This window comes from Mytilus trossulus, chromosome 10 (assembly GCF_036588685.1).
Source record: "Mytilus trossulus isolate FHL-02 chromosome 10, PNRI_Mtr1.1.1.hap1, whole genome shotgun sequence".
NCBI classification, from domain to species: Eukaryota; Metazoa; Mollusca; class Bivalvia; order Mytilida; family Mytilidae; genus Mytilus; species Mytilus trossulus.
The window spans coordinates 22,639,216-22,783,394 of record NC_086382.1 but is presented as its reverse complement, the minus strand read 5'-3'; the positions used below and the strand labels follow the sequence as shown (position 1 = coordinate 22,783,394).

Here is a 144,179-nt window from a genome sequence, read left to right as displayed (position 1 = left end):
ATTTCACACATTTATGTATAAATTAGATGAGGAATATTTGCCCAATAATTATATGGTTCTATCTCTGATATGAATATACAATGGAACCTGCATACTAAATACTAGAATCTGTTTCACAAAAAAGTGACAACATAAATAGATTCCAAGCATTTAGAAACATGTTAAAATAAGACTTGCTGCTATGATTAACAATTTTAGTTGCAAGTTTTTTTGGATGTTATTCCATCCGGCCTGAAAAAAGAATAAGTATACCACCCTAAACTTTTAAGTTGGACATCAGAAACCCAAAATACACTCAAAATTGGAGGACCTGCCTGAATTTCGTTAGTCAGGAACTTCAACTTTCACAAACACTGAACAAAGATGGCTAGTTAGAGCATGTAGAGTGTGCAAATGGTGTATACATCAAAGAAGATGTACACATGTTTGTTGTGTTAATAAAATCAATCTACAATAATTTATTTGTATTCATTGAATTGTAAAAAATTAAATAACAGTTTAAAAAGATTTCTTAAACGTAGACAAAAATTTAGAAATTATCTCCCCTTGTCTTCTGCAATAATTATTTGTAGAGGAAATGCTTTAACAAAGATTCACATTTCCAAAACTGGTGAGTCCACAGATGCATCAAGATTGAAATATTTTGTATAAACTGAAGACAGTAGTTAAACACAAATATCATCATTTTATAGCAAAACTTTAAAAGTGATCTGAATCAAATGTCATTTCATTGCTCTGTTAGGAAATGGAGACTTCAATATTACATTATATTGCAATAATATAAATTATGAGTTTATATGAAAAGTCACATGGTTAAATCTCTAGAATCCTTGTCTCCTTACACTTGGAAAATATAGGATCAATTCAGTTTTCCATGATTTAACTGGTGATCAATATATTCATTGCAGCTAAATATATAAGTATTGTGACAATACATTGTATAAAGACAAGATAATCATTTATATAGCTGTTGAAAACCATGTCCAGTCAGGTCAAATCACTGAATTAATACATTAACAACATTTTCAATATTTACATAAAAAAGTTAGTTCAAAAACATTTTAATATTTCTAATTCAGGCCAAATCTTACATCTTTATCTATATCTAAAGGAATCCAACAAATGAATTCAGGATTCTAATTTTCTTTTCAGGTATTTTTGGAACAGGATCAATTGCCCTTTTCAACCCTTGATTTACAGTTGAAGTTTCAGCAACTCTTTTGGTGATCAACACTTTCTTCCCAGAAGTTTTATTCCCGTTTTGGACCTTTGGCACATTTTCTTTATTCTTGACATTCCCATTTTTGTCAGTTCCTGGTGTTTTATTCCCATTTTGGTTGTTTGGCAAATTTTCTTTGTTTAATATGACATTCCCATTATTATCATTTCCTGGTGTTTTATTCCCATTTTGGTTGTTAGGCAAATTTTCTTTGTTTTTATTATTCCCATTCTCGTTATTTTGGGATGTCCCAGCCTGATTATCAACTCCTATTGCAACAGAATTGCCATAATCCTCATCCCCGCCGTGAAAAGTTTTACAAATATCAATCCATTCTTCCAGAGATTCAACTGCCCTTTTCTGATCATCCTCGCTTATAGATCTGTAGCCCTCCATTAAATCCTCAATAGCAACACCTATCACTTTACCTCTATTGTTCTTGTAAAATTCTTCAAAGTCATCTCCCCAAAAACAGTCAAAATGGAACCATTGGGTCCAAGGCCAAGTATCATGAACTACACCAATTCTAAGGTCACCTGTGAAAAGAAAAAATTGTTATATCAACTAATGAAACTGAAAGTTATTTTAGTTTCGATTTATTCAGATTGGTCCACTTCATCTTTCAAGTGAAAGTATGAAAAAAGTATACATGTGAAACTGAGAATTTTTTCCATGTTTATACATGTAGATCAAAATTGGTAACACATTGTAATTGAAAAGTGGAGGTTTTCAAGAGCCTATGTCGCTCACCTGTATTTACTGATGCTTTGGAAATCATGTAAAATAAGTTAAAAATCAAAGTTATTACCGTAGATAACTAAGGTAAAGAAAAAACTGCAAAATTCATACTTGCCAACTGTCACTTTTTGCAGGTGATTTCCCCTATGGAGGCTCTCAAATTGAAATTTTGAAAGAGCAATTTTGTCCACAATTTTAAACAAAACAATTAATTAACAATGGCATTAGGCTTGTAATAGTATGAAGAAGCAACAAAAAAAAACATTAAAATGTATTTGAAGGCCCTTTTGAAGTTTTTTTTGGACTATGACAGCCACTTTGCACGCAAATCCACCATGGACATTTTGAAAAGTTGGCAGGTATGAAAATTTCAAAAAAATTACTAACTAAGGGGCAGCAACCACACAACACTTTGGATTCATCTGAAAATTTCAGGGCAGATAAATCTAAATTTGACAATTTTGGTCATGCCTATACTTATATGTAGATCTTACTTTGCCTAACATTATTGCTGTTTACAGTTTATTTCTATCTATAATAATATTCAAGATAACCAAAAACTGAAATTTTTCCATAAAATTACCAATTCAGAAGCAGCAACCCAACAATTGCTTGTTAAATTCGTCTTAAAATTTCAGGGCGGACAGATCTTTATAACCTAATGAACTATTTATCCCTTTGACAGATTTGCTCTAGTTTCAGTGATATTAGCCAAACACTGCATTTTATCCCTTAGTCCTGTGTTCTATTTTTAGCCATGTCTCTTAGAGATGTTCCGAAAAAGTCCTTGAAAAAATTACGTCCCTTTAACAAAAGTCCGGGAAAAGGTAACTTCCCTTGTATTTTAGCAGTAAGCTTCCGGGCACGTAAATATGAAAACATAGAAAAATGTTAAAATCTTTTTATTATATGCTTGAGATGGACTTAAAATGTTACAAACATTACCAATTTGATCAATATAAACGATGTCTGCAATCTGACGGCCTGGAAGCACGTTTTCCAGAGAAATCGTTGGGGAATCCAGGTAGGTCAATTTCGTTATTTATAGATAGCAGAAAAATGGCGTAGAGTAAGTTGCCTTTTTCTTTCTTAGTGTGGATAGAAAAAGTCATTTAAATCACTCGAAACAAGGCGAGACATGCACAGAAGTAATAGATATGCATTATAAATATAGAAAATTGAATATTTTAATAATTTTTTTTTTTTTATCATACATGTAAATGATGCATACCCAAGTGCCTGTGAATTTTAGGTGCATCGTGTTCTGCTTATTTAATTTTACCTGCATCATGTTCTGCTTATTTAATTTTATGTGCATCATGATTTTAAAATGCTTATTTAGCAAATAAAATTCAAACACTTGGCAGGGATCGTTAAAATACTTTTTTAAAAGCCTTAAACCATTCTCAGATCCGGACATCCTGGCATTTACATTTGTCAGAGGGTGATGCAATCTGGAATCCTCTAGATTTTTCATCTATTTGAATTTCTAATTCAAATATTTTATTGGACAAAGCACATATCCTTGTGTATTGTATTTTCGACCTACTAACATATTTTTCCGAAATTCCCTGTTATATGTTTGAACATAGACATACCTAATATTTTGAGAGTCGCTAGTATACTTGTGCATAAAATAATTGTATCGGAAATATATTTCGATCTTTAATTTATTTTTTCATTTGACTTCATTAGATCGATGGCACCTTTGTTGACAAAAACAAGCGTCTTGTGTTTTCGACCTATCTAGAAAAGGGTCAAAAGTCGGAAAACGACACGTCGTACATATCTGGAATTGGTTTTAAATTTGATACCAAAGTTTATATCAAAGTGTTAGAGGCGATCAAACTTATGACTTAAAGAATTAAATGGTTAAATATACAACTGTAAGATATAAAATATTATTTTGATGTCTTTTTTGGACAAGTTGTACACATTTCAGAATGAGGCACTTTGGAAGACTTGTATGGTCTTGTATACATTCATGTTTTTGTTAAATACTTAGGTTAATCCATTGTGAAGTGAGGTTGGCGAGTATTGTCTGTAATTTCCACTGACACTGTTTTTTCTGTAAATAAAATTTAACTGATATTTTATTTTTTCAGTAAAAAGCTGTAAGGAGCATGCGTATTTCCGTATTCAAATTAACTTTAAGTATTACAACTAACCACCTGACAGTTATGTGACTTAATGACCTTGAAGTTAACTTTGCATGCAAAAAGACCTCTGCCATAAGTTTAGAAAAATTCGTATATTTTAGACCGATTCTTTTGGAAGGTAAAACTAGTATAAATGAAAAGGGTACAAAAATGTGATATCAAATAAAAAAACGTAAATACTTAATATAATAACTTTATTTGAAAAATGTTCATCCCACGTGGTATCATTTGCTATTGTTACTTAGTATAGCAGCGGAATATGACGTCATGCGGGCATACGCAGCATACAGGAAGTGAAAGTAGAATTAGGTCGAAAACGTCAGACGGTTGAAAACACAATACGAGACGATATGATACAATGCGTATTCCAAGATACAAACACATTAAACATGACAATTTATGCAAATACAACATAAAAAACATTTCAGTACTAATTTAAAGGGGATTACTGATTATTTATATTGCCGATTATTTTTTAACCAGAGGTTATAGTATGTTAAAAATCAAAATGGAGATATTATATAGTGTCTTTAATATTATTAAAATATTAGAGTTTTAAAATTTCTTCCTTTAGCATTTCGTGAGAAACAGAGTGATTGGTTTGGCCAAAAAGGAGTTAACTGGCATGTTTCAGTGTGTATTTTTAAAGATGAAAATCAGAATTTAATGGTAATTTCCTTATTCAAAATGCATATAGTCAGTTGAACTTCATAGACCTCACCTATGTTTTATTTCATTTTTTTTTCCTTTGTGGTGTGATTGCCAATTATAGATAATTCTCCATCCAAGACCAATTGTTGTTAATGTAAGCAATTATAGGCTACTATAGCCTTTAACAGAGTCTTAGCCACCTCAGCAAAGTAAGCTGAAAAGGGTCCCAATAAGGCCAATGTAAAACAATTCAGGAGATAAACAAACTGTGTGTTTAACAAAAAAATCAAGATTATTGAAGGGGCCAATTTCAACAAAATTTTGAGAAACCTATGAAAACATGCATGTAATAAACTACCACATTTAAGGTTGATGACCCCAGTACCTATTAAAAATGGTCACCACCAATAACTATTGCTTAAATTTGTCAAAAATATCAGATAAATGATATATTAAAGCACCTTTGTTTGTCTCACACAAAATATGTATGTGTGTTGCCTAGTAAAATTTTAAAATATTGCTATAAACTGGCAGTTTTTATTCAATACTATCGGTGAAAGATGACAAGCTCTTAGGAGCCTCTTTATAGAATTATCTTTTTAGTAAAATATTTTTTTAGATTCCTTTTATTTTACTTGCAGCAAAGAACATATACACATACAATGGATGCAGTTAAACAAGATTGGGTTGCAGTAGCTTCCGTGTTAGAGCACACTTTAAGAACAATAAAAATTCAGCTTCCCAGAATCAACACAGTATACTTGAGAAGTGATAATGCAGGATGCTACCATTGTGGCAGTCTTTGGTTGGCTATACCTAAGATCACTGAAACAACTGGTACGAGAAATAATGTCATTTTGCACTTAAATTCAGATAGACAAACTCCACAACACTATAATCATCTACTTTAAAAAGCTGGGTTTTAAAGTATATAATTTACTTTAAAATCCCAGGGTATAAATACCATTTATAATTTCATTGGTAATCTATTATACACTATAAGAATAACCATTGTCTATCTGTGCATGTATGAGAACCTTGCAAGGTACACACATACAAAATAAAGTTAACCTATTACTAATATGCTGCCAGATCACTTTATCCATAAGTCTTGCTTTTTGGGACAGAAATCGCAGGTAACACAAATTATTATGTCACACAATGCATTGCCTATATTTTTAGTGATACAGTCAGTACATTGATATTTGAAAATATAAGCCAGTTGGATCAAAGGGAAATATACAAATTGCCAGAAATAACCATAATATATATATAGCTAGTTCATTGATGACTTTAAAAGTGTTATTTGTTTACATACAAGTGTCTCAAAATTTGAACTATCATCTACTGCATACTATACTATAAACACATAATATGGAGATATTTATGCTTTGAAAATTTGTGTGGAAGTTCTCTGTTATGTTGAAAGCTTGTCAACACACTTCAACTCTGGTGTCATTTTAAAAGTTGAATCAATGTACATGTATATTTTTATTTTTTTAGGCATAACAATTGCACGGTATGACTATAGTGAGCCACAAAATGGTAAATCATATTGTGACGCAAAGATTGCCCATATGAGAGGGAAAATCAGAAGATCAGCTGCATCTGGTAGTGATGTTTTAACTGCCTCAGATATGAAAATGGCCATTGACAAACATGGTGGAGTAACATCCTGCCAAGCAGCATATGTAGCTGTAGATCCTAATTCTCTCGTTAAGAAGATCACCTGTCCTATTAAGGCAATTACAAAGATTTCAAATGTCAGATTCAACAACGATGACACAATAACAGCCTGGAAGGCATTTGAAATTGGAAATGGGAAGAAGATTTCTATAAATAGTACTTTAAATGATGTAGAATTGAATGTTGATGTCCATGCAAACTTTACAATTCCTACACAACCTGATGGTATTATAAAAAAACCAACTATGCCAAAACAGACAGATTCAGAGTCATTTAACATCAGTTGTCCAGAAATTGGCTGTATACTGTATTTTGAATCGTACAGTGACATGAACAACCATTGTCTGCTAGGCAACCATGAACACCAAGATCATAAAGGAAGCACCTTTAATGATATTAAATTGAGATGGAAGGAGTCGTGCTTTAACCTAACTGAAGACACAATCAAATTCAGATGTGAGACTGGGTTAAAGCAAGGCGCCAATGAACAAATAATGGGATGGGCCTTAAAGAAGGAAAGAAAGGTTGTAAGATTTTCAGACAATGTAAAATCTTACTTGAGCAACATTTTTGAAGAAGGTGAAAGAAGTGGAATTAAAGCTAATCCTTTAACTGTTGTCAGGGACATGAGAGTGGCAAGGGATGAAAATGGAAACAAAAGGTTCACCCCTAAAGAATATTTAGAACTTGGACAGATTGCATCCTTTTTCTCCAAATTGGCTGTTATGCAGAGATGTAAAACACCAATTGCAGATATTGACCAAGATCTTGATGCTGTTATTCTTGCTTTAAACAAGGCTGATGCTGTTGAACAATTATTGTGAAAAACTTTTTTAATCATGTAGTTTAGGCCCCTAATTTGCTTGTGCCATATTTTTGCTGTTAATCACTTTTGGTTAGATAACATGCTATGATAAATCAAAGTTTAATGTTTTTTTTCTGAAATACTGATCCATGGAGCAAAAGGCAGATTTTACAATAAGAAGGAATTATTGTTTTTTTGTATCCATCAAAAAAGCAATTGCTGAAACTGTGAAACAGACTGTGTAATGGAGTAATGCATTATGTTATTGAATAAAATGTGTCTTTCTGAGTAAATAAAAATAAAAATTACTCTGTGTTTGTGTTTTTTGTTAGAATTAGAGGGTTTTCAATTTCAAAATATTGGACATGGAATAGACATCATGACCTACTTTACTGACATCCAGCTTATTTGGAGTGGAATTTTGAAGTATTATTTATAAGTTGAGCCTAATAACATGGACTTATATTTTAATAAAAAGTCTTCTTTTGTGTTTTAATCATAACTTTAAGGCAGATTTTTTTTGGTAAAGGCTAAAAAAGGTAATTTAATAATATTGTTGCTAACGTCACATCTTTTCCGTCCATTGTGGTATGTCACGATCGCAATTTTCTTGTTGGTTCTCAGACAGGCCATTGTAGTTATTTTTATCCCGGGTTTTATAAATAATTGAAAATAGCAATCATATTAAATTTGGATGACGTAAGGGGGTCAAAGGACTGGAGGAATCAATATCATTGGCTGTTTTATTTTTTGCGAACGTTACTGCTCGAGGTTTCCGTCCTAATCAGTGTCACGTGAGCAACATATATTTAGATCTGTAACTCTCCTGTATAGGAGTTACGATATCGCCCTTTGCAGAAATAGATTCGGAGTCAGTTCCTTCACATGATGGGGAAGCAAAGAAGGTCAGTTGTATGTAATATTGTTACAAGAGGACCTTAAATGTATTCCGTCCATCAAAAAGACGTTCGCAACAAAGCGTAATGTCATGATAGTAGATGTTGCTAATGTTACTATTACGAATTGGTTTCTTGTGTATTCATTTGATATAAAGTACACCTACAAATGACATTCTGTATATTTAGAAATTCTAAACCAGACTGTACAATTTTATTACTCCAGGCATATATTAAACATCACTGTGTGCATACATTTTAACTTTTAAAGATGTTGTTGCTCATGTGACATGTCCAAATGTCGCTAATGTTACTCATTTTTGTCTCTGTCACGTTAGCAACATGAAAGTAGGAGACAGAACACAATACTGTAAAATCTGCCAAAACTATTTACCTTCTTTTTTTATATTTAAAAAAACTCTAACCTAATTCACAGAAGAAATTCATGAATAAAAGACAAGCCAAATACAATGAATATGGGCACTCTGCCTTAAAAATAGTAACTTATTTATTTTAAAAAATACACCTGCTTTTAAGTAAAACAAGTCTATAATGAAACATTTTTTTTATCTACAATAGTGTATTTGTTTGATTTTCCATCCCACATCAAGTTTAAGTTTTTGGTCAAGGTGGTTTTTGATGAAGTTAGAGCAACATCAATTTGAAACTTAGTACACATCTTCCTCATGATGTGATTTTTGTGTCGCCTTCCTCTCAAGTACAGTTAATTAATGCTTGTGGTATACAATGCTTTTTTATACTTTCAACATAAATTATATTATGAACACTAGAACAGGCGAGACATTTCAGTGTGTCCACTCTTGTTCAGAATTCGTTTTTTTTTGGGGGGGGGGGGGGGGGGTGTATACATTTGATAAGTCTCGTATACATGCACAACATCTTCCTAATGGATGGACCAATATTGATAAAACTTGATATGATTGTAGTACACAACCTGAGGATGTTCATGAAGGAAAATATTTCCCGTCGAAATTATTTCAAGGGAGATAATTGAATTGACTTTGTTAACTATAGCAATAAATGGCAACAAGTCTTGTAAGCACACCTTCTTCTAAATGGATTAATCAATGTTGATGAATCTTTACACAGATGTTGGATACATCTTTAGACATGAGGAAGGAGGATATTTCTTATCAGATGTTTTTTTCAAGGGAGATAATTGAAATTATTAAGTTTAAATATCACAATATGTGGCATTAGGTCTTGTAAGCACAACTCCTCCTAAATGACTGTAGCAATATTAATGAAACTTTACACAGTTGAAGTTCATGACCATAGAATGTGCATAAAGGAAGATATTCGTGATCTGAAATATTTAAAGGGAGATAATTAACTTACTTGATATAGATGTAGTTACTTTATTTTGTTTCCATATACTTCCTTAAAATATGCAAGGGGAGATAACTCTAATCATTTTTTATTTTAACTGTACTTTCAGTTTAATATAGCAATATGTAAATGTATGTGTATTCCTTTTATTATTAATAGAAGTTACACATTCATCTGTGTCAAACCACAATCCAAATCCAAGTATAGTGTGTAATTTTTTCTTATTATCTGTGTTATTTAAAGCAAGTAAGTTTTAAATTTGAATTAAAAAACCTAAAATGTATGCCAATAGGCATATATCAAGTGACTAGAATAAAAAAAGCTGGTTTCAGGAAGGGAAAATGGTCGTCTTACTCACGATGTAAATTGCATTCTGTTTTAATAAAACAAAGGTAAATTATTAGGGTTAAATAAGCAGTATATAAATTGTGTTTATATATGTAACTAATCCAAATGAGTCGTACATAGGCCCTGTGTGGAAAATCTATTTGTAGTTATTTTATCACAAATAAATGTTTTGAAACTGGATGACTGCTATTATGTTTTACTTTTTAATTAAAATTCACAGTCATCAATACCTGTTTTGCTGAATATAAGGTGTTCCAAATAAAGGTTATATTGGAAATAATCTGCTGTGTGTTGTGTAGATATAACAGTAGAAACAAGGTTTCTCAAAGGTGACAGAAAAAAATACTTTTAGAATATATTGTTTGATGGCTGGGACAAACTCCCACAGACATATAAATCAACCATATAGGTACCGCTAGGTGACAAGGCATTAAATTTAACCATGTTGATCTATATTAACATAAGTCTGTACATCAAAAAGTTGGTAACTGTTATCTTCTTAGTTTTCCTCAACCAATTGTTATGAAACTTATACACATTGCTTTATAATATTACCATAAATCACAGATTATGTTTGACTTTTGGTTGTGCCAGCTTAATTGGTCATCAGTTATGCCAGTTTATAACGTTATATGGGGGGATTCTCCATTTATGTTCTTTTGTGTGCAGTCTTTTGTGTAAGGTCATGTTGGCAGAGGTGCAAAACAAGTTATAAGAAAGTCGTTAGATTGCAAATATCAAAAACCTGCACAAAATCAAGATATTTCTGCTGGAAGAGTGTCATATTAAAAAAACAAAATAATTTGACCTTTAAGTCAAAGGTGAAGGTGATATATAGCTGCAAGCCATGTTCACAAAAATAATTTATTATAACACACATGATATTGAGAATAGTTGAAAAGTTGTAAACAAATCTGTCAAAAAGGCTTTCAAAACTCTAAAAAGTAAAAAAAAAATGACCTTCAGGTTAAAGGTCAAGGTCATAATATTAAGAAAAGTAAGAACATTAGGGTCCTGATATTATGCAACCATGTATGCATTTATCTACCATAAATTGAAACAATTTTAGGGGAAAAAAACTGCTTTCAGTGTGATTTTTATGTTTTTTGGACATTTTTTATTTTAACCTTTGACCTTTGACCTTTTAAAATCCCCAAAAAAAATTAATGAAAAATTTCTGTGATAAGGTTGATTATTCGTGATATATAGGTGTTTCAGATGTACAGGTCTGGCTTTTTTTCAAATTTTAATCTAAAAAATGAAAAATTAAGGTATTGTTACCTTTTATCAAAATTCCTTTAAAGTGTTACCTCAAACGACCTAGTTATATATGATTATGTTTACACAAATCCAAATTTGATGTTCAAATTTAATTAAGGGAAGTATACCGTCTGTAAAAAAATATATATCTAATAATTGCATCTTCTGCAAGATTTATAATTCTTTTCTTTAAATTGGAGCATTTTCAGAAGAAATTTTGAGCAATTTGTTACTGTTGTTAGGCAAATATCAATAAGCGAATTCCCTAGCAACTGTTGCTTTCCAGCTTTTTTGTTTGATTTTTTTTTCTTTTTGGTTATCTAAGGAACATTCTCTGAAAAATTTATAAAATTCCCACTACCTTGGTATATCACCTTTTGTCTGGTTTTTACATGGACTGCTACTTAAATAACTATATTCAACTGGTAACAATATTTATCAATTAAATTAATTTGCAATAAGTCTATGGAAAATCTAGAGGATTCTTATCCGCATCACCTCTCAACATTGTTTACATAACAAAAATGCTAATCATTGATTGGTCAGTTACATGTTGTGATGTCACTGGAGATCTGAGAATTTATATCAATATAAACAGATATTATATAAACAAGAAGACAGTGACTCAGTCAGAAAAGGTTCTGCACATCAGTCTTTATTTTTCGTGCAACGATCATGAAAGAAATTATTTTACGGTCACCGTGAAATTATGTCTTATTTCACGTTTTTTTCCGTGCAAGCACCCCCCTTTTTTAACCACCCTCTGAGAACTGCAACCACGGGGGGGGGGGGGGGGGGGGGGGGGGGGGTCTCTTCCTATATAAAGGTATATACATATGTGCCGCTGGAATGGATCCTTTTTTTGATCCGTCAAATATATCAATGGGGTGCAATTTTACCGAGGAAATATATCAATAGGTAGTAATTGACCGATTGTGATATATCAATGGGTCATAAATATATGAATGGGTTATGATTTCGCTGTGAAATATATGTATAGATAGGGATTTCACAATTATTCAATATATGAATGGGGGGTGTTTTTTTTAAATCCCCCCCCCCCCCGTGACTGCAACAATCTTTCGAAGTTAGAAAGTACCTTCAGCTATTTTATCACAACCCAATAACCATTTACACTGCGATCTACTTGATCGGGCATACTCTATCTTCAACAAATGTGGTTTTCTATTTAAATGCATCATATGCATCTTCCAGAACCATAATGCAGCCATGGTGTCAAAATATTATCCGCAGCAGATGTGAAATAGATGGTTGGCGGGAAATATGGTTACCTCCCCTGAAAAAAAACACAAGTGAGTTCGAGTTCGAGTTAGAAATTAAGTCCAAGTAAATGTTTGAACAAGTTTGATTTAGTGTCTGATTTTTATCAATTTGGTACCAACAGACGCAGAATTGTCACAGGTTTAATTGTTTATTTGGTTCGAATTTTATTGTGGATAATTTTATTTTTTTCACAAGATAATTTAAAACACAAATATAATTTTCTGTTCCGAGAAATTTGCTATTATATATTCAATCAAATCTGAGACTACTTCGAAAATTTTAGTATGTGTTCACATCGCCGTGAGAGAAAACAAAAACACATGAAGACAAAACTATCACCAAGGAATTGTATATTTAAATTTAAATATACAATTCCTTGCTATCACCAAATAAAAAAAAATGCTTTAGACAATTTTTCGTCTTTTAATATTTTGGTGTTGGTAAAAATCCAACAATAAATGCATTCATTCCATCAGAGACATATGTCTCTGATTCCATTCTCAATTTTATTTAAAATATTTTTTTTAGAAAGTGTGTTTTTGTATGAAATATATAGCAAAAAAATGCAGGTGACGAATACTTTTGGCCAGGTATTACTTGATTTATTTCACTTGACTGGACGGGGTTTATAACCGGTTCGCTTATTTAAGACTGGTCCATCGATATACAAATAGCTCATCAATCGCCTTCGGGCACCGAGCCGACCGTGCAAGGGCTGTATAGCCAGTCAGGGTCATTAAACACTTCCATTTGTTGTACAGGTGTTGCGGGATAAACACATGAATGAAGAGTCCAGTATTCGTCCTATATCGATCATACACTCGGTTCATTTATATATACGTTTGGTGACACTGATAGTAATTAGAAATCAATTATAATTATAACGGTCAGTATTCTTATGAAACACATCTTCAAATAGACTGTCCTCATGCAGATTAAAACGTTAACTCCGCCCGATCAGTTGAAATAACATTGGCAATACCGACTGTACATGCAACAGTTCCTTGATCTATGGAGATCCGCACTCATCTAACATAAACTTCATGACAAAGGCCTACAGACAGATATATAATACTAGATTGCTCTAAGGCCTTGGAACCGGTCCCGCACAATGGACTGTTAGCCAAACTCGAAAGTTATGGTATTGATGGTCCAATACTAGATTGCATGGCTCAACATGTTTATGACAAAACGATCTATTATAAGAGTCTTCGATTGATATGAATTTTTATGTATGCTATCTACCAATGGACATATAAATCATGTGACTATACACAATATATATCTTCTACGCCTGATCCTTGTTTATATTGAAATCATAGGTACAGATACCACTAGCAGCACAATAAAAGCCTCATCAAATCAGTTTATTTTCATCACAAGATGTATATTTATGCTGCCATTTCTGGTCTATGTTTTTTGTCCGATCAAATTAGATACGCTCTTTTCAACTTTAGTGTATAGGTTGTTCTTATGCTGTACTGTTTTACCACCAAGGATAGCGGGGGGGGGGAGGGGGGGGGGGGGGTTTGTAACAGTAAACTAAGTTTTTTATGTCAATTTTTTTTTTATAGCCAACTATATGGGGTTTTGTCATTGTTTAATAACGTATGGTTACCTACAATTGCTTATATTCACATGTGAACATTAGTTGTCTCATTGCCAATCATACATCATCTCCTTAGGGTGCAATCAACAGGTTTTTTTTCTATGACGTCATATTTTGAGGGACCATTTATGATTGACCCTTAGTGGTGTTAATGTTAATAAAGATACTTGTATAAAACTAGATATCATAAGAATCAGAATTTTCTCTAGTTTAGAATGAAATAAAAATAAATTGTACTTTTAATAGTACTAAAAAGTTTTATCCAGAGAAAATGGGAAAACATTACCTAATCTATGCATAAAAACATGAAACCAGGCCATGTGCACACCCATGAAGACATGATACATGCACATTTTTCATAATCAAAACTGTATGAATTTCATAGGTTTTTACCTGGTCTTTCTAAAAATTCATGCTTCAGGATACGTTCGCCTGCTCCGAAAAGAGCTAGTCTAGAGTGGGTGCACTTTTCACTGCAAAAAAAAAAACCAGGATGTTTACAGTTTGTCTCCCCTCAAAACATGTGTATTTAATCTAATTTAAAAAAAAATATTTTAGTTTCAACCTGTTTTAATTGAAGCGAATTAACTTATTTTTACAATCAAATACAAAAACATGATACTTTTGTTCCATGTCTATTTTTAGTCGGGGAATTACCCCTAGTTTTTTGTATACGAAACTGTTTATAGCACCCTTATTTTTATATTTGTCCTTGATTGACTGCCATTTTTCACTACTTAGTTTGTTTTGTTCCAAGGGTATACATTTATATGTTTCATCTATTGTTCGCGATAGTGATTTTTTTATTTAAATAATGTCATATCACAATAATTACATTAGATGTATGTTTTATCATAATGCTTTATTCTGATTGGCTAACTGCACATCACGTGTTATTCCGAAAGCAATTGCATCACTCAATAAAACTTTTCATTCATAACAACACGTGGTCCCACAATAAAGTGCACAGATGGATTAAACAAAACAATTATAAGATTCGAGTTTTCATGAACATAGCTAAAAAATGTAATTATAAGTACTGAATTCTTTTTGTAACCTGATAGGGTTGTAAAAGCGTTTACCTTGCGCACATTTTAAGTATGAAGCGCTTCCGCGCTTCATGGAAAATGTACATCGGTCAAAGCGTTTACACCCCAATGAAGTTACAAAAAGAAGCATTTAATTCTTAAGTAACAAAAAAATTAAACGTCAAATACACCATGATATTTTTTTAATCAATCTTTTTAGTCGTTTATAACAACTGATAGTTTATAATTTTCACATGTACATAATTTGTTATACATTCGTATATACAGACGTTGTTGGTATATATCTTTATTCTCATAAACCAAAATCCATGGTACAGAGATATTATAAAAATTTATAATATAACATAAAGTCAGAATTAATACAAATGTATGATCTACAACTGGAAAAAATATTTCCAGCTTCATGTAATATAAAAAAAAACACATTATGCATGTATACAATATTATATCAAAAAATATATTTAACAATGTTTCCCCTAAGAGTCCAGCTGTTTATTAATCAGTTTGATAAATTTGCACAAATGATTCAACATACTGATGTTTCTAGTATTCATCAAATCATGAAATTTCAATATGTTTGGTCTATTTAGTTAATATGGTTTCAATTTTTTTTCTCTATCATGATTAAATTTCGAACAATTAAAAATATAGTGGAATTCATCCCCAATATCTCCTGAATTACAAAGTTTACAATTTCGATTTTCTCTAGGTATATTTTTCCACCTTCCAGTTTCAATAGGAAGTTTATGACTGAGTATCCTGAATCTACAAAAAGTAATAATATTTTTATCATCTAGTATCTTAAAATAGTTTTCTCTTTCAGCATTATCTTTGAATAGACGATAATTAATAGCTTTTGGCGATTCTAATAAGATAGAGTGCCAATTTTGTTTGAATTGGTCTACAACACAAACTTTAACCTTATGATATAACCATGTATTACTAACAACGTACTGTGCATTCCAAACATATGACAGTCCACAACTATCTAGAATAGATTTTATATTATTAAGCCATGGAATACTCCTCCCATACTTTTTATATGCATATTTATATAGAATAACAGGAAGTTTTTCTTGCTTTCCACAAATAAGTTTCGACCAGTAATTTAAAATCCGCAACTTGATATCAATTTCCAAAGGATATCTTCCCAGTTCTCCATAAATCATGAAATCTGGCGTTGACTTCTTTACATTTAACAAAATTTTACAGAATTTAAGGTGGACCCTTTCAATAACAGAAATGTTGCCGACTCCCCAAACTTCACTTCCATACAATAAAATAGGCTTAACGATTTTATCGAAAAGATCGAGTTGGCATTCTATAGATAAATTATGTTTTCGACCTTTGCGGATGACATCGTACATAGCGTGTTTGGCTTTTTCTGCTTGTGCCTTTTTTGCCTTAGAAAAAACTTCCTGTTCTAGAAAAAATAACACCAAGGTACGTAAACTCATTTACAATTTCTAAAACAGTATTATTATATTTAAATTCTATATTTGATAATGGTCTACCTTTTGAAAAAACTACAATTTTACTTTTATTTACATTAACCTTCAATTTCCAAAGTTCACAATAGTTATACAAAGAGTCAATAAAATTAACGGTACTAATTTTCTTGCACCAGATGCGCATTTCGACAATACATGTCTCTTCAGCGATGCTCGTGGCCAAAATATTTGAAATCCAAAGCTTATATAAAAGATGAAGAGCTATAATCCAAAAGGTCCAAAAAGTATAGCCAAATCCGTGAAAGAAATCAGAGCTTTGCACGAGGGAGATACATTCCTTAATTTATAATAATTTCTATCATTTTGTAACAACAAATTTTAATAACACAAAAAATCCGTATTTTCATGCCAGTACCGAAGTACTGGCTACTGGGCTGGTGATACCCTCGGGGACTAATAGTCCACCAGCAGAGGCATCGACCCAGTGGTAGTAAATAAAATTAACGGTACTAATTTTCTTGCACCAGATGCGCATTTCGACAATACATGTCTCTTCAGCGATGCTCGTGGCCAAAATATTTGAAATCCAAAGCTTATATAAAAGATGAAGAGCTATAATCCAAAAGGTCCAAAAAGTATAGCCAAATCCGTGAAAGAAATCAGAGCTTTGCACGAGGGAGATACATTCCTTAATTTATAATAATTTCTATCATTTTGTAACAACAAATTTTAATAACACAAAAAATCCGTATTTTCATGCCAGTACCGAAGTACTGGCTACTGGGCTGGTGATACCCTCGGGGACTAATAGTCCACCAGCAGAGGCATCGACCCAGTGGTAGTAAATAAAATTAACGGTACTAATTTTCTTGCACCAGATGCGCATTTCGACAATACATGTCTCTTCAGTGATGCTCGTGGCCAAAATATTTGAAATCCAAAGCTTATATAAAAGATGAAGAGCTATAATCCAAAAGGTCCAATAAGTATAGCCAAATCCGTGAAAGAAATCAGAGCTTTGCACGAGGGAGATACATTCCTTAATTTATAATAATTTCTATCATTTTGTAACAGCAAATTTTAATAACACAAAAAATCCGTATTTTCATGCCAGTACCGAAGTACTGGCTACTGGGCTGGTGATACCCTCGGGGACTAATAGTCCACCAGCAGAGGCATCGACCCAGTGGTAGTAAATAAAATTAACGGTACTAATTTTCTTGCACCAGATGCGCATTTCGACAATACATGTCTCTTCAGTGATGCTCGTGGCCAAAATATTTGAAATCCAAAGCTTATATAAAAGATGAAGAGCTATAATCCAAAAGGTCCAAAAAGTATAGCCAAATCCGTGAAAGAAATCAGAGCTTTGCACGAGGGAGATACATTCCTTAATTTATAATAATTTCTATCATTTTGTAACAGCAAACTTTAATAACACAAAAAATCCGTATTTTCATGCCAGTACCGAAGTACTGGCTACTGGGCTGGTGATACCCTCGGGGACTAATAGTCCACCAGCAGAGGCATCGACCCAGTGGTAGTAAATAAAATTAACGGTACTAATTTTCTTGCACCAGATGCGCATTTCGACAATACATGTCTCTTCAGTGATGCTCGTGGCCAAAATATTTGAAATCCAAAGCTTATATAAAAGAAGAAGAGCTATAATCCAAAAGGTCCAAAAAGTATAGCCAAATCCGTGAAAGAAATCAGAGCTTTGCACGAGGGAGATACATTCCTTAATTTATAATAATTTCTATCATTTTGTCTGCTTTTGTAAGTCATTTTTTGACTCTGCCAAAAGAGCTGTGTCATCTGCATACAGAATCAGAAACAATTTTAAATAGTAGTCTAGTTCAATTTCTATATCATCGGATACTGTTTTTAACCCTTCTACATCTTGTTCTTTTAAAAAATGTTCAAGATCATTAATATACAGAGAAAATAATAAAGGTGAGAGGCTTTCGCCTTGACGTACACCGACATTACACGGAAAATACTCTGAAAATACACTACCATCAAAAATTCTTGATTTAATGTTACTATACATATTTACAATGGTATCATACATTTTTCCACTGATAAAATTCTCCAAAAGTTTTTGCCATAAACCAGATCGCCAAACTGTGTCAAAGGCTTTTGCAAAGTCTATAAATGCACAAAAAAGTTTTTTCTTTCGCATCTTCAATAGTTCAAAAAGAATATGTAGGACAAAAATACTATCTATGGTTGAATAGCCTTTTCTAAATCCTGATTGATTTTCATTTAACAATAAGAAATTTTCCAAAAAAGTGGATAGTCTTGAATTCAAAACTGAAGTAAATATCTTTCCCATGCAGCTAAGAATTGTGAGAGGTCTATAATTTTCTGGTTTTTTTGTATCACCTTTATTTTTATAAAAAAAAAGGAATAATGTTACCAACTAACCATGCTTCTGGAATTTTACCAGAATCGAAAACAATATTAAAAAATTGAACATATATAGGCATAAAAATATGACATGTGCTTTTAATATATTCGTTAACAATTTTGTCATCTCCACACGCCTTTCCATTTTTTAAATCTTTAATACAATTAAATATTTCTTTTTCTGTTATGATACTATTAAGAGTTTCATTGAACTGGTTTGGTACTTGCGAAACAGGGATATCGTCCACTGAATCCGACGAATTCAAGTCTTTAAAGAAATCAAAGAGAACATCGATGGAAATATTTGGACTACGTTTTTCTCTTTTTTCATTCAAAATTTTCCAGAACTCCTTAGAGTTACTGTTTTTTTTTAAATTTTGCATCTTTTTTCTAAAATTCTTTCTATACTCTTGTATAGAACAATCCATCTGCTTTTTATACTTTCTCTCTGCATCTTTCATTTGAACATGATTATCTGATGTTTTGTTGTTTTTATATCGTCGTTTTGCAATTCGTGAGCACTTTCTTTGCTCCCAGCATTTTTTGTCAAACCATGGTTTGCTTTCCTTTGTGTTCTTTTTAACCTTCGTGTTATAAGTAATGGTACCAAGTACCAAGTACCTTTTCTGCTGATTCCAAAAGTATATCATTTATATGTTCGGACAATTTATTTACAGAATTTTGCGACATAACACTTGATTGCAAAAACATTAATTCATTTTCTAATCCTGTAATCTTATTTCCATCAATGTTCTCAATGAAACCTGTTTTTTTTTGCATTATCCCACTTTTTTAACTTTATATTTTCACTACCACTTGTTATAGCATTTTGCTCAATTTTAAATTTTAACAAAAGTGTCAATGGACAATGTACATCTGAGTAAAGAGACGAAAATGTATCTACATGCATATTTACAACATGGGTTAATAATTCAAATGAGCAAATAAAATAGTCAACAACACTAGAACTTCTACATGTAAATATTCCCTCTTTATCACCATTCACTCTACCATTCAAAATGAACAAATTGTTATTTTTACAAATATCAAGTAAAGCGTTTCCATAAGTGTGTTTCGATATATCTTTACTTTTTCTAATACTTAACATATTTAACTCTTGTAAAGCATTTGAGTAATCATAGCATAAATCTGAATCACTAACTATATCATGTTTGCTATTTACAATATTTGAAAAATCAATATCAGAAGCAGTTCTGCTATTAAAATCTCCGACAAGCATAATGTATTTATAGTTTACAGAAAGTTTCAACAACTCTTGCTCTAGTTCGTTTAATGAATCGGTTATTTTGTACAGCGAATTTTCAGGAGGGATGTACACGTTCCCAATCACCAAGTCTTCATCAGTCTGTAGGAAATTTGCCGATATCTTAGCCCATAGCACTAGGCTACTCTTAGTCTCAATGATATGAATATATTTAGACATTTCATTTTTATACCCAAAAGCTATGCCACCTGATATGGTGATTATCATATATATAAAATGTAATGCTAATTTGACACATTCATCAGCCAATTTGATTGATTGCATCACTCGCGTGAATTGCGAAAATATTACATAGGTCAGACCAGTAACACCTTTTGAATGATTTGTGTAAGGGTTTTCGTCCACACAAATAGAAATAACATCAACAAAACTTGGATAATTGCTAAAAAAAAAATTACAAGTATAAGTAAAAAACATTCTGTCATAAAACGCCATAACCCACGTTACAAATAATAAGGTGACTGGTCTCAGTCTTAGCAAGCCTGATTGAGAGACGAAAAAGATCTTTTGAGAAGGAAATCCTCCCAGTCTTTCATACACCAACACTTTTTCAAATATTAAATTGAATGAACCTGTTTTTCCTTGTATCGTTTTTATTTTCTTATTAACACCTAACCAAAATAAACATGCGTTCAGTAGAAACCGTATGAAAAGTAAGCTCGTGTAAAATATCAATTATTGAATAGGTTAAAATGTGGGATATTTTGAACTTTATATATATGAAAAAGGTTAATTTCAGCATTTTTATGTATTGTCATTGTGATTCGGTTCTTTTCAGGACTCGAGTTTAAAAGTCATATTTACTTGTTAATTAATGAAACAGAAACAACATAATTTGAATTATAGTTCAATAAAAAGATTTGGAACAATTGACATTGAGACAATTTTCAAGCGGAGACCAGAAGACGTGGATGTAAGCAATTGTAGACCACCACCTCACTTTTAACAATTATAAGCAAACTGCACTTCAATGTTGGTATGAAAATTTCCTACATGAACAAAAGAAAAACAATTAAAACGAATACCATGGGTTTGACTTTTGGTGAAACAAAAAACAAGAATCTTTATGATAGATACATTAGCAAAAAACGATGAACGCGAAATTAAATGCTCACGTTTAGCGATATCAATTTATGGTACAAACAATTAACCATAAGATAATAATACAAATACTGTTAGTTACATATATGCATGTCAATTTGACAAGTTCTATAACTGGTATTTGTCATTCATTTATTATGTATGTCCAACATGTTTGTTAAAATGCACGAGAAGGCACTGATCAATTGACGATATCTTTAGAAATGTGGATTAGGTGGATCTGGTGGTGGTGGTGGCTGTGGTGCAACTACTGCGATAACGGCATACACTATGTTATCTAAGTGTCGAAATAACACATCAGCCAATGATTCGTCCCCACCGGGACCTAGATCAACAAAAAAAACATATATTCAAACATATATTCAATGATAAAATCTAGAAAAGAACCCCAGACTGAATCAAGATGTTGACATTATACACAAGGAATGATAAAAATCCCAGACAAAAGTTATTGATTTTTTCATGTTTGTGTCTTTTTCTTTTTTTAATACAGCAATTTTTTATCAAACAATATCAGTACTAGTATTTTGTATCCAGTATCGAATTGAATAGTTCACCAGATCTATAACAAATCGACTCAGTGCTATTATTATGAGGAGCACTTCTACTAATATCATTTCTAAAATTGATAGCGCTTCCGTCGTAATCCAGATAAAGCTTACAAAATGAATACTTACCACTATGGTACCAAACATCTGAAACAAAATATTCAAATATATGGTTAATGTTTTCATTTCATTTTAACCACATTTAGTTTTATACTCTGCAAATTTTCGTTTCTTGCAATCAACATGTGCTACATTTATATCTGATTACATTTAAGGGGGATTACATGAATAGGGGAGATAATAGAGGATGAATTCCTTAAGTACATGTATGAAGTAAAATAACAAAGCTACCGAATTATTTGGAAAATTCAATGCAGAAAGTCTATTAGTAAATGGCAAAATTAAAAACTCAAACATATCTAGCAAATGAAAAACCACTGTCGTATTCCTGATTTGGTACAGGCATTTTTTTTTATTATTAAAATAATGGTTGATTAAACCTTATTTAATAGATAGCTCAATCTCTCACTTGTACGACAGTCGCAATGAATTCCATCAAGTTTACCAACACTCTGTGGATACGTAGGGGTCACTAGTTAATCGTGTAACGAGATTATCATAAACGAACGTTTCTTGCCAAGTTTTGCAAAAATAAAAATGTTCAATGGAATACAATAAAATTGACAGATGACGTCACCATCAAAAGCAGACGCGCTTTAATGAACAGCACCCAATGTGTAATCTATTCCCCTTGTATTGGTCCATAAATGTACACCAGTTAACGGTGTTAAACCAATCATAACGTCATATTTAACACGAGGTTAGATAAATAACACCAGCCCGAGTGTGTGTATATCTTTTGTAAGTCATGACACGTGAGTGAACAGCCAATAAAAACATGGAAACTTAATTATCGCAAAAGGAGACAAGATTGAATCCCTAAATTTGTATTGGACCAATTTTAAATGAATTCTTATAATATTATATAGATGTAGTATGCTTTACAATGGGAAAGTAATCACCAATAATTCAAATGCAGTTGATGTAAGCAATAAATGGCGACAAGACGGCATTCAACAATGACCAAACCCCGTATAGTCTGTTTTTGAAAGAAAAAAAAACATGGAAAATATGAAACTCAAACTGATGGATATGTTCGATTGGTGTTACAACAATCCTATCTTTTGTTCTTCGAAAACGAGCGACCTAATTAGACTTGTCGGTGGGTTTGTACTCAGTGTTGCGATTTGCAGTTTCTGCTTTTAAACTTGTTTATGTAAATAAGGAGATGAGGTATGTTTGCCAATAAGAAAACAATCCACCAAAGTTAAGAAAAAACTAAATGAAAGAAATTATGACAGCGTACGGCTGTAAACAATAAGAAAACCAATACCATGTATAACATACACCGATATGCAAAATATAAATTAGCTCAATTGAGAAAACTAACAGTCTTATCATCTACAACAAAATAGCTAACGAATCACGAATATGACAGATGAACCAACGACAACCACTAAACTTCAGAGTGTGCTAGCTTGGATTTGCAATACATTTGATTTTCTATTTTCTTTTCGTTTTTTTTTTGTTTGTTTTTGTTTTGATATAACTCTTTTGTTCTAATCGTCTTAAAATTCACTATTTGTATTTTATTGTTATATGTCATTTGTTATGTCTATGAGGTGAAATGTTAATAAACTGTACTGTGTTGTTTAATTCTGAGAAATTTGTCGATAAAATTGGTGATTTTTGTTATTATATTGTAAACTTACCAGGGTGTTTTTCTCCTGAAAAAAAAAGAATATAGGTTTTTGAGAGAAATCATACAAACAGAAATGTCAATTACCTTATTCAAGGCTACAAACATGCTTACGATCTTACATATGTATATGATTAATTCTCTTATGCAAAAGGTATCAGAGGGCATCTTTCCCCCGGGCTTTTCTATATGTCCAATCGCCATTGCAAAGATACGTACGCGGTATCAGTGGGATAAATAAAAACAGCTTCTCATATCAAAAGAAACATCTGCAATTGCACTTCCTCTTTTTTCAAATATTCAACACAAAAACTCCAGTTATTATACTTATAATGAATGCTCTAAACGCAAATGTTTTTGTCACTAAATAGTTTCTTTGGTTTCTTATTAAAAAGAAAGCATTCACATGTTTAATTGTTTCCATAATTCGAATTAAGGGTAAATCTTCAATTATCTAATGATGTTTAAAGCAACGGAACTCTACAAAAATAATTTTTGTTCATAAAAGGTCACGGGTAAAATATTTTTACGATGCAATTTGGAAGAGCATACTGAAATCATATTAGTATTTTGTTTTGTTTTTTGTCATTGATAATGTAATATAGTGTAATTGCCTTTGGAATGTTCAAAAGGATTTTCGACACAAGGAAAATATATAATTAGTATGGCGTTCATTATCACTGAACTAGTATATATTTGTTTAGGGGCCAGCTAAAGGACGCCTCCGGGTGCGGGAATTTCTCGCTACATTGAAGACCTGTTGGTGACTTTCTGCTGTTGTTTTTTTTATTTGGTCGGGTTGTTGTCTCTTTGACACATTCCCCATTTCCATTCTCAATTTTATCTTCTTGTTTTTAATTTGCCTTGGTTTTTTTGTATTTTTGTTCTTCTTTTTTGTAACCTTAGTTTGTTGGAATTAATGTTTTTGATTTATCCCTGAAAACATGCACAAATTTGATATCAGTATTGGTATTGGCAGATACATGAACTTGGTCACTGGTAGTTATGATTGTTTACATAGAAAAAAAGGAACTGGAAAGGTGAAATTCGCACCATACACAAGATCCATTCACAATTGAAAATTTCATCTTATAACATAGTTTCAATATATGTAACGTAAAAGATGGAGAGAAATTTGAAAGTAACACATTGCATTAACAAACATTTACGGGTTCGAAGAGTATACCATTAATTCGAAAAAAGTCTGTACTATCTAAACCATAAATCTTTTAGTTTTACTATTGATTTGAAAAATTAGTCCCTTTTACATGTAGATCTGATTTTGATAAGGATACCGTAAACCAATAGAAATAAGAACGCTCAGCATGTTTAATATTATGTTTAACTAGTACATAGCAGATAGATTCTCAATTGAAATCACCACCAATAACCAAATACATCATGAAGATACATAAATAATGAAAAAAAAACCACAAAATTAAAAACAATAAAAAAAAAAAAATCCAATTCCACCATGTCGACAAAGCCGCCCTATCATGTTTTTAAGGCATATTTTTATCATAGCTTGCTGGACGGGAGCGGGTCGGCCTCAAGCAAAGTTTGTCTTACAATATTAAGTTTTTTTCTATTGCCAGATAGGTGTCTTTAAAGATCAGATATTTTTTTACGTTTACTAATGAATTTGTATTGACTACGAATCTGTTCATATCAAACAGAAATAAAGATAAAAAATAAGATGTGATATGAATTGATCGTCATTGAGAAAACTCTCATCAAAGTCTCAATTTGTAAAAGCAAACCATCATAAAGGCAAATTATGGTCTTCAACACGGAGCCGTGGCTCACAACGAATAGCAAGCTATAAAAGCCAAACAATGACATGTGTTAAACTATTCAAATGGGAAATCAAACGATCTAACTGATATGAAAAACGAGAAACGAGAAATACATATGAACCACAGCAACAAATGACAACTAATGAACATAAGATACATATGCATACTTACTTTTCCTTTTTTCTGGCTGTGTTGCGTGTATCAAACACCGAGTAGCTGCAAATCCTACACCAATACCAACTGATAATTCAAGCACCTCTTTGATCATTCTGACTGTTATTTTTTAAAAGTAAAGAAGTAAATCTATACGAGATAAAAGTAAAATAGCTACGAGGAAAATTCAAAACGGGAATCCGTTGTCAAATGGCAAAATTAAAAGCGCCAACTCATCAAATGAATGGATAACAACTGTCATATTCATGACTTGGTACATATATTTTTTTTAATTTAGAAAATAGAGGGAAAACATGGTTTTATAATCCTGGTACCTTTGATAACTATTTATAGCTCTCACAATTGCATAAACTTGCATTATATTGACAACCATTTTTGAACAAACAAACATACGTTATAGGTATAGGTTTCAAAACTAGAGGAACATCACCCGTACGGAATTATAAGGTGTATTACACCTGGAAATAAGGCGTAAACCAAGCGTAAGTGCATGGTAGTTACGTGTCTAGATCCAAGCGTAAGGGAGCAGGAAACGTAAATTTGAAGTCCTTACGGGCGTAGAAAAAACAGCAAACCTGGCGTAAATTGAAATAAGCAAGGCGTAAGTTTTCTTACAGGCGTAAATTTTCTTACGGGCGTAAATAGAAATACCTGTAATGCTTTGTTTAAAGGATCATGGGAATTTGTTTTCAAAATTTGGCCCTTTGGTTTTAGTTTGCAAGAGTTGGACACATGACAGCTTCATATATATAGGGATAATTTGCGTGTTTTGTGCTTTTTGGAAGAATCTGAAATTGGAAAAATCTGAAATTGGAAGAATCTGAAATTGGAAGAATCTGAAATTGGAAGAATCTGAAATTGGAAATACTGAATCAAATAAATTAATAAAAATTGTGAAATAAAAGGAAAGTAGTAATACATGGTAAATGATAATAATGTGAGTATAACTAAGTTATTAAGTATTATGTTCTATCAGAATTTTTGAAATCCCAAAACCTTTATCCTTGGATAATAACATTAAAATCTTTTACTTTAAGTTAAATTGCAGTATTATCAATTATATTTTAGTTCAAAAGACATTAATTTTCAAAAACAGCTTAGTTTAAATGCTACTTTTATTTCAAGAAATAATAATTGTCATAATTCTACTTATTTGAGCCATTGTCTGCATAAACTGTATTTAATTCTATATTAACTTCTTCAATGGTTTCTATTTCAAGTTTTTTGTCAAACAATGAGAAATAAAAGCCACAGTACAGATGTTTGTTTCAAATAAACAAAAGTACACAGCTAGGTTAATACACTGAACTAAAATAAGTGTAGTATTATGTAAGGATATTACGCTTGGTTTATTTATTGACCAGGCGTACTCATTTGCATATTACGCCTATTTTTTTGTGAACCAGGCGTAGTCATTTAAATATTACGTCTTATTTTACGCCTGGTTTACGCCTTAGTTACGCCTATATTACGCCTAATTTACGCCTGGTTGACGCCTGGACATGCATTTTGTAAACGCTGCAATGCCGCCCGGATAAAGTATGATTTTTACGCCTGGTTTCCGTGTCATATAGGGGCGTCACAGTTCGTACAGGCAGTCATCATTGTGTTATAATCTTTATCACTATACATAATTTCTACGGCATAGGTCTACATGTTTGTGAACTTACCATTCAATAAGACAATGTGAAGTCCAGCTGTTTTATTGAAGTGAATGATACTATTAAACTGATCATATGAATGTGTGTATTAAACGTGATATTTATTTATAGATGATAAGATGTAAATATGTCAATATACTCTGTGATAAAATATTTATCTTGCAATTACGTCAAGTAGTTTAATTTGACAAGTTTCCACTGAACATCTTCGAAAAATTATTTGGCGTGGGTTTTTTTTGCAGTGTTGAAGACCCATTAATAGTTTTCGGCTGTATTTTTGCTCAGGTGAGGTTGACTCATTCCCATTCTCAATTTCATGGGTTAAATACAGAATTGAATATAACGTTACACCTTCTTAACAAGTGAATACATTTAGTTTGTTTTAAATATGTCATTTGTACATATTTTTTCTCTAGAAAATGTCTAAATCAAGTCAGAAATTTCAGCACTTATAAATATATATAAACAACGAAAAGTAGGCATCATATTTCTAATCACCTCACGAGCTGGTTGAACGTTATGGAATAACCGTTTCACAGATGATATCGGATATGTTTCTTACGTCGTAACAACAATCCACTTCACTTTTTGTGAGTTTGACCCACCGAATTAGACTATTTACCGGGTTTGTAATAACATAAGCAACACAAAGGGTGCCACATGTTGAGCAGGATCTGATTACCCTAACCGAGCACCTGAGATGGGGTTCGTGTTGGCTTAAGTTTTCTATGTTGTTTCCTATGTACTATTACTTTTCGTTTGTCTTTTTCATTTTTAGCCATGGCGTGGTCGATTTATGAGTTTGACTGTTCCTCTGGTATCTTCCGCTCCTCCTTTATTTCTGAAGCTACGACATTTTATGTGAATACGCTTCAACCGACAAGGGGGAGAACTCCTTCGCTATTTTGTAATAAGTGAAAAATATTGTTATATTACATTCTCAATTTTATAATAGATATGACTAGAGACTACAATGCTATTTGTGGTAAACATGTGGCGATAGTTTGTTTACACACAAACAAAAGGTGAATGGTTTTATAATTCATACTTTCAAAAAATGTTCTGTTTGGAAAACTATCCTTGCCTTAATTTTGTTACAGTTCCAAAACCTTAGTTAATATTTACACTAAAGGACTTTGTGAAATATTCTTATAAAGCACAAAGGTGTCAGTATTCACCTCATAAACTTACAAAACCTTTGAATAGACTTATTAAGAAGGGATATAATTACGATACTGTTGTCAAGTCATTAAAGATTGCATATTTTGGCGTTAATATTGAGTCACTGACAAGGTCTTTGCGTCGGAACTAAACACATTTATTCCAAAGACACGGGTTATGTTCATCTCATATATGTTATGATGGTATGATACTAAACCCCTAACGGGAAGGATTGTGCCTGATGTTCATATGATGAAATCATAATCTTTCAGTCAGTTTAATTGAAGTCTGGAGCTGGCATGTCAGTTAACTGTTAGTAGTCTGTTGTTATTTATGTATTATTGTCATTTTGTTTATTTTCTTTGGTTACATCTTCTGACATCAGACTCGGACTTCTCTTGAACTGACTTTTAATGTGCGTATTGTTATGCGTTTACTTTTCTACATTGGTTAGAGGTATAAGGGGATTGAGATCTCACAAACATGTTTAACCCCGCCGCATTTTTGCGCCTGTCCCAAGTCAGGAGCCTCTGGCCTTTGTTAGTCTTGTATTATTTTAATTTTAATTTCTTGTGTACAATTTGGAAATTAGTATGGCGTTCATTATCACTGAACTAGTATATATTTGTTTAGGGGCCAGCTGAAGGACGCCTCCGGGTGCGGGAATTTCTCGCTACATTGAAGACCTGTTGGTGACCTTCTGCTGTTGTTTTATTTTTGGTCGGGTTGTTGTCTCTTTGACACATTCCCCATTTCCATTCTCAATTTTATTTGTGACAAATGGTATTTCAATAACAAGCTCGAGTTGTCATGGACTTCCATGCCTATTCACATTATGAAAGCATTGCGTTGGGAGACAATTGATAACATTTCATTACTGCATAAGCAATTGTTAATCACGTCATTTATCCACTCGCATAACGTTGTCAACCTGTTCCTTTTTTATTTCAATCTTGAATTTCGTTTATTCTACCCATTTTGTTAAAATAAAGCAAATGAGTTTACAATGAAAAAAAAAAAAAAAAACAATACCAAGAAATAAATTGAAGATATTGTTACCATATTTTGTCGAAACATTATGTTTACTTTCAAAATCTTATTAATACATCGAAGTTCACGGAAGGTCGAACATTTTTGACACAATTCTTTATTATTATTTAAACGTTTTCTTAATGGACATATGCAATTGACAAAGAACATATGAAAATCGATTATCGATTCATCATTATCAAATCTAACAACAATATTTGTAAGTTGAATATCAAGATACAAATTTACCACAACCATATGTAAATAGATTATCAAGGTCAATTCTATCAGCAACATATGGATGTGAATTGTAAGGATGGAGTCTTCAAGAACATATGTATATAGATTATCAAGGTCAATTCTACCATCAAGAACATTCGCATGTCGAAAAAGACAAAAAATAAATTCACAAAGAACATATTACTGTTTATCTGGCACTTGCAATTATTTGACTATTGTACATGACATTATATAATCGTTTATGTTCATATAAGCCTGATGTTTTTGAAATATTATGTATATTAAGAGTAACGTACATCTCTGTATTTGATTTTATAAATAAAGGTTAAGTTTCAATTAAGATCAAATGCACACAGATGCTTGTATACTAAATTATTTAATATGTGCTATTGAAACGTCATGGATCTCTGACAACGTGGATACGCATTATTTGTGTGACTTCACTTTATATTTATGTTGGAGGCATACGCATTATCACTGATTAATAAGACTCTGAAAATTCTCATGGTTAGTTTATAAGTGTTTTTTTTATTGAAATTGATGAAATTGATTATTGAGACTATCCCCAAGTGACGTTAAAAAACGGAGATGATGAAGCTTTGAAATTGTACATACTTTCTGAAATTGATTTGACAGAAATATACTGATCGAATGCAAGTTATTGCAAAGGAAAAATTAAACCATATGACATGCGAACAACATGTGCTGCAGAAAATGAGGGACAAGTTTAAACTCCTTGGTCATCGACGTATGACTTGTATTTGTGTATTTCTCTGTCCTGAATATTCTTCCATTTATTGGTATTGAATTCCTGTCATGTGATGATGTTATTGCTTGTTATTTAATTTTATATCTAACATTGCAATAAAAAAATGAGGTTGGCTAGCCACAAAATCATGTTCAATTCACCATTTGTTTCTTAAATGTCCTGTCAGTAAAATGGCAATTGTTATCTTATAGTTTGTTTCTGTATGTTGCATTGTAGTTTGGTTTTTGATGCACTTAAGTGTTTCTGTTGTTTCGTTGTATTTTCCCGGATTATCTCTCATTTTTCCTCTTTATAGTTTGTTTTTACTTTTGAAAATATAATATACGATGGCCCCAATGAAGATAGTAATACATTTGCTTTCAAATATTTCCAGATCTTTGGTTAATTCTTCTGATAATATCTATCATGATTAATTATCATTGCTATGGACATAAAAATAAATTGTGACATGGATTGGCACTCATACCACACATTATTATATTTATACAAATAAACTAACTGTTTAATTACATTTCTCGTTTTGTATTTGGCAAATCCTTTTGACAATTTTAGTACCTAATCCGTTCCAAATTCGTATTTTATTTGTCCTTTTCAACTTGTTCTATTCAGCGTCACATAGTTTTTTGTAGACAAAAGATGAGTCTTTTGAACAAAAAAATAAATTGGTTTAATTAAAGACAAAACGTTAGTAGTGATGTCATATAGGTGTACGTAACAGAGAAAAAAAAACCTATGAAAAATTGTAAACGAAAGTATTGATATGTTTGAAAATATAGACATATTATGCAAATGTTCCGGACCATATGAGTATTTGGACCATACGCGTATGGTCATGGCCATATGCGTATACTAGTATGGTCCGACCATACGCGTATGGTCCGACCGTACGCGTAGGTCGGACCATATGAGTATTATACTCGTTTGGTAAATTAACGGTCCGAACCATATGAGTATTTGGGCCATATAGATATTTTTTCAAATATACAATAGAAATAATACAATAAAGTTTAACTTAAAAACAAATGTTTACAAAACTGTATTAATTTTACATTTCAAAAGCTACATGAACATTAAATATTGATGCTACAGTCAGTTGATCTTAGTTTTCATCGCTAATTGTATTCGTGTATGCTTTTGTAACTAAGAATGACATTTACACGGTACCATACATGTAGCTTTTCTGCGATTGCTTGTTTCGGCTGCGTGCAGTGATATCGACTCGGACAATTCCGATGTGTTTACGGTGGGTTTTTTAAAGAAACTCTAGATCTCCAATATCGTAAAATGAATATCAAAGGTCAAATTAAATAAAGACAGTAGCTATTTCATGGCTCTTAAGTGCTATTTCACCGGTCTTATAATTAAGATTAAAATAGAAGTATAGAAATACAGAATAGAAAAAAATAAAGAAACATACACTTTTAATATTTTACTTATCAAAAATGTCTTAAAAAATATCATGATCCTTGCCGGTGATGTCACCTACTTTAAACAATAAGATTCCCTTTACAATATGTTCATTTGATTTTGAAGTCTTCTTATAATTGTACTTACAAATAGTAAGTTATATTAACTGTGTGAAACTGTTTTTTTATTAATTTTTTTTTTAATATATAATAAAATGACATTTTAGTGACGTAACAACCAGAATGGTTACACCTATTGAAGAGTTAAAAAAGTATATATACGCGTTGATAACCCCGACCATACGCGTATGGTCCGACCATATGAGTATATACCCATATTATCATGACCATACGCGTATGGTCCAGATACTCATATGGTCCGGAACGCAAACAAATAATTAACGTGCAAATATACAATGATCTTAATTATTTTTCGTTCCTCTGTCATAAATAATCTTGCGTGAGTTTGTGCTGTATTTCTGTTACATATTGTTGTCATTTCATACATATTTTTTTTTAACATTGGTATAAAGTGGGAGGTTTGGCTACACATTAAACCAGGTTCAACCCACTGAATTGTCTATAGATGCTCTGTACAGAGTCAGGAGTATGGCAGTTGTTATCAAATAGTGCGGTTCTAATTTGAAGATTTTTTTTGTTGCTATTCAGTGCTCCTGTTCCTTTGTTATCCTCTTATAGTTGATACGTTCCCCTCATTTTCAGTTTGTAATCCGGGTTTAATTTTCTCTCAATCGGTTTATGACTTTCGAACATCGGTATACCACAGTTGCTTTAATGTTTCGTATATGACGATTTCTTGTATTCCAAAATTAATGATTTGAATTAGATTGAACAGATTAAGTCCTTTTACTGTTGTGCAGTAATTGTCATAATATATTCCTATACTTATAATTCTGACTACGAGCTGATCATTTGTTGTTGCAACCATCACACGAAAATAAATATGAGCGTAGATAAACATGAAATAAGTACATTCGGACCTCCTTACCGGAAAGAGCATACTACAACAATCCATAATTGAGTTTTATACTGAGATAAACCTATCAACCCTTACAAGAGAAAATCAAGACGAATGAGACATTTCGAATGAATTTTTAAGTAGTTCAATTTCAATATTGTTTGATAGTATACGTTATGTTTAGTCTCTTTTAAGTTTGATTTAATTACTATTTAATTTCAAAACTTATTTTAGAATTCATAAATTTTAGCTTTGGACATAAATTTTTAAAATCAAACATAAAATGAAAACTTGGAACTATTAATGTATTTCAACTTCGATCAACATTCCAAACAAATAATTCGCAAACTTTGTACTAACATTTACGTTTTGCATCGGCAATAATAGACAGAAGTTAAGGTTAGTTATTTGCATTCGAGTCCAATATCGATATCAGCCCTTGGAAATCCATTTCAGCCCCTGAAAATCCATATCGTGCTCCTGACATAACTTCCGGTAACGTGTCAAAAACTTCATCATTAATTCACTGTGATACTTATTTTTTTATTTTTTCTTCAAATGTTTATAATTTTTGTTAAAATTATTAAACATAATCTTGTATATATATGCTTTCTTTTTTCTCCAACTGGAAAATACGTGATAAACAGATTATATCATTTCATTTTCGACACTGTCCCGGGTATCAGCCTTGGATCCGTATCAGCCAGAGATGGAAATCAAGGGACGATACCCAGGCTAATATCGGCAATGCAATGTTGGAATCTTTAAGTACAAGAACCGTTATTAAGTATAAAGGAACCAAAACGTACAAACATATTTATATTATTACACATTTGAGATAAGTATATTAATATTTCAAATATTTTTTTTAAGCAAATTTGAAATGATGAGCAACACAAATCACAAATATTAATAAACAAAATGTTTAATATAGAATAATGACATTTTTGTTTTTGATTCTGACTACTAGTATCTTAGTTAACATATCAAGCGCGTTTTGTTGGGGTTTGTGTTGCTGAGTGTTTTTTATGTTGTGTTTTCTGATTTTTTAAAAATTGTTTTTTCCATTTTAACTCCCTTTCCAAATTTAATCTGTATCAATGTGAACTCTTCAACTTGATTGATTGATTGATTGTTGGTTGCTTAACGTCCGTTGGCAAATAATTCATGCATGTTCAGGACGAGAACAAGTTAACAATAAATACAATAGGTAGGTCATCTCATGATAGAGGCCATTTGGGATGATGGTCGAGGAAATTTAGACTGCCACTGGAACATGAGGGTATAATGGATAGGGACTGAAATTTTGCCTTGCAACAGGCCACCAACGGACCACTCAAAGAGTTATTGCAAGGGTTCTTGGTACATTCCGTACAGCCAAATGGACGCCCTACTTCGGCAAGTGTTTTACTGCCGGTCGGGAGACCAATTGCCCATATTTCGTTTCCCCAGTCACCCTTGGTGGCTTCAGCTTGATTTTATGCATTCTATACTCAATAGTATAATTATATTTTCCGTTGAACAAAAACCTCCCATAATTTGACGGCTACGGTTCGTTTTTGCAATTTTATAATTTATCCATTTAGCGACGATTAGTATTAATGCTTCTGAGACTTCTAATTGTATATTACAAATAAATAGATTGTTTTCATTATAAAACTGTAATTTTCAAAATCATAAAAACACAAATTACTTTTAGAAACCAATTATCATTATGAAATTAAATTTCCAATGTTCGATTCAAAACGATGATGAGTAAGAGACAATAATCTTGGTGCCTACAGGGAACGAGCTTTTTTTTTTGTTTTATCTATGGCGTTGTCTGTTTATTTCCAGCATATGAGTTTGAATATCATTTGGACAGTTGTCCATTCGTTTGATGTGTTTTGTCGTTTCATTTTTCTATTTGATTAAGAACTTTACGATGGAATTTTCCTCGGAGTTCAGTACTTTTGTGATTTTCTGGTAGTTTTTGACCCTCTTTTAGTTGCATTTTGTTTGTTTAGTCGTTGGATTACTGTCTAATTAACATATATCATAATCACTTACATCACTTAGTATATTATATATATGTATTTTTGAAGCTATCAGTACCGTGAAAAGAAAAATCCTTCAAATTTGATTTAATATATAAATCTATTTTTAACTGTAAGTATTGGTATATAAATGGGACGTAACATAGTATAATTGTTCATTCAGTTAGCACTGAAATTTGAAGTCAGATATATGATAATGTATAATTGAAATAAATCAAATTTAATGTATATCATAAAACAACGTAACTAAACAGCATACACTTCAACTTCAGCAAGATGAAATTCCACTGGTTTCTTATTTACACTCGTTAATTTTACTATTTTTCCTTCCGGTAATGTTTTACACTGTGTATCTATGACCTGTCCACTGAAGGCTGGACCATTGAACTCACCACATAGCTCCATGTGAGATGTTTCTAAGCTGTCGCCGACGTGGACAAGCATTTGTCTGAGTCGCTCACCTTAAACAAAGAATGTTAAATGTTACTTAATTGAAAATAAAAATGAACGTCTTCTGTTGCCTTACATCTCACATATAAAACATATACAGATAAGGTCTTAAAATGCAATTGATATCACAACAAAATACACTCCTGCTTGTCATTGGCAATTGTTTGGCATGTCTTTCATTCAATAAAACCTTGTTATCTTATTTTTTAATAGATTTAGATAAAAAAGTAAAATAACAAAAATATCGAATTCCGAGGAAAAACGTGTCCGTAGTCAACCCTCTAAATATCAATGTTTGTCAAAAATAGGCATCAACATTACAATATATTATCAATCTTTTTATTAATTCCTAAGAAGAACTATTTCACAAAAAAGTATATAAGTATATAAAGAATGTAGACGATTTAAATGTTTGTTCTGCAAATAAATCATATAAAGTGTAACATGGGTTAACAGTAACCCAAAAAGACATAAAACACAGCCAGGGATAGAAACAGGTCAACATACATTATTTTGCAATAACGAGATATTGATACCAGGTGCTCTCATTGACCTGATCAAAGCTTTTGTGTGAATGGATATATTAAAAGTAAAATCACAAAAATACTAAACTCCGAGGAAAATTCAAAATGGAGAAAGTTCCTGACCGGTTTTTTTTTACTGAGGACAGGCACATGAACATTTTGCAGGGTCATAATGAATGTAAATGCCTACAATAAGATCATACTTACAAGTAATCTTACATATAGGTTCTGAAAATTGAGTGGACCAGGATAAAAGGGTGACAAATTCAATTCAATGAGTTATTTTTTTATTATAGGTAGAAATTTGGCCTTTCCAAAAGCCAATTTAATGCAATTCAAAATTAAATGGTTATTTCTTCGACCATACGTTTTGTTATTTGATTTTGCAATGTGATTATGGACTTTCCGAATTGATTTTCCTCTGAGTTTAGTATTTTTGTGATTTTACTTTTTACTGTGTATTTACGTCCTAAATTCACAAACGAACATTCCTATTATGTCTGTTTGTTTTGTGTACGCATCGTTGTCAATATAATGGAATTTTATAAGACTGCTATACAAGTGAGAGGTTTCGCTAGCTATAAAACCAGGTTTAATTCACCATTTTTACATAGGAAATTACTTTACCAAGTCAGGAATATAGCTGTTGATATCAATTCGTTTGATGTGTTTCAGCTTTTGATTTTGCCATTTGCTCAGAGACTTTCCGTTTAGAATTTTCCTCGGAGATTGGTATTTTTGTTATTTTACTTTTTTCTATGTAGTCATGGATTTGAAAATTGATTTGGAGAAGTCCAAGTGACAATCTTCCGATGCCAAAGTCAACATTATAATAATAAAAGCCCTCGCTCTAGTTTTATTAGGATATTTTTCCATATCAATCTGTTAGATTTTGTTATAGGACGATGAATGTTTTGGTATGTTTGCTTTATACATGTATATTATGTAAAAATGGTCTATGTGACAATCTTAAAACTTTAAAACATTTAGTTGAAAATTGTTTCAATATCACTGCTGTTAGATTGCTGATGTTTCAGAATTTTGTTAGCTCAATATTGAGTGTTTTCTGTTCCTAAAGCTGTTTTTTTGTTATCTTCTTGATAATTAAAAATAATTCAAAATCGTAGTTTACAATACCCTCTGACAAGTAGTTGTACATTTTTTGTTTTTTGGTATTATTGTTCTTGCTAAAGAAAAATCATGAAACGAGCTTCAGACGCACATATTTTATGATTATTTTTAGTTGCAATGACTTTTTACTATTTACGATGACCGAGTGATCTAAGTTGTCAAACTAATGCTTCACTAGCCAGTGAATACTGAGGTTGTTAGTTCGAATCCCGCACAGGAATGTGCACTCGACTACAATCTTGATAGACTAGGATTGTCAGTTTTCCTATTGAAGATCGGTGTACTCCGGCTTTCTCAATCAATGAAAACTGACCGCTCCGAAGTAGCACCATAGTGTGGAAAGTGTTAAAGAATACAAATTAATCAATCAATCAATAATATTATCAAAACTCACACAACTGTCTTATGTCATAAACATTGTACTTACCAGATGCACCAATCCGATTTGTACTAACCACTTTAAATACCTTGTACACCTGGCCGAGATTGACCCACCAGAAAGGTTCGAGTTCGCCTAGTGTATGAAACATGTTTGTACGATGTTTAATTCCGTCAACCCCAGCTTTTGCATTGCATACGTATTCAGTTGAGCAATTATGGTAAGTGCTCTGCCCAGTTTCTTTGGATTGAGACACAAGAGATCCTTCAATACATATAATAACACTGCGTTTACAAATACAACCGAAAATCAATTGTTTGATTATATTTTGAAGAGGAGCTAAACTGTACGATTGACTATGTCGATTAACTAGTACTAAATTGGAACGTGTAAATGGAATTGCATAATTGATGTATAGATGGAATATCGATTGCACGTGATATCGAGGTATGTTCAACATATGTCGATCAATTTAAACGCTTTCCTTCTAACTAATAAAAAGACTTTGAAATGTTAAACCATGTGCATATATAATAGATAATGGATTTTCATTCGTGATCATAAACTGATGCATTGAATGTACAATAACACAGTAGTATAGTACTATTTGCCATTGACAATGCCTTGATGTTACTTTATTATTTTAGTTGTGTGCTGTTTACTTAAGTTTTGAAAACCATACAGTCCTCCGTTTATTTAAATAATTTACTCAGTATAAACTTTATTGTTAGAAAACTGTATATGGACAATTGATGTACAAGTTTGTTTCTTCACGCCACCTTTGCACGCAAAAGGCTGCACAAAAATGAGAGACATTTCCTTCATAATATTAAAAACTTATTTAATTCATAAATTATTTAGGGATAACACGATATGTTCCGAAAAAGTACGTAGTTCTTGCTCCTTTTTGCGAATATATTTAAATAGCGTTAATATGTTAATTTGGCTTTTTTTGGAGAAATCTCTTGGCATAATCATCAGATATAAACAATTTGTGATAAGCAGCTGTGTTTATCCTGAATTTGAACAGACACTTTTCAAAGCTTGATATATTGTACCTGTCTATTATTGAGGTCTTGATGTTGCCTTTTAGTTGTATTTTGGTTGCCGTTGGATAACTGTCTAATTAACATAATCTTACATCTCTTTTTATCTATACAAGAAGATGCCCGCGAAATCGCGGTATAACTGGGCAAGTGTTTAAACACAGAGTTTTAAATTTCGTCGACAGAGCACGCGAAAGCGTATAAGACACGGATAGATAACGCTCTTCAAATTTAGATGTTTATTCAAAAATTCGCGTTTTCTGTGGACAAAAGATTGTTCCAAGGACAAATTTAGAAAGTACAAAACACTACATTTGTAAGTCACCAACTTTGTATGGTTTCAGAGAGGTTGCGGCTCAATGAAATCGGTCTATTCCTTTAGTAGTATAGATGTATCTTTGAAGCTATCAGTATCGTGAAAGAAAACAACCGTTCAAATTTGATGTAATGAATAATTCTATTTGTAACTAGAAGCATTGGTGTTTAGATGGAACGTAACATAGAATAATTGTTCATACAGTTAGCACTGACATTTGAAGTCAATATCATGATAATGTATAATTGAAATACATTAAATGTAATGTTAATCATTAAACAACGTAACTAAACACCATACACTTCAACTTAGTAAGATGAAATTCCATTGGTTCGATATTTACACATACCTTTAACATTTTTTCAAAGGGTGTTGAAAGATTGAATAAGGTTAAACGACGTGTAAATAATTGTATTCATATATTGTATTCATATAACAATCATTATTTATTATGATATTATCAGGAAATAAAAACAGGCAACTGTAATTCAGTGGTTGCCGTTTGTTTATGTGTTACATATTTGTTTTTCGTTCATTTTTTTTACATAAATAAGGCCGTTGGTTTTCTCGTTTGAATTGTTTTACATTGTCTTATCGGGGCCTTTTATAGCTGACTATGCGGTATGGGCTTTGCTCATTGTTGAAGGCCGTACGGTTACCTTTAGTTGTAAATGTCTGTATTTTTTTGGTCTTTTGTGGATAGTTGTCTCGTTGGCAATAATACCACATCTTCTTTTTTATATTTACAAGTTTTTGAATGAAAAACTTTACCTTTCTTAGTTGTACAAATAATCAAATATTCATTTTATGTTGTTGATCTGTATATAGACCCACATTTTGTGTTTACTCAAAGCTCACCGTTTACAATTATGTGTTTTTATCTTTTATCTTGATACTAATTTTTAAATCATCATCGCTAATTGATATCTGTAATGACAATGTTGTAATTTGCAAGCGAAATATAATCTATTATTTATAACTTATGTCAGTTCACGTACTTTGTCGTTTGAATAAGGGATTGCAAGATTATCTGATATTATTATATCAGTACCATTTCCATGTCGGAGAAATTGTACAAGATTTAATGTTTGCACAGAAAGATAGCAAACATTAGCAAATGTATGCAGGTATTAATGCAATTACCAGTGTTAATTTCTCCCAGATGGAAAAGAAGGAGAAATTTACGTGATAATATCATATAAATAAATACTAAGTTATGAAAAAGTTAGAAAATACCTAATATCAATATTTAAGAAACATGGCGCTTGTGTTGCTGCTATTCACCTTAAAAGCCATTACGATGAACAATGAACTGGCGCGGTATCTAAACCTCTTAATGCCTTACCACAAATAAACAGAGATTTCCATATTCCTGTTTTGCGACACACAGCAAAAGGCTGTCCATATATATGCATTTTATTCGGACACTTATACATCATGCCGTGTCCCAAGTCTCTCGAAAGTCCAAATGGTTCATTCAGTTCAGCATTTGCAGCAAATGGTCTTCCGGTACAATCTAAGAATATATTACACTATTTTATAACGCAATGGTTCCCGCTTTATTTCACGTATTTCACTAAGGCTTAGATGTGAATTTTAATTTTAATTGAACAATCAATATCTTTTGTATTCATATCCTGATTTAAAACTATTTCTAAAAGGTGGTACCAAACACCTTGACCAAAATTTATTTGGCTCGTTTAATTTTAATAAAAGTTTAATAAAAGTTCACATTTGACAAAAAACTTGTACAACACACTTTATCGGGAAGTATCATAGCATTTCGACAAATACTAATTTTAACATGATTGAAACGTTAAGCTGATTTTTACAGAGTTACATGCATCTCTCCTATAGTCTTATGTAGAGTGAAGATTTCATTTTGTGTTCACACTTTACTTTTGCAACAGATCATAGCTTACACATTTCAATTTCTTATGCAGTATGTTGTACTATCATGACTCCTTTAACCAGTTAGTTTAGCATCTACTTTAAAACAATTTTTATGCGACTGTCATACAAGTCAGAGGTTAAGCTAGCTAACAATCCATCATTTTCTACATAATAAAATACCTGTAACAAGTCAGGAATATAACAGCTGTTATTCTATCGTTTTATATGTGTGAGCTAGTTTTGCCATTTGATAGGGACATTCCGTTTTGAATTTTTCTTGGAGTTCGGTATTTTTGTTATTTTACTTTTTCCTTATCATTGGTTATATAAGTTAATAATGTAACATTTCTTGCCAAACAAATAATATTTTGTCCCAAGCAAGACAATTTGTATGGTAACCATGTGATGCATGTCCATTATTTACTACTTACGTGTTATTTCACATGTCATTCCTTCTCCCTCTTAAACAGCAACTTGATGTCTGTCTATAATTTGCTACTTAAATACTATTACAAATGTAATTCTTTTCTCCTTCTACACCATATTTGTATGGTAACTACGTGATGGTATTAAACTACGTAATGTCTGTCAATTATAAGTTACTTACATGCAATTACACATTTCGTTCCTTCTTCCTCTAAAACACATTTGTATCCTTCTCCACATGTATGTCTAGCACATTTGCCAACCAGTTTCTGAAACATAATTCATTTAGAAATATTACAAAATGCAAAGACTACGAATAACAGTAGCCTTCTCAGAAAACGTTTTGAAAATGTAGAAATTAAACAGACAACTTTGGCAATTCCGTACCGACTAAAAATGTAGAGTTGCGGATTCACCCTAGGATTGCCGATTGAGTTTCTTCTTGATATACCTCAGATTAATTGACACCATTATTTTTTTTTAGCATACACGACAACATTTTCTCACAGGCACTTGTCTCAGAAAAAAAAATTCGTATATACCTTATTATATAATAAGGTATATAGGAATTTTTTTTCTGAGACATGTGCCTGTGCATTTTCTGTATGCTTATTAATTTAGAATACCGAATGGCAGTTGTTATCGAATGATTCGTTTCTATGTATGTTGGCGTTTGTTTTCGTAGCAGTTCTGTGTTTCTGTTGATCCGTTGTTTTTATCTTACAGTTGGTGTGTTTCCCTCGGTGTTTGGTTTCTCTTAATCGATTTCTGACTATTGAACATCTACGGTTGCTTTTATTTAGTATCTTAATCAACATCTACTTTTAGAATTGTTTGTTATTTTAGCGATATGTCATCGACATATAGCCACATCTTTTAAATTGCAGTGGACATTGTCCAAAAGCGTGTTCTCGCTTATATTTAATGTTTTTATTTGAGATATTTGAACGACTAGCTATTTTGCTTTCAAAGATGTTTTACTGCTTGAACTCATGTATAATTACTAACACATTATGTCAAATAATATAACAATTTAGTGTAATATGTATTTATTTTATACTGTGGCTTCATTATTATTCGTTGGATACCAATTTTCGTGAACCACGAAATTAAGTGTTCAAATAATTACAATTCATTCATAAGGTTATAATCAACACCACGAAATGAAATTTCCACGAAAGTTTTTCTAAATCCACGAAAATTGGTATCCACGAAAATAAATGAATCCACATATATATAAATATATGATATGGATTGATGGATAAGTTATAAAAATTAAATATAAGCTGTTTATGCATTTACCTTTGACCATGAAGATATGTTCGACGAAAAGCATCCATTTTCTTGTACAACTTCCACTTCCGAATTCATATTTCCATTTATATCGCACATTTTCCAGCTACGTCTGTAACTAACGCTAGAACAAGTCGAGGTTTTCATGCATTCTTTGAGACACGTAAGAAAACTAACTTTCAGTAATCTACGAAGTGCAGCGTGGCGATAACATTGTCCATAAATTATCTCTCCTGGGTTTGAGATTTGCGGATTTTGACATTTAATATCATCAAGGTCACAAACATTATCCAATGACCAAGAATATATTGACATCACATTTTTTAAAAGAAACAATAACGTCACTACCTTCATTTTTTGAGTATTTTTTTAAAAATCTTATCAGATAAAAACAACTATTTTTCTACAGTTTTTTTCATGAAGCATTGAAACACTTGAAATAAATAACTGGATTCTATCATGTCTATTGCGATACTTTTAAACTTAAATATTCAAAACAGTTGCTATCAACCCTAAAACAGAAAATCATGATGAAAGAGAAATGTCTGATGAAAATTAAATAATATATAAAGTTATATTTCAATATTGTTTAAATTTAGCTGCTGTCGGTTTTATCGATATCTCCTTTTGACATTGCATATAGATATCTGTCATTTTACGTGTTTTATATTTTAACTAATGTTTAAATATTCTGTTTAATCGAAATGAATCAATATAATTCTCATGATTCTGAGTGGGAAGGAATTGCTAAGTTGTTAATAGGAAAAAGTATCTATGAAATAAATAAATAAATAATACATACATGAAAGCTGTTTGCCGTACTAATTGGAAATGATATTTCATTTCCAACAAAAGTTACAGTCAAACTTTCGTAAAACACTATTTCAATAACAATATCGAATTATGATGAGCTAAATTTCAGCTTCCCCATTGTGAACTTTCCATTTCTATGTATCAACGGTCCAGCAGTGCTTGCATGTGGAGTGTATATATATACAGGCCGTGCAAGGCCGTAACTACTAATGGGGCAAGTGAGGCAATCGCCTCATTAAAATTTCGACACTGAATTTTTTTGTGTGTATTTGATAAGGAAATTAAATACGAAAATAGTCATTTGTTTTTTCTGTCTCAACCTTAATTTCATAAGTTGTCATCGTTTCTTTTAAATTATTCTTTCTGGATATAACCCAGCATCTCAACGGGTATTGTTTCTCGATTACATTAACCTAGTAACAGTAATCATCATGGATCTTTGGTTAAAATAGGCTCTTCCAGAAAAAGGAAAAGCGATACTGTAGTAGAGGAAGGAATAATTCTAGTACACTAACTGATGTTCTTTGTGATCACAACAAGGGTAAAGGGTTATTGAATACAACTTCATTGGAACTAATCCAAAAACTATAAATAGACTGACAAATCAAGTACTGGGTCACCGCACGGAAGCAGTCCTGTCTGGGTATTCATTCCCTTGTTTTCATCAACTAGATAAACAAAACATAAATAATATGAAGCCTGTATGGATTAGTTTTTATCAGTGTTTCTTTTACCTTCAAATTTGAAAGAACATCCCGTTATCCAGTTTGATATTATTGAGGGATGGTAGGAATTTTAAAACGAGATTTTGTGTTTTCTAATTCGGGACTACGGAATTTCGTGTCTTTAGGGATTTGGGGATCGGACCACCACCCCCTCATTTTTCGATTCTGGATCTAAAACATCTTACCACTGACTATTTCCAGAACTAATCTGAAATCACGGACTTACATGTAAACGGCGAAAACTCCAGTTTAATTCCCCAGTATCCATATCACACAAGTAAAGGAACTCTAGATAGAATCATATACTTATATCTTATCTCATTATATCCTTAGTTTGATCACTCTTGACTCCCGTCAATTCCTTTTACCTGGAAAATTTAACTACCTGACAGACCAATGCATAGATGAAATAATAGAAGCGTACAATCAGGATTTAACAGACATTGAAAACTGGCAGCAGGATATTTTAAGATGAAAAACAAAGTTCACAGATAAGAAATCTGTTCCCAATTCCCTTCAGCAAGCTCTAGTATACGCTCATGTTTACCCAAACGTGTTCTTGTGCTTTCATTAACTCTCCCAGTGACGAGCGTCTGCTGTGAACGTTCCTTTTTTTGCCCTGAGACGGATGAAAACTTGGGAAAGAGCATGCATGAGTGGCGAGAGACTGTGCAGACTTGCCATACTCCATTTTCATCGCGATAAGGATGTCAGCAAACAAAATATTCTGAAACGATTTGACGAAACCGGCCATAGAAAAATTGGCAAACTCCAATTTGAATAGCAATTTCTACTGAGTCGATGTGTGTTCTATGTTCTGGCGGCAGACTCAAGTTGATATTTGGATGTTTATCTGACATATAAAGAGGTAGAGCCTCTTCATTCGATAAGATAGGTACATCAAGTTTTTTTAAATAGCCCGCCAGATGCTAATTATAGTACATGAAAATACGTCACTTCATCTATTTTCATACCTTGAACAGTTATTCCTACAAAAACAAGACCAATACTATTGATTTTTGTAATATTGATTTTATTTTATCATTAGCATCCTTTATGAAAGGTACCAAAAAATACCGAAAAAATTCAAATGGTGTTTTTTTATCATTCTGAATATATGTATATCTGTATTTGTCATTGTCTAAAAGGTTTTATCGTCTATAAGATAAGATAAGATAATACATGTATATATTTTAACCGGAGAACATCTTACATTAGTTGGTCATAAATCAACCTGTGTTACTTACACATGTTATATTGCCTTTTCTGGCATTTTAACAAATCGGCCGTTCGTTGTGATACAGATGCAACAGATTCTTGATGTTTTACCTACAATCACCATTTGTAGTGTAATTGATTTGTTCTGTTGTGTTGTTTTCTTTTCTGATGACTTAGGTATCGGTGTAGGAACAGTGGTAAACATTTCAGTGCTAGTATCTACACAGTTTGTGAGTTGGCGACAAAAAATTGCTGTTGACTGCATTTGTTACATATAATACCATGTTCAAAAAAGATTTCGAAAAATTGTTTGTGTTGTTTTGAAACTTGTATACAATGTCTTTTTGTTTTTTTTAAGTTATGTGTATATTACACCCACAACATTTGGGCTTCATTGCTCACGGCCGCAATAGAATCAATTCTCGTGTTATTGGTTATGTAAAGGCATCTACATCAGTTTGACGGCAGTTGCTCTTTGAATATATGTAATAAATGTAAACACATGAATAGAAAGTAAGTCAAAAGTATGGAGAGTCATAGGAATGCACACTGTAAGCGATACATTATTTTTTTCTTTAAAATACATGAAAAATGATATATTAATAAGTTATATGGTCAAACTGAACAAGAATGACTCTATGAATTAAGCAAACATCCGAAAAAAATATGATAGAAACATTAAAATTTAATATAACAAAACAAAAAAAAATGCATTGTTTCTGAGTGCGATTCGAACCCTTTCATTGATTAATTGTTCTGTGCTCTACTGATTAAGCCACGACGACCCTTATCCATAACTTTCTTATTAAGGAGCTATATTTCTACATTTTTTTTCTTTAAAAAGTTGTTTTTTATTAATAAGGACACACCAAACCAATTGACAGAAATTGTAGTATGAATTACAACAGTCATAAAAACATAACTTTTTTTTGGTTTTAAATGTCCTTCTGGAGGGGAGAGCTTCCCTTTTTTCTCCATCTAAAAACACCCGAAATTCCGCATATTGGACTTTCATCCTTCTTTAGGGTTAAATTAATTATTGATCACACATGTATATATATAAATCGAGATATTGAAAAAAAAAGCATTTTTATTTTTTGTTTTTACAGTAAATTTTATTCTGTCGGCACTTTTTGAAATTGGCCCTTCTGTGAAAAAAATTCCCCACAAATTGGCCCTACCTCTTTAAAAAAAAGTTGTTAAACTCTCTGGAAATGCCCAGAATATAGGATTTTGCTCCATTTATCCCATACCCTGCCAACATTTTTCGCCTCGCTACTTTGGAAAACAATTCTGCGTCAGTAAAATAATATGCCTAGTTACGGCCTCGGGGTTGTATTTCCTATCATGACTTCCTAGATAGAGAGTTGATCCTCTAAACAAAGCTATTTAATGTCATCTATACGAACTGGTAACCTATTGTGGCAAACGTATTACATACCAGAAAGCACATCCTTATATTCACGGAGATTTTGTTTTCTGATACGGAAATTAAGATACGAGCCGGGTAAACTTTTCGACCTTTTAAAATCAAGATTTTTATAGAAAATCCACAGCCTTTAATACAAAGATTTTTGTTATAAAATTTGAAACATAAATTACTCACTTGATTTTCTATGACGTGCTAGTGTTTATTTTTTACAAAAAGTCCTAACCAACCTGTAAATTCCAAAACACCTCGTGCTGAGTCACTAAAGTCGAGCGCACCCTTAAAGGTGTACTTGATTTTGGCCATATTTATATTTGTCTTAACCAATAACTACATTTATAAACTTGTTTTAAGGAAATCAATGCTAGCACTGCATGCACTAATCCTATATCTAGCAGTCGTCAAATTGTCAAATATGAGATTACAAGGATAAAGGCTGTGGATTTTTTATAAAAAAATCTTGATTTATTTGCCACAAAGTCTTCTTTTTCTATTAAATGCAATGAAACAGTAAACAATAATGCTTTGCATCAAGTTTCCCCTTGGAATATGTACTAAATGGCCCATCTCTATTATTCATTATATCTGTAGTTTTGATACAATTGAAGTTTGAAAAGTTTGTACAAAAATGGCTACAGAAGGGTACATAAACCTTTATGGCGTCAATAACTGGGTGTGTACTGATTGCTATTTTAGTCTTAGATGCATGATTTTTCATGAGTCTTTTTGGCTTTAAACTAACCAACCGAAATGCTAATATTTTTTTGTAGGGATTTATCAATACCTTGTAACGTCTGTTCTGTGTTTTTTTGTTAGATTTTTTCTGCCTTCTATTGATCTGATGAGTTTAACTGATTTTTATAGTTCGTTCTCATGTTGAACTGTTACAACACCACTGTTAGGGGGAGGTTTTGGCACCAGCAAACCAGTTTAACCCCACTGAATTCTGTTTGTACTTGTCCAAAGTCAGGAGCCTGTAAAAAGGTCATTCATACAAATATAGTATATCTTTACTCAATAAACCCCAACTTTTAAGTTAAATACTCTACTCTTGCTGAAGTCTTTATCTACACTGTTAAACAAATGGTTGATCTTTAGGTTATTTTGAAAACGTCACAATGACACAATACTTCCTGTATAACTATCTAATGTAGTATGAATTAGAATATAAAAACTTGTTGTAATGGTTTATGTGTAATCCTCAAAGAAAGAAAACAATTGTAAGACAACGATACATTATACCATTGTATTTCAAATGAAACGTGAAAAAGACATAAAGCCTGCAACATGTACAATAAAACGATTTGATTTTTGAATAGTTACATAAACAATAGACATGCTCTAAGAGTAAAATATTTACGATACATTACTTTCCCAGATATTTAACAGTAAACGGTTTGCGCATTTCAATGCATATCTAAATTATTAACGCTTTACGGGAGGACAATGGTTAGAATTTTGGCACAACTTTTGGGAATTTTGGATCCTCAGCGCTCTTCAACTTTTTACTTGTTTGACTTTATAAATATTTTGATATGAGCGTCACTGATGAGTCTTATGTAGACGAAACGCGCGTCTGGCGTACTAAATTATAATCCTGGTTCCTTTGATAACTATTTACACCACTGGGTCGATGCCACTGCTGGTGGACGTTTCAGCCCCGAGGGTATCACCTGCCCAGTAGTCAACATTTCGGTGTTGACATGAATATCAATAATGCGGTAATTTTTATAAATTTCCTGTTTACAAAACTTTGAATTTTTCGAAAAACTAAGGATTTTCTTATCCCAGGCATAGATTACCTTAGTCGTATTTGGCACAACGTTTGGGAATTTAGGATCCTCAATGCTCTTCAACTTTGTAATGGTTTGGTTTTATAAATATTTTGATATGAGCGTCACTGACGAGTCTAATGTAGACGAAACGCGCGTCTGGCGTATTAAATTATAATCCTGGTCCCCTTGATAACTAAATTCAATCAGCCGCATTTTATATTGACAGTATATTATATTAATTTTCTCTAACTTAAAAGGTAGTTTAAATTCCATGTATTTCCTTATATATGATACACGTTTATATTTTACCACTGCCGTGGTACATGCGCTATGATATCTCTGTTTTACTATTATATTATTTTTTTGTGTATTTCCCGGTTCTGAGTGTTCTTTCGTTTATTTGTACTGTATTCCTGTCACAAAATATTGTCATTTTAACGGAGTGTTTGACACTACCATATAACTGGGAGGTTTGGCTAGCCATTAAACCAGGTTCAACCCACTATTTTTTCTTCTTCTAAAAATGTCCTTTACCAAGATAGGATTATGGCAGTTGTTATCAAATAGTCCATTTCTATGTATGTTGGCGTTTGTTTTTGTTACAGTTGAGTATTTCTGTTGTTCCGTTGTTCTCCTTTTATAGTTGAGGTGTTTCCCTAGTTTTTAGTTTGTAGCCCGGATTTGTTTTCTCTTAATCGATTCATAACTATTGAACTGCGGTATACTACGGTTGCCTTTATTTGTCCTACTCTCTGCCATTAGTATTTTCGCAAATATCTGTTGCCACCGCGACATGCAAAAAACGCCGGCGTCATTTGATAAAGCGCAGTAATGTTCAGATAAAAAGTATAAACGGCATATGTGATCATGGCGCAGGCGTTTTTTTTAAGTCTCGTTGGCAAAAGATATATTTCAAACATAACGTCTCACAGCCTCTGTAGATATCTGGTGTAATTAAATGAATTTATCGCTATTATCTGTATTGTTCCTTTGATTTTTTTGGGGGATAATTTTCATATCACTCGACTAGAGTGAGAATGAAAATTATCGCTAGTTTCTAATGTCATTAGCAACAGCGTATTAATCCAAATCCACGCGCTAAATTCTCGGTCAATCAGAAAATTTAGCCGGAACTATAAATTAAAATATTATTACGAATACGAATACTTTATTTCTCATAAAACTACAATTGCATAGTTATGGAGTACATACATAAATGTAACTATAGTACACAATGTTTACAAGCATGTGGTAACAATACAATGAAATTAACTTGGAGGACTGACTTTCACATTTATAACTTTGATAAATTTATATAGTTTTTTCTAATATTACAATATTACATGAATTAAACAGTTGATCAAATTCGTAGATATTAGGGTTTGACCAACAGTATGTAGGTAAAAAATATGATATTCAATTCATATATAATGGTACTCGTCACCAATGTCGTTTGAGTCACAGAGACGACAGATGATGTCTTCTCTCGGTAAACCCTGCCACCTTCCAGATTCAATCGGCAAGTGGTGACTACCACATTTATTTTTGCATAATGTATAAATGAATTTGTAAGGTAAAACTGAAAAATAATTCAAATTGAAAATTATTTTTAAAAATACGATAGCATAAAGTTGTAGGTGATTCTGCAACAAATGCAAAGCATTCTTGTTGGAACTGATCTTTGATCTTTGAGTTTTTGCTCAATACATTTTTGACACCCTTTTAGCAGCCACCTGTGCATTCCATCTATTGTACATATTGGATGACTGCTCTGAAATTTCAACAAAAAATATGATTTCTCGTATTAAAGACGTTTGAATATTTTACCGTAAATTTTATTAATTAATGTGTAGTTAATAAAAGAAATCAAATTATGTTCATAACAAATAAAAAATGTCCATTCCTACATAAATCTACTATAAATTATCGTCGCCGGGTCTATCTGCATGTGTATTTCTTCTTCATACATGTATATTTCTTCGTCTGCTATTAAAATACATCCCCAATGCTCAGTCATGGACACATCGGAATTATAGGACTCGGATTTCGACCTAGAGACAAAACATAGAAAACTTTGAATACCAGGAAAATTCTAGTACACGACAATTTCGAACATTTTCAGCTGACGTTCCTTATGTCAATTCCTGGACATTTAGTAGAATTCAAACTACTGAAACTGAAGAACAAGAAGACACAACACAAAATGTTAACCAAACATCCAATTTACCAATTTATATGACAGTGGTGAAAAATGCGCATTTATCATATAAAGGTTAAAACATGAAATTTACACTAGCTTATCCGAAAATTAATAGAATACATAACGTTGAAACCATGTTTTTGTAGATTGTGTTTCGATATACTGTGCCGGGTGCTACTTGTTATAACCCACAATCCACCAGCGATATGGGGGAGACTGTACAGCTTAATTCAGTATTGACGCAGTTTTTTCTTCGTATGTAATCTCTAGATTACCGTATTATTTGACCTTATGATACCAACCAAAGTATATAAGGACTTTGTTGAAATGATAGGATGTTACCTCTGAAATAAATATAACTTTTCAGTACCAGTATTTAATCATTAAACGTATATTCCTAATTGTATTTAATAAATCCTTCCAATCTTTTTAGACCTCCGTGCTCTACAATTTGCACTAGATTTGGCCTTATAACATCTTTTATTGAAGCTTCACTGATTAGTCTTTTGTAGACGTGCGTTTGGCGTACAGAATTAAAAGCATGTTATCTTTGTTGAATTTTCAATCGTACAATCAATAAAAAGACAATTGAAGTATGCTAAACTGTTTTTTAAAAGTAACTGACTGATTGAGTGTTGTTTGTTTATACGTCCAGTTGCAAATAGTTTAAGCATGTTCAGACCAGCACAAATAATAATGAATACAACAAGTAGGTCTTGTTAAAGGGGTCGTTCGGGATGAAAGTGCCACATGTCAAGCAGGATCTGCCTACCCTTCCGGAGTACTTGAGATCACACCCAGTTTTTGCTGGGGTTCGTGCTGCTCAGTCTTTAGTTCTCTATGTTGTGTTTTGTGTACTATTGTTTGTCTGTTTGTCTTTTTCTTTTTTAACCATGTCGTTGTCAGATTATTTTCGACTTATGAGTTTGATTGTCCCTCTGGTAACCTTCTCCTCTGTTTAAAGAAAAGTTGGATGGCCGGTAGGAAATTTGTTTGTAGATATTGAAAATGATGACTCTGTAGGTGTAGCATCAGGAGTACCTCAAGGAACGGTATTAGGACCGCTGCTGTTCCTATATCACATTAATGCCTTACCCGAAACAGTAATATTTCAAGTTAGATTATTCGCCGATGATTGCCTATATATAGGAAAGTCCAAACACAACAGGACCACTAACTACTACAAAACTACCTTGTATCGTTGGAAGAAGGGACCAAACAAACAGGGTATGAAAATTACTGCCAAAACTGACATGTTACGTAATTCAGCGTCAACAACAAACATGTCATCTCATTTATATGAATTGGACAATCACACTCTACGACAGGTATAACAAAATCTCTATCTCGGGGTAATTATCTCAGATGATCTGAAGAGGAGCCGGCCTACATCGCCAAAACCGTGAAGAAAGCCAACTCCACTCTAGGGGTAGGCTTCTTGCGACGAATGCCTCCGCCACAGTCCAAAGGATTGAACAGGAAACAGGCGTAGATATGACTTATTAGGTCACTTCTAGAATATGTGTCCATAGTCTGTGACCCTTACTCAGTAATCAAGGACATTAATGCACTTGAACGAGTTCAGAGACAAGCAGTGCGTTTTATCAGTGGGGATTATACAAGCAGAGAGGAAGGTAGTATAAGGAGACTTGTGAATGAACTAAAACTTCCAACACCGGACAACAGACGTCGTCACAGTAGACTCACTTTTCTCTACAAGGTGGCCGGGGAGTTGGAACTAGTTATACCACATGACTCAGTATTAGTCAAAGAGAGACCAAAACGACAAATGAAATCAAAACACCATTAATATATACGCTAAAAATGTAAATTAATGTATTACTTAACAACTTTGATAAATGCAAGATATTAAAATTCGTCAACTTGAGCATAATCAAAGTCTATTACCTGGCGTGCGTAAAGCAGAACAAACTCTATAAAATTGTCAATATGTCTAATTCATAATCATTGTTCATAATATTACATATTAATATTGTCATTGTTTTCAATACTTATTATGTTTGACCAACTATGTAATTGACATATTTGTTTTTTCTTAACCATTTATTGTTGATGATATTGATATATTTATAACAGTTACTGCACATTACATTGTTCGAAATATATAGATAAAGGAAGATGTGGTGTGAGTGCCAATGAGACAACTCTCCATCCAAATAACAATTTAAAAAGTAAACCATTATACTGTAGGTTAAAGTACGGCCTTCAACACGGAGCCTTGGTTCACACCGAACAACAAGCTATAAAGGACCCCAAAATTACTAGTATAAAACCATTCAAACGGGAAAACCAACGGTCTAATCTATATAAACAAAACGAGAAACGAGAAACACGTATATATTACATAAACAAACGACAACTACTGTACAGCAGATGCCTATTGATATTATATGCAGTATTGCGAGTTTAATTGCTGCATCATTACTATTTCTAAACCAATTGTATGGGCCATTGGCCAATTATTGTAATTGTGTTTGTGCCAATTAAATATTTGTATACTAGCCATTGAAACCAATGGGGTTATATATACAGTGAGTAAATCAAAAGCTTTAGAAACAAAAGAGTCCGTCTGCAAATCTTTCGGAGATAAAGTAGAAGATGCATGAAGTGCAGTTCCTTGTTTGTTGTCTCCTATATAAAAGCCTTTGGTAGAAGTTTGATATTTTAAAAGAAAATTATTAAAGATGATGATATCAAATCAGTACTATATTTATCTAAACCCATCCAAATAGTTTGGCTTATCTATTCGAGTGATATGAAAATTATCCCCCAAAAAAATCAAAGAAACTCGATCCCCATAGGCGGGTCCAAAGGGGGGTGGGCTTTTGGTGGGGAAAATTTGGTTGATTATATAGAGAATCACTGAAGCATGACTAGAGCGCCCCTCTTTTAGGTCCGTCAGAGCCCTTATGAAAAGTTCTGAATCCCCCTCTGCTCAGTCCTGCGTCACTATCGGTGGTCGCATTTCAAATCCCCCCCCCCCCCCCCAATGTAATCTACCGAATTAGATTTATAATAGCTGGAATTGACATGACTGAAAAGGTGTGAACTAAAACTGAGAACTTCGAAATCAGAATTGTTCATAACTTGATATAAATTTCAGGTAAACGGACAGAAAGTCACAGGACAAAAAGTTACAGGACTGAAACGGTCACCGAAATGTGATAGGACCAATTTAAAAGGCACAGGACAAAAAGTCTCAAATAATTTATTGACATTTGTTTGAATATATTGTTACAGGCGGGCGAGTATGGGTCGAGTGTACTTTTAATTCCGTATGATTGCTTATTGATAGTGTTCCGTTACTTTGTCTTGTTTTGAGTGTAGTTTGTTGACTCCAGCATAATCATATATAAATGAAGAATCCAGCGTAAAAGAGTGACTTTTATTCTTGTCCAGTAGGCATGTATATCTCAATAAGTAACGCATGCAAATATCAGCAATAACATAGTATAACCATAAATTGTAATAGTAAGATGCTGGCCTTCCCAGATATAACTTATAAATACAGATTTGCAAGACTTTATCCTATCAATACAATAATGAGAGAATGAAATATACGTATTTCATTAAACTACGATATAATAAAGTTGTCAACGTGGTGGGACATCGTATCTTTACATCTTTAATAATTTGTGTAATTTGCCAAAAACTGCTATGAGAAATTGTAAACATTGAACTGGTTCCTCATCATGTCTTAATATGAAGCCACTTCCTGTTGAAGACCTGCTTAAGCGGGAATATTTATAAAAGCGATATTTGGTTCCTAGACGTCCTTATGTGGGCTTTTAGTTAAATATTCCAAAAGATGTAAAAAGATAACCAAAGGCTTGAAATGCTATCGTATAGCTTAAGGTGAAATAGCTGTATATCGAAATGCATCCTGTACCTAAATAGCTTGCTTGACTTTAAGGGTTTGTTTGGTTTATTGTACTGCTCTGCTTGATAGCCAGATACGATATACCAAAGTGCTAGTGCGACGCCGTATTTATACTTGACGGTGAAATACATCCGCGACTCACAGAACTGAAAATCTACTATAACTTTGAAATACTACGGGAAACTCTGGCTCATGTCCCAAAATGTCGTTATAAATAAATAAAATCGCGAAAGTTTGCCTTTAATTCCAATAAATAAGTGACATAATAAATATAAACCTTAAAATTCCATACTCTTAGCCTTATCACCTACGTAACTATATGACGTCATTGAAATCACAAAATAGTTCCTTAACGGCGCTTCACAAAAACGTACTTAACGTAATTATTTCCTATTATTAAATATCCCACACCGTAAAAGGAAGGCCAGCAAGTAATTTAATCATATCTTAATAATACTTTTATGTATTATTATAACTTTATAAAGAAGTACCGTTACCCGGAAGTGACCATTCGTTGGAATGGCAACTTCCAATATACGTAAACAAGCACTCGCCACGATGGAATTTAAGGGAAAACTACCCAAAAGATGTGTCAAATAACACTGAGACTGAATGAATAGGTAAAGACAAACATGTTTTACAAACCCATTATCCCCTGAAAGTATGAATTTAATGTAGACCCGTGAAAATCGTGATCGAAGTGCCTGTTCACTGACAGTTGAATTTTACCGCTATGTCAACTTGATAAGTTGATAGACGTTATGTTAAATGTTATGTTATCTGATAAAATTGGTACTTAATATAAAAATATGCAATTTGATGTCCCCAAATTGAGTGTGCCAAAGTTGTCTTAGTGTATGAAAATCCTCTAAGACCGTTATTTTTCAGGTTTCAGATATTGATCCCAATAAAATTTAGAAATATAAAATGTGTTGTTCCTTTGAGATTATTATCAATGCCCATTTATAACACTTTCCCCACCCAATAAAAAAAAGAATTCTCCCGAATTCTCTTTTGTATTGTACACATGATAATATATATATATATGCAATGAACTAAAAGCATTAAAACACAAAAGAACAATAACAATAAAATTTGACAGTTCCAAGTCTCTATTGATCGGTTCTTCTTGGTGATGGTCGTTGTCATCTTAGATAGTAAAAAAAGTGTATACAGTTAATGCGATTTATCCTTCTTAACATCTTCTGACAATCTCAGAGGTACATTACATAATAATTTTACCAAGTCACTTGGTGGTTTTGATCGGGTTGCGGCTTCCAGCATATCTATTAATTCCAAAGCTTCAATTCCTTCCAGTTTACCAAGACAGACATATATCCTTCAACAAGTGGTAGTTGGCCAACCGAGCCTTTATAATCAAGTCTTCTCCAGGTTGATTAGGTAACGCAGTACCTGGCAAGGCAAGCATGGCATACTTGTCAAGTACGTCCCTCTCTTCCTTGACGGTGTCGACTCCATGCTCCCTTGCCAAGGTCATGGCAGCGAATCTCCATGCTGTCAGCTTCTGATCTGCTGTCAATTTCCTCCATTCCTTGGGCGGCCAGAACATTGGTGTGGGTTTACTCGACACCTGCATCCTTTCTCCGGCCCATTGTCTCCTCCCTGGTGGAAATAGGGGCATCCCTCCTGCCTTTAATAGCTTCATCGCCCTCTCTCTAAGTGATATATTGGTAGTTTCTTCTTCGTCAGTGTCAATATCAAACACTTCCTTATGGCTCACCATTATGATTCGTTTATCTGACCTCTCTGATGTTGCCTCCTCATCCTCCTCTTCCTCCTCGTCCTCGCTCAGCATTGGTAAATACCTATCTTTCTCTTCGTTGTCTAGCTTCTTAAGAGGGCTGTCTTGAATTGGTACTGGCTTGCTTGTTTTTTTTCTTTTCGGCTGTAGGTGGGACATCTGCAACTTTTTCTGATGGTTCCTGGGTTGTTGAGATGTTCTTAGCTGTTTCTGGTTGTTCCTTTTCTTCTAGGTTGTCTACTTCTCCAATAGAGTCCATGATCTCGTACTCTGGCTCTTCTCCAATATCAGATTTACTACTTTCTTCCCTGGTTGTTTCCTCTGCCTTCTTCCTGGACTTAGTTTCAAACGTCACCTTTCCCCTAAAGAGCTTCCTGACATGTCTCTCACCAATTCCCAACGCCTTGGTTACCTGATTCAAGGTGTGCTTTGACTCAGACAACTTAAGTTCTGTTCCAAAACTGTGTGGTGGCTCATGGTCTGTCTTTGCAATATCCATTCTCCTAACCAAATTGTCCTTTGCCCTGGAGTCCTCCATAACTCAATGTACCATTTCTACCTTGAACCATATTTCTGCTGACGACTCCTTCATTCTAAGAAAGCCTATGTTCCCCTTAGATGATAGGTCAATCCTGGCTACTGCTAGTTCAGGGAGGTCCACTAGAGGCCTGGATGGACTGTATTTCCGTTTCCGAGACCTGGTGGGCTGCTCACTGGTAACGGAATGACCCAGTGCTTTCTTCCATCCTTCTTCCCATGACTTCTTATGTTTATCTGATCCCTCCTTCTTGGTGGCTTCCACCCATCCCAACAGTGCTGCCCTGGTCCTGATGGCAATGGTGCTCGTCCATTCTGAGGGCTTTATAATTCTAATATAATCATCTGGCCGCTTGGCTTACCAAAATCCATTTGGCTCTGTAAAGAAATCACCCTCCAGGAAGTCTATGGTGAGATCATTGTGTTTTCTCTTACTGTGCTTGGTGAGCTCCGACATCCTGCCAAACGTCCTCTCACTATCTACACACCATGGACAAACAACTCTGCACACCGAATGCTCAGAGATGGTATGGCTCTTCAGGTCCTTTTTCTTTTCATAGGTTTCCGGGCATAACCAGCATTTTGTTGATACCACTGAACTCATTCTGAAATACAAGGAATACTGCCATTAATTCCCTGTATTGTTTATTCAATAAGTTAAAATCCTCCCCCGTCCCGTTCTATAAATGTGATCATGGAAGGCCAGCATCCGTAGGCAAGTAAACTCAAATCAAACCATACAAATAACACCAACGAAACAACTCCAAAAATATCTAAAACTGTTCATATCCCAAAATAAACTCGACTACTAGGCTCCTCCTTAGTCAGTCAGGATCCCTTTCCTATATCTCAATGATTTGACTAGTGGTTGGCCGGACCACCCCCAAATCGCTCTCCGACAGATCTGTCATAAAAATATATACTGCAGTATATCCAAAAATAAAAGTATGAACAGGTACAGAATGCTGAGGACCTTTAATATTCCTCCAACATTTAGCCAACTGGCTTATCCAATTGCTGGTCGTTATTTGCTTCCTCTAAATCCATCATTCTTCGAAATCTGCTTGCCCACGATGGTACATTCCTCCCTTAATACAGTGCTAAACGATCCACATGATATACAGTCGAAGGCTGCATCAAGCTTCTCTTTACTCGGTAAGTAACATTTTCTATTCTCTTGTCAATTATAAATGGTCCTTTCCATTTAAGTGTGAGTTTTGAGCATATTTCCTTTTTCATTATGGTAGCCTCCTATGTGTTTGTCTTATCGGATGTGCAGTTCCTGTATTTATCCTATGTTGTACTCTATTAGTCCTCCCTAAATCATCCGCTGATTTTGCAAAATCTGAGTATGCCTGAAGAAGTTCCTTCAGGTATTGCTTTTCTTTTTCCTGTAAATGTACATTACTTCTGTTAAATAAGTCCTCAATATGTGATGGTAGCTTGTCTGAACTGGTCCCTTCTGTTCCCATGTAATTGCATACTCCTACCGCTGGCATTTCGTAGTATGACTCACATACACCTATCTGTTCCTTAGCATGTACAGTAATTGGTTCTTCCCGAAAGTTAATTAATTGTACTCTAATGTCTTCCTGGTGTGGATCTAAAATTCTCCTAGTGATGTTATGTTCTGTTTCCTTTTTCTGAGTTTTATCAACGTATCCCAGTGGTCCTAAGTGTTCTGCATTTTTTTTATTATTACTGGAATGAGCATTTTAGATTTTCCCGGCAAAGTGACTGTCTCCTTTACAATGACTCTACATGTTGCATTTGCTTCTCCTCCTATCCAGCAACGTATATCTGTATCCTTTGTAGATAAAATCTGTCTCTTATAATCAATTTTGTCTATATGATCCAATAGAAAATCCTGCCCCAAGATCGCATCTTGTTTGATATCACAGACAAGAAATTCTGTGTTAAAATCTGCTGTCCCTAAAGTGAGTTTTTGTTTAAGTGTCCCGTATGAGCATAAAGGATTGCCATTTACATCAAAAAGTTATAAGTGCTTGGTTCTAGTATTGCGTTTTTCAGTACATCAGCTAACTGACAGTGTCTGTAAATTTTATAATTTAATATAGAGGTGGTTGATCCATTGTCTATTAATATTGTCAAAGGTAAGTTTTGTAGGTATCCTTTTGTATAAAATCCGTTATCCCAAATACCACATGTATTTCCCATTTGTCCTATCCTAATATTATGACTTAATTCCTGTGACCGTAAATTTCCCACTGGTTCCCGGTCTAACCAGCCAACGGGGTACTGAAGTTTCCCTGGTTGATACTTTGTGAGTTTCTGTTATCCTGGTCCTTGGAGCCTTGCTGTTTCCAGTATTGTCATGTCTTGCATTTTCCTGTTTGTATCGGAGATAAAATGGACAATATCTACATAAGTGACTTGTGCTTTCACAAATGAAGCATTTAGCTTGCCTGTTATTTGTATTTCCACATTGAGGCCTTCTGTTACTATTATTTTGCCAAGAGTTGCTATAATTCTGTTTTGTTCCTTCAAGCTGTGAAATCCTCCTTGTTAGTCCATTAATGCTATCGTGAAATTGGTTTTCCGAAGGTTCCTGTGAAAAATTAGATGCTTCTCCTAAATGTGTATCTGTTGTCATTCTGACACTGCCTTTCTTCTTTTCTGAGCCATCTCCTATTATAGCTTCATATCTTTCTATTACCTCTACAGCTCCTGCAACAGTTCTACATCCCTGGTTAGAGCATTGGTATTTTACTTCAGGTGTAACGCTTTTGTACAGCTGGTTAAGTGCCAATACTTCCTGAGCCCTTGCATCAAGATCAATATAAGCTCTCTGAGCCATCTGGCGCAGATCGTCCGCCAACGCCGCTATTGCTTCTCCTGGGTTCCTTTTTCTCATTTCAAGACGAGAAAGCCATCTGTTTTGTTGCCTTGTACTCCCAAATCGTAATCCTAATCTCTGAGTCAAAATACCGTAATCCCGTTTTTCCGTCTGTTCTAAACTAATGTAAAATGTCCTTGCTGGTCCCCTTAATGCTGCCGCTAGCGCTAATACTTTGTCTGCGTCCCGCCATCTCCCAAGTTCGGCACACACCTCAAAGTGTGAAATATATTCCTCCCAATCCTCTCCTCCAACATATGGTTCTGGTCTAATAGAGACTGTGTGTGGGTTGTTGTATCGGAATCCGTCAGTATTTATCCCCCTTTGTCCTCTTTGTCCAGACATGCCATATTCTCTATTTACGTCTCCCTCCCCATGTGCATATACATTTACTCTGTGTTCTTCTAAAGTTTCATTTGCGTCCGCAAATTCGGTATTTCTCTCATGCCTTTCTTCTTTTTCTCTCTCTTCCGATCTAAATCTGATTTCCAGATCAGGCGACTCGGCCATGTTGAGACTTAGACTGATTTTAACCTAAACATATATAACGTACAATAATTATTGTAATAATTTTATTTCAATTTCCACCACGTTAAGATCCATCTTTATCGTAGACGTTCACATATTATATTGGTATACTAGTAGATAGTTGAATTCAAAAATAAATGTGAGGTTCGCATCCTGGATGCCACTTTGGACTGTGACATCCCACTTCTGACACCAGTTTGTTACAGGCGGGCGAGTATGGGTCGAGTGTACTTTTAATTCCGTATGATTGCTTATTGATAGTGTTCCGTTACTTTGTCTTGTTTTGAGTGTAGTTTGTTGACTCCAGCATAATCATATATAAATGAAGAATCCAGCGTAAAAGAGTGACTTTTATTCTTGTCCAGTAGGCATGTATATCTCAATAAGTAACGCATGCAAATATCAGCAATAACATAGTATAACCATAAATTGTAATAGTAAGATGCTGGCCTTCCGAACCCCAGATATAACTTATAAATACAGATTTGCAAGACTTTATCCTATCAATACAATAATGAGAGAATGAAATATACGTATTTCATTAAACTACGATATAATAAAGTTGTCAACGTGGTGGGACATCGTATCTTTACATCTTTAATAATTTGTGTAATTTGCCAAAAACTGCTATGAGAAATTGTAAACATTGAACTGGTTCCTCATCATGTCTTAATATGAAGCCACTTCCTGTTGAAGACCTGCTTAAGCGGGAATATTTATAAAAGCGATATTTGGTTCCTAGACGTCCTTATGTGGGCTTTTAGTTAAATATTCCAAAAGATGTAAAAAGATAACCAAAGGCTTGAAATGCTATCGTATAGCTTAAGGTGAAATAGCTGTATATCGAAATGCATCCTGTACCTAAATAGCTTGCTTGACTTTAAGGGTTTGTTTGGTTTATTGTACTGCTCTGCTTGATAGCCAGATACGATATACCAAAGTGCTAGTGCGACGCCGTATTTATACTTGACGGTGAAATACATCCGCGACTCACAGAACTGAAAATCTACTATAACTTTGAAATACTACGGGAAACTCTGGCTCATGTCCCAAAATGTCGTTATAAATAAATAAAATCGCGAAAGTTTGCCTTTAATTCCAATAAATAAGTGACATAATAAATATAAACCTTAAAATTCCATACTCTTAGCCTTATCACCTACGTAACTATATGACGTCATTGAAATCACAAAATAGTTCCTTAACGGCGCTTCACAAAAACGTACTTAACGTAATTATTTCCTATTATTAAATATCCCACACCGTAAAAGGAAGGCCAGCAAGTAATTTAATCATATCTTAATAATACTTTTATGTATTATTATAACTTTATAAAGAAGTACCGTTACCCGGAAGTGACCATTCGTTGGAATGGCAACTTCCAATATACGTAAACAAGCACTCGCCACGATGGAATTTAAGGGAAAACTACCCAAAAGATGTGTCAAATAACACTGAGACTGAATGAATAGGTAAAGACAAACATGTTTTACAAACCCATTATCCCCTGAAAGTATGAATTTAATGTAGACCCGTGAAAATCGTGATCGAAGTGCCTGTTCACTGACAGTTGAATTTTACCGCTATGTCAACTTGATAAGTTGATAGACGTTATGTTAAATGTTATGTTATCTGATAAAATTGGTACTTAATATAAAAATATGCAATTTGATGTCCCCAAATTGAGTGTGCCAAAGTTGTCTTAGTGTATGAAAATCATCTAAGACCGTTATTTTTCAGGTTTCAGATATTGATCCCAATAAAATTTAGAAATATAAAATGTGTTGTTCCTTTGAGATTATTATCAATGCCCATTTATAACAATATTATGAGAGAAAGATCTTGAAATATTTTCTGTTTGTAGTAACTTGCTTTACTCAGAGAGTCCAACGTCACATATAATAATGATATTATGAACAAAGAGAGACGTGGGTGTGACAATTTTGTATTTCCCGCGCAAACCGGCTTATACCGGAATAATACAGATTTTCGGAACAGTTCTTGAGTCATCGATAGTCATTCATCTAGAAATTATGAAGCTGGAAGTCTGTGTTCTATGGAAACGTATTTAATTTTAATTTTATATCATCTTTAACAATGGCAGGATCCATGCTTTGTAGATTAAACAACATTAATGGTTTGGTATTGAACAGGTAAACACATTTGGTATTTGCTTTTTAATATTTGTGTAAAATCGACTCATTTGCATTTGACCGCTATGCCCCCTACACAAATGAGAGTCTGTAGCAGCTAAAAGAGATGACAAATACCATATATTATACTGCTGAAGAATTATAATGCTTATAATTTATGCACACGTTAATTGTTTTTCCATGCTTAAATCTGCACGTTCACTCCAGCTGATCAGTGGAGGTGTGTCTAAATATTTGAAGAAGACTGGTTGACACCAAAATGTGACCATGACAGTTAGCCGGTTAGCTTTATAAGGCTTTCACTGACTGGTAAAAAATATTCATCCTTCACATTGAATGTTTAATGTGTGTAAATCCAGACAACAATTTCCTGATTAAAACTTAAATTTCCATTTCTAACAAATGTCTATAAATTAACATATTTCTATTGTCAGTGTTGAAACCTGTCATGTCTGTCAAATACATTATTGTATGCACATAAATAAATGTATTTATTTGTATATAATTTAAAAATAAGTAACATTTTTATTTTTTTATATTTTTGAACTTATCAATGCTTATTTCATGTACATGTATTTAGTCCAGTCAATCTAGCACAAATTTGAGCCTAACCCGAATTTTTCAAATTATTTTTTCAAAATGGTCACAATGCTTCAAATTTGCAATTTCTTAAAATGAAAAATGCACAAAAAAATAAAACTACCCATAACAATTCGGTTTTGTACATTTCATGAGCAGAAGATAATACAATTTAGTCAAATACAAACTTATAACCCCGTCAAAGTATTATACCTTACATAAATTTCAAGAAAAACAACCCAAAACTGACCAAAAAAGACTCATTTTTTGCAAGAGTTATCTCCCCTTCCAATGTAAATTTCCATAGGAAAATAAAAATACTGATTTTGAGATTTCCTCAAGTTAGATTTTATGGGACTTTTTTCTGTGTATATAAAGGGCATAATGCTTTAGATTAGAACTAAAATATTTTCTGTTGCTATTAGTTTAAGGTTAAATCTTAGTTTGACTGGACTAATTTGGCTCTTGCACTAGTCATGCTAGTTATCACATTTATATGAAAGTGATTTAAATATAGGCAATATGAAACGTGTATAAACATTGCCAAGATTGATGTAACTTTTATTGTATAGGATAAATATGTGTCACTGCTCATAGGTTAAGGGTTGCTTTCCTCAGGAAAATAATACTAGGGTTTTGATTGAGTGGAGTGTCCGAACGTTATTGTACTTATTCTCCAAAGTGTTCTTCTCTTATAAATTCTTTAGTTTTTTTCGTGAAAATACAAAAGAAAAAGGGTGTACAAGTGTGATTAGTTCATCATCATATATATCATGTATATAATGTACATGATATAAGAAAAATGAAATAAAATTTGACTAAAAGCCAATATACACAGTGTTCCAGCTAGGCCGTTTTCAGAGGGCGCGGCGCCTGCCCTTTCTCAAGTGCCGCCCTGTGCCCTTTTTATAGTTTCCAGGGCGCCCTGCCTTTTTTGAAGATGGATTGTATATTAATTTGTTCGTATCGGGATTGTTTACCGTCCTATTTACATGTACATCATATTTACGTACTGTTTATAATCCTCCAAAGAAGGAGCACAGATAACTCAATCTGTTTTTTTCCTAGCATTGAGTAACCCATTTGCATATTTTGAAATATGTCTACATACTTCTTGCTTAAGAATATATATGTTTAGGTATTTTGAGTTATGGGAAAAGTTAAAGAGGGTCTTAGAAGCAGTGTTGGTAGGGTGCCTTGGTCATCTTTTTCTGTATTCTGTATTTTTTATACAATTTTTCACTGTTGCTATATATCCTAATATTGTGCATTTACTGAGTACAGCTGTTTTTGTGCTGTATTGCCATTAAGCACAGCAGGGGTAGCAAGGTGAAACTAGTAAAATGTGCCAGACCATAGAAACAGAATGAAACAGTTCACCTTTCTAAACATACTGCATATACAGCTCAACTGTGCCAATCAATCAATGATCTAAAAACTTGTGTGACAAGCTGACAAGTTTTCAGCCTAAAAAGAAGAAATATAGAGTTCTATATGGGCTAATGATGTTGTTCTTGTATAACCAGTGATTCAATGAATAAACACAATGTTTGATTAATATCTTTTATTAAAACATGCCCTTTTCATATTATCATATCACGCGTTAAATGCCCTTTTTTCAGGATTGACACCCTGCCCTTTTGAAATCCTAGCTGGAACACTGATACAAATGTATTAATAATAATATTGAAGCTGCAAACAACAAAATATGTACTAGAAATATAATAAAATAGATACTAATCAAGGCCAGTATAATCATGACGAGTATGCATGTTACAGAAGCATGACAATACAAACACTGAAATTGGCTGAAAAAAATGAAATCTAATGAAAACAAGACTGTTGGTTGCCTTATTTCCATTTAACCTGTCAACTGCAGACTGTTATTAGTGTTAAAAACATTTCAATTCCTGGAGAGGTTCGGTTCAGATCAGGTATACTCTGTTGTGTACAGTAATTTGTATCAATGAAACATTTCTCATTTGTTTAACTTTGGTATGTGCTGTAATATTGTATTTTTATTGACAGATTTTCCGCACCTACAGTTGCAGCCTTTTCAACCAGCCATAATGTATTTGGGAAATACAAGATTCCAAAAGAAAAGAGAGAACTTATCAATCATTCAAGAGTTAGAGGGATTGAAATATTAAGGAACCCAAAACTTAATAAGGTAGAGTTTAATGGAAACCTGATATTTCCTATTTTCCTTGCATGGCAGATGTACAATACACAGTCTTATTTCCCATCTTATGCAGCTTCTTCTTAGAAATGAAATTATCATAATACTGTGAATTCATAATTAATATAAATAATGTTTGTTGGATATGTACCAACATGACCAAGTTTTGTTGATTTTGTCATGGCGTACTGCCACTAGTGAACCTCAAATTTAGAATTTCAATGAATTAAATTTTTTTTAAGGCTTTGTATGCTGATATTGACAAAATCAGAAAATAAAACATCCAGAACAAATGCATTGTTTCCTCAATCCACGGAAATTTATAGCATTGCTGATAAATAAATTCACAGTAGCATTTTAGAAATAAATATTGAAAAGTTAGATAAGAGGATAACATGATTAAAGGGAGTTTCAAAAGTCAAATATTAATAACCTGACAAAATCATGGAAAAGAGTAACAGAAAACAGTCTAACACACAGACACACACTACATATAACTTGTCTAAGTAATAGAAAAAAAAAACACCAAAAAGGGGAGGTGATTTCTGGTACTTCATTAAACATGTCTTTTTCATTGTAATTTAATTCAGTCACAGGTACTTCTTGTACCATGTGTACACATACTTTTGATTTACATAAAGAATTAATATTAATAGACTTGTAGGATTTTACAAGTTTGCTTTATTTACTGGTATATGTAAACATGGTAAACAGATTTTTGGCTTACATGTAGTTAAGTCCCTTAGACATTCAGATTTATTTACTTAGTGGGACCACTTAGATTACTTGCTACATTTACATCTCTCCCAGCTTAAATAAATTGTCTCAATCATGTTAATCATTCTTTTCTAATCTGACACACGAAAGTCAGGTTATTTGAAAATTGTTGTGTAATAAACAATTGTACATGTAATTTGGTCCAAAGAAATTCTCTTAGAAGTGACGTTTCAATGAAAACTTATGGACATGTTTTTTTCCAAAAATATTACACTTTTAGTTCAGTTTTGAAATCAAAAGCACTGAATGTAAAATTGAGAATGGAAATGGGGAATGTGTCAAAGAGACAACAACCCAACCAAATAAAAAAATTAACAGCAGAAGTGTACATTTGTATCTTACAGGGTCATGCTTTTACGTTGAAAGAGAGGCAGTTAATGGGAATACATGGTTTACTCCCTGCTGCCGTGGTTACGCAAGATCAACAGATGAAAAGGGTGCTGAAAAATTTTGAAGAGAGACCCACAGATGTTGATAAGTACACCTATTTGATGTCACTGTCCGACAGAAACGAGAAATTGTTCTATAGATGTCTGACCCAATATACAGAGAAAATGATGCCAATTGTTTACACACCAACTGTCGGCAAAGCTTGTCAGCAGTATGGTGTATTATATAGGAAACCCAGGTTTGTTGATGACTTAAGTCAGTAAGATTTGATAGCTAGTACTGTGAATGATACATCAACCCAACATTTGGATTATAAAAAAGGAAAATAGAGGTTGACAATTGGCCAGTGTCCGAATGTAATCAAGTTTTATATAAATTGATAAGTTTCACGAGTGTCTCAATAATTTGTAAATGATCAAAATAAAATTGAGAATGGAAATGGTGAATATGTCGGAGACAACAACCTGACCAAAGAGCAGAAAACAGCCAAAGGCCAACAATGGGTCTTCAACGCAGCAAGAAAATCCAACACCCAGAGGTGTGCTTCAGCTGGCACATAAACAAAAATATGTATAACTTTTAGTTCAGTGATAATGGACGCCATACTAAACTCTAAAATATACAGATGAACTAAAATTGAAGAAGACTGCCAAAAATCTAGTTTATGCCGAAATTTCTTGATATGCTAAAACAATAAGATAATTTTACAGACATCTTTATATTTATGTACTGGTTCATAAAAATGATTACAGACTTTCCTGAAATATTGGACACTTTAAAGATCATATCTCAATCACCATGACCACAAAAACTTAAATAGAATTGAAACAGACATACAAATAAGACAACAAAAAGTAGTTCAGATTGCTCAAAAATATATACGTTATTGACCAAAAAATTCAAGAGGTTATGAAATAGTTTGCGGTTTAACTTCATGTATAATAATATATTTTAGGGGACTTTTCTTGTCTATACATGATGCTGGACATCTTTATGACATGATCTGTAACTGGCCAGAAGAGAACGTGGAGGTAATGTTATGTACATGATAAAACACAATTCACAAGTATGCAACTAATATTGAAAGTGAGAACTTTTCACGATTGTTACCTACCGAATAAGACTTGTTACTAGATTTGTACTAACAGGTGCCACATATGTAGCAGCATCTGCTAAATTACCCTTCCAGAACTCTTGAGATCACCTCTTGTTTTTATTGTGTTCATGTTTCTCAGTCTTTAGTTTTCTATGTTGTGTTGTATTTGGTGTACTTACATGACTTATAGATTATCTTTGGTTATCTCAAAGAGATTGATTTTCTCACTTGAGCTGGTCACGGAGAAAAGCAATCGAGTTGAGTTTACCTATGATGATGTTGTCAATTTCATTAGCATCGTCATGTGGCTTCTTAGTTTCTAGCAATAAATTTCTTTATCAAGCGAGTATCATGAAAATTATCACACAAAAAATTAAAGGAAAAATGCACAAAATAGCGATAATATTGTTTGTCTGTTGGTCTTTTCATTTTATAGCCATGGCCTCGTCAGTTAGATTTCAACTTTACTTATGAGTTGGAATGTCCCTTTGGTATCTTTTGCCCCTCTTTTGAAACATGCAAAGTGAAAAAAAATAATCTCCTTAGATGATATATTTTATAGGGAAATAAATAATAAACGACTTAGAGAGTAGAATTGTGTTGGTCTACTTTGCATATATATATATACATGCATATACAATTTGTACATTTACCTTCAGATTCTGGCTTTAAATTTTTTATCATGTATGACATATTCTTTCAGCATATAGCTTTACCTAAGGTAACAAACAAATTGAAGAGAAATGGGCATGCTTTTTGAACCATTAAACACATCAGATAAAATACAAAAGATTTCTGATTCATTAGTTCAAGTTTTATTTAGAAAATAGTGATCATTTTTGTATTGCATGATAGCAATGCTGTAGTCACACATAGGAATTACTTCTTTCAACATTGGCTTTTTCATCTTTCTACATTGTTTATAGACAACTACAGAATTCAACCCAACCTACACAAATTATTTTTCATGAATTTGCATACATTGCTTTTTTTAGCTTGGATCAGTGTGATTTTTGTGATTTCACATGCCAAAATAGGGATTTCATCATTTTAAACTGTTTTAGACTTGTTCCATTCTTCTTTGTATGGAGAATATAATTTATTAGGTAAATATACACTTATGACTTGTTGTATTATGACTTTAGGGACGACATCAAAAGATCAATGTAAGATAAATAACTTAATTCAAATAGTTTGGGGGTTGGGGGGTGAACTGCTGCAAGATTTGGTTATCCGACATTGATTTTTACATATATCCATATGGTTCAATCAGTTTTTCTCAAATTAAGTTGAGAAGGGGGTAGGGGGGGGTCAGTGAAAAAACTAAGTGAATTAAGTTTTTTAGCCTTCATTGAACTTTTGATGTCGTCCCTTATTTGTAGCCACCATTTGCAGTCACATTTGCATCTTGATTTGTGTAGGGTATTGATAGCACAACTTTGTTTTTTTAACTCTTTTTACAGGGGGTCGGTCACCTGCTTTCACCTAGATGCAACTTTATAAATGCACATTAATAGCCAAAGTTCATTATATTTGTGGGTTTCACCTTTGACCTTGAACTTTTTTCAATCTTTATTCAATAGTGAGAGTCTGAAGGAGTTTATTCTTACATTGTTTGGGAGACTTTAGAACAGCATCATGTTAAAACCATTTCTTGTTATTCTAAGGGTACTAATTACAATTACTTGAAGAAATTTTTCTTACATTTAATTATTCATATTGAGTACATGCTGGTATTTTCCATTGTAGGCTGTAGTTGCAACAGATGGAGAAAGGATTTTAGGTCTAGGAGATTTGGGAGCCTATGGAATGGGAATACCTGTAGGAAAACTAGCTCTGTACACAGCCTTAGGAGGTATCCCACCAGAACACACACTACCAGTCATGCTGGATGTAGGAACCAACAATAAGGTAGGATATTATGATTGTATTCTAAACCAACATGACAAAAATTTGACAAAGATATAATTTTAAAACAGACTGCATTATTTAAAAACTTCAATGTCCAATTCGTAAAATGTAAAAATGTCTGACCGTTAAAATGCCTTGAATAATTTAAAGTGGAAAACTAATTTTATATGCCTGTCTCAGTCGTATTTAAAAAATACATTTGTCAGGTTCTGAAAATATGAACTTTTATTTTTTGAACTGCAGTTTTCAATATTTTTATCTAATATTTTATTACTCATAATGATATTTAATATTTAAGTACTAATGGCTGTCAACACTCTGTGTTGTACAGTTTGACATGTTTGCTTAAATGAGTTTCATGTATTTATAGACATGGTTGGAATAGCAGTTATGAAACTGCCAGTTAAATATTTAGATTTTCAGTGTTATACATGTTATAAGAGATGACCTCTTGGGCTGTAGTTTTTCCAATGTAAGATTTTTTTGTGATTTTTTTCAGAAACTTCAAGAGGATCCCTTATATATAGGTAACAGAAATCCCAGAGTAACAGGAAAACAGTATGATGACTTTATTGATGAATTTATGCAAGCTCTCATTAAAAGGTAATTTAAACCAATAAAAATAAGAATCTTGACACATTTTTTAATTTTATCTTTTAATTTATTAGCTCATGGTAAGTGGCTCTCTTCAGTGATTTCGTTTCTGTCCCACAATAAAAACTGGTTGCTGTGAATTTTGAGGTCCATGGTTCTCTCCAGGAATTGCCTCTTTGTCCATAAATACACCTAATCTCTATTTATTCCATTCCGGATAAGTTCCAAAATTACACAACTTTTTCATCCAGTTGAAGTTATCTAGGACCCTGTTTGAATAATGCACCATACATGATACTTTTTCATGAGACCTGTTTAAAACTACCGTAAATACTTCAAACAAAATATTTTTTTACTTCAATTTTAATTTCGATAAAAGTGGATCATACTCTATCAAAGTTTTGTAATGGTCCCTTTCTCAAGTTTTTCCTCCCTCAGCTCACTACTGATGACCTTTAATTTCGGCGCATGACCCAAACAGGAAGTTGTGTAAATGACTGTTTTTCCCGGATTGTACTAAATAGCGATAAGGTGTATACAATTAACTGGATGTCATGATTTTATGAAGTCTGAGGTTTCCAATTTATACGTAGTTGTTTGCAACCTTCATTTAAGTTTTTTTAAAACTTGTTTTATGGTTAAAATTAAATTAAGCCTTTAGGCTTTTAACTATTTTCAAACATTGTAAATGTATAAATATTTGAATATGACATAAGTTAGTCTTTTTCTCTTTTCAGATATGGTATCGACACATTGATTCAGTTTGAGGATTTTGCCAACAACAATGCATTTAGATTTTTGGAGAAATATAGAGACACCTATTGTATGTTCAATGACGACATTCAAGGTAAGTCTGAAATTTTCTTATTGTAAATAGCCCGATTATAACCTTGGTGCCTTTTGTTTTTTCGTTTCCCTTTTATAGACCAACTATATAAGGGTACCGTCTGTTTGTCCATCTGTTTGAATGTTTATCTTAACGTTCAAAAGCAAGAAATATAACTTTTTCATGCATTTGCTAAGACAAAATTGTAATATTTGCTGATTTTTATGCATACTCTTCAATGATCAATGATCACATTAAAAAAATACGAAGTATATATGTAGGCCTTGAAAACTGATATTTTGAAAGCTGAGAGTTTGATAATATAAGAGTTTGCTAACAGTAATAAGTTTGATTTTTTGTCGAGCCTGCAACTTTTGTTGCAGAAAGCTCGACATAGGGATAGTGATCCGGCGGCGGCAGTGCTAGCTCACTTCTTAAAAGCTTTATATTTTAGAAGGTAGAAGACCTGGATGCTTCATACTTTGTATATAGATGCCTCATGTTACGAACTTTCTGTCAGTCACATGTCCAATGTCCTTGACCTCATTTTCATGGTTCAGTGACTACTTGAAAAAAAAGTTAAGATTTTTTGTAATGTTAAATTCTCTCTTATTATAAGTAATTGGATAACTATATTTGGTATGTGCTTACCTTGCAAGGTCCTCATGTCTGTCAGACAGTTTTCACTTGACCTCAACCTCATTTCATGGATCAGTGAACAAGGTTAAGTTTTCGTGGTCAAGTCCATATCTCAGATACTATAAGCAATAGGTCTAGTATAATGGTGTATGGAAGGACTGTAAGGTGTACATGTCCAACTGGCAGGTGTCATCTGACCTTGACCTCATTTTCATGGTTCAGTGGTTATAGTTAAGTTTTTGTGTTTTGGTCTGTTTTTCTTATACTATATGCAATAGGTCTACTATAATTGGTGTATGGAATGATTGTAAGGTGTACATGTCTAGCTGACAGGTGTCATTTGACCTTGACCTCATTTTTATGGTTCAGTGGTCAAAGTTAAGTTTTTTAGTTTTGGTCTATTTTTCTAATACTTTATGCATTAGGTCAACTATATTTTGTGTATGGACATATTTTATGATCTTTATGTCGGTTATGCTGGGTTTATTTGACTTTGGCCTCATTTTCACGGTCCATTGCTAAGTTTTAAGTGTTTGTGTGTTTTGGTCTGATTTTCTTTATTTACAAGTATAAGCAATAAGTCAACTATATTTGTTGTATTGAAGAATTGTTAGCTGTTCATGTCTGCCTGGCATGATTCATCTGACTTTGACCTCATTTTCATGGTTGATTGATCAATGTTTCCTTTTCTTGGTTAATGTTGAGTTTATGTGACAGTTGTAATAAAGCTTTATATTAAGGTCTATCAAGATAGTATCAAGGATTATTAAAGAAGGCGAGACATTTCAGTGTGTGCACTCTTGTTTTATATTGTCTTATTGGGGCCTTTTATAGCTGACTTACAGACTATGCGGTATGGGCTTGCTCGTTGTTGAACGCCATACAGTGACCTATAGTTGTTAATGTTTGTGCCATTTTGTTCTTTTTGTGGGTAGTTGTCTCATTGGCAATCATACCACATCTTCTTTTTTATATTGAAATGTTTTAATATTTACAGGAACAGCGTCAGTAGCTGCGGCTGGTATTATTGCCTCTATGAGGATCACAGGCAAAAGATTATCTGAAAACACTTACTTGTTCCAAGGAGCTGGAGAGGTAAATTCGTTATAAATATTATCACACTTCAGCTATAAACAAACCTTTCAAAACATTTGACACGCTGCATTAATGATGAGTTTAAGCTCATTCTATTCATATATGATTTAAAAAAAAAAGCATAAGTGGTTCTGAACTTATGATGATACAAAGATTATACTGTGCCGTCATGAATAAAATATTGTATGGTTCTGATGAGTTGAAAGTCAGATGATGCAGTCGGAAAAACTTGTACCATATACTGTGATGACTTGAAGAAATAAGCTCTAGGATCATCAGTAACCATGGTAACTAAAATATTTTACATTTACAGATTTTGAAGTTGCTATAATATTGAGAAATTAGGTTCTTTTGTGGTACTATCAGATAAATATTTTTTGGATAAATCAACTTTGAATTTATATTTTTCAGGCCAATATAGGCATAGCTCATCTTATTTCTTTAGCAATGGAAGATGAGGGTGTCTCCCATGAAGAGGCCATTAGCAGAATATGGATGGTAGATTCGAGAGGACTACTTGTTAAGGTAATATATGTTTCAGTCACTGTAGAAAGTAATTTTACATGGGAAATATCAATCAATAATGCAGGTTCTGTTTAAAAAAGCTGTTCTAGGAATAAATGTGTAGGGATCAAAAGACACAGTTAATTTTACCTTGCCATGCTTTAAATTTTATTTATTTTGTTTGATTATTCAAGCTGTCTATCTTAAATGGTACAGACATTTTCTTATACATGTAGAAAATGGTGGATTTAGTCTGGTTTTAAAGCTAACTAAACATTTCACTTATATAAGAGTAGGTTAAAAGGCATGGTTAATTTTTGATTTATTTCAACATTATGTCCATTTGATGATCAACCCTTATTCATTCATTCATCAATTCTTATTGTTATATTGTATACAGGATAGACCAGCTGGGGGGATCACAGGACATAAAGAACTTTTCTGTAAAGAACACAAACCCATCGATACATTAGGAGAGGTTGTCAAGGAGATTAAACCATCAGCTATCATTGGTAGGTTTACATTTAAAAAAACTACAAATCAAAGAATCAGTCATAAAACAAAAATTTTGTTCATGGATGTTTTACTGATTCCGATTTGTTCTCTGCTGGAACATATGAATGAGTGGTTCACTTTTACTCATGAAATTTAATGAAAATTAGCATCTTATGAACAATATTGATCCCTCAGCATCAATTGACATGTTTCTAATGTTTTGCATTTTCATAATGTCAACATCTTTCTGAGATCCTACAATTTTTGAGCTCACCGGGCCCGAAGGGCCAAGTGAGCTTTTCTCATCACTTGGCGTCCGGCGTCCGTTTTTAACTTTTACAAAAATCTTCTCCTCTGAAACTGCTGGGCCAAATTTAACCAAACTTGGCCACAATCATCATTGATGTATCTAGTTTAAAATTTGTGTTTTTTGACCCGGCCAACCAACCAAGATGGCTGCCTTGGCTAAAAATAGAACATATGGGTAAAATGCAGTTTTTGGCTTATAAATCAAAAACCAAAGCATTTAGAGCAAATCTGACATGGGGTAAAATTGTTTAACAGGTCAAGATCTATCTGCCCTGAAGTTAATGAATCAGACAACCCATTGTTGGGTTGCTGCCCCTAAAATTGGTAATTTTAAGGAAATTTTACTGTTTTTGGTTATTATCTTGAATATTATTATAGATGGAGATAAACTGTAAACAGCAATAATGTTCAGCAAAGTAAGATTTACAAATAAGTCAACATGACCAGCAATAATGTTCAGCAAAGTAAGATTTACAAATAAGTCAGTTGACCTCTTTAGGAGTTATTGCCCTTTATAGTCAATTTTTAACCATTTTTCGTAAATATCCATGATCTTTTACAAAAAACTTCTCCTCTGAAACTACTGGGCCAAATTAATCCAAACTTGGCCACAATCATCATTGATATATCTAGTTTAAAATTTGTGTGTTTTTTGACCCGGCCAACTAACCAAGATGGCCGCCACAGCTAAAAATAGAACATGGAGGTTAAATGCAGTTTTTGGTTTTTACTCAAAAACCAAAGCATTTAGAGCAAATCTGACAAGGGGTAAAATTGTTTATCTGGTCAAGATCTATCTGCCCTGAAATATTTAGATGAATCGGACAACTCGTTGTTAGGTTGCTGCCCCTAAATTGGTAATTTTAAGGAAATTTTGCTGTTTTGGGTTATTATCTTGAATATTATTATAGGTAGAGATAAACTGTAAACAGCAATAATGTACAGCAATTTAAGACTCAAAAATAAGTCAAAATGACCAAAATGGTCAATTGACCCCCTAAGAAGTTATTGTCCTTTATAATCAATTTTTAACAATTTTCATAAAATTTGTAAATTTTTACTTACATTTTCCACTGAAACTACACGGACAAGTTCATTATAGATGGAGATAATTGTGAGCAGCAAGAATGTTCAGTAAAGGAAGATGTACAAACACATCACAATCACCTAAACACAATTTTGTCATGAACTCTCTGCTTCCTTTGTTTATTTCACATATGCCAAGGTGAGCGACACTTGATGTTTATAGTTTATTTGTATTGGACCCTCTAGCTGAATGGTCTAAGTAGTAGACTGTTTCACTACCCTGTCAAGGCTAAGGTTGTGAGTTCCAATTTTGTCTGTAGCATATGAGCTTAACTCCATCTCAATTGACTAGGATTGTCAGTTTTGCTACCTAAGGTCTGTGGTTCTCTTTAGGAAGTCTGGTTTCCTCTGCCAATAAAAATAGACTGCCACAAAATAGAACTAAAGTGCTTAACGTGTTGTTAAACATCAATCAATCAATCAATCCAATCAATCATGAATTTCTAAACTCCATCTTAATTGACTAGGATTGTCAGTTTTGCTACTAAAGGTCTGTGATTCTCTCTAAGAACAGATTCCTCTGCCAATAAAAACTGACTGCCTCAAAATAGCCCTATAGTGCTGAAAGTGGCAGTAAACACCAATCAATCATGATTAGGGCATAAGATTGCAGAAGGCATTTGCATTCATCTATAGATGGGTGATCTTGTACAGTAAAAGTTTATTGAATAGATGGTTATCGATATTTTCAAAGTGCCTTCTCTCTGTCACATGTATGTGTTAATGGATCAACCCTTTAACCAACTAACAACTGCTGACTTCATATTTATTTATTTTTAAATATAGGTGCTGCAGCAGTTCCACATGCATTTACTGAAGAAATTGTACGAGATATGGCCAAGTTTAATGAGCGACCAATCATCTTTGCTCTCAGTAATCCAACAAGTATGGCTGAATGTACTGCTGAAGAAGCTTATCAATGGACAGATGTAAGACTAATGCTATTCTGTATGATATTAATTTATTTATTTTCCTTGAACAATAACTTTCCTTGTATTTCTGCAGATCTTGCTGTTTCCTTTTTTTAACCTTCAAAATCTAACATTCTTTCATCAATCAACATTGTTGTATATAGTTTTAGTGCCAATTATTTGAATCCTACTATATATCAAATTATTCCAGTATGATTAAATTTTTAGAAGTACAGTAAAGAAGGTGTGACAGATGATTACATCTTCATAATTCTCAAATCCTGTAGTTTTTATTGCACAAATCTTGGATTGTAAAATAGCTGAAAACAATCAGTCTAGATATTTATACCCCACGCAACGGTTTATACCCCACACAAGGGGTTGCAGAGGGTATAATTTTTTTGACCCGTCCGTCAGTCCTGTTTCTTGTCATCGTAACTCCTCTCAAACCACACAACAGAATTTCACGAAACCTTTTCAGATAATAAGGTTTTACTATGTAGTTGTGCATATCGACGGGAAATTGCGATTCAATTTTTTTTCTAGGAGTTATGCCCCTTTGAACTTATTTACTTTAATGTACTACTGCAACAGTTTGTCATCGCAACTCCTCTGAAACCACACAACAGAATTTCATGAAACCTTTTCAGATAATAAGGACATACTATATAGTTGTGCATATCGACGGGAAATTGTGATTCAATTTTTTTTTCTAGGAGTTACGCCTCTTTGAACTTATTTACTTGAATGTACTACTACAACAGTTTGTCATCGCAACTCCTCTCAAACCACACAACAGAATTTCACGAAACCTTCAGATAATAAGGACATACTATGTAGTTGTGCATATCGACGGGAAATTGCGATTCAATTTTTTTTCTAGGAGTTACGCCCCTTTGAACTTATTTGCCTCACTATACTGTTGACTCCTTTCGCTTGGAATTTAAATTCCCCAAAAATACTGAACAGTAGTTTGTCATCGCAGCTCCTTTGAATCATTTGATTGTGTTCATTTTACTTGCGAAGTTTCTCCAGTGACAATATGAAGACGTGGGTATGTGAACGTGCTCACAAAGGTTCTTTGATTTATGAAATGTTCAAATGTTTAGACAGGAATGTATTTAATTTGTATAAGTCATTGCATTGAAATGATGATAATTATGTAAGTCATTTTCTTTATTTAACAAATACAGAATAATTCCTTTATATCCATCTTTCTAAACTTTGCCATTTAATGGGAGATAACTCCGATAATTTAATTAAATAATTTACATTTAATTTGCCTGTTTTGTTTTGTAGGAAGGAATAAGTAAGATTAATTACCTTAATTTTCTTTTCTGAAAGCACAGTGAGACCTATCTTTCCATATTTTATTTTAAAATTTTATTGTTTAGTTTTCTTTCTATTCACACAAAATAGGTTTTTGTAGTTTTCTTTCTATACACATTATAAAATATGAAATAAGTTTTGCCATATATCCTTTTTACACATTTTGATAGTTTTTTAAAACTTGTTTTTTTAGATTAAGCTCAGTGACTTTTACTTTTTCTTTCCCACCCATAAAACATGAAGTTAACTCCATGTAGCAAAGTATTCAAAAACAAAGTAGTCAGCAAAGGAGTAGGGGCAATAAGTCCCTTATTTGGCCCAAAAATTACTGCAGATTTAAAAGTTATCATACATATTCTTAAATAACTGAAAACTTGACTAAGGTATAAGGTACTGAGAAAAACAAAACAAATTTGACATCGAACAAGTTACCATGGCAACAAATCATGACTTAATTTGCATATTATGTTAAATTTCCTGATTTTCTTTGTTTTTTCATCAAATTTTAAGTATATTTTAGATTGAAAAAGCATGTGCGTACCCAAGAAACAACTTTATATTTGTTGAGATTATGCCAATAGATATAATAAAGCTTCTGTTAAATTATTTTGTTGTTTCTTGGCTGCCAAGATGTTTCCACAATGGAAATAAAGATAGAAAACTGCATAAATTCTGTATTTTTTCATCTTTTTGTGAAAACAGTACATATTATGACGTAATTGTGACGTCATCAGATAAAAATCTTTATGTTTGTCATTTATATTTCTTGACCCAATGCATTTCTAAACATTATGGGCCAATTTGAAATGGTTATCAAACATTAAATTTCCTGGGCCAAAACTAGGCCTTAATGCCCCTACTCCTTTTTAAAGTCAAACTGGTAAATCTAGATTAATCACTCTTCAGTCTTCAGTAACATTTTTTGAAATACAGCAGATGAATTACATACCCATATCTTTCAAACTGATTTATCAGTAGATAGAAATTATACAGTCTAAAGAAGTATACAAATTTTGATTTGAATTTCATATTTTATTTCCTATTTCAGGGAAGGTGTGTATTTGCAAGTGGTAGTCCTTTCGATCCAGTCACAATAAATGGCAAAACATTGATACCTGGACAAGGAAACAATGCTTACATCTTTCCTGGTGTAGCACTGGCTGTGATCAGCTGTAAAATTAAACATATTGACGAGCCTATGTTTTTGAAAGCCTCACAGGTTTGTATAAAAAAATTTATAAAACATTTCTATATTTTCTTTTTATGCCCCACCTACGATAGTAGAGTTATGCCCAACCTACGATAGTAGAGGGGCATTATGTTTTCTAGTCTGTGCATCCGTCCTTCCGTCCGTCCTTCCGTCTGTCCTTCCGTCCGTCCTTCCGTCTGTCCTTTCGTCTGTCCTTCCGTCCGTTCGTTTGTTCAGGTTAAAGTTTTTGGTCAAGGTAGTTTTTGATGAAGTTGAAATCCAATCAACTTCAAACTTAGTACACATATTCCCTATGATCTCTCTAATTTAATTGCCTAATTAGACTTTTGACCCCAATTTCATGGTCCACTAAACATAAAAAATGATAGTGCAAGTTTCAGGTTAAAGTTTTTGGTCAAGGTAGTTTTTGATTTAGTTAAAGTCTAATCAACTTGAAACTTAGTACACATATATATATGCATGTTCCTTAGGTTACGATTATTGAAATGCCAAATTAGATTTTTTTATCCCAATTTCACGGTCCACTGAACATAGAAAATGATAATGCAAGTGGGGCATCTGTGTACTGTGGACACATTCTTGGAACACTAAGTTGACCTTGAAAAGCTAGTATTTTAAGTAATTTGAAGGATGTTTTGTTTGGACAGTTGCTATTAATTCCACAAATGCAAGTACTGTGGATTCAATTATTAACGCCCCTTCGACTTTAGAAGAAAAGTCAGACATAGAGATCCTACATTCCGTTGTCGGCGGTGTCCACAAATATTCACTCTATAATTTAAGTTTTTGTTACAATTTTTGTTATATAATCTTTTTTAATTACTTGACTTTTTTCAAATAATGTATTTTATAGTTGTTGTTTAATTTCTATTTCAGACATTATCTGGATTAGTTACTCAACAGAATTTAGATGAAGGCAGAGTATACCCACCACTTAGTGATATACGAGAAGTATCCGTCAGAATAGCTACGTCTTTGGCTGAATATGCCTACAGCACAGGAGCAGCAGCAGCTTACCCTGAACCAGAAAATAAAGAAGAATTCATTAGAAACTATCTTTATCACACTGAATATGAATCTTTTATTCCTGAAACTTGGACCTGGCCTGAAAGTTGTCCTCAGTAAGTTTAGTAGTCAACAAAATTCATTCTTCGATTTTTTCAGCATTAGACTTTTTCAGCAGAGTGGGGGAAAAAAATATGTTGCCTTTTGTATTTGGGTGATGGATATTGTTTTATAGATACTCAAAATACTGTATCTTGATTTTTCTTTTTTTCTCTCTTTTTTTTTTTAACTGTTACACTTAGTGTAGGTTAGTATACTTATTTGATTTCAAGGATTCAGAAATTTGTGAGACACCTTAGGAGTATGACATAATTTGATTAAGGTAGTTCCTTACACTACAGGGAGATAACTCTATAAAAATCAGCTAAATGTTTTAATCACTTCATATTGTTAAGGAAATATTAAGCTTCTCAATGATTATGTAACCAATGAAATTTTTTGGATAAAATAGTTGGTAATTTTTTTTGAAATTTTTATATTTTTGTCAAAGGGTTAAAGTTAACATTTTGTCCAAATTTTATGAAAATTAAACAAGCCAAATTTATATTACTCAAGGTGTTGGGTACCAACTTACAGCCAAATTAAAAAAAAAATCCACAAAATTGAATTAAGTTTGGAAAATCAAGAGAAAAAACAACAACCCAAAAACCCAAATCAATTGAATGAATGTTATAACACATTGTCTTTTTTGTTACTTGTTAAAAAACAACCTTTTACTTAGAATTGGAAAAATATTTTTTAACCACACTAATTAATGCAATATAAAGAAAAAATATGACAAACTGTGACAGAAACTACTATAAAAGATATGTTGATACTACAAGCATGTTATCTTTATCTAGTAGGTTTGTTAACAATGTTAACTTAATACTTACATAAATAAAAGCAGCAAAGGTAATAAATGTTAATGTTCTTATGTAATTTTATTGCATTATTACAGATGTACTTTTAAAGTGCCCGTTTAAAAATTTCCATTCCTCTCTAAATCACAGAATTTCTCTATCTCACTTTTTATGAAAAAATGTATAGTTTTTGTGCAGTCATGTTGCATAAAATGTTACAATAATGTGCTGTTTTGTTTTTTCTTAATGTTAAGAAATATTTGCATAATAAAATTTATTATTTAAATATAGTTTTGTACCTACAATCAAATTACGGAACTGCTAGTAAATTGAAAGTGCAATATATCATCATGTTTATTTTCTGTCAATACGTTCTTTGCTTTAGATTTGAATATTATTCAATTATGATGATCAATATTATCTGACAAAATATATGTACCAAAATTATAAAAAAATATATCATTGTGAAGTTCCATGACCATACTTTTGTTAACTCCCTCTTTAGTTACCAACTGTCTCATTTATTGTTTCTGTGCTCAGGGTAATTTTATCAGAGTAACAGCATTATAAAATTTAACATCTTTTAAATATAAATGGTCGTTCTTTTATATAACCCACCACAGAGCTTAAATGTTAGTTTTTAAAGAATTTTATTGATTCAATTTTATGCTCCAGACCAAATACTGAAATAAGATAAAGAACAAAAATGTGAAGCAAATCCATTTACTTTATATTTTTTTTTGAGTTTTGAAAAAATGACTCAATATAATAGACATGATAGAGGGGTATGTTACTCTTGATTAGTTCATAAACATTGTATATTAAGAATAATTCCAAAGTACAGAAATGTAAATAATATATATGGGCTCTTTTTAAGTTTACATAGATGAATTATATTTTAAATATAAAACTTATATATTATAATATTTTCATACAAAAAGTGTATATTATAAGAACAGGACTTATTTTTCTGGTAACATATACATTGTTGATTTGTTTTTTAAGCATGGAAGTCGCAGGGTAGGAAAATACTTTTAAAAGTCCCCCTCCCCTACAAACATATTTTCTTTGAGTAGTTATGTATATATATAATCACAAATAAATAAATATACACAACTTGTGTCTAAAAATAGAACTTCTTTTGTAAAATTCCATATTTATATTAATGGATTAGAATTGAAAACGCAAATATATGTATCCCAAGCCCGTAGCCAGGAATTTCCAAAGGGGGGTTCGTTTGACTCACAAACTGGACTTTAACAGTCACAATTCGAACAGAACATTGACTTTAACAGTGCTTATTTGTTTTCAAGGGGGGGGGTTCCAACCCCCCCTGGCTACGGGTATGTATCCTTAATGTCAGATCATCGTAAAAGTTAAACTTTTGATAAGATGTAGGTGTGCAAATCATTTGGTTAAATCATGTACAACAAATGTTATCAACATGATGTAAATCATGCTATGAACTCAAAACTATTGCTATTTGTGAAGAATAACTGTAAATGTAATATTTATAAAAGAAATGTTACGAAGTATTTTGTATACAAAATGCTACCAAACGGAAGTTATAATGTGATTTTCAATTAATGTAATACATATTCCAACAAATCTTTTAGAATGTCTATAAATAAAAACATTGGAATATTTAGTATGTTGTTGTCTTCCAAAAAGTACACTGGTGTGTTACAAATGAAGAAAAGAAGGACTTTGGTGAATTATCTTTCTGCAGTATTTATACTGGCATCTGTCTATAAACCAATTTAAAAAAAATCAAGAAAGACCTACAGCAGGATATTCCTGTAATGAATTGCTCACTGTATTTTTACTAATTACTTTCTGAAGTGTAAACTATTTGCATTCTAGTCAAAGTCTGTCAATTGATTGAAAGACTGATTCGCTTGGAGATGTAAATTCAGGTATTAACCAACCATTGTTGTTGGTCACTACGACAAACATTCAATATCTAATCAGAAATTGTGATTTAACAAATACATTGTGTAGTTGCTATAGCCGTTGCATTGAAGCCATTAGCTGAAAATAAAATTTACATAGATATATATGCACAGAATGTGTATTTTAATGTTCGTGTCAGAATATTAACAAATTCTGGTACACACCTTCTGAAAACTGGCATGAGGTACGGAAGAAGACAAGAAGGAAACGAGATCACACTGGATTTATTATTATTTGTGGGTTGCATATTTTAAGTGATTCATTGGTTAGTTGAACCAAGAATTTAAATGATAAACAAAATTTCTATATTAAGCAGATTGGTAAAATACCTGCAATCCAATATCTAGAAAAATACTATGTTTCCTCAAACCATGGAAATTTGTGTGTGACTGTCTTTTAAAAATAAATGAATCTACAGTATGTATACAATAAGTGGTTAATCTTTTTATTTCTTTATTAAGACGCAAGTAATGATACAGGTGAGGTTTGCTTGATTTGTATAATGAGTGATCCTTAGTGTTGTTCTAGAAATATATGTATAAAGGGAGGTTGAAATTTGATGACATTTTTATTTAGTGATATCTGTATACTTTTTCAGAATTCATATTTGAAGTTTGAAGTTGAAAAAGAATCATCATACCTCTATATACAATTATTTCTGGAAATCCTATAGTTTTAAAAAGTTTTTAACATAAATTTCCAAATTTTTAAGATTTTTTTATGATTGCTGTGATTTAACATTAATCCATATACAAGTAGGAGATGTATAGCAACAGCTTCAAACCTTATTAAATGAGGACCCCCTTATTTTTTTTTTAGAAATTGTTAGATCTCCTTTAATTGTTCCATCTTTTGCACTTTTTTGTTAAATGTTAAAAGTATAATGTATCTTGGAGTAAAGTAGAGTTTAGTACATGTATTTTGTTATTTTTAATTCCTATACACTATAAAAATCTCAAAATCCCCATATTCAATATAATCATTTCATTAATTTTCGTGATGATTCAATCATTGTTATTCTTTTTTTAATTGTAAGTAACTGACAAATAATGAAGAAGAGAAGAGTTCATAGATTTTTTTCATCACTTCTTGGGATTAAAATTCTTCAGGAAGGTACATAGCTGAATATTTAATACTGAGGATGTGTAAGAACTGAAATAGTGGAAGAACTATATGATCAAAACTGTTTTAAATTAAAAATATTAATGATCATATTGAAACAATTTTACTTCAGGAAGGTTTTTGTCTTGAGTGCTGTGTTGGATCCCAAGGCATACCATGTGTTATTGAATTAGTATTAGCTGTTTTTAACTTCTAAATGGAATTTAACATTTAAAATTAGAACACAAGGCAAATTGACATAAAATCAAAATAATGTTTCAATGCAGGGGTTACATAACTGAATGTGACCTACTGATTAGACTATTTACTGGGTTTGTAATAACATGAGCAACACCACCAGTGCCACATGTGGAGCAGGATCTGCTTACCCTTCACTAGCATCTGAGATCCCCCCCTATTTTTGGTTACGTTCGAGTTGCTAAGTTCTTAGTTTTCTATGTTGTGTCTTGTGTACTTTTATTTACCTGTTTGTCCTTTTCTTGTCAGTTTATTTTCTATTTATGAATTTAAATGTCCATTTGGCATATTTCGCCCCTCTATTACATCAATTAGATAACTCAAGTGTGCCAGAATAAAAAAAAATCATCTTGTGTATGTTTAGTATAAAGTTTTCCTTCATATTACATTAACATTGAATCCTCTTGATACAGTTTATTTTCACAATTTGATTTTATGCATCTATCATGTCTACAGATTATATATTTAAAACATAAAAAGAAAACCCAAAAAATTGGACCACAACATATGTTTTTTTTTATATAAGGTGTATTATTATGAACATGATGAATAGCAATTATTTTCTAATTTATATTATATGAATTGCCTGATGATACTTATAGATATTTGTAAAAAAAAAATTAGAATCATACAGTTTGCCATGATATTTTTCGAGATGAAATTTTGAGAAGTGCCATAAAACCACCTTATCCTAGTGTATGTTACAAAAAACAAAAATATTTCAACAAAGTATGTTAAAAAATAATATTTCTGCATTTAAAGTATGTTAAAACAACATATTTGAGCAAATAAAGTATGTTGAAACAAAATATTTCAGCAAATAGAGTATGTTGAAACAAAATATTTTCAGCACATAAAGTATGTTGAGACAACATATTTCAGGAAACAAACCTTTGATATCTTCAGTTGTGAATGACTGCGGTGAAGTGGATAGTCATATACCAGGTCTTCTTCTGCAATAAAATATGAAGCAAAAACTAAACAAAGAAAACAAAATGCTTTGCTTTGTTGTACTACTGGTTAAATATCTCTTGCTTTGGACATCTTCTGTCCTGTACACTGCCATTGTTTAAGAATTGACCATTATTTCATTTATTAATGCAGCTTTTGCAAATGTTTGCCATATCTATAATAAAATTTCCTTTGAATGTTTTCCTATTCTTTTCAGCCTCAATATGATTTAAGTATCTATCTCATTTTGGCTGCCATAGGCTGAGTGTAATCCAAAAATGTTTCTGGAACAAAACAAAACATGTTTTGATGCTTTATACTGCATATCTTAATAATGCTTTTGCTTAATCTTCACAGGAGTTACTGAGGTGCACAAAAATGGTAAAAGTATGGTTAGAGGCAAGATCAGATAGTGATGAATATTGTAATATTTTCAAGTGTAATAAATGCAAAATTCTGTGATTTATTTTGAAACAACAAACTTAAAATATTAAATATTTTGTAATTTAATATACTTGATATACTTCAAAAGAGATTAAAACATCATTTTTGTACAAGTGTTAATCATTTAGATTAGTGTATTTTAAATAGCGAAGTGACTTTTAGTTTTTGGTGATGTATTTATTTATTTATTATTTATTTGTTTTTATATCAGAATGTTCATGTTTATCATGGCAAGATTGTGTCTCAATAATACTGTATCAGTACCTTTGTATTGGAGCATTTATTTCAATGATAAGGTATTACTGATAAATCTGTTTTAATTTTCATGAAAGTTCAAATATATCAACATATTACATAACTACTTTTGTATAAAATTATACAAGATAAAAATTTAAATTTCATAAACTTTTTTTTAAATTGATTTACATCAAAAGAACAGAGTCATTAATCAATCATCAAAAATGTTGTCTTTTAGATAGAGATATTGTCCAAAATTGTTGTATATTACACATTAAAGGTTAAATATTGGCTAGATTTTGTCCTTGTCTCCTAAACTGATTTTTTTTTCAATTATCACTGGTGTTGTTTTAAAGGGGCACATTTTGATTAAAGTTAATATGGCTGGATAAAATTCATGTAATTATGTCCATTTATTTCATTTTAATTTTTTGGTATTCAAGTGTATATATTTTCACCAAAATACACCGACCACCAAAAACATCAAAATTAATACACAGTGATAATTTACATGTTATACCTTACTGAAACGATGTGCATAATAAAGTGGTTAGTGCTATTTGTTTTTTAAGGAAATTGACTTGATACAAATTAAATATGTTCTTCAGTTCATTAGTATCTGAATTTGCCAGATCTGAAATAAGTTTATAATACTAATAATCAAGTTTATTCTTATATACCATGTATACTTTAAATTCGGAAATTATGTATGAAATATTTTGGTTGAGATTCAAATTGCAAGACCATTTTTATTTCAGAAAAAGGAATTCTGGTTTAGCTATTTAAAAGAAGAGATGTTTTTGATTTTGTGTGAAACAAATCACTTTGAACTTTTTACAATAACAGCGCAAATAATTTCTGAATTGACAAATAATAATGTCTGAAACAAATATTGGAGACTTTTGTTCAAACTCTATTTCTTCTTATTCTTGTTCTTAATTTTCTGCTTGCTTTATGTCTACTACTAGCAATGCTGGTTTCTGCAAGAATTGTTCTGTTTTTTGGGCATATTGATATAGAATGAACATTGTGTGGTTTATATTTTGTAAGCTAAAGTTTTGTGGATCTAATTCAATTCACAAATATGAAGCTAAAATGCAACAAGATAGACCAGTTAAAACTCAGACCAATTAAGAACAATCTTGCTCTTTTACTTTCATTAATTTATAGTTCCTAGTTTCATTTTATATTTATATTTAATAAGTTATTGAGAAGTGCCATTTCTTTTAGCCAGTTGAATTTTATTAATATAGTTAATTTTTTGGAAAAGTACATGTCACAAATGAAGATCTGATGTATCCGTCCTTAAATTGCAGATAACATATTGCCATATAACAAATTTTCATGGTGCTTAACACAACCTTTACAAATATTTTTTAAGAATTCTACTTGTCTTAAAATCATGGAAATGATTTAATTTGAAAAAGAATTATTATTGCTTGAAATTTAATTGTATTCTAATTCACAATTTTGAGTAAATTTATCTACCAATTTTTGTATGGGTAAATATCTATCACATGTATTTATTTTAAAACCTGATTTTGATAACAAAATTCTTTTTCACATTAACTGCCCATAGTATATTGTGTTCAATGTTTGTATTAAATTGTTGTATTTTATAGATGTTGTACAAATTTAGATTTGGTAAATGCATTTGTCCTGTCATGAAAATGCTTCATACAGAAATTAATCTGAAGGTAAATTTGAAAAATATTAGTTTGAATATTGGATATATCAAAGATTTTTCTTAATCGTAATTGCAAATGTACAAATATTTCAGGTGTCACATTTTTGTTGCAAGTAAAATAAAAGAGCCCAAAGTATATTCTAGGGTTTTAATTGTTGAGAAGTGTCATTGGAAAAAGTTTAGATTGTTATTCACATTACCGGTTGGATATATATTTTCAATTTACCGAATCATAAATCAGTTTTCGTCAAAAAGGCATCTTGAAACATATACACGTATAAATAGATACACAAGTTTAGAATTATGACACAATGCTGTTGCAATACAAAACAATAATGTGAATTTGAGTAAAAATCATGTCTCTCTGTAACGTACTGATAGCAAAATAATTTTTTGGGAAGGGACATTCCTATTCATGTAAAACTAGCTTTATCTTTTACTTAATTGAGCCATTTGAACTTAACATGACTTATATTTTTTGTATTTTTTCTTTGATATTATTTAGTGCTAGTCTGTGACTGTTTACTTTTTTCATTTTTTTTTTACTAAGTTTTGTAAGTGTCAGATGAACTACGTGTTATATGGCCCGAGAACACAGTTATTTCGTAGTGCATTTCTTTTAGACAATAAATTCAAATTAAAAAAATCGCACCTGCTCTTTCTCAAAAATATTTTTACAGTGTAGTGTACTACCAGTGAGACAAATAATATCAAAATTATAGAAACTTCTACCAGCTCTAACTCAAAATATTGACAATTCTGTGTTAAGGGGGTGTAAAATTCAGTTTGACAGCTTCAGACGTGATAAAATTTGACCTTTTAGAACTGGACCAAATCACTACTCAACATAAAGTTTCAGCACCCAATTTTTTTTGACATGTAATTACATCCCCCTACTTAATATTTCATGCATTTAATATAAAGAAATAAATTGGGAAAGTGTATTAAATAAAACATGCAAGTTATACACTGTTTACACTAGGGACTATATTCGTAGACAACTAAAACCAAAGGACGAAAACTGTGTCCTTGGACCATATGTCTTTAATTTTATTGAGCCATTTGAACTTGAAATAACTTCCAAACAGCATATTAATGGCAATTCTTGCTTAATTCTCTCTGCACGTTTGTTAAGTACTTGTATCTGACTGTTTGCATTTTTATTGTTATTATTTATTATTTAACAAAATTTAGTGCTGACTGAACTATATGTTTTTATCTTCAATTAAAAGTAAATACATGTGTTTATACAACTTGTATTTCATTTTGCTAGTGCTATGTATAAAAAAATTAAAAGAGGTTGTAGTTTATATTTTTATTCAGGCCATGTTCAATCATAATTGTGATAACCTCTCTACTCAAATTCCATATAAGTATAGTTTTTCACCTATCAAGCTTTGTTCTATTAATGTAAGAAATATATTTTAAAGCATGTGCTATAAGTATTCTGAAAAGATTACAGCCATATATCCAGATATATATAATTTCTACCTATTTGCCACATGTGCAATCTTTCAATAGGTCCTTAATTGCTATCTGCCATATTCTTGTCTCGTTTAATGTATTATATAAATTGAAAGGTTTAACTTGTTTGATTTGTTTTATTTTATGTTATGATGTGGCCATCTATAGCTTACATTAGTATGTGTCTTGCTCATATAAACTTAGTTTCTAATGTAAATGATGTGCATCTTAATATGTGCCGAAAGAATTAAAAACTCAACCAAACGTATGCCATTAGGGTATGATACTCAATAACTTATTTCAAAAGTGTATGAATACTAGTTACCTCTTAAATTATGCCATCATAGTTAAAAAAAACGTACCTTGATAACAGATGTATAATTTTTCATTCAAACTTCAAAATAATCATCAGTGGTGCTCGAAGCAAAATGATTTGACAGCACAACTGAGTATGAATTTGAAGGGAACCAATAGTACCTCACCGTGCCAAATATCGATAAATGTCCTCTATGCTTTAGGTAGAAATCAGAAGTGTTATGTGCAATAAGTATGATTATTATTTTCTATCAACGTTCAAAGTTATAAACTAAATAAATGTGAAATGTGGACACAGATGATTCCCACGCTTGCATATAACGTTTAAAAGAGACATAACTCAAGAACGCTAGAAGTGACACCAATTTGTATTGAATCTAAGTCTGGTGATATTTAGCATTATGTACAAGTTTCATCATATTTGGTTCAGGCAAACTAAATTTAGAGAACCTATATCGGAATGGACCTACAGACGGACAAGGGTAAAACTTAATGACCCTCCGATACGACAGGGGCATACAAAATGAATATCTACCAATAATCTTGTAGATCGTATGCCATATGTATATAATTTGCCACTTACATCCCTGCAATACGTTTGTTTGAGCTCTGATGCAAAACGCCAAAAGGACATGAATAATCTCCAAGACAATGGGCATACAAACCCTATCTTATTTACAGGGATAAAACTGTAAAATGGACTTTGGTGGTTGTAATATGTCTGAACTTTAGAATTATTTATGAAACTCACATTTCCCCAAAAATATAGTTTACCCTAGCATTTTATTCTGTAGGGTATGTTGTACCTTTTGTAAAGTGTAATTAAGAGTTAATGATATAAGGTAATACAAGAGCCAATTTGGTAATGTTGCAAGTCGAGAGCTATTTTATTTGCTTTATAACTTTTTTAGATGATGGTTTTGCGTTGATTTCAAGGACTTTAACGCTTCAACAATGAATTTCGAGTTTCCTTTACCACAACATTAATGTATTTTCTCTTACATCTAACACTTTACTTTGAAAATAAATAAGTTGAAATTGTAATGGTTTCATCTGTTTGTCCTGTAGTAATTGCTAAGAAATTTTCAATTAAAAACAAACGAAGAGGGTGCATTCGACTGAAGATTTTGCTGGATAGGACATTTGTTCGACCCTCAATCGTACATCTTTATGCAATGAGCAAAGAGAAACATCTTATCATAAAATATTTTATTATTCTTTCTTTCGTATTTGTTTTATCTTCTTTAAATTGTCTGAATTATGTTTGTCAATGATGTCTTATGAAATTAACATAAAATAGAGCCATTTCACGGCATTTCAAATTTTATCTAAAAAGTTTGCTAAAGCTGGTATAACTGGATTCATTCCTTTCCTCTTCCTAACTTCACCCACTACAGTTGTTGCTCTTGATTCTGTTTGGGAATCTAGCGGTTCTCCAGGTAAATATTGCCAATGATCAAACACACACTGTGGGAAAGCTTGTCCTCCTGTCTGGCCTCGAAGATCTTCTGTGAAACCTAGAATATATTTGGATTCAGTAAATATTTTATTAAACTATGATCTTTGGATTTTTCTTTTTTTTCTGATTTAACTAGATTTAAAATGTGTAACGAATTAGGATTGCAATCTAGTTAATGTTGGAAACTAAGGTCTTTTTAGGAACTGACTGTTGTATTTCACAAAACAGTGTATTGGATTACATTGTTCTAATTTTTTATATCATTTGGGGAAAACATATACATATTGTATTTAAGAAATATATAAAACCAGGGGTAAAACTTAAATAATGTATTCATAAGACAAGACTTTGATGTTTGGATATGCAGTACATGATGGAATAATTATTTGATTAAATATATTATTATTCTTACCAAATGATTCGTTAACTGGTAGATAAGCTTTGATTTGATGTAAGGGAACGCCTTCCTGTTGAACAGCATCAATAACATGTCCTCGTCTCTTCGAAAGTACATTGTAGACTCCTCCCATTTCTGTTGAGGGAACCTATATCAAGATTAATGTATCAATTATAATCCAAACTTGCATAGTAGATAATAAGAATGTATAAAATCGTTGTCAAGTACGTATATCATTAAAATGCATCAACTACAAATAAGGAATTTTACCTAAAACCTTATTATCGCAACAGCATTACTTTTTAGTACGAATTTAAATAAAGTGCACTCAAATACAAATGGGCAACATTTCAAATGAGAAAAAAAAATACATGATGTCAGCGGAAAACTGAGAAGGAGATTTCAACTAACCTGGATTTCAACGAGGTACACAGGTTCCATTATTCTTGGTTTAGCTGTTAGCATTGATGCAATCATTGCTCTCCTTACTGCTGGCATAAACTGACCACCACCCCTATGACTTGGGTCACCATGGATCTTCATGTCATGTATATCGAAACGGACACCACGTAGACTCTCTTCACACAAAATTCCCTAAAATAATATCGTAGGTTAACAAACTGTTAATCTAATGACTATTCAAGCTGGTTGAATCTCATTGCTCAATATGCTTAAAGAAGGCATGTTCAAAACTGTGGTTTGTGGAAACTAAGCATTATTTCAAAGGGGTTGTAATTCTGATTATAAGAGAACGTTTTTTTTAAAATCCATAAATGAATATTGCTGGTTATAACTCATTACATAACTGCCAATGTAGTCAGATGAGAATAAGTATGGAAATACTTTTTAATGAGATGAAATCTACAATGAAATGTTTGATAAGCTAGAAGGAATGTCCTCGTGTTTTGAGTTACATTTGTTAGATAAATAGACTAACACGTCAGTGGCTTTCATCGAAGTATACTAACCTCCTCAGACGCCCATTGGAAGCCTGCTACTATAACGTCCTTGATGTCATGAAGATTCTGGACTCCTTTTGTGCAGTCTAACAGCATATTAGGACCAGAATTGGATGGTCCAAAACACCAGATTTTCTTGGCCTGCATTGGATCAAAGTCATATTTGTCGACCAGATACCTTGTTCTTTCTTTAACATCCTGTGTAGCTGTTACTTTGCCCTGCAAGGGTAATGTTATCATAATTCAGTTTGTTTATACATTTTGATATTGTTAATAAAAGACGAACTACTTCAGTAATTGTCTTTTTATAATTCATATATTAAGTCACTGGTTTAAAGAAACTGGAAAATGGATAAAACAAAGAATTACTAAAGGTATTTAAAATTAAAAAGTAACCACATAAGCACTAAATAAAGTATACGCGATTGCAACGAAAATTTGTGGTGGTACAATAGACATATAGTTCTAACTCCATATAAGCTATTATAAAGTGTAGTGGAAAGAAGGGACACGAGGAATTGAATTATTTCAAAAGATAGCTCTTTTATTGATGCTTTTCCTATCGAAGTAACAGCAAGACGCTAATCAAGTAAAATAATCAAGTTTAAAAATAAACACTTACATTTTCAATATCAACAACGAGACCATCAGGTAGGGGTGATGCTGTCATGTATATTCTGTTGAGTTTGTTTGCTGTCTTTGCCAGACATATCTGTTCAGATGTTGTGCTTACTGTCTCTCTGTAAGTGACTACGGGTTGAGATACCTATATTCAGAAGAAAAAAATCTAAGTTAATATCTATCCAATTGTTCAAGTTGAATGTACGATCTTAAATGGGCATTTGTGTATACGACATGTATGATAAAAATTCTGGCCAGAAATATCAGAATCCTATTTAACATTTGATTTTCTACCGTTCTATTGAAAATACAAATTTTGACTTGTTCCCAGATTTACTTGTTGTTTAGTATAATCAGTCCAACGCTGTCCTCAGTGAGACTCGGGGGACAGTAGAAAATAGCAACACTAAACATATATTAATGTGGCCTTACATTAGTCTAAGAACACCACAATTAAGATCAATATGTTGTATGCACCTTGTCGAAGATGACATATCAAAAGTTAAATAGAATAATTACCTTCAGTGGAACACAGGCATGTTCAGTTTCAAGATCTTTCAGACATATTTCCAAGTGTAATTCTCCAGCTCCAGAGACAATGTGCTGTCCACCCTCCAGACCACATTGTACCAATGGGTCAGACTTGGCTAGACGCTTCATGCCTTCTACAAGTTTGGGTAAATCTGATGCATTTTTAACCTCTACTGCTACTCTTACGACTGGACTTACTGAAAACTTCATTACCTGTTAAAACAATTCCTTTCATTAAAGAGTATAACAACTATTACCATTCTGTTGTGGAGATGGGGGATATACTGTTACTATTAACTTTTAACGTTCTTAAGATATGTTACTGCTCGTATGGTTATCAGGTAATACAGTTGTGTTGTAATAATCATAATTAAATTGCAGAACTTGCATTGCTAGTAATCAAAAAGTATCTTCATAATTGATGCTTTGTTATAAGATATTCATACTAATGTGTGAGTCTTTCTTGTCATATCCATAAAGAAACATTAGGGGCTACAATAGTGTCTGTCGACTTGCCAACATGACAGTTGGTATCAAACTTTTTAAAATGTGAAATTCGTATAAAAACGACTATTTTTCTGACTTTATATTAAAATTTGAATTATCTATACATCTTTTATAATTATTTTTATATCTTACCTTCATATTGTGTGCATGCTCATATGTAGAGATGGTTCCTGATCGAAGAAGGAATTTATCAATGCCAGACAGACCGACAACATTACCACAAGGTACGTCATGAATACCACCAGATACTCCGGAACCCATCATAATCACAGTGCTGAAAAAAAATGTTGATGAAAATATCTAATGTAGGATATCAGAAAACAAGCATTGCCCCAAATTTCGTCCCTTAAGGGAAACTCACTTAACGATACGGTAAGGGTTTATTCAAATTGTTGGCATGCAACCACATGCATCTGTTTTGTTTAATATTGTTTAAATCTTCGTACAAATAATAATTTGGCGAGTCACTTATTTGATTAAAGCCTAGTTTTAGAATATTGAACTCAGTTCTACCTAGTGTGCGTAATGGTTACTCATAAACAAAAGTAGGGAAAAAAACCTAACAAGAACCTTTAACAGGACTGAACAACACGCACATCACACAAAACTGAGGAGAAATAAGATGAACACGCTCAACTAAAAAACTCTGATGATTGAGGTAAATCTATCCAGACAGTGCTTAAAATTAGAAAACAAACTTGTGTTTTATTTGATTTGTAAAATTATAAAACCATTACCTTGGTATCTTCTTGACATACAGATCCCGTGTTGTGCCAGGTGTGTAGTCTGGGCCCATGATTCGTACCATCTGACCTGTACTAACTGTTCCAGAGAAAACTCTACCAAAAGCATAAAAGCGTCCTTTATTCAATGCTGGTACCATCTTTGAAATATACAACATCAAAGGTCCTTCTGGATCACATGTTTTCATTGCTAAAATAAATTTTCGACATTGGCGTTAGCGACGATAATTCAAAGCCTGTATAAGTAGTTTGGTTTTTTTACAACATCTGAAAGTAAATTAAGTTGCAATGCTGCAAGTCGAGAACAAAAAAAATACATTCATCTATATAACATGCGATTTTGAATATGTAAAACAATATCTGTTTATTAATTGATTCCGTTTGAAATAGACGATCAATTATTTGGTTACATTAGCAATATGGTACCTACCAACTGCTACTTCGTCGTCTTGTGGGCCTTCATATAACAATTCTGTTCGGTACTTTTGGGCAGTTATTGGAGAAGGCAAATGAACTACGAACATTTCCAACAAAGCATCATCAACAGGTAGCCATTTCTTCATGACGGTTCTCATTAGTGTCTTGCCTTCTGTTTCTTTTTCCTCTGCCGACAATTGAACACCTATTTTGTCTACCAGTGACAACAACTCGGCTTTATCTTGAGCTTTTGTCGAATGAAGAACCTATAAATGTAGTATACTTAAATATGAAATATAAATTTAAGGTACAAAAGATAAATAAAAACAAAGGAATGAATTAAAATATATTTCACTTTGAATATTTATAAATACAAATGTACTTGTACTAATATAAATATTATTCCTATTTTCACTTTTAAAGAAAACTTATGATTTATTTAAATGAGACTGGATAGTAAATATCGAAAGGTTTAAAATCATCCTGGTGTGAGATAAATCAGAGGCAGTGGTTGATCCCGATATTATCATCACAAGGGGGCAGTGACTGTCTAATGGGGGAACCACTCCAGTCATGCTTCAACCAAATTTTTATCAACAAAAGGGGGTGCTGTCCCCCCTGCTCCCAAAAATCCGACTCTGTGAGTTCCTGGTGTTAAAAGTATTGAGTTATAAGAGAGACATTTAAACTTCTTGCTTACCTTGTATAAAGGTTCCACAACAAACTTGTTAAAACCGCGGACACAATTTTCCTCTTGTGTTTTGTGCCATTTTTTCGTCTCTGTGTTATAGAAATTATTTCCCCATAACTTCGCCAACATCTTGTCTTCGCTGACACCAAATTTATCAGCGTACATTTTTGCAAACCGTCGGAGGGTGAAACCCCAACGGTGCAAACCAGATCCAAAGGCAACATTACAAAGCGTAGGATCTGCCTATAACAAGAATTAAAACATTTCAATAACACGAGTATAACACTTATTGATTAATTTGTGGATATATTGATTGATATATTGATTGATTGATTGATTGATTGATTGTTGATTGATTGATTGATTGATTGAACAAAGTGACTGATTATTTGACTGATTGACTAAGGGAACACGAGTCATATATTTTTTTATTAAAAAAATTGTTTTCGGAAATAAACCAAAGTGCAAGATGTAAAAAAAAAACCACAACGCACACAATTTACATTGTTTATGTTATAATTATTATTTTTTTTAAATATTATTATCCACCTTGATGACTCCTAAAGCAGTTGTCCTGACGGCAATATGAAAAAAAAAACCCACGCAACTTGCATTGTTTCAGTTCTAATTTTTTTTTTTAATTATTATATCATATTACTTACCATGATGTCTCCCATAGCGTCATCCGAGTATGTGGCTACCAATACGTTGAATCTCTCGACAACACCCCTTAAACTTTGATAAAGTTCCTCTGGTTGCAACTGTGTTTCAAAAACACACCTGTCTATCTTGTTGATCATTAAAACTGGCTTTATCCGCTCGCCTAAAGCTTGCCTCAACACTGTCTCCGTCTGCACACAGACACCTGAAAGTTAAATATGTTTTAAATTATTGAATTTTGTTTACTTAAAGTCCAGTGGCAAATTGCTCATGTATTATTTAGGAACTCGTATATATTCTCAATTCTAAAACGAGACAAACTGTTTTTCTTATAGCCATGTAATGAATGGGTTCAGTGTTTCTTATTCACATCCAGTGACAAGTATTAGAGGTATACAGTAAAAACGGGCAGTGACAAATATTAGAGCGACATACAGTACTTTATTTTTTAATTCAAACACATTTTTGTCATAGACAGTTATATCAAATATCAAAATAAAACATTTTTTACTCACCACTTACACTGTCTACTACGACCAGTGCTCCGTCAGCTACTCTCAACGCCGCCGTCACTTCAGAGGAGAAATCTACGTGACCAGGAGAATCAATCAAATTGACGATGTATTCGTGAGACTCCTCCTTCTGGTGACTAGCGGGGAGGATCTTTGGATTGACTTCGTACAGTAAAGATACAGCACTGAAAATTAATAAAAAGTATGCCTTTATTTATAAACGTAAAGTGGTACGAAAGTGTGGGGAGTGTAGCAGCGGGGATTTTACTTGAAATTGCCCAATAAGCTATATACTGTGAATTCACTTATTTTCGTGGATATCAATTTTCGTGGATTGCTGAAAACTTGCATATTCGAGGATATTTGATTTCGTGGTTTTGCCAATCTCTGTATACAAAGCCTATTGAAAATATGCTATTCGTTGAACATTTGAATTCGTGGTTCACCTGTACCCACGAAATCCACGAAAATTGGTATCCAACGAATAATAATGAATCCACGGTATATAGATTACGATTTTTTTTAAATAAGATCGTTATCTAGAATAATATAGCATAATTCAGTATCATTTGGTACCAGTGGCGATATCTGTGAGATTCAGAATACCCCCCTTTTTTTCGTCAAGTACATGCAGTATATTCAAACATGGTTTAAAATTGTCACAAATAATACTCAACCATTTTTAACAGCCATATAGCCGTTTATAATCCTGTTGAAGTGCATGGGATAATGACTTGTAGCTGTTTTGTTATTTAAAAAAAAAAATTCTCATACTAAAAGCCACTGCATTCAAATTAAATATTTGCAAGCCTACTTTTTCATTTTTAACTTTCATTGAAAGATAGATATCAGGGGAGGATCCAGTATTTTTAAAAAAGGGTTTTCAAACCCAGGAAAAGAGGAGTGATTCAAGAATATGTTCCAATTCAAATGCATTGATCGTCAAAAAAGGAGGGTTCCAAACCCGGACCCCCCCCTTTTTTTGGTTTCCGCCACTGGATATGTAAAATAACAACTTACGTCGATTTGATTGTAATTCCCTTCTCCTGTTCATCTTTTCTGGTGTCCATGGCACACTTGTCCCCTGCCTGGTGGGCTGCAATAAAGCCCGCTCGGGCAAGGAGGGAATCAGTGAGAGTGGTCTTGCCATGGTCAACATGGGCAATGACTGCCATGTTGCGGACATTTTTGGGGCGGTCCATGGCCCCTCGTAATTGTTCTATGGTGAAGTTTACCTGTTAAAAGATGAAGTGTTACATTTCAACTACTTATTGTTTTAACTTAAAGTAAATTGTTTGCAATTTCAAATTTGCTATATATGCTAAACTTCAAATTCCAATATATAAGTATATAAATTAATATGATATTTCCTATTCGGTATAATTGAAATCATTACAGACATATATTTTTCTTTAATAAAAGCTTTCAAAGTTTGAAGAATAATTTAAACGTCTTTCGGTGCATGCTATTATAAATTGAAATATATATATATTTTTTTTTTTAAATAAATAAATAAAAAACAAACAAACAAACCAAGAAACAGAAACTGATCCTATTAAAGTAAGACCGATATTCCTACCCTTCTTCTTTTCTTAAGGCTGACTTTTATTTTATATACTTAGTTATTTTCTTTATTGAATTAATCATTAACAATGTTGAAAAAAATAAAAAAAATTCTGACATGTTTTATCTTTAAAATCATTAAACTATTGTACATGTTTTATTCAATTATTGCATCTTGAAATAATTATATTATTGTATTGTCAATTATTTAATTTAAGTCCATTCTCTTACCATTTTTCTTTTTTTCTATTCTCCTCTGAACTCGGCAACTAGGCCCTGTATGGGCTAAAATTTACTTTTCTCTCTTCAACGATAAGCTAAACGCTCACATTTCTATAATGACATAAACCCGCCAAACGGTAGCTATTTATACAATTTGTGTATTTCGCAATAAATTGAAATTGCACCATCAGTAGACATAGGTATTTCCCAATAAAGAAATTTATTGCATTCGGAATTCTTCTAGAATGTTCTCTCGTTGAAACATAAATTATTTCGGAACATATCTATGGTTTACTTCAATCGACTTGCATCGTTTGCTTCTAAATTTAAAGAATGCGGCAATTATTGATTTCAAGTCTGTTTGTGTTATTATTTTTTTGTATTCGTGAATTCAAGTTAAAGTACAACGTAGTGTCAATGTGTGTTGTGTTAATGCAATAAATAGAAGAAAATATGTAAACATTTATACGTACATCATAGGCACTAATCTAGTTGCTTCAAAAATATGGCATATAATATTGTACTAATATCTTAAAATATAAGTATTGTTTGGTTCAGAGACAAGTTCGTGTGTCGTGTCTGCAAAATAAATAATGTATATGTTTATGAACTTCGCATTGGGGGTCGCTTGAAGATATAGAATATCGACTAGTACCTTAGTAGATAAATTAACTATATGATATGGTCCAAAAATATACAGGCTCAGACATTTTTAAAAGAGGGGTTCCCAACCCAGGATTAAAAGGGGGCCCCATTTAGATGCATTTATCGTCTAAAAAAAGGGTTCCAACACCGGAACCTCTAGCCTTGGTGCGCCACTTGGCAATACATTTCTGTCAAGTTCAAACAGACTGGAAGATTTTTTCTTTAATTTTCAGCCTGTTTCTTTTGTGTGAGACACGAACATCGAGTTTAAAATGAACTTCAAAGCCAATATGTTGGTTTGTGAATTTTAAATGTAGGCCTACATATGTTTTTCAGAGCATTTAGCCGTGAAATAGATTTGAATGTTCGGCGAAAAATATCACAGGCATATTATAGATGATATAGATTTAGTCAATTTAACATTTTTAAATAGTCCTAACTTAAAAGAAAAATGTCTCTCTTTTATCTCGTACACAAAGAAATATTTTAGAATACATTAATTTTATGCACTTTGCAATAATTTGCAAGGCTTTAAATTCATGCAGTTTTTAGTGAAATTATCTCCAAGTTATCAAAGGGGCCTATGTGACTAACTGATGGGTCTAAGTACTTAAACCGTTTAGTTAACAATGTAGGCACCGAACAATGTAATTGCTGCACATCTCAGAATGGTTATGCTCTACCAGCTAGCTCAAATTAGTTTCAAGCTATTTTGACTCAGACGAAATCACACATTCTTTTGTCAGAAACTTCAGACATATGAAATCTGAGACTATCTTTTTTAAGTCATAATTTGTATTTCAAAATTACTATTAATTGGGCCAAAACTGCAGAAAACGGACCAAACTTGAAAAAATAGGAATTCTAGAATTATAATGGTTTCTGTGTAATCATAATATGTATACTATGGGCGTATACTATGCATTACAAACAGAGAATATATAAATAATCCTTTTCATTATAATATGAAATAATAAGTTAAAATATGTTTTAGGGGGCGGCCAAGGGGGCCCAGACCCCCCTTTTTTGGGGAAAAAATTGGTTGCTTATATTGGGAATCACTGAAGCCTGACTGGAGCGGTCTCCCACTTAGGCCCCCTCTTATGAAAATTTCTGTATCCTCATCTGTATCCGCCACTGTTTATAGTCGGTAGAACGACTAAGCAGGTAAAAAATGTACTAATGTTTCAAATGATTTTGTAACATTAGGGGCATGTGCATATAAAGCGATGATTATGTTTTCGCTAATAATCGATATTCCGCGAACTGTGATGAAACAAAACAATGTAACTCATGGTGCACACGTTGTGCCATATATGGACGAAGTACGTTGAAGTTTCACTTTTCACTATTCATGATCCAAGATTCATGAATATGTTATCTAACGGAAAAGACCGAATGCACACGGACATCGATCGTGCAAACTGGGTCAGCAAGCCGGTAAACACAGGTAAGCTGCAGTCGTTTCATGAGACATTTGATTTGTCAGGTTCGTATGGAGCATGTAGAGTATTTCTAAATTCTTTTGTGACACAATATTCGTAATTTAGATACTTTAGTCATCATTCAGGCGAACTTGTCTTTTAAATGTCCTAAATTATGAACCAGTTCATGGTCATCATTTTTTTATTGACTAATGTTTTGCGAAAGGACGAGATATTATTAAGATATTGTCACTTTCTCCTATTTAGAAATTATGAAGCGTTGTAAAGTTGCAAATATTGAAAGATGCCTTCTCAAGCCGAATGAATTAAATCTCGGATTATTTTGTTCTTTAAAAAAAGGGGGGTGCATAAAAAAATGAGTGGATCACTGATCATCGCTCAGTATACATGTATGTACATGTATGTCATAAGCAAATTTTATTAAGAATAGAGAAAAAGGCTCAAAACCCCAATGAACACATGTACAAGTTGAAGGACCCTCCCCCACTCTCCTTTAAGAAAATCCAAAATCCAGATCTTCATTATGATCATAATATTTTATAAACCATTTATCATGTTTATAATATAAATGGAACTGATTTTTTTATTAAAAAGAAGCATCTTAATAAAATGAATGTAAAACTAAGGTGAAAGGAGGTTTGAAGAGGTCAAAGTTGGCAATTGACCCCACCCCCTAAAAAATCTCCAAAACTTTTCAAAAATACTTTTTGGCATGAAAAAAATAAAGTGGAAACTGACTTACTTCCTTGCTCCATCTAGTTGTATCCTTCTGTTCACTACTTTTACTAGGATATAAGAATATTTCTATATACAATGTAATAATCTGGACATAGCTTACAACAAATAATTCATGTTGTATACATGTATCTCTTTACATTTCAGATACACAATAACTATCAAAGATGCCAACTCTAGTATACTTTCCAGTTAGAGGTAGGTATATATAATTATTTAACTATGGTTTCCTTTTTTAAATATTAAGGTTATTAAAATAACAATTGATTTTCTCATTCTAGTGTATGTTCATATCTTTTTGTTGTTTTTTTAAGCCTTAACTCCACTCAAATTAATGTTTTTTTTGGTTTTATGATATTCTACATGTACACAGGAACATAAATATTAACGGGACTTGACACTACCTAATTATCGCCGATTTCCTTGTCGTGAAGTTAATAATAAATGACACGATACGGAAACGGACATGGTATAAATTCTCTACATTTCCTATTCGAAAAAGCTCAAAAACTATTGGTTTGGAAACTTGTTTTTCTTCATTCATTGAAATAGGAATATAATGAATCACTATTATAAATATACAATATAATAAAAAAGAGAAATATTGGATTAAAAACGGCAAATTATTGTTATAATCGTCTTCTCTTTTCAAAATTAAATAAATAAAAAGTTTTTGAACACGTTTTTTTTTAATTTAAAATAAAAACAAACCTCTTCTAGAAAATCGTTTTATCTTGAGAAAATAGCTTTTTTTGTTCTTAAATGATTTATTTTAGTTTCCATATTAAAATAGAAAGCCTTGGATAATTCTTTTAAATAAGGAAGCATAGTGAAATAATTACAAAATTACTTGTTTATACAAGTCCTCATTAAACTTAAGGTTCCAATATGAATAATTGTTTTTATTAAACTGCTTTTTAGCTGATTAAAATGTAATTTCGAATTTGATTGCGGATCAAAAGATTTGATTAACGCAATTAAAACAATTATCATCCTAATTAAAAATGATGAAAAACAACCCAAGCCGACCGAGAAAACTTGCTTTGATCATGATTCCTCAACATTCATAACAAAATACACACAAGCCCACAACATGAGAATGAAGTTTGTAAATCCAAATCATTCATTTGCTAACCATGTAGGACAAGGAGAACTTCTTATCTTGGTCTGATGGTCTGCCTCTTTTCCGGTTAGGCCGATGCCTTAAGAAAGTTTATTGCTATAGCAAGCTATAGCAAACTTTCCAAAAACCCACAGAAGAAGAAGAAAGAGAACTTCTCTTCTCGGTCTGATGATATGGACTTTGATGGTTTACTAGAATGCTAAACAGAGTCTGACACTGCTGAGTTTTTCAGATGAAGAGTTTGAACCTTTACCTGCCAAAAAGTCTTAAGATTGCAATAACAACACCATGTCAGCCTAGCCAACTGAACACACCCTGTTATCAGTGTCCAGATTGTGATAAGACGTAAAAGTCAATTGCTGGGTTTAGAGGTCATGTACGACAAAAAGATTGGCATTACAAGAATAAAAGGAATTTTCTTCTATTCACACCTATATTAATATGTCTTCTTTTCTCAAAAGTCTTTTAGAGACTAGATATACTGTTCCCAGATGACACTCAAATGTTTTTTTTCTCTGAATTATTTTAGACTAGACTTGAGCAGAAGCAAATTCAGAGGGGGGATTTACTATTGGGAATCACTAAAGCATGACTGGCCCCCCATTTAGGTAGTTAGTGGGTCTCCTCTTACAAAAATCTAGATCACTTACTGTTTATCATTTATATGTAAGCTCTGTCTATAGTTAAACTGTATTGTGTCCTCTAAAATCATATGTCTAGACTTGTTTTTGTAGTTTAATACTGTATCATTTAAGAATACTTTCAATTCTTTTAATTTTATACATGTAATTACATTGTACTTCATTAACTGATTTCTGCTTTCTTTTCCTTCTTACTCAAACATTTTTATGCAAAATTGATGGTTAAGATTGTAGTTCTCAGGTAATATTGATAATTTGATCTACAATATCATTTATCAAATTTTAATATTTTGTTTATAGGCCGAGCTGAAGCTATGCGCACATTGTTGACTGATCAAAACATAAAATATGAAGAAGTAAATGCAGGACCCAGAGAAAATTGGGTAGAAAACTGGAAACCAAAGATGGTAAGCATAACAAAAATGACACTTGACTTTTTAAAATATGTTTTTGTACATGCCAGGGCGGATCCAGCCATTTTAAAAGAGGGGGCTCCAACTATATGTCCCCATTCAAATGCATTAATCAGTTAAAAAAAGCGGGGTTCCAACCCCCGGAACCCCCCCCCCCCCCTCTTGATCCGCCACTGCATGCTGTATAAACAAATTAAAGGACCATTTTTTGTTTAATTTTTTTTTCTTCAATCTTAATACTCTACACATTAAACTGAAAAATGAGCAACCTACACCCCAACAAAAAACTAGAGATGAATATGCTTGATTTAAATCTTTAGTCCAAGTGTTCGCTTATAGAATACATTATACATTTCCTTATTTGTGCATTTGAAGGACATACAATCTACAACAGTACAAATGTATGTTTAGCGTAGATCCCAATAGGGGCCATTATATGCATATCTTAGTTTAAATAATTCCGTATATTAAAAATAAACTCATTATAAAAGATACCAGGCTTATGATTATGTACACCAGACACACTATTGGTCTATTTCTTTAATGTAGGAAATTTCCTCTCTCTATCATATGATTGGTCTTGATAATTACTTTAGCATGTTTAGTAATCCAGTTTAATTAAAATATCTTTTTAGTTGCATCTTTTGATCATACAATCTGCAAATAAAAGCCCGATTAAAAATGTTAAGGAGGATGGCTGGTATAAGATTTTCAGAAAAAAATGAAGCTACAGAAGGGAACATAAACCTTAATTACCTTTAGTAGTTGTTACTTTATCATATGGTACAAAAATCAATCCAAAAAAATCATTGCCTGTTGGCCCCAGGTGACTTTTAAAATGTAGATATCATTAAAAAAGCTACAAATTATATCCCTTTGGTGCAAAAATGCCATTTTTTGCCTTAAAAATTGAAATATCTTTTTAAACTCATAGGTGACCTATAATTTTATTGTTGATTTCGAATAAGCTGCATAAAACAAATAATTGTAAAATTTTAGCGATTTCTCTAACTTGTTCTTTTTTTATTTTGATACTACCTCTTTTTCTCCTATCAGTTCAACAGAAAAAAGTACTTTTACAAACATGTTCTGCTTCTTAAGAAGACAGATTGTGAGCGTAAATGAAATGTGACCCCATTTTTTTATTTCATTTTTCTATAAAGAATAAGATAAAGTTCATTTACACAAAAATATAGCAAAATCCTATATTAAATAAAAAAATGATTTAGTGTCAGGTTTCAATTTATGGTTGGTTAATCAAAGCAATCAAACTTGAGTTTTGAAAAAAACCTCTGCAAGAATGAATTATTGTGTGGTTTGAATAATTTTTCTAATTCAGGGTGTATCTGATTTCAGCAATTTGGACAGTGTCCATGTTACACAGACGATGATGGTTTCCAACTGGTGCAGTCTAATGCTATACTGGCATATCTTGGCAGGAAATATGGTAATAAAATTGAGAATGGAAATGGGGAATGTGTCAAAGAGACAACAACCCCACCATAGAAAAAAACAACAGCAGACGGTCACCAACAGGTCTTCAATGTAGCGAGAAATTCCCGCTCCTGGAGGTGTCTTTCAGCTGGCCCCTAAACAAATATATACTAGTTCAGTGATAATGAACGCCATACTAATTTCCAAACTGTACACAAGAAACTAAAATTAAAATAATACAAGACTAACAAAGGAACCTTATTTGTACAAGTTTTGATGCCTGCAAATGGTAGAAGATACAGGGCATTAAGGTTTTTATGCTCCATCTTAGCAATTATTAAAGAGAGCATACTGTTTTTGTGTCTTACCCTAAATGTAGTGTAGGGGCATTATGTTTTTATACCCCACATAAATGAATCAGAGAGACAACTCATTTTCTGGTCAATCTTTCATGTATATTTTGTATCAAGTTAAAGTTTTTAGTTATGGTAGTTTACATTGAAATTGTGGTCGGTTGACTGGATCAATCACCTTTATATTTTTATTTGAACTGTTTATTTATTAGGTGGTTCTAGTCCAGTCAATCTAGCATAAATTTGACCCTTACCCGAAAGTAATTGCAAGAGAAGATTTTTAAGCTTTAAAGGAAAATTCCGCGATTTTTTACTTATCATCTAATCATGTTCATCTTAACATAAAAAACACATTTGCAAAGTTTTAAATTTATATTCCTTCTAATAACGGAGAAAATCAAGTATTTGTAACTTTTTTGGTTGAATTCTCGAGTGGGTCGTGACGTATTAGCCCGATTTATTGAATTCTGGGAAAAAATAAAATCTGTTTAACTCTTATAGCTTATCGACAATATACGTAATTAAAAGCGCACAGCTGACGAATGGTCGAAGTTATTAACCACAATATAAGAATGAACGAAAGTGAATATGCATATATATACCGTTTTGTATTGATTGAATTAAACTCCTATAAAATTATCTCCAGTAAATGTTTTTGAATAAATTTAATTAATTATTGTTGAGATTTTTTTCATAAAATATTTATTGAACATTTTTACTGATATTGAACTGAAAATATTTCAATTCTATTTACCGTTATTGTTTTGATAATCATTTCAATGCAACTAATGTGTGAGCAGAGTGTGTATATTATTTTGTAAAGGTCACTGTATATTTCTCGGCTTGAGGTCAATTCGTTTACCTTGTAGCTATTTAGCTGCAGGTGTGAGTTCACGCGTACACAGGTATAAATGTTGTTATTTGGAAAGGATAAACAGAAAGGATTAGAAAGAGTATATGCTGCCATGATGTTAATACACTAAGATTTAATACACGATGAGAATAAAGATACAATAATTAAATTGTGTAAATTAATTGAAAATAAAATTCTGATTCGTAATTCCGAAAGTGTATAAAAATAAAAGGAAACAATTTTTGATTACTTTCTTAGCGCAATTGGCGTAAAGATTCAAATATGAAGCAAAAAATAGTAGTTTTAATCTTAAATAAAAACTAAATGCAATATTACCCAATTTGATATACCATTGTACATCTGTTTGATATCATTGACTTTACCAGAATTTCTTAACTTGTATTCAAATCTGGCTGTGTTTAAATGCTAATAAAACTATTGCAATTTTAAAGTTTTTAATTGACAAATAATACAACATACAACATGCATAATTTTTTTTTAGTTTCTTCTTAACATTTTATTCTTACATAATTAAATTCATTTGACAATCATTTACACGAACTTTTTGTGAAAAGAATACCAATTATCTAAGCTAAGGCATTATTTCTTTTGAGAATTTTTGAGGATTTTTTTAAAAATTCTATGATAATATTTGTGCAATGTTGAACATGATAGCCGTCATTAATCCAAATAAGTAATACAGTAGTTGTAATAAAAGTTATATTTTAGTCATGCATAACAGATATTGACGAATTTATAATAGTTAGTTCATACATCGTTGTTCATGAAACAATCATTATTAGTATACATGTAAGTTTCCTGACGTATAAGAGCCATTGAGGATGAGCTCCAGAGAAATCAGACTAGTGGCGTGTCGTTCGTTTGTTTGTTGGGAAAGGAGAGGAAATGCAACCGCTGGTACAGATAAAAGACAGAATTACCATACAAGCATTTATAGTCAACACAATCAGAAAGAGTTCCCATCGTTAGACGGGGAATATGAAGGCTTCCAAGAATGAACAAGTGACATGTCTAACTCTGAACAGTTAGAAAACAGACTATCGACATCGACCGCTTGTTCTTGATATTTGAAACTGTATGCATATATATACGTATACGTTTATGATATAGTGATGAGTTCTTGCATCTGACAAAAACTAAATTCCTTCATGGTTATATCTTGCCATACGTTTATATTGGTTTGTAAGGTGATTACTCAAAATCGTTATTTGAAAATCCTGTTTGTGAGATGTAGATTCATTTCAATACAGAAATTTCGTCTATATATTTCACAAGTGTATAACACGGAGAAGCTCTGAAGGTTCATTACTCCCATTTTGTTTGGGTGTGAACCATCGATGTTTACAGCAATATCAAAGAATATGTGATAATGGTAGAAAGAACTATGGGCGTCATGTGGCAAATATTACATGCATATCGGACAATGAGTTGTCAATCTGTATGAAAAGATTTCCAATACAACCATATTATTAAGAAGGAATGTTTACATGCTATACTCTCGTACTAGTATTACAGGGTTCTTGTGGCGTTCACCTTAGACACACATCGTTTTAACGATGTTTAAAAAAAGACAGAACCAATTTAATGTCATATTTCCCTATTTTTTAAATATAACTAAAATTCTTTTATCTGACAAGAATACCCCTATTTAGCGAACAAGTAATTTATTCTTTTTTCTGTTATTGAATACCAAGAAAGAAAATAAATCCCTAAATTAATTTGAAACTTTGATACTCAAAAGTTTCCCAGCAAAATATTCACATCCCCTGGGGATAATTAGTGTTCGTCCAGTGGCATATATAACAATTGTGATGACGAATTCCTTCCTTTGTTTGAGAACAATTTTATTGAAATATAAATCTGTGATTTTCCTAGGTCCACAGCTTCAATGAACCAAAGCAAAAGTTATACATCGACCTGTATTTAAATCAAATTGGTTCTCTTCTTCTTTTGGTATACAACTGTAGTCTATCGACATTCGATGATTACATACTGTTGGCATACATGGACTAGTCTATTTACAACACTTTTACCCCTATTTATTCAAAATATATGTTTTTTTCTTATGTTCAATGTATACACGTATATATTTTGAATTGCGCTATTATTGTTCCGTAACTTTCTATCCAGTCGTATAAACGAATCGTCGGCAAGTGCGTACATTTTTTTAAATCAATATTTCTGGTCTGTTCCAATCTGTCCTTCACTATTGACAATGACTATATATTACATTTTCCCAAATTCACCCTTGGAAAAAATATTTAAATAGATTTTAATTTCATCAAATCTTATTTTTTGGGTATTATTTATATTTTTATGAATTATATTCTTTACACCAGAAATGTTATTTATAAACAAGCGTATGAGTTTAGTAATGACAAGTAAGACAGAGCTGTATATTATACATCTAATAGTTCAAAATGAAAAGTTAAAAGTTATCAGCCGTGTACACTGATCAATACCTGCAGAAGTGAAACGATGCATGAACTTGCAAGCCAGACAGGAAATCGCTTGAATACCTGGACGTGTCACCTCACACCCCTCACAATACCTTTGGAAGTAATACCTTTAGCCATGCTGGTGATCAGATGAGGGAAGATCAAAATATATTTGAAAAAAGTTTATTACTTTAAAGAATTATGAACAAATTAGATTTTCGAAAACAATTTTCACGGAACACTTAATTATGATTTCAACTTTGACTTTTCACCTATTTCCAATATCAACAGTTTAAAAACAACAGACCATGGTATTTTAAAAAAAAGTAAGAATATTTTCCGTATCAAGTTAGTTAGTCGGATTAAATAACAGTACGATTGACAAGATATCGACACGCAATTAGGACTACATCGGTTACTGTAGTTTTGTTTCTTTGTGGTTTATAGACATATCGTTTTTATTCATCTGGAAAGAAGACAAGATGGCGGATCTCGGAGAATTGATACTCTAAATTTAAAATCGATGGTGATCGCTTATCTAGCGGAATAAAACTTTAATATCTATGAATTTGAGCATTTTTATACAGAATGAACATAATATCAATTTTTGATTTTTTTGCGAAGTTTCCCTTTAATCCTTAGCATCCCAAATATACTCAGAAAAAAGTCCCATAAAATCTAACTTGAGGAAGACTTAAAAAATTACCGTTTAAAATTCCTATGGAGCTTTGCATTGAATTTGGAGATAACCCTTGCAAAAAAGGCAGAAATATCAATAAAAATTGATACAAAATTATAACTGTACCGCTTCTTGATTTTTTAGCAGTCTTTAGAGTATAACAAACAACTCTAAAGGTGTTTTCATATATGTTATCAAGCTATAATCTAGATTTCATAACTCATTAGTTGACCATTTATTTAATTTTTGAACATGTCAAGGTAAAGAATCTCAAATTTAATAAAATTAATTAAGCAAGTATTCTTCTTTTTGTGGTTTAAAGTTTCTTTAGATAAGTAAGTTGCTGAAAAAGTATAATATACAGATATAAACAATCATGACAATACCAAATTTTCACATTATTTTTTCAAAATGATTGCAAAGCTTCATTTCAATTTGCAATTTCCTTAATGGAAAATGCATGAAAAAATAAAACTACCCATAACACTTCGGTTTTGAAAATTTCATGAGCAGAAGATTATATGATTAAGTCAAATACAAACTTATAACCCTATTAAAGTATCATACTTAACTTAAATTTGAAGAAAAACAACCAGAAACTGACCAAAAAAGACTCATTTTTGCAAGAGTTATCTCCCCTTCCAATGTTAATTTCCTTAGGAAATTAAAAATGCTGATTTTGAGTTTTCCTCAAGTTAGATTATATGGGACTTTTTTCTGTGTATATAAAGGGCATATTGCTATAGATTAGAACTAAAACTTTTTCTTTTGCAATTAGTTTGAGCTTTAATCTTAGTTTGACTGGACTATTCTGTTGTAATTCACTCTTAAAAAATAAATCAGAGTTAAACAGGGTGCATAAATGCAAGTAATTTTAAGTATGAATGTTCTGATTTATGACTCGTGAAATCACCAACTGAATTTCCCTACGTGTCCTTTTATTGAAATTGAAATACTAATGGTATTTTTCATTTTCAGATCTGTATGGTTCAGACATTAAACAGGCATCAATATTAGACATGATGAATTCTGCTGTAGAAGATCTCAGAGGAGCTTACGTTAGAATGATTTATCAAAACTATGTAAGTAAACCCTATCAATAAAAAGAGATGTGTGTACATCTTCAATACCAAAAAATGTAATGTACATGAAAAATACAACACTTGTAAAATAATTGGATAAAAGAAAAAAACAGTTTATAAAAACCAAACCCATTTCGGACTCGGACTCAGTGATTTCCTAGATTCTGTTGTCTTAGACTTGGAAAGCAGATTGAACATGAAGTGAACGACTTGGATGCAAATAGCAATAAACATGTAACTAGAGACTTCACATAATTCATCAGAGAACAGTTGAAGAAGCTCAATAATTTATCTGAACAAAAATCTGGTTGACCAAAAATTGATGTATTGTAGACGGGTGGTTCTAGAGTGCAATATGCTATTTTAGCATAATACATGTATATATACAATGTATTTACATTTATATATGTATATTGTAGGAAGCAGGAAAAGAGCCATTCATTAAAGAACTACCTGAAAAATTACAACCATTTGAGGTATGTGCTTGTAACATGTGTAATGCAGGTAATTTATATTCAAGGTGATTCAGTTAAACCCGTCTCGCTAGTGACAAGTTAATTTCTGTAAATCTTTACCATGTCATTTTTACCTTTAGAAAATACAGGAAGATACATGTATTGGAGAGCGAATTTCAAGGAAAAAACACAAGCCAATGGGATTTTTCACAGAACCACAATTGTTAGACAAACTATCAAAGAGAAATAATACAATATCTGTATGCCTGAATTATCATTATTTAAGTTTGATCAGATTTTTTGTTTGCATAAGATTATTTTGGCCTAAAAATTGGAAACAAATGGTTTGCAATATAGTTCAGGAAACACTATGATATTAGTTGCATGTGCTTGAATAAAACAGTTGTCACTAGATGTTTAGGTAACAAAAACAACCAGATAATCCAGGTGCAGTTTTTCCTATTTTCCAGACATTAATCATTTAAAAGATTTATATTCAACATCATAATGAAAAACTTTTTTTAGTTCTTGAGCAGCAAAATATTGCATTAACAAGAAAATACTGTTTACAATTTACTGAATAGAGTTTCAACAGTTTTCTGATGTTCTCCATAATCATGAATGTGTTACCTTGGTTACAACATCTTTGTCTTTTCAAATAATCATATGCAGAAATGCATTGGTCAGTTTATGTCATAGTTTTTAAAACTGCTTCATTTTCCTGTCCTTCAAATATGCATATATCCTTCTGACATATTTTCTTGTAACGAATATGCATGAAATATTTGTCACTGAACATTAAGTAATCAATAACTCAATCAGTAAACATATTCCAGCATGTATTTGTAAACCTGAACTATGATATACTCTGTGTGACACCATAGATTGCTCTTAAGAGGTGTTAATCTTTAATTCATTAATCATTTCTGGTATTATTTCTTTTCAGAATTTCCTAAAACCAACCAAGGGTTACATTCTTGGAGAAAAGGTATGTGTAAATACACTCTCATGAAAACAGTGTCTATAAATAAAGGGGGCCTTAGTGGCTGAGTGGTATAAGTAGTCTAACTACTGTATCACAAGCCAGTCAACATTAAGGTTGTGAGTTCAAATCCTGCATAGGGCAGTTAAATTGGCTAGCATTGTGACTTTTCCAACAATATTCTGGCATTCTTGCTTCATGTGCCTATAAAAAATGACCTCCACTAAATAGCACAGTTGTGTTTAAGGTGGCGTTAAACACCAACCAATCAGTCAATCTTTAATTAGAAATAAAGAAGTTATATGAAAAAACAGCACACAAAAAAAGAATAACCGTTGCCAACTTCAACTTACTGGTACATTTAATATTTTTAAGAAGAAAAAACATTTGTGTTTCTGTAAAATCAGAAATTATTGTGAAAAATGTGAGGGTTATAATTGCAATAATTTAAACTCACATTTAAAGGATTGTTCTCAAGATCGCAAAAATTGAAATAGCATTTTAGTCTATAATGACAAAATCTTAAAAAATTATGCACGCAATAACTACTGAATTTACAGTACTAAGTACCAATTGTATTGCTGGGATTTTATATTTATGCAATATCTTACAAATGCATATCTTACTGTACATTTTCTTAATACTAAAATTGGATGATTAATATTTTGTATATCTATACTGATACTTTTCTTACTTTCAGATATCCTGGGTAGACTACAATTTATTTGATCTGTTGGACATACTTGTCATTCTCTCACCTGGGTGTCTTGATGCTTTCCCAGCTGTCAAAGCTTTCTATGAGCGAGTGTTAGCTAGACCAGGAGTCCAGAAAAGACGACAAACTGACCACTTCAAAAATATGCCTGTAAATGGCAATGGAAAACAATAAATCCCTATAGAGGGAGTTGTGAACATTCCACTTGTTTGGGAGAACAGGCTTTGTATATGGCAGACTTTCTTCAGCATTTTGTAGAGGCCAGAAAAATTAACTATTATAATGATTGATGAATACTGCAATCATGTGAAAGAGAAATTAAAAAATGATTAATTTTCTATGTGTAGTTGACCTTTTACTTAATTTTAAAAGTTTTTGAAGCTTGATGAAGGTAGATATTTTTGCCTTCATAATATTCAACAAAAAATCATATACTGTGGATTCATTTATTTTCGTGGGTACCAATTTTCGTGGATTGAAGAAAACTTGCATATTCGTGGATATTTAAATTCGTGGTTTCGGAAAGTTTTGCTTACTTTCCTATAGAAAATTTGTATTTCGTTGAACATTTAAATTCGTGGATCCCCTGTTCCCACGAAATCCACGAAAATTGGTATCCAACGAATATTAATGAATCCACAGTATGATATATTTTGACCAGAGGATGTTTATTGTACATGCAGTCATGGGGTAATATTCAGAATATCTATATAATCATCATGACCATTGGAGACTTCTATGTAATTAACTAAGAAAATTAAATTAACTGTAATACACTCAACACACAGAACAAAGAGATCTAATTTAACTGTATTCATAGTGAGATATACAGTATTGTTCAGAACATCAGAATTAAAATTATGAGATATCTGGATTTTTACGTTTTTTTAAACAAACTTTGTTTATATATTTAAAATAAGAGATTATCATTATGATCTCTAATGAGTATTTGGTGTGAACTTTAAAACTATGAGAAAACAGTTTAACCTTTGCTTTATATAGTCATGGTTATAGATGATGACAGTTTGGTGTTTAGTTAAAATAAGAAGATGTGGTATGAGTGCCATTGAGACAACTCTTGTGTAAAAAGTAAACACTTATATGTGTAAGTATAGACTAGTCTTCAACACAGAGTCTTGGTTCCCATCCAACAGTGGCCAGTTGCAAATAGTACATGCATCAGGATAAGGAATATGAAATCTGCTTTGTAATAGACCAACACTCGTAGCCGGACTTTTAATGAAAGAGTTCAAAAGATAAAATTCAGGAACAGGAAGTCATGTCCCCTTAGCCAGACTTAAGACTGGTACCCGACTGTTTGAGAAGATTGTTACCATGATACAGGTATGGATATCAGAAGATGTGGTATGAGTGCCTATTAGACAAATCTCCATCTAAGTCACAATTTGTAAAACTTGTAAAATGGCGACATATGGTTGGAAGTCACTCATTCTAAAAGTGACTTAAGCCGCCTCAGAAATGTTATATGAGATTGTCATGCTCAGTGAAAACAGCCTCAAATATTAGTCCCTTAGCAAAAGATACCCCACAAAATATGGGTGTCAAATTCTTGTGCTCTGGAAGGGTAAGCAGTTTCTGCACCAAAACGAAAGTTTTGGAATATGCTATCAGCTAAGAGATATGTATCCTATATGCAGGTTCTGGTAACATTTACTTTGATAACTGATCACATCGAAGTAATAAATAAATTTGAAAAATGTTTCATGGACGACTTGCATTGTTGGACTGAAACATTTCTAATTTTCCTGTTCATCTACAGCAACTGGAATAATATTTATCAAGGACTAGACTAAGTATTCTCAAAACCATGACTCTGGAAATCATCCCCCCAAAAAAAATATAAAATAAAAATAATAATAATGAGTGCATATAAACTAAAAGTGTAGCAGACAAATTGTAATAATGTGGCTACAAAAAAAAACCCAACAAAACTACCTTTAAGGATCAGCATACTAGTTTTAACACTTTAAAATATTTCGGAGTTCCAATGGAAAAACCTTAAATGATGTAATTTAAAAAAAAAATCTCAACATCTTCCAAAGGTTAACAAATCGTTGTAAGATTTCGTGTACAAGACAATTGTCAGCAATTTTCATACTTTAAGTTTTACGATTTAAGATCTTTAAGCATTCATTAATACTTAAAAAAATTGTGGCACATTTTAAATAGTTACAACCCACTATCAAAATGATATCTAAATCTAGTATGATCAAATTAAATTATGAACATTCATGAAATATTTGTTACTGAAAGCAACAATCAATCAATCAACATTTTAATGAACATCTTTGAAAAATTTGAAAAATTTTTAGGGTTGTAAAAGCGTCGAGTTTGAACACATTTTTGAATACAAAATGTACTTCGGTCAACGCTTTTACGCCCTCTATAAATCTTCAAAAGTCATTCAATTTTTAAATATAACCAATATGTTTCCCCCTTAAATTTTTGAATAAAATATCAATGTTAATATTTAAGAAAAAGTTTTGCATCACTCCCGCGAAATTCTTACTAATAAAATTGAGAATGGAAATTGGGAATGTGTCAAAGAGACAACAACCCGACCAAATAAAAAAACACAACAGCAGAAGGTCACCAAAAGGTCTTCAATGTAGCGGGAAATTCCCGCACCCGGAGGCGTCCTTCAGCTGGCCCCTAAACAAATATATACTAGTTCAGTGATAATGAACGCCATACTAATTTCCAAATTGTACACAAGAAACTAAAATTAAAATAATACAAGACTAACAAAGGCCAGAGCCTCCTGACTTGGGACAGGCGCAAAAATGCGGCGGGGTTAAACATGTTTGTGAGATCTCAACCCTCCCCCTATACCTCTAACCAATGTAGAAAAGTAAAAGCATAACAATACGCACATTAAAATTCAGTTCAAGAGAAGTCCGAGTCTGATGTCAGAAGATGTAACCAAAGAAAATAAACAAAATGACAATAATACATAAATAACAACAGACTACTAGCCGTTAACTGACATGCCAGCTCCAGACTTCAATTAAACTGACTGAAAGATTATGATTTCATCATATGAACATCAGGAACAATCCTTCCCATTAGGGGTTTAGTATCATACCATCATAGCATATATGAGAAGAACATAACCCGTGTCATGCCAACAACTGTTTTAAGAATAAATGTGTTTAGTTCCGACGCAAATATTAACGCCAAAATATGCAATCTTTAATGACTTGACAACAGTATCGTAATTATATCCCTTCTTAATAAGTCTATTCAAAGGTTTTGTAAGTTTATGAGGTGAATACTGACACCTTTGTGCTTTATAAAGAATATTTCCATAAAAAATTGGATGTGAAATACCTGAACGTATAAGAAGTCTGCATGTTGAGCTATATTTACGAATGATGTCTTTATACCGATGATAAAATTTAGTAAATGTTTTGACTAGTTTGTGATATCGAAAACCCTGGTGTAATAATTTTTCAGTAATACATAAATTTCTCTCGTTAAAATCTAAAACATTGTCACATACACGAGCGAATCGTACAAGTTGAGATATATAAACACCGTAAGATGGTGACAAGAGAACGTCACCATCTCAAAACGGATTATTAACGATAGGAAATGAAAAATCATCCCTTTTATCATAAATTTTAGTATTCAGCTTTCCGTTAGTGATATAGATATCGAGATCGAGGAAAGGGCAGTGGTCATTGTTAGTATTAGCTTTATTTAAAGTAAGTTCACCAGGATACATTTCATTAATATACATACTGAAGTCGTCATTATTGAGAGCCAAAATATCATCCAAATATCTAAAAGTATTATTAAATTTGTTTATCAGATGTTGTTTTGATGGGTCTCTGCTTATTTTTGTCATAAATTGTAACTCATAACAATACAAAAAGAGGTCCGCAATAAGTGGTACACAGTTAGTCCCCATTGGAATTCCGATAATCTGACGATATACGGAATCCCCAAGCTCCAAAAATATAAAAGACGTCCATAATAAGGGCGAGTTTCAGTATTTTCAACCAATCATCCATTGAAATATTTAGTGCAGGTCATGAATTTGTTTCTCTGCTTATTTTTGTTTATTTCCATTGGTGTAGTTTAATATTGGACATAATGCAAGTGCCTGTCCCCAAGTGAGAAATCTCGGCTGTGGCAGTAATTTGATTTTTAATTTTGGGTACTAGTATTTGTGTTGTTTGATTGCTGTCAAGTTGATGTTCATTATAAATCACATTTTTAAGGGTGATCATTACCCATTGCTTGTACTGTTGTATCTTATAACTTCTACTAAAGACAATTTGACAGAATTGCATCCAGTCTTGTGGAAAACCTGAGCAGGGTCTTCAAGCTGTTTGCTGACATTTCAGCTTAAAATTGTAAAGGCGTAGAAAGGAGACAGCAATGCAAACTTTGCATCTTTTAAAAGTCTATGGCTCTAAAACGGCCTTGTTAAAAATAATAAGATGTGCAGTAGTCTAACGTAAACCTAATGAACAGAACATTATGTGAGTTACATGAACATAAATATATAAAAAAGAAAATAACACGGTGGTGGATGATTTTGGGAAGGGGTCCGTTTTTTGCAACTTAACCTTTTTATAAATATGACTTCTTTGTGGTGGAATCCCCTTTTATAGATGACTGGATCCATGTGGTAATCATATGTACTATGATTGCCAATTAGAAAAATCTCCAAGAGAGACCAACATGACTGACATACAAGTTTACAACTAGTCACCGTCAATAATGAGAAAACACATACCGCATAGAATGTTATATAACAGGTCCAGAATAGACCAGTCATTTGACATGTTCCTGCTCGACTTGTAAATAGTTCGTTAACATGAGAATGACTTATATAATAATGTTTTCTGCTTTCACTCCTAAACTCTATCAGTGAAATAACAATTCTAATGCAATTTGTATGTAACAATTATTTTCATTGGCTAAAAGTTGCCGTCAAATCCACAGTTGACCAGGCGTTACTAAGGAGGGACAACCATTTTGAAATGATTGAATCAACAAATGTTCGACTACTACTATATAAACGAAAATAAAACAACACCTACCACGAATTCGCCGTTTTAATGTAATTTTATCCGAATTTGAAGCGTACAGGTAACGTAATATCATCCAGTTTGTAAGTTTTCATTTGTATGACGTCACGTTTACCAATGACGGCTTTGCGCCAAAATCGTTCATGACGTTACGCGGATTTTTTTTTATTTGTCAAATTTAGACATTTTTCAAAGTTTTATCGTATTATTTCTTTTTGTAATGCATTAGAATCGGAATAACAGTACTGTAGTTGAAGAGTTGCCACCGTCAATTTTGATTTGACGGTCGCAAATCTCCGTTTTACTGTCTCCGCTACGCGTCGCCAGTAAAACTGCATTTGCGACCGTCAAATCTACAATTGACGGTGGCAACTCTTCAACTACAGTACTGTTATTCCTTAAATAGTATCCGACCGTGCAAAACTATCGTGGGAAGTCAAAGTAGTTACCCCCCTCATTTTCGTCGTCAAAACATACCTTCAAGAGCGTATGACAAAATTATCCATGAAAAAAAAGTGAACGCAATAATAACGGTTCGTATGTGTCAATTTTTTTATTTGCACGTCGTGTTAATCTCAAACCAGACGCTGATACATTATATAAGCTATCTATAAATCATATGACATTTTTGATAGTAAGTTGCAGAATGCAAGATAATCATGATACAAAGAATCTAATTATCACAATCCCAATTTTGATATTCATAATTGTATTTAGTGTTGTACACAGCAAAACCAGTGATGTCCAGTTCCTTTCCAAGTTGATTATTGTTGTAGTCCGAACTTTTTGCTGTATCACTGACTGCTGTTTTCGTCCTAATTGCTACCCAAGCTTCTTTCACTTTTCCAATAATTTGTTTTGCAAGATAGACAGTTGCCAACTGAAACATGGAATCCTGAAAGCACAAAAAATCATAAATGTTATATCAGTTATTCTTCAATGTTCATATTCCAATTTTTTGTCTTTATTAACAACCGGTTTATCAACAAGGATATTTGACCTCATAAGCATTTAGTTTAAATTCATTTTATTCTCGTAAACAGATTATAAAGCCGAAACAAAACCGATTGAATTATTTTATTTGTGTGCTATAATTTTTTAAACGTCCTGTAGCAAATATTACACGTTTAGTCAGTCTGTAAACAAAACAGCAATAAATGTTACTTCAATGATTTGTGTGGCCGGAATGAAGGACAGGCAATGCGTTTTACCAGCGGAACCCGATATGAAAGAAAAAGAGCATTTTGCTTTGCACCATGCATATCAAGAACTCCTTGAATAGTTGTGAAAAGGTAACTTATTGCAGTCTTAAGCCATAATATAAAACATAGGACTTAAAAGGTGAAGACAAACAGTCTTTGCTATTACTAAATTTAAAATGATAGAACAGCAAATTATAAAGGATCCTTAAATGATTAATCTGTGAATATTATATGTCACTGATAGTGAATACATTGGTCATAATATGTCATGATACAAATATACCAGCTTACCGTTTCAAAGCCATAAAGTGAAAGACTCTTCTGCATTTTACTTAAGTCAAGGGATTTTTCTAACTCGTCAAGACCCTGTGTAACACTTTCATTGAGATTATCTCGTCTAAAACTTGTAAACGATGTTTCCCGACTGTAACTGTATAAACCTCCAAACCACGTGACGCTAGTATCCAGATATTTTTGGAGCTGAGACACGTTTGGTGAACTTGTTTCATCTAAAGAACTGAATGGATCAAAATGGTTGTTTGACAAATTGGAAGCATCTTGTTCCCCTGGGATACTCATTGAACTTGTATTGCTGATGAAACTGGAACTTGCACATGGTAGCCCTAATTCATTGCAGTGGTTATCGTCATCTTGCATTAAATTATCGCCTGCTTCTGCGTTACTATAGCCAACATCGTGGTAAAGGTTTTCCACGTCCGCATCATCATCTTTACCCAGCTGCAAACGTTGAAAGTTGTCGTCCAAGTGCTCAAGACCAAATGCGTCTGCATCACACACAAGCTTTGGTCCATATTTCTGGATACTCTGATGAGGATGTTCCGTACATTGCGGTCTAACACAAAGCAAGGTACTCATCACATTGTCTGGAACATCGCCACGCGCTCTTAAGTCAAACACGCGGAGGGATTTGGATGGTATGCCAGATCTTACTGATACAAGTTTACAGTTCTCTTCGGTTAAAACATTAAAACATCCATCTCCCGACGAATGATGCATCTTCTTTAATACGAGCATTCCTTGTTTTGAAATTATATGTTTTTGTGGTTTCTTTATCTTTCTCAGTTTATCCATCCAATCGATATCTCTTGGTTGTTTTTGTGAGATGATTGACTTTTCGGTTATTGAGTTAGACCCGATGTGCCTTCTGATTTTATGTTTTTCAGGAACATGTTGTCTACCTATCGGTACGATAAGAAAACAAAAATTGTTAAATTTTAAAATCGAAATTTATAACATTATATAATCTCATCTAAAAATAAAATGCAGACAATGTCATTTATACATCAGACTTTTTTTTTACGTGTTTGATCTAAATCCATTAAATATACACAAATTCATACTTGAGTCTGGGAGAACTTGATTTATTGTTTAATAGTGATTGGCTTCGAACTATGTTGGGCCTACAGTCCCAGAAAAATAAAGGCAACAGTAGTATACCGCTGTTCAAAACTCATAAATCCATGGACAAAAAACAAAATCGGGGTAACAAACTAAAACCTACGGAAGCCGATAAGGGCCATACAAAAAAAAATTTTATGTCGTAATTATGACAAAGCATGTCGTAATTTCGACATACCGTGTCGTTATAACAACATCGCTGTGTCGTAATTTCGACATAACATGTCGTTATAACGACATCGCTATGTCGTAATTTCGACATATATCATGTCGTTATAACGACATCACTATGTCGTTATAACGACATCGCTATGTCGTAATAACGACATCGCTATATATAAAAGAATATGTATTTTGATTGCCAAGAGACAAAATGACACAAAAATTAACAACTATACGTCTATATAATGCCCCCAATAATTAGAAAAGTCCCCTCATAGTCAGCTATAAAAGAGGGAGGAAAGATACCAGAGGGAGAGTCCCCGAAATTCTGTGTGGCAGACAGTGTTATTATTTAGTTATTAGCTCCCTTGGTAAAACTCCAAATTTCATATTTAATGCATTTTATTGTTAAATAATTTACATGAAGCTTAATAAGTATATATAGACGTATATTACACTTGTATGCAAATTTGTCCGCCATTACATAACATCACACAGGTTCCCGTAAACTTTGACTTCATAATTCAAAACATATGACGTCACAACCAAAACGTGATTGTTGCTTGACGTCAAAAGGTTATTCGGAGGTGATGTAAGGTCATTCGGAGGCAAAATACAGCTAAATACCAAAAGTGTAAATACGTTTATTTGTTAATTGCATAGCTTTTTCAAGATATAACACATTTTCTGTATAACTGTACTTTGTACATATACTGAAAGTTTAGGTTGCTGTGATGAAATACCGCATGTATTAAATGAACAGAAGGGAAAGTTAAATATATATCTACCACCGAAAAAAACCAAATACACGCGCGAAAATTCCGAGATTTACAGAAAGTGGAATATATGATATTGATTACCTTTAGATGACATATTTTTGGTAGTTTTTCTAATAACAAAAACCAATATAAAGACTGCAAAAGATATAGTGAGATAGAATCCATAACTTTCTTCCTGTAGCGTCCATTCACTTATTGGTGCAAGCTTGTCTGAAACTAAAAATATACATAAATTTATAAGCGTGAAAACTAGTGGTTTTATCAACCTCAGAATTTTAATAATGGGCATGACGAAGCTTTTCCAAACCTGGAATAACTATACTTGATGTATATTCTGACCACTTACTCCCCCCCCCCTTTTCCAAAAAAAAGTAAGTTTGACGGTCTTGTACAAAAAACGTTTTCGTTATGATATGAATGTTAAGTTTGACAATGCACGCTGTAAACACTAATTACATCGAGGCTTAAAAAAATAAGTTGATATTTAAAAAAATAATAAATACAAATATACTTTTATGTAGGTATGCTTCTATCGAATGCAAATAGATTTGGGTGTCTGACAATTGCTGATCGATTTCATGTGATTCTCTCAACCAATCGTCGCAAAGTTTGCACGTAGACGTTGGCTCCACATTATTGCACAGTCTACATCCTGGCATGGAATCCAAACCAAATATCGAAAGGAATAAATTTTCTCCCAATGTATCATCTTCTGAGCTGAAAAAAAAGGTAGTCAATATAAGATAAAGCGATATATTAATGTTTTCGACAGTTGCTTTATGAATATCGATAAAGATTTTCGACGTTTCTAAAATATTAGCTTTATCATAATTCACCAATAAGTTCACAAATTGGTTCGTAAATGGGTCTATTTCATATTTCTTAATGCTCAATAAATCAGTTCTTTTCATTTAAGTACTTAAAAATTAGGCCCATTTTGGACATTTTATCAAATTATGATGATTTTGGACAATTTTCAGACCTAAAAGCTTGAGGAAAAAATTGGCCGCCACCTACGATCCAAACTATTTTGTAACCAAAAGATTCCAAATGGGATATAGGATTCATCAATATAATTTGTAAGCAATATAAAACATTTTGGATCGTGGATGGCGTCAAAGTCTAATTATGCCAAAAACAATAAAAATTTTGGACAAATATTGACAAAATTTGATCTACATATTAAAGAAGGACCCATAAAAGAAAAGAAAGACCAATTGAGATTAGAAAGAGATTAGGATTGACGGCCTGCATTTACGTTATAGGTTAAAAAAAAACGACATTTTTTTCTGCTCCTTTTTCGGGCTGTTGTCTCTTTACACATTCCCCATTTCCATTTTCAATTTTATTCACAATTTATAGCTAAAGTTTACTAAACCTAGTCAATGCATGATCCACATAAAACATCAATGCAATGGGTTGGTACCCTTGAATTATAAACGCTCACATAAATATTTACATATACCTTAAACATAGCCCACAACAGCGAATTACAGTTTGTGTCCCCACATCCTTTTACCAGCAATCAGTACTGCAAATTTAAGATATAGCACATGTACAGATAAAGTCTGCTGTACATGATTGCACAATTTGGAAATCGCAAAGGCAGACATAAATGTCCTGTATATATCGGATAGCCAAAACTAATGGTTTTTTTTTTATTGACAACCGGGAAAATAAATAAAATGTATTTTGCGGGCTGATAAACGGTATCAGATGTGCGGGAAAACAAATTTAAATGTATTTTTCGTGCCGATAAACGGTATTAGATGTGCGGGAAACAAATTCACCGATAAACGTATAGCCTATAGGTGTATTTGGGCAAAACGGAATTGAATGAACGATATTCTCGCTTACAATCTAATTTGTACTTATAACGACAGATGTGAGTTAGATTTGCTCCGTCGTTTTTTCTTCGATTTTTGATACGTTTCTTACCTGTAACCGGTAAATAGTCCTAGTAATAATATAAAGGTATACAGAGAAAACTGCGAATTCATTTTCGTGATTTCTTCTTGGGCATTCTATCCTTCATGATCTAAAACGTCGTCTTCCATCTTGTTTTTCCATGACGAAGTAGGAAAGCAAGTCCTTGGAAACGTTCGTTGTGGTCTTATCCCTATAGAACTTTTTGTGACGTTGTCGTGATTGTTTTCAAAGCGACGTTTGTCGGATCATTATTTTCTCTTGATCACGTTAGACAATAATTATAATAAAAGTAAAAATAAAGATAAAAATGATATAAATAATCAATAATAAATAATAATATTAATAAAAATAATAAAATCAGAAGCCCTTGCGTGTATCAATTTCGATTCATGATGAATAGACAAAAATGCGATACTAATTATGACGATATCAAATAAATCTGACATTCTGACGTCGGACTCGGACTTCTTTTCTACTTTGCCAGAGGTATTGGGGGCGGGCATTTGGCAATCCTCGGTAGAATCCGCTACTCTCCTACTTGAGGGTACGGGAATCGGGCGGAGACGAATGTGGGGGTGGGTTTAGATCCAAATAAAAAAAACAAGTTAAACTCCGCCGCAATTTTGCTCCTGTCCCAAGTTAGGAGTCTTTGGCCTTTTTTAGTCTTGTATGATTTTTAATTTTAGTTTCATTTATATAATTCGGAGTTTAGTATGACGTCCATTTTGGGGGGATATGTGACATGTTCACCCCCCTTTTTGCAATATTTTATGGTAAATAAACGCAAAATGTTGCCATGGATACACATAAAAGGAATACATTTTCACCCTTTTAACTCTTGAAAATCAAATCTATGGAAGATACTGATTACAAACATATGCACATGTACAACACAAACAGTTAGGTTAATGTATTAGAAATCCAGGAATAGCAGATGATAAAACATTTTGTGGCTCATTAATTTTAATTTTATTTTCTTACTGTGGAGTGCTACCTTAGTATACATTTTTGTTTAGGGAACAGCTGAAACACTCCTCAGGGTGCGGGATTTTCTCGCTTCAATGAAGACCCATTGGTGGCCTTCGGCCGTTATCTGCTCTTTGGTCGGGTTGTTGTCTCTTTGACAAATTTCCCATTTTCATTCTCAATTCTATGTATGGATAAAATCAGAACGAGAGTTCTTATTATTACGATACTGCACCAGGCGTATTATTCGCAATGATAAAATCCTCGCATTAGTTGGTAGAAATACGTCTAATATTTCTACTATAGGCGACTTAGGATGGACATCATGTTTGAATAAGCAGCGCTTTTCTTGTGTTCGGCTTCTGTTTAATTAAACTAAAACGAATGGATCAAAGCAGAACTGTATATGATATTTGGAGTTTGATATCATGTCGACGGAAGGCTGGAATACGGAGGTGAACAAGATGGTCAACTTGTTGTAAATTAGGTTAGTTATGTGTCATTAAGTACAAAAGTAGCCATGAAAAAAACCCAGTAAACAAGTTATAATATCGATATCCTAAATAATGCAGAATGTTAATGATCGCGGAAAAGACAATGGAAATATATAGAACATACAGGCAATACCAAAGCAACTGTTCCGTGGAACAGTATATGTGTCAAAAATAATTCCATGGTCTTACCGACGTGTAATGACCCTGTTTCGTGCAGGCTTGCTCCCGTTAGCCATCGAGACTGGAAGATAGCCGCCAATATATACCTGTTGAAGACCGTTTATGTGTTTATTGCTCTGACAATAGTGTTGATACTGAGAAACATTTTTTATTGAACTGTATAAGACTTTAAGATACGACCTTTACTCAGAATGTTCACAATATATTAATAGTTTGGACAATTTGAATGATGATTTAAAATTTATACAAATCATGAATTTTTCGAGATTCAGCCAATTTTATGTAAAAGTATTCATAAGTTTTGAATGCGACGTAAATTATTTACATAATTTTAACTGACATAAATTGTTTACTTAAGTATTCTGCTGGTTTTATTTGCCATGTCAAAAATGTATTTCATTCTTCGTTTTATATAATTTTGTAGTGTTTTATCTGTGTGAATTTCATTTACGCTGATTCAAGAAATAATCAATGTCCTCTTTTCTTCGCTTGTACTTTTGTTGTATGCGACTTACAATCTAATATGTTCATTTTTTTACATAAATAAGGCCGTTAGTTTTCTCGTTTGAATTGTTTTACATTGTCTTATGGGGGCCTTTTATAGCTGACTATATGCGGTATGGGCTTTGCTCATTGTTGAAGGCCGTACGGTGACCTATAATTGTTAATGTTTGTGTCATTTTAATCTTTTGTGGATAGTTGTCTCCTTGGCAATCATACCACATCTTCTTTTTTTATATTAAAACAGTAACACGACACGTATAATGTTTTGTTGTTGTGGTTTGTCTTCTCGTTGATTTATTTTCGAGGCTATGTCTTTTATAATAGTTTTGAACATTTTGATTATCTCCTTGGTATCTTCTCTGTCTCTTTAAGTACTGTGACACTTCTTTGTATATTTTTTGCAATCCATTTACTTGTTTTTAATATATACATCCATTTTGTGTATGTTCCATGTCAGGAACCTGTAATTCAATGGTGGTGTTGGTTGCTGTCTTTCATATTTGTTTTTCGGCATTCTGGTCGTTTTCTTTTATATGTCAGAACCTCCTAATATAGCTAACTACATGATATGGATTTTTTTCTCATTGAAGCCCGTACGATGACATGCACTGGCTTAATTACACCCGCTTCATTTGAACTCAAGTGGATAGTTGTCTCATTGGCACTCATACCAAATCTCCTTATTTTATAGGAGTCAATGGATAATTTAATAATTTCGGGGCCTTGTCGTGTTACACTAAGACTTAAAGGCATATGGAATCTGATGTACAGTAGTTGTCGTTTGTTTATGTATTTTATACGTGTTTCTCGTTTGTCGTATTTTTATATATAGATTAATTAGACCGTTGGTTTTCCCGTTTGAATGGTTTTACACTAGTAATTTTGGGGACCTATAATGGTTTACTTTTATAAATTGTTATTTTGATGGAGAGTTGTCGCATTGGCATTCATACCACATCTTCATATATCTATACATGGAAATATCTGCATTTATACGTTGCAACTGCGCCTTTTAGCGATTAAATAATATCGTCTTGTTCGTGATGATGATACAGTGTTTATGTACAGTTTGTAAATAAATATTTCATTGGTACACCTGACAGTGAAGTATTAGGAGAATAACTACTAGTATCTACAACATGCTTAGTTTGGAATCTGTATGTACATTACGTTGTTGTATCCATTTATCAAAATTACATTTATATTTAATTTGAAATCAAAGTACTGAAGTACTGAACATCAGAGGACCTCAAGTTATGTTAAATTATTGATAAATGACAGGTGTTTATATTATACCTGTCAGACAGATATGTTCACCTAATTACAATAAAGTGCAAATAATGTAGTTTGCTATCATGTCTGAGATACTGGTTTTGTGAATTATCAATGATTACGTGGTCAAATGAGAACTGTTAGATTGGCATTATGACCTTATAGTTGCACACATGCAAAAATCGTTAGCATATAACCTATAATAGAGAATCAACATAGAAAACAGTTCTTCGAGTAGCTATATAGTCACTCACTGAACTATGAAAAAGAGATTAAAGACCATCATATTAAAACAGATAAATTGTAATATTAGGACTAAAGATACCAAATGAACAGTAAACTCATAAATCGAAAATAAACTTACAAAAACATGACTAAAACTGAAAAAGACATGCAGACAAATAAAAGTACAATAGAAACAACATAGAAAACTAAAGACTGATCTACACAAACCCCATCAAAACAGGTGATCTCAGGTGCTCCTGATGGGTAAGCAGATCCTCCTCTACAAAAGGCATTTATTAACAATCTTTGTACATGTAGTATCCAGGTCTTCCATTTTCTGAAACATTTAGCTTTTGGATCAATTGCTTATTAAATTGATGTTAACAAAGCAAGATTTATACTATCCCTTATTCTAGATTTTTGTTGCAGTCAACACAAACTCTTTAAATTTTCAAAAATAGCTTCACTGAGTTTGCACTTAAATGGTCTAAATACAAGTTTTTAGTCATTAATGAACAAGATGAATGTATTAGCAAAAAAGAGTAAAAGTTTGATAGATCTGGAAAAAAATTAACAAAATAAAGTCATCAATATCTATTTTAACTAAATATCAAACAATTTTGCAGCATCAGAGTTGAGAAAATTTTGATAAAAACAAGCATTTTGTGAGTAATGCATGGCAATACATAGTCCCAAACCCGATACAAATTCATTGTAATGGAACACAATTTTTACTCTATAATTTTTTCGTGGTGTAAACAACATAAAAATATCGAGACAAAATCTTCAAGCATAATGAAACAAGAGGCTGTCACAACGACAGCAAACCAGATTTATTAACATTTATTTGTGTCCAGGCAATATCACAAGAACCATTACTGATGAACGGTGAAAGTGAAAATCGTCAATATCAAATTTGACCTCCACTTTGTCATCAGTATCAACATATCAAAATTTGAAAAGACGTTTCGTCCCCGAGGGTATCACCAGCCCAGTAGTCAGCACTTCGGTGTTGACATGAATATCAATGATATGGTCATTTTTATAAATTTTCTGTTTACAAAATTTTAATTTTCGAAAAAACTAAGGATTTTCTTACCCCAGGAGTAGATTATCTTAGCCGTATTTGGCACAACTTTTTGGAATTTTGAGTCCTCAATGCTCTTCAACTTTGTATTTGTTTGGCTTTTGAACTATTTTGATCTGAGCGTCACTGATGAGTCTTATGTAGACGAAACGCGCGTCTGGCGTTTAAAATTATAATCCTGGTACTTTTGATAACTAATTAGATTGAATGGTTCATGAGTAAATGCAACAACTTGAATGGAAATGCCATTTTACGATCTTTCAAGAACCATAACTCCTGAACGGTAAAAGTCAAAATCGTCATTATTGAACTTGACCTCTATTTTGTCATCAGTAACAACATATAAAAATTTAAAAAGCTTTGGTTGAATGGTTCATGAGAAAATGCACGGACACGACTGGAAACACCATTTTTCAATCTTTCAAGAACCAGAACTCCTCAACAGTAAAAGTCAAAATCGTCATTATTGAACTTGACCTTCATTTTGTCATATGTAACAACACATTAAAATTTGGGAAGATTTGGTAGAACAGTTCATGCGTAAATGCACTGACACGACTGGAAAAAGTCCATTTTTCAATCTTTCAAGAACCATAACTCCTGAACGGTAAAAGTCAAAATCGCTTTTATTGATCTTAACCTTCATTTAGTTGTCAGTAACAACATTTTAAAATTCTGAAAGCTTTGGTTGAACAGTTCATGAGTTACTGCACGGACAACATTTGATTGCCGCCTGCCGGCCGCCCGATCGCCCGACTGCCCGGCCGCCCGCCGTACATCCCCAAATCAATAACCGACATTTTTGTCCAAAAATCCGGTTAAAAACTTGTTTAATTCTGACTATCTAAGTGAATTTCCTATGTCCAAAGACCACAACTCTGCACACAATTATCAGACTGGAACAAAATTGAACCACTAAACACCAAAAACATCCAAAATGTCATTTTGTCTTTAAACTAGAGGCCCTAAATAGCCTGTGTCGCTCACCCTGTCTATGTGAATATTAAACAAAGGACACAGATGGATTCATGACAAAATTGTGTTTTGATGATGGTGATGAGTTTGTAGGTCTTACTTTACTAAACATTCTTGCTGCTTATAATTATCTCTATCCATAATGAACTTGGCCCAGTAGTTTCAGTGGAAAATGCTATTGAAAATTTTACTATAAAGGCAATAACTCCTTAGGAGGTCATTAACCATTTTGGTCATGTTGACTAATTTTTAGGTTTTACTTTGATGTACATTATTGCTGTTTACAGTTTATCTCTATCTATAATAATATTCAAGATAATAACAAAAAACGGCAAAATTTCCTTAAAATTACCATTTCAGGGACAGCAAACTAACAACCGGTTATTCATCTGAAAATTTCAGGGCAGATAGATCTTAACACTGATAAACAATTTCGCCTCCTGTCATATTTTTTCTGAATGCTTTGGTCTTTGAGTTATAAGCCAAAAACTGCATTTTACCCCTATGTTCTATTTTTAGCCATGACAGCCATCTTGGTTGGTTGGCCGAGTCACCGGACACATTTTTCAAAATAGATACCGCAATGATGATTGTGGCCGAGTTTGGTTTAATATGGCCCAGTAGTTTCAGAGAAGAAGATTTTTGTAAAAGTTAAAGACAACGGACGACGGACGCCAAGTGATGAGAAAAAGCTCACTTGTCCCTTTGGGCCAGGTTAGCTAAAAAAATAGTTATTTCCGTTTAAACAGAAATCTTCTAATGAATAAGTATTTCATCAAAAATGTGATTCTAGAGAAAGGACTTTAACTGAACAAAGAAAAAAGCTTAAAGCGTGAAAAATGAATTTGACCTGGAACTTATCATGATAAATCAATAAACCAAATATCTAACCAAAATCTACAATCACAAAAAAAATCTGATTTGCTGAACTGACAGATAAACAGACCGACAGACACAGTGCAAACCTAAGTCCACTTAAACACAATTTTATCATGAATACATCTGTGTCCTTTGTTTAATATGCACAAAGACCAAGGTGAGCGATACAGGCTCTTTAGAGCCTCTAGTTTATTTTTGCAAATTTCCAGGGAGCTTATTCACAAAGCATCCGTAAGCTAACGGACCCGTTAACGTTTCCGTTAAATTTCCGCTAATTTAATTTCGTATTCACAAAGCCTCCGTTAATTAACGCACCCGTTAACGTCTCCGTTAAATGTTCCGTTAAACCCGATAACTAACGGGTACGTCAACGTATCCGTTAAACGAGCACTTTGCATATGAGTACTGATTTTTTTTTCAATTAAATCTCAGTGAAGAGCCACATGCTACATGTAGAAAAATCAATATTGATTAGGGAAAAATCCCAGGCGTTAGCAATTTCCTCTATCACATGGCTGAGCGGGTTACAATTTTTTTGAATGTTACCCTCTCGTCTAACCCAATCAGAAATCGATAATTTAAAGGACAATGAATTGAATTTATATCAAGTAATTAAAAACAATGATTAAGTTCTACGTTTTGACTTAGATTTTATTATTTGACTGTTAGAATAAAAAAAATATCTTGCTTAACTTTCGTTGTTTTTTTTCTTATTCCTGTAAAGTTGTTATGCAGGTCACGTCAAAGAAAATGCTAAAAACAAAAGTAATATGTAATAGACAACAATGATAGGACATACAGTATAATAAATTAAATAACACATAGCTGAGAGGGTATAGAGCAAATTGGTACCCCTCGAAAAAGCATTGTCAACCTTGGCTTCGCCGCGGTTGACAATGTTTTCTCGGGGAAATAATCTGCTTCATCATCCTCTCAGCTATGTGTCATTTATATAATGACTCTTCCGCTGCAGCGGGTGATATAAAAAAAAAATCATTTGTTTTTAAACTAAAATTGTACATACTCGATCAATGCCCGACTGTTTCCTACGACCACTTTACGATCAAATCGATCTGGTCTAGCAGAGATCAGGCTGAGATCGAGTATAGATGATTTGGTCTAGCTAGTCGAGTAAAGATCGTGTGGAGATCGTGAATTGGTCGGAATAATCGAATATGTATTCAATAATATAAGTGCCGGGTTGAAGTCGTAATGGAATCATCAAGGAGTCGTGAATGGTCGAGATAAGCTCGTGTACAGTCGGTTAGCAGTCTGGTAGAAGTCGTTAATAGGCCTGTTTAAGATTTTGGTCACTCTTGGTCGTAGAAATTTGGACAATTTGGATAATCGAGTTGATATAATCGGTAATGTGAACCTTTAGGCAAAGCTGTTAACTTTTTTCTCAAACTCCTTGCTATAATCATTGATCAAATGAATTATAATTATATTTCTGTTTACAGTAATAGAATATATGATTGGTAATTACAAACAAATTAATACACGAATTATCACATAACAGCATTTTTTAAAAGCTTTTATAAAAAACAAATAGATATTTATACATATATTTGTGGAAATAAAAAAAAAGTTTTTCATCATTTTTTTGTAGGTGCACCCGAGACATACATTGTGTGTGTGTGTTTATACCTATAACAACGCTCAGAGTAACCTTTTCTTCTAGGACAAAAATGTGTCTTGAAAGTATAACATTACCTTGCCAGAAGTATTCGTCACCTTCATTTTTTTTGGATATCTATTCATATAAAAACACATATTTTTGAAAAAATTGTTCTAGGGGCATTTATAGTTGTTGGTTTTTTCAACAAGGCCTTAAAAGACGTAGAATTGTTTAACGTATATTTGTTTATTTGGTAATAGTCTTCAGGTGTTTTTTTCTCTTGATATGAACACATACATTAAATTTTATAATTTAATTTGGTTGAATATATAGCAAATTTCTGAACAAAAAATAAAAATGATTCACAAAAGAAACATATAACCAAATAAACAATAAAAGTTGTGACAATTCTGCTTCTAATGTACCAAGTTGCTTAAAACCAAATCAAAAATAAGCCCAAAATATTTTTTTTGAAAAAAGGGATAGTTTTTTATACAATAGATAGGGGAAAATCTCAAGTGACAAAACGTATGGCCACACTCTGTAGATATAAGCCTTTATATGAGTACGGCGACCTCACTGCTCCTCATAGTACTGATACATAATTTGTTTTATATAATTTTTTTAGTGATAATTGATCGTAGAAGCTAGGGTTACATTTTTAGTTCTTTTATCAAAAATTTGGGAAATACCAGCATACAATGTACCACGATGGAAATTGCAACTCATGTAGTAATTTGACTCCAGCTATAGATAATTTACAAAGGAATAAAAATACTCCTCCTAAGTTTTATACAAATTTGTACATCTACTTTTTATATAGGCTAATATGAAGAAAAAAAAGAAGAAGATGTGATATGATTGCCAATGAGAAAACTCTCCACAAGAGATCGTAATAACAAAGAAATTAACCACTACAGGTCACCGTACGGCCTTCAACATTGAGCAAAGCCGATACCGCATAGTTTTAGAAAAAATAAGATAGGCATATAAGCATTTTTCACTAGTAATTTTGGGGCCCATTAAAACTTGTTGTTCGGTGTGAGCCAAGGCTCCGTGTTGAAGGCCGTACATTGGTCTATAATGGTTTACTTTTATAAATTGTTATTTGGATGGAGAGTTGTCTCATTGGCACTCACACCACATCTTCCTATATTCATTATAATCAAAATATAAAATACATGCAGATCAAAACCTTTAGAATATTTATTCTCATGTTACCGTATTGCTCTTTTGTCGGGTTATTGTCCCTTTGACATATTCCCTATTTCGATTCTCGTTGCTTAAGGTGGTACCCAACACTTTCACTAAAATTAATTTGGCTCGTTTAATTTTCATGAAATTTTGTCAAATTATTTACTTTGACCCTTAAACAAAAATATAAAAATTTCAAAAATTTTGAACCAACCGTTTTGTCAGAAAAATCATACTGGTTATATAGCACTTTGACAAAAAACAATTTTGATCATTGAGAAGCTTAATATTCCTTTTACAAAAAAATGTAATTAAAACGTTTAGCTGACTTTACAGAGTTATCTCCCTGTAGTGTTAGGTACCACCTTAAATATGTTCTTTAGTTATTTTTTCTGTTGAGTTGCTGTATCATTGGCGTATACTTCTTATCTCATATTATTCATACAATTTGAATTCCGTTTGGTGTACCGTTTAAAATCGGATCATCAAACATTTTAACCCAAAGGGTAATGGAAGCTAGCTCAAGAGCTTTTCTTTCAGTCAAAAAATGTGCAAAGGGATGACTTCGTTGGACAAAGTAAAAGAAAAACAAAAAAAAACGTAATATTTATTTTTTTTATTTTTTCAACACCATCCAGTATATTTCAAGTGCATTCAACTATCAAATTTGAAGACATGTTTCACTCATATGAAAAGATTTATATTTATCAAAATATGCTTCTTATTTGGTTTCCGGTGGAGAGATGTTTCATTTGCAATTATACCGCATCTTTTTATTTTTTTATCCTAATTACATTAAGTTCCAGAAAAAGGCCACGAACAGGACAGAATATTAAAATCCAGAATGTGTACAAAGAACACGGATGCCCCACTCGCGCTGTCGTTGTATCTCTTAAATTTGACGTGAAATTGGGATAACAACTCTAATTTGGCATTAAAATTAAAACGGACGAACGAAAATGGGGCATAAAAACACCTTGATCATTATCATTTATATATATAGCATTTTTCAAAGATTACAAGGCATAATTATCTAGTTTGACTTTAGGAAACTGACACTTTTTACTATCTTCGTCGATGTAGGAAGGAGCTTAATGTTTGCTTCACGTCCAGTAGCAAATATTTAATAAATATCCAATGAATGAGAACAAATATATCTAATAAAAACGCAGTCAAAGAAGTACTTTGTTAAGGATGAAGGGCGAGACATTGATTGTATTTGTATTCATATTACATATGTTTCTCTGTAAACTTGAACTTATAGTTTTCAGAGAATAAAATATCCATCTCTCTAACTTGCATAGAGCATAACACTTTCAATACATGAAACATCATGTTAACTGCCCAAAATTTTGACAGGATATTTTGTGTGAGCGTATATACACATCAAACTACGCCAAACGAATGACATACTTGAGACAATATCTGAAAAAGTCTATTTTTTGGCAATAAGAAAAAACAAAAACAAAAATCTTTAGATTCGGTATTTTTATAGCACGAATCGAAGAACACACATTGTGGGTCTAGGAACTGTTGTCTGTAATTCAAACAATTGTTTAATAAGGAAGCAATGGCTATTTTAAAATGGTACAAAAAAATTCCAGTTCTTTCCTGTTACCAAAGTGAATCAATTTTAAAAAGTTTCTAATGGGAATAAGAAATAAGTTTAAGACACTATATGTGGTTAACTAGTATATCCTGCAATAGTTTATCAAATGCCAATCATTGATTTTAGCATTTGCAATACAAAAGGTTTAAAAATATACTTAAATATAGTCAGATATTTTGGTAACATGAAAGAATCTTGAGTAACAGGACAACGGTAACAGGACAGAGTTGGTAAGAGAAAGGATTTTTCTGCTTTATTTTAAAGTTTAAGAATTTAAGATCGGTCACAATTGGAAGATAACAACACACAATGTCATTTATCCTTTGAAACTGTATTTGCAAGATGAAAAATCTGCCTAGGTAAAGAAAAATTCTAAAATAAATTCCCTGCTGTTACTATCCACTATACTAGGATTGCACAATGTTCTCTGCTGTTATCAAAGGGGAAAACCCTATTTTTTTTTATTCAATATACTGTATATTATTTTGAAATTTATTTGATAAGGTGGTGATAACTTAAATTAAATGAAATGGTTGGCATATAGAAGTTAAACTTTTCGATTCTTTAGTGAAATTGTCTTTACCATCCTTCCTGTTACTGATGGTGGTTATGCTGTTACTTTTTATTAGGTAACATGACAGAACGTAACAGAAAGGAATTACGCGATAGTTTTTGTCCTTTATATCACATTAAATGTAAGTGTATTTCCTGTGACATATAACTTTTAAAAAGATGAAATAAAAACACACTTAATGTTGTGGTGCACATTTAAAAATATTCTCAGAAAGTGTAAGAAAAGGCCATAATAGGATAGAATGCCAATAAGTATTTTTCTAAAAATTCGTACCTTGGATGGACTTGAATTTTCAAACCTGGCCGTTTTTCCATCTTTTCTTTGTACTAATGAATTCAGGAAATGATGCTCTTCAAAATACATAATGGGAAAATAACTCTCGGTCTTGTAAACGTTTCCACAGGTAAAAAAAAACTAGTGGTAACAGGAGGGAAATCACCCTTGGGGACAATTTTTTTTTCTCTTAAAATTTGCAAAATTTTATTACTTGCTCTAGTTAGTATATAAAAAGAAAATTAAGGGGCTAGTTTATTATATGATAGATCATATATGTGAGAATCGGACGCCTGTTGAATTAATTTGGTTATAATTTGAATGATTTAGTTTTAAAAAAACACAGGGGACAACATGATTTTGGGGGGGGGATGGATATTTAAATTACGATATTTTATTGGAAGAAATACAAGAATGAGTGTTTAATTGGCAGGAGTTGGTGCATTATATAATTTTGTTTATACTGAAACTTAAAATTTTCAAAATAGATGGTTGAATAAAAAAATAATTGCTGGTGAAGTTGGGGACATGGAAAGTAGACTTTTTCAGATATTGTCTCACTTACATTTTTTTTTGTATGTAGGGAGGGGGGTCATACCCAGCACAGAGACACTTGGATTATTTTAATACACCTGGATACTCCCAACTATATAAGTTTGAAGTCCATCTAATGCCCTTCAGCATCCTTATACATACACACAAAAGATTCATAGCTAATGTCAGAGATAGGTTAGTAAGCTTGAATTAATGACACGTACAATATTTGGAGTTGTCAGTGCAGTAGTTGTTTTTTATTTACCTCTAGAGTTCAAAATGATTGAATAATATGTATTAGGGGTTTTCTTCTGATTAGATACATTTAAATTAGTAAGCATGCGAAGTTAAAACTTGAATCGCATTTCATATAATCCTTGACCAATGATGTCGGAATAATGCGAACTCTAGACAAGATTATCATGGGGTCAAAACAAAATCGAAGTACTGAAGTACTGAACATAGATGCCGCAAGTTCTTTTAGATGGTCACAAAAAATAACATCTCTATACCTGAAAGTGAGGTGAAGGTACATATATATATATATTTTTTCTGAGATAAGTTCGTGTTTTGATGATAAATAAATGAGAGGGATTTCAACCTCACCGTAATAACTATACTGGTGAAATAATGTATAAAAAACGATAAGAAATGTTATTTTGCGTTTAGGTATCAGTTAAAAACGAAAGCCACGTGGGTAGAAATGTATGTGGCAACAATACACGGAAATGCCCTCACGGCCATTCGATGTTAAAATTGATTTTACTTTTAAAGTACTATTTGCACCATTTACTTGAGTGTAATATTTTAGTGGTTTTCTTATTGTTCAGTGGCATACCGGTATGTTGTTCATATTCGTTAAATCGGGAACAAAATAAGAAAAACATAATACCGTTTGGTAGGTTTTGCATCAGAGTTGACCGAACGGTATAAAGGGCGAAAGAGTGAACTTCCTAAATTTTTTTTAGCGTATTCACGTGGATAAGAGGAGACATTGTTTTGTAATAGGCATCTTTCAGACCACTCGTGCAGGATATATCACAAGCCTATTAAATCAAATAAAACATATAAAAATAGTTAAATAAACAAATTAAACCTAAACAAGTTTGTTTTCGATTGAGGTTTTCGATGTTTTGTAGCATATTGTCTTGAATGCACAACCGCTGGAAAAAGTCAACACTATATTTACAAAAATGTAAACAAACTTTTTGATCATTGTAGTGTCGAGTCGATTTATGAACCAATGAAAACACCCGACATATCAATTACGTCTAATGTGCATACTAACGCATCCGTTAATAGCGCACCCGTTATCTCAATGTTAACGGTCACGTTTGTGAATACCACGTTAAATTTTAACGGACGTACCCGTTAACGTCTCCGTTAAGTTAACGGGTCCGTTAGTTAACGGATGCTTCGTGAATAAGCTCCCAGTATTCAGCTTTTTAGTTTTTTTTTAACTTTGTTTTTAATACCTCAATAATTGAAAATATGATCAACAAAATAAGACATGTTAAGTACCAGTTAAATGAAATTAATAAAAATATAAGGTTAAAAAAAGTAAAGTCGATTAACTTCTAACATGTTTATCAATTAGCTATTTTAAAATAGTTTAATTTTTAGTTTTATATTAAGGGTTTTATGTTTACTTTTGTGTACTTGTTTAACCAGTCGTAACTGTTTTTATTCCCTTTTTGTCAGTTTTTCATCGGTTTAAAGTTATGAATCACCCTTAGTATCATTAGTCAGTTTTAACTATAAAACATATTTTACATACTAATGTCAATCAAGACAACGTATAATAGATATGGCATTATAAAACAAAACAATAACAATGAGACACAGATGGTTTATAAAAAATATAGAAAAGTATCATATTTCACCGTTAGCTCTTAAATTAGGTTTTAAAAGTTTTGATTTTTTCCGTTCCTTGTGAAATTCAAAACAAAGAAACCACTTTGTACTACATGTTTTAATAATATCTAGCACTGGATCAAATACATCTGCCAATAGCCCTTGACTGTATCATCAGCTTTGTATCCAATGGTTTGTACTATTTCGTAACGTGTCTTTTTAATGTTTCAATTTATAGATGCAAGAGCAGTTAAAAAATGAAGTTCCAATATTTTCCCAGACAATTTTGATCTAAAGTTGATGGGGCTATTTTGATTAGGTCTGTTTAGGTTCGTTCCGGTCATATAGCTTCTCAGGTAATTATGCACAATAGTTTCAATGTTCCGATCAAAAGTGTGAAACAGTATTATTTAAAGTTTAACACCTGGTTGCCATCCTGCATCTTGACATCGCAAGATTAAACATAAAGCAATCGATCTTTCCATTTGAAATAATTTAACGGTAAAACAAATATTTATACTGCAATCAGCTAGTTTACTGTACAGATAAAGCTATACGTATAAACGTTAGCTTTATACGTCAATGACCCCAACTGACCTATAAGCCCCGCCTCCTTATTGTATTTCATCAACAACATCACGTCACGACCATGACAACGTAAAGTAACAATGGTCAAACTTTTTTCAATTTAAACTTTTATGTCTTCAAATTGGTTATTTATATATCATGTTTATCAAATGTTATTAATTAAGTTCATTTTCCCTTTCTAATTCCTTAATACGTCAATGTCTTACCACCTGGACTACGCTCATAGGGAAATACCCCAAAATGGTACCTCAAGAGGGAAATTCCAAACACTTTTTTTAACTATTTTTGTTACATGTTTTTTTCATTTTTCATATTTTTTTTCGATTTCAGTATAAAAACAATATACGTATAGTGTCTTGAAATATGAAATTTATTTGTATTCGGCACGAAACGGGAAAATGCTCGGTAGAACCTCGCATTTTCCCATTTCTAAGCCTCATACAAATAAATTTCATATTTCAAGACACTATACGTATATTGTCTAATTATATATAGATTTAGCGTATTTATACAATAATTTTATGGTTGCTTGTCACAGACTCAATATGCGCCAGCAGAGAAATGGAGAAAGCGCATGAAAGTAAATAAAAATGCAAAAAAAATGAAAGTGACAATTATAAAAAAAAGGTTTATTATGAAACAATGTTTTTAAATTTAATTAGCAGAATAGAATGGAAAATACCAGAAAAGAAAAGGTAAGCGGATTAGAACTTACATGAGATTCAACGATAGTCTCATGTGCAATAGAATCGGCCAACCCTCACCGTGCACCTGGATTATTCTTCCAATTTTTGAGCGAGGTTCATGTTCCCTAGATCTACGTTGTATTTGTAAACTTGTTCGTCTATTTGTCGTTTTTATTGTGTTGCCATGGCGTTGTCAGTATTGCAGGAACAGGAACTTTAAATGAACCCTGAGTTGCAATTTTTCTATAAACCCACCACTGTTACTGTAAGTAGAACTAGCAAGATGGCTTTCAGTTACTTTTACGTTCTGATCTGTTAGCCGTGCACTATCCAACTGATTTAACAGTTTATTTTAATTTTGTGATAGGGTAATACAGACTGAAATTGCGGGCGGACTTAATACTCAACAAAACAAATGTTTATCACTGCAAAATATTATATTGCCTGTTCCATGGAACGTGTTATCCATTAGTTGTCATTTGATGTAATCTGCCATTATTGTTTTTTGTCGATAGTATTTAGAATAAATGAGGTCGTTAGTTTCCCTTTTGAATTATTTGACATTTAGGCAAATTGTACATTTAATAGATTATCAGGCATGTGTCTTACTCATTGTTGAAAGTAGTACGATGACATTTAAACTTTACTTGTTCGTACTTTTGTCTCTCTTTTCCTAATAAGCAAAACATTCCTCATTTTCATAAGCATGCCATACTCTTATAATTGACAGCATGAAATATTGATTTCAGCTGAAAAAAAAAACATAAAATAAAAATAAATAACGTTGAGAGGATCCAGCAAACTTCAATTTTCAGCACACATTCTCTCTCTAGATCAATTATGCCAAACCATACTTATGGGATTAAGTGTTAATTTATTTTCGTTCTGAATATGCAGGCAAATATGCCTTTGAACCACAAATGTTACATTGCTAATAGTAATCAAAAGTACCAGCCTATAATTTAATACGCCAGACGAGCTTTTCGTCTACATAAGACTCATCAGTGACGCTCAGATTAACACCGAAGTGCTTACTACTGAGATATAATATCAGCAATGTAACTGTAAACAGTGCTGAATCGCTTATCCTACACAATTGCTCGGGCGTTTTGAATCTTATATATTATTTGATATAGCAAACCGATAAATCATAGACATAATATAAAGTTAAATACAATGTTACTTAAAAGATAAATAATGAATTAAGTTTAATACGCAAATCCTTTTTTTTTTATAATAATAGTAGACAAGTATGACACGAAATAACAGGAGATCAAATTTCAAGATGGAACAGTATCATAATAAAATGTCAAAGGACAATAACTATTTTTTTTTACTACATATGTTTTTACGGTACATAATTCCTGTAAAAAAGTTAACCAACTCTAAATATCCATCTATCTTGTGTAATTGCTGACATATACCTATCTTATACATGATATAAAAAACCAATAATGTATCTTTTGTAAGCGTATGAGGGCACTCAAAGTGCATCTAATTAAAAAAAAAAGGAATTATTCTAGGTTGTTTAAAGTTAAGTTGGAAACTCGTCTGACACTTTGCCAATATAAATCACAAGACACCTCGGCGTGATAGCACTTAACCAGCTGTACATCTCCAAATGTCGAACTGATTTGAAAATCAGTGCCTTGCGCTGATGATCATAAACTCGTCACTTTTGTTGAAAAGACAATTCGAATTCAAATGAATTATCAGTTCTCGACAACAAAGTAGTTGTAAATATAAAAAAGAAGATGTGGTATGATTGCAAATGACACAACTATCCACAAAAGACCAAAATGACACCAACATCAACAAATATAGGTCACCGTACGGCCTTCAACAATGAGCAAAGCCCATACCGCATAGTCAGCTATAAAAGGCCCCGATAAGACAATGTAAAACAATTCAAACGAGAAAATTAACGGCCTTTTTAATGTAAAAAAATGAGCGAAAAACAAATATGTAACACAGAAACAAACGACAACCACTGAATTACAGGCTCCTGACTTCGGACAGGCACATACATAAATAATGTGGAAGGGGTTAAACATGTTAGGCTGCTTACAATGAAAGTTTTGTTATGATTAACATAAAAATAATTAAACAACATGCAATAAATATCATGCATTTGAAGCTTTTTTGCTGTGTTAACCTTAACTTGGAACGCTTTAAAACGAATGCTTAGAAACAATGGATGTATAAAAACCAAAACATTTGATGAGCTATATGGTCATAACATAACCTTTTGTAAAATGAGCGGAATTTCGATTCTTTAAAAAGATTTTTCCACAAGAAAGGACAGACTTTCTAAAATCTTTTGCGATGGAGCTAAAATCCTTATAAAATGTCATGGATATCCAGTTCTGTGCTAATTGGATTCAATTATGTTTATATATATGTCTGACTTGCCAACAATTCTGAATACTCAAATATTTACTTGTTACGCACTTTGTCTGTGTACACGATATTTCATAATGTAACTTGCAAAACCAAGAATATTGTATACTTTCGTCAGTGTCGATGTGGCATGCAGTATATTTGCGAGAAATCATCAAATTACTATATGTTTTGGATGTTGAAATACGTAGCCTCTGTTGCAATTTGCTCAACTGTAAAGATATTTTAAATATTATACCGGCTTTTATCGGTTAGGACTGTTTATTGGGACTGTATTTCAACGCAGTTCTTGCAACAACTTAACTATCCTCACCTTTGGATTATAGTTGTATCAGTTCATATCGAAAATAACTGTTTTTACTTTAGTATATCTTTGGCGATTTTGCGTCAAAAAATTCAAAATTGTACCAGTGTAACTGTTTTATTGTATATTTTAAAAAAAAAGATTATGATAGTATAAACAGAATAGATTGACATGATTCATTTTACATCGCACTCCTATTGATGAATGATATCTGTTATCCGAAATATTTAACATATTGTTCGTTTTATAGTTATTTTTGGTGATGTACCCTTTTATAGATATAGGAAGATGTGGTGTGAGTGCCAATGAGACAACTCTCACACCAAATAACAATTTATAAAAGTAATCCATTATAAGTCAAGGTACGACCTTCAACACGGAGCCTTGGCTAACACCGAGCATCCACCTGTATTTTTTGGGATAAATGGTGAAGAGGTTGAGAAAATAAATATTCACTGTCATCTTGGGATAACATTTCAGTCATCAGCTTCATGGCATACACATATTGATATTATTTATAAAAAAGCATGCTCTCGTCTTTCTGTGCTTCGCCAAGTTAAGCACTTATTAGATAGGAGTTCACTTATCCGTATTTATTATGCTTTTATTAGACCTATATTAGAATATGGTGATGTTATTTGGGGCAATTGTTCCCAGTATGAGACTGAGCTCCTTGAAAATATTCAGATAGAAGCTGCTAGAATTATTACAGGATTACGACGTAATTCCTCCAGACAGAAACTCTATATTGAATTAGGTTTAGAAACTCTGGAGAATAGACGTAATAAACATAAGCTTATACTATTCTATAAAATATTAAATGGGATGACACCTGCATACTTATATGAGTTAATCCAGCCATATCTTCCCAGACAAACCCCTTATACTTTGAGGAATGAAAATAACACTTTTCACCCGCCTCTTGCTAGAACTAGCTCTTATTTTAATAGTTTCATTCCTTCCACTATAAGACTTTGGAATAGTCTTCCTTTGAGCTTACAAAAGTCACCAAGTTTGGGTATATTTAGAAGTGGACTGGATAAGTTTTATAGGACTGGTGATATATTTAAACCTTTCAACTATGGGATAAGGAAACTTAATATAAGTCATTGTCAACTCAGAAATAATGCTAGCAACCTTAAATCTCATTTATTTAATCAGTTCTTATCTGAGAACACTTTTTGCACAAACTGTAACCATCCTGTTGAGGATAACAAACATTTCTTTTTTATTTGCCCTAAGTATAATGATGTAAGACAGATCCTTCTTGATTCCATTTACTCCATTGTTGATAATGTTGACATAAATATTGAATTACTACTTTTTGGAAACAGATTATTATCATATGATATGAATATTGCTATTTTTAAATCTGTTCAGAAATATATCAGTGACACTCAACGTTTTGTTTGAAACTTACTTAATTTTTGTTTAATCTAGTTTTATTTTTTATTTTTTTATTTTTTTTCTACACTCCAACGTTAATTCATTTATTCCACTAAGCAAGCTTAGTGTCTCCTTCAAGCCATATATATATTTCTAATGACTTATAAAGGATATTTGCATGTTTCAAGGTAATTTAAATAACTGATGATTAATTGCCTATATATTTATTTATACTTTGCATTTATTAAGTAACACTGTTAACATATTTTGCTCGTGTGTGCTCACAAGTAGCATGCATGTTCCACTAAATTGCATTATTTTAAATACAGTTGTTGTATAAATTGAATCATACCTTGTACATGTATTATGGAGAGAGCTTTTATAGGCTGTGCCTGTTGCTCAATCCTTTTCATATCTTAATGAATAAAATATGTTTAAAATCAAAATCAACACCGAACAACAAGCTATAAACGGCCCCAAAATTACGAGTGTAAAACCATCCATACGTGAAAACCCACGGTCTAATCTATATAAAAACGAGAAACGAGAAACACGTATAAATAATATTAACAAACGACAACTACTGTACATCAGATTCCTGATTTAGGACAGGGACAAACAATTTGCAGCGAGTTTAACGTTTCAATGATACCAAACCTTCTGCCGTTTTCTGAAACAATTATAGCATAACATCACAACATAGAAAAACGCACGATAAAATATCAATTGGCAGGCTTAACCCTTTAAAAAAACGTAAATACACACTCTATGATCGATTAAATTTTATCTGCGATATCTGAATGCAAATGAACAGTTAATGAAATATTTGGGACAAACATTCAAGCCCAAAAAGCAACAAACAAGTCCAAACAAAGTCATGGCAAGACACCACTGCGAAATATTAAACACTTCGAAAATAATAGAATTTAATTAAATGAAAATTAAATTAATTTATTGAATTAACATATACATGTATTGAGACTCGACAAATCGAGTCGTCCTTTACTCTTATTATGCTAATTTGAGCATGTGACAGCCGAGTAGTTAAAGTCCGTGCAATTTAACGGTCTCTTTTACCTTGAAAACCGAACGGAGAGGACGTTAAAAAATTAAGAGAAATATTCTACATACACTATCAAGATAAGTATTGTTTTAATAAGTTTATTTAAGAATTCATATTTTAAATCTAATTCGGATTTAAAGATTTTATTTATATTTTTTTTTGTAATAATTAAATTAACTTATTACTTCGTCGAATAAGATATGCGGTTGAGCCACGTGGTATTGAATTTTTAAATGAATAATTTTTTATAAGTACATGCATTGCCTAAACATGTTTAATTTCACAGTTTATTTTATCATTCATGCAGCATGTTAAAGTATACCTGTTATAATTCGTAGAGACAGGTAGGTGCATGTTTACAGGTTAAATTAATCATAAATAAATTATATATTGTACAATTCGTGATATACATGTACCGGTAAAAAAAAAATTAAAAAATTAAAAAGTAATTAGATAAGAGACAATTAAAGGAATTAATTTATTGATTTAAGCTCAAATGATTGAGTTGATAGATATGAATAAAAATTGATATTGAAGTCGATGCATTGAAACTGTTACAAAAATAAATCAAATTAAAAGACAGAATACTAGCTATGTGATGTAAGTAAGTACTTCAATTTTTAACCTATTTCGTTTATACAAATGCCTATAATTGGTCGACGAAGGAATGGGAATAGGCGCGCACGAGTGCCCGTTGTTGAAGCGCAACCACCAGACGACGCGGAAGGAGAAACCGTTCAGTTGCTGCACCAAGAAATCAAAATGTGGGGGCAATTGTTGGTGAAGTACAAGTACAAGCACCTCTTCCTCTACAAATCCAGGCTCCTTTGCCAATTGAAAGACAACCTGCCTTGCAAGGTCCCGTAACACCAGCAATGAACGTGCAAGCGCCATTTGCACAAGTTGAAATACCAGCTCCTGTGCCAATGCCTAATCAAAATGGTGAGATAAATAATGATCCTATGCTTATACCTAATCAGTCAGAATGTGATGTTTACGTATCTCAAAATTTGAAAGAAAAAATATGGAATAGAGAATTTATAGATTTGTCATTACTTCTTTATCAAAATTTTATTAGTCAAGTGGACAGACCTCAGAATGTTATAAGTTATGATAATGCAGCTGGTTCACTTGTAATTACATCAAACAAAAACAGCAAAGTTAAATCTATATAAAACATTGAGTCATAAACTGATGCAT

The 144,179-nt window shown here is 32.4% G+C and overlaps 8 protein-coding genes and 1 long non-coding RNA gene across 11 annotated transcripts; 3 read left to right on the top strand and 6 right to left on the bottom strand.

The window, feature by feature from the left end:
* Positions 1-1,045: 1,045 nt before the first annotated feature.
* Positions 1,046-12,422, bottom strand: LOC134687065 (uncharacterized protein DDB_G0288805-like). Its single transcript, XM_063547029.1, has 2 exons — positions 12,212-12,422; positions 1,046-1,755 (listed from the first exon to the last, which is right to left on the bottom strand). The coding sequence occupies exons 1-2, from the start codon at positions 12,342-12,344 to the stop codon at positions 1,106-1,108; spliced, it is 783 nt and encodes a 260-aa protein (XP_063403099.1). The 5' UTR covers positions 12,345-12,422; the 3' UTR covers positions 1,046-1,105.
* LOC134687064 (uncharacterized) lies at positions 4,687-7,412 on the top strand. Its single transcript, XM_063547028.1, has 3 exons — positions 4,687-4,785; positions 5,409-5,604; positions 6,271-7,412. The coding sequence occupies exons 1-3, from the start codon at positions 4,783-4,785 to the stop codon at positions 7,275-7,277; spliced, it is 1,206 nt and encodes a 401-aa protein (XP_063403098.1). The 5' UTR covers positions 4,687-4,782; the 3' UTR covers positions 7,278-7,412.
* An 11,201-nt stretch (positions 12,423-23,623) lies between the features above and the next one.
* On the bottom strand, positions 23,624-27,340 carry LOC134686083 (uncharacterized). 2 transcript variants are annotated; one of them, XR_010101532.1, is made up of 3 exons: positions 27,251-27,340; positions 25,578-25,679; positions 23,624-23,638 (listed from the first exon to the last, which is right to left on the bottom strand). It is a non-coding gene; the product is annotated as an uncharacterized LOC134686083 (long non-coding RNA). The 2 variants fall into 2 exon arrangements; XR_010101533.1 differs by lacking the exon at positions 23,624-23,638 and having other exon boundaries at positions 25,577-25,679.
* Positions 27,341-35,084: 7,744 nt separating this feature from the next.
* LOC134686082 (fucolectin-1-like) lies at positions 35,085-37,606 on the bottom strand. Its single transcript, XM_063545768.1, has 2 exons — positions 37,394-37,606; positions 35,085-35,322 (listed from the first exon to the last, which is right to left on the bottom strand). The coding sequence occupies exons 1-2, from the start codon at positions 37,494-37,496 to the stop codon at positions 35,108-35,110; spliced, it is 318 nt and encodes a 105-aa protein (XP_063401838.1). The 5' UTR covers positions 37,497-37,606; the 3' UTR covers positions 35,085-35,107.
* Positions 37,607-40,002: 2,396 nt separating this feature from the next.
* Positions 40,003-42,727, bottom strand: LOC134687761 (uncharacterized). The gene is made up of 3 exons (XM_063548218.1): positions 42,329-42,727; positions 41,208-41,295; positions 40,003-40,223 (listed from the first exon to the last, which is right to left on the bottom strand). Exons 1-3 carry the CDS (start codon positions 42,671-42,673, stop codon positions 40,003-40,005), a joined length of 654 nt encoding a protein of 217 aa, XP_063404288.1. The 5' UTR covers positions 42,674-42,727.
* A 19,327-nt stretch (positions 42,728-62,054) lies between these two features.
* Positions 62,055-88,275, top strand: LOC134687063 (NADP-dependent malic enzyme-like). Of its 2 annotated transcripts, XM_063547027.1 has the most exons (15): positions 62,055-62,217; positions 64,825-64,966; positions 66,097-66,380; positions 67,098-67,173; positions 68,988-69,149; positions 69,649-69,752; positions 70,481-70,590; positions 72,206-72,303; positions 72,715-72,828; positions 73,208-73,319; positions 75,484-75,626; positions 77,986-78,156; positions 79,024-79,268; positions 82,469-82,486; positions 84,675-88,275. In XM_063547027.1, the coding sequence occupies exons 1-14, from the start codon at positions 62,162-62,164 to the stop codon at positions 82,476-82,478; spliced, it is 1,827 nt and encodes a 608-aa protein (XP_063403097.1). In that variant the 5' UTR covers positions 62,055-62,161; the 3' UTR covers positions 82,479-82,486; positions 84,675-88,275. The 2 variants fall into 2 exon arrangements, with proteins under 2 accessions (XP_063403097.1, XP_063403096.1); XM_063547026.1 differs by lacking the exon at positions 82,469-82,486.
* A 1,381-nt stretch (positions 88,276-89,656) lies between these two features.
* Positions 89,657-97,887, bottom strand: LOC134687062 (elongation factor 2-like). Its single transcript, XM_063547025.1, has 14 exons — positions 97,756-97,887; positions 96,982-97,196; positions 95,965-96,146; positions 95,452-95,654; positions 94,799-95,032; positions 94,112-94,364; positions 93,676-93,871; positions 93,071-93,212; positions 92,420-92,644; positions 91,902-92,045; positions 91,289-91,498; positions 90,732-90,914; positions 90,336-90,468; positions 89,657-89,981 (listed from the first exon to the last, which is right to left on the bottom strand). Exons 1-14 carry the CDS (start codon positions 97,756-97,758, stop codon positions 89,782-89,784), a joined length of 2,523 nt encoding a protein of 840 aa, XP_063403095.1. The 5' UTR covers positions 97,759-97,887; the 3' UTR covers positions 89,657-89,781.
* A 2,846-nt stretch (positions 97,888-100,733) lies between these two features.
* On the top strand, positions 100,734-112,634 carry LOC134687071 (glutathione S-transferase P-like). Its single transcript, XM_063547041.1, has 7 exons — positions 100,734-100,769; positions 102,636-102,742; positions 104,105-104,195; positions 109,505-109,608; positions 110,028-110,084; positions 111,010-111,051; positions 111,746-112,634. The coding sequence occupies exons 1-7, from the start codon at positions 100,739-100,741 to the stop codon at positions 111,932-111,934; spliced, it is 621 nt and encodes a 206-aa protein (XP_063403111.1). The 5' UTR covers positions 100,734-100,738; the 3' UTR covers positions 111,935-112,634.
* Positions 112,635-117,351: 4,717 nt separating this feature from the next.
* On the bottom strand, positions 117,352-122,513 carry LOC134687061 (uncharacterized). The gene is made up of 5 exons (XM_063547024.1): positions 122,324-122,513; positions 120,897-121,102; positions 120,467-120,601; positions 118,317-119,224; positions 117,352-117,718 (listed from the first exon to the last, which is right to left on the bottom strand). The coding sequence occupies exons 1-5, from the start codon at positions 122,383-122,385 to the stop codon at positions 117,497-117,499; spliced, it is 1,533 nt and encodes a 510-aa protein (XP_063403094.1). The 5' UTR covers positions 122,386-122,513; the 3' UTR covers positions 117,352-117,496.
* Positions 122,514-144,179: the final 21,666 nt, after the last annotated feature.

What these genes read in the sequence shown, in the direction of transcription:
- LOC134687064 (XM_063547028.1), top strand. An exon ending in TAAGATCACTGAAACAACTG is followed by an intron (nt 5,605 to 6,270) that starts GTACGAGAAATA and finishes TTATTTTTTTAG; the next exon opens with GCATAACAATTGCACGGTAT.
- LOC134687065 (XM_063547029.1), bottom strand. Translation starts at nt 12,344, where the DNA reads ATGGCTGCATTATGGTTCTGGAAGATGCATATGATGCATTTAAATAGA. An exon ending in TTGTGATAAAATAGCTGAAG is followed by an intron (nt 1,756 to 12,211) that starts GTACTTTCTAAC and finishes TTCTTTTCACAG; the next exon opens with GTGACCTTAGAATTGGTGTA.
- LOC134686082 (XM_063545768.1), bottom strand. Translation starts at nt 37,496, where the DNA reads ATGTTTCATACACTAGGCGAACTCGAACCTTTCTGGTGGGTCAATCTC. An exon ending in AAATCGGATTGGTGCATCTG is followed by an intron (nt 35,323 to 37,393) that starts GTAAGTACAATG and finishes TCTTTGTTTAAG; the next exon opens with GTGAGCGACTCAGACAAATG.
- LOC134687761 (XM_063548218.1), bottom strand. Translation starts at nt 42,673, where the DNA reads ATGAAGGTAGTGACGTTATTGTTTCTTTTAAAAAATGTGATGTCAATA. An exon ending in ACATATCTTCATGGTCAAAG is followed by an intron (nt 41,296 to 42,328) that starts GTAAATGCATAA and finishes ATTATGTTTCAG; the next exon opens with AAACTGGTTGGCAAATGTGC. An exon ending in AACGAAATGTGTAATTGCAT is followed by an intron (nt 40,224 to 41,207) that starts GTAAGTAACTTA and finishes ATATATTCTTAG; the next exon opens with ATTGTACCGGAAGACCATTT.
- LOC134687063 (XM_063547026.1), top strand. Translation starts at nt 62,162, where the DNA reads ATGGCAGGATCCATGCTTTGTAGATTAAACAACATTAATGGTTTGGTA. An exon ending in ATGCAAGCTCTCATTAAAAG is followed by an intron (nt 69,753 to 70,480) that starts GTAATTTAAACC and finishes TTCTCTTTTCAG; the next exon opens with ATATGGTATCGACACATTGA. An exon ending in TGTTCCAAGGAGCTGGAGAG is followed by an intron (nt 72,304 to 72,714) that starts GTAAATTCGTTA and finishes TATATTTTTCAG; the next exon opens with GCCAATATAGGCATAGCTCA.
- LOC134687062 (XM_063547025.1), bottom strand. An exon ending in CGTAGTAGACAGTGTAAGTG is followed by an intron (nt 95,655 to 95,964) that starts GTGAGTAAAAAA and finishes TTTAACTTTCAG; the next exon opens with GTGTCTGTGTGCAGACGGAG. An exon ending in ACGCTATGGGAGACATCATG is followed by an intron (nt 95,033 to 95,451) that starts GTAAGTAATATG and finishes TTCTTGTTATAG; the next exon opens with GCAGATCCTACGCTTTGTAA.
- LOC134687071 (XM_063547041.1), top strand. Translation starts at nt 100,739, where the DNA reads ATGCCAACTCTAGTATACTTTCCAGTTAGAG. An exon ending in AAAACTGGAAACCAAAGATG is followed by an intron (nt 102,743 to 104,104) that starts GTAAGCATAACA and finishes ATCTGATTTCAG; the next exon opens with CAATTTGGACAGTGTCCATG. An exon ending in GTTACATTCTTGGAGAAAAG is followed by an intron (nt 111,052 to 111,745) that starts GTATGTGTAAAT and finishes TCTTACTTTCAG; the next exon opens with ATATCCTGGGTAGACTACAA.
- LOC134687061 (XM_063547024.1), bottom strand. Translation starts at nt 122,385, where the DNA reads ATGAATTCGCAGTTTTCTCTGTATACCTTTATATTATTACTAGGACTA. An exon ending in GGACTATTTACCGGTTACAG is followed by an intron (nt 121,103 to 122,323) that starts GTAAGAAACGTA and finishes CTTTTTTTTCAG; the next exon opens with CTCAGAAGATGATACATTGG. An exon ending in CAAAAATATGTCATCTAAAG is followed by an intron (nt 119,225 to 120,466) that starts GTAATCAATATC and finishes TCGTACCGATAG; the next exon opens with GTAGACAACATGTTCCTGAA.